We start from the raw sequence: 123,704 nt of genomic DNA on the forward strand, positions 1-123,704 counted from the left end.
ATAGTATTTTTTTAAAATTTAGAAGGAATAGTCGACACTATGCTAGCTATTAATGGTTTGGAAATACCTTTTCAACCCCAAATCGATATATAATAAGGCCAAAATTGTCATCCGAAGCAACAATTATGGTCGTTTAAAGATATGTTACAATTGATTTTTCAAATAATTTTTAAACTTCACATAGACCCAAAGTGTTCCTAGAGTTTTTCTCCTAAAATAGGGGTTTTAAGAAGTGGTACAAAAATTCAAGCAAAACCAATAATCATAGCTATCAAAACCAAAAATCACAAGTTAGTAGTCAATATGCACTATTATCCATTATAACATCATTCACTTGTGATAGCTTTTATTTATTGTTCATATTTGAGTTCTGGATATATGAAATGTAAAAATTGGACTACATTTCCTAATTTTTGCTTTTCAAGTCTGGTAAAGTTGTAAAAATTGATCACTATTTATTAAAAAAACAAAAGAATTGATTGATGTCCGAAAATGAAAAAAAAAAGACGTAGAATAACATCAGAAAATGGTCATTTATGATGAAATTAACTTCGGAAAAATAGCAATTTCAAATGTCAATTGATGTCGAAAATTCAATGTCTGTTTTTGTTTCCGATGTCAATTGACATCTCTTCCTATGATGTCAATGTTTTTCCAGACATTAAAGGTCGAAAATAATGTTAAAGCACTAGTAAATAAACAACTTTTTAACTTGCACATTACGCTTTCGTTTCAAAAAAAACCAAAGCGTATAAAAATGCAGTGGCAATTTCATAATTATGGCGACACTATATGTCTTGGTTTGGTGGGAACCGATGCTTAAGGGGGTATACTGTCTCAATTCTCTGACCAACCAAGGCAAAAAAAAAAAAAAAAAAAACTCTGTTGACCCAATGCAAATCAGACTTTTCACCTAACGACTTTTTCTAAATAGGCTTACTACCTCGGCTCTTTGACCAACCGAGGCAAAAAACATACAACTTTTTCGAAATAGGCCTACGGCCTCAGTTCTCTGACCAACCGAGGAAAAAAACCCTATCAACTTTTTCAAAATAGGCTTACTACCTTAGTTCTTTGACCAACCGAGGCAAAAAAACCCTAACAGATTTTTCAAATAGGTCTACTGTCTCGATTCTCTGACCAACCAAGGTAGTATATCTTACCAAAAATTGACTACCTCTGATTCTGAGCGTTTTAAATCCATTTTGTCAACCTTTACTGTCTCGGTTCCATTTTAACTGATGCAATAGGCCCTTTATGCCTCGGTTTAATCACGAACTGAGGCCTATAGTTAGTAAATATTTTCAAAATTTTCATTTACAATTTTATTTTATTGGATCTCACACTACTGAAAAAGAATCGCTGACATCACTTACCTGTAAAAATTGAAAGAACATTATTTTCATAAAATTTGGAATTTGATAGGTTTGAAGATATAGCCTGAGCAAACCTTGGTTTCTTTTGCACTCAGTCAATTATACCTCATGTTTAGCTTTCACTAGCGCAAAAACAGCGTATAACGTCACGCATTCAACGTCCAACCACTCAATAGCCAACATTAAAAATGACTGGTGGCATTTTTGTAAATAAATGCAATTATTACACGTTGTTTAGAATTGTAATTCGACGTAAAAGGATATAAAACGTCGAATGCCCCCACGTTAAACGTCAAAAGGTTAGTGAATTCAATAAAAATTTGAGGAGAGATTGAAAATTCATTCATTTTATTTTAGCGCATGAGACCTTTTTCTCTGCTCAAACTTTTCTCGAACGAAGTTTGACGACTATCACATGTAATCTTTCTTTAATTTGATACAAATGCATGTCAATTAACTACTTATGATTTTCATGTTCTTGTCCTTCATAGGCGCATTCTGCTTTCTCTCTCACTGGTGGCAACACTTTATTCTGACGAACCTACCTTTTGAAGGTTAGTTTTCATTTTCGTTTTCATTTTGAAGAACTTATTTGTTGAACTTGTTTGTTGTTTTTTTTGTTGAACTTGTTTGTTGTTATTGTTTGGTTGAACTTGTTTGTTGTTATTGTTTGGTTGAACTTGTTTGTTGTTGTTGTTTGATTAAAATTGTTTGTTGTTTGATTGAACTTGTTTGTTGTTTATTATTGTTCTTTGTTGTTGATCCTATATTACCGTTCATAATTCATGCTTTATAAAATACAAAAACTAAAATGTGTTGTTTTTCTGCTTTTCAAGTCTCATAGAGTTGTAAAAAAGGATTACAATTAATTATAAAACCAATTGATTAACGTCGTATATTGATAAAATTTGATGTTAAATTAACGTTGAATTTTTTAAATTCGATGTCAATTTAACGTCTCCCAATACGACGTTGTTCTCGAATTCGACGTGAAAGCTAAAAATATTCGACGTTGTACGTTCTTTTTGTACTAGTGCTTGTCAAGCTCCAATAGCTTGGCTCTCGTCCAAGCCTCAACTAGGCACTTCAATCCCTTGTTTAGTGTATCCCAAGCAGTGCCTATTTATATTGTCATGGTCAACGCCTTCATCTATTTTGCAGGTCACAAGGCATTAAGCATTAATAGCTCATTCATGACACATCTTAATGTGGCTTCCTCATTTTGGTCTTCAAACGTTCAACCGAAGACCGAGCGGTCTCTCTTGCCTGGCCATCAGACTTCATAACCTAAGCTAGCTTGATATTAATTGTATAAACTTGTAATTTCTTTGGTTTGATTGGCTATACTTTTTCTGACTATTCAAACTCGAATTGCTATTTTTCTTCACTACAAAAGACAGGACCATGCATACAAACCACTTGGCCAACTTTGAGCAACCGCTCGGTGAGGAACGTTCTTCGTGAACTCTCACACGAGTCTCTTCGACCTAGAGAACGTTCTAAGTGAACTCCTATAGTATGTCGCTCGGTAAGGAATGTTCTTCGTGAACTCTTACACGAGTTTCCTCGACTTAGGGAATATTCTAAGTGAACTCTTAGAGTCCTTCGCTTGGTGAGGAACGTTCTTCATGAGCTCTCACACGAGTCTCTTCGGCCTAAGGAACGTTCTAAGTGAACTCCTAAAGTCCATCGCTCGGTGAGGAACGTTCTTCGTGAACTCTCACAAGAGTCTCTCGACCTAGGGAACGTTCTAATTGAACTTTTAAAGTTCGTCGCTCGGTGAGGAACATTCTTCGTGAACTCTCAAATGAGTCTCTTCGACCTAAGGAACGTTCTAAGTGAACTCCTACAGTCCGTCGCTCGGTGCAGAGAGGAGCAAAAACTTAAAGCGCATCGAAAACAAACTCCCCAATACAACATGAATAACCTCTGTCAATTTCATAATAATCCCTATACAATTCTATACAAAGAAGTTGTTTGGGCTTGGAGGACTTGTGTACTTTATGGATACCCGTCAGGCTAATGGACCGGGCGGGCATGCAATTAACAACTCAGTAACCGATCAGTAAAGACAATCGTTAAGGTAATTAACGGGTAATCAATAATAATAACCGTCATTGATTAGCATTTAATGGAATAATGAAAGTCATTTATTGGTAATGAGTCAGACCTAAAGATAAGTACATTTTAAATATATCTTTGACAGGAGGGTCAGGTAACTAATTCTGATTACTCATTTTCATTAAACATTATTACGCAAAGTCACTTACTTGAGTGTCGGATTGCCTTTGACATGTACCCTCCTACACGACTAGGTCAAGGAGAAGTGAGAGCGAACCACGTAACTTGGATAATGGAGGATCATCAGGGAGTACATCCAATCTTCAGGACAACTTGGAATGCTTTGAGTAGGGGACCTTAACACCTTACCCGAAACAACTTTAATAAATATTAATGTTCAACTAGAACTCGTAACCACTTTAAATTTAATGTGTTAGAATTGGTCTATATTTAATGTGTTAGAGTTGGTCTATGTAAAAATCTAGAAAATGGTGTTTCAGAATTGAGTATGTTCAAAATGGTGAGACTCAATTATTTTAATATTAAAATTTTAACATATAAATAAAAAATTTTCATAAATGAGTTTCATTATTTAAAAATATATTAACTCTATAGTTATATAACAAACAAACTTTATAAAAGAGAGTTGAATAGAGTTTGATTATATATGATTCTTCTTCTTCTTTTCTTCTTTTTCCAACAAGGAATTTACTAATGGATAACCATCGAAAATTTGTTGAAAAATTGAAATTACCGACAAATTTTAGTCATTACCGAAATATTCGTTTCGTTAGTAAACCAAGTTTTTTTTTAGTGAAGTGATTAGTTGATAGATATTTTCATTAAGTCTTTACGAGTGTTGATAATTGATTATATTTGTAACAAGTTTGGTACATACGATTTGGATGGATAACTTCATAGGGACGATTGAATATATTATTTTTATATTTTATCTTTAATTAATTTGCTATTATTTTTTATTTATATTTTGAGTTTAATTCATATTTCTTCTATTATAAAGAAAATATCCTATGTATATATTCAACCCAAAAAAATAATCCCGACCATACATAATTTTTCACTATAGGCAACACAAAACCTAACACAGAATTTTAAGTTTTAAAACTCATTCCATTACAAATAAAAGGGAAATTCTAGGTTAGTAAAGTTGAAGATACAAAAATCATTAGCCATCAATTTCCTTAAATCTTCCGACTAGAGGAACAAAGCTCATGTCAATCACGACCAAAAGAGACAATTGTCCAATTCTAAATGGACTCCAAAATTTAGCAAAGTTTAACCTTAATCTTCAAGTTTCATAGGTGTGGTATGATTTTGTCATGAAGATAGTTCTTTGTCACCATCAAGATTTTCTTTGAATTCCTTTCTTTGGCTTTCAAAAAGACTAACTGAAAATGAAATGAGTTGTTTAAGGATACAACAAAACTCTTATATCTTGACAACCATAGATTCTTTGGATGAGGAATTCGAAACTAAGAAAGACCTTACAAATGGTTTTCCTTTGTGGAGTTCCTAGATCGTGTAACATGTATTAGACTATCATGTATTTATACGTAGTAGACTATCTCATTAGACTATACGAGTAGACTATAGAAAAATTAGACGTCTATTGAGTCTTGGATAGTTTGATAGGATAGTCCGTTGAGATAGTCTAATGTCTATTCAATTCTCTTTTGAGATGCATTGTCCATGTGTCTCCCTAGACATGTCGAAATTGAATTCATTTAGAAAAACTTTAACAAGCATTTATTTCACACCCATAACATTTTAAGATATTCCCTTAAATATTTTTCACATCTAAGATTCAAACTTATAAAACTTGTACAAAAAAGAATTGGTTGTAATAATAAATTAATTTGCTGAACATTTTGCAGTCCAAAATTTAATGTGTTCCATCATATAAACAATATATGAATTCATACAAAAGTTAATTAGCCGGCTAGAGCTCCACGTGGCACCAATTTCTTTATTCGTCATAAATTAATCAGCAGCGATCATTATCATAGTCATGATAAAAAAAACATCAAACAATTAAATTCCTTTTGTCGTTTGCAAGACCAAGCATCGTTGGAACACAAGAAATAGAATCTACGATAGTGTGAGGGAATCATAGGAGAATACTATAAGGGTAACAACATAACACATCATTATTAATTATAATTAGAAGCATTGATTAGAGAATAGTATGGCGATTAGTGGTGTGATGAAGACGAAGATGAAATCACGCATGGAACGAGATGAAGAGTTATCACTTTTCAGGGAATTGCGAAAGCGCCAGAATGAACACATCTCAAGCCTCTTGCATTGTGTTAATTCTGAAGAGTTTGAATGTGGCACTAATAATGACACTCCTGGTAGGTACTCATCATCAATCATACTGTAATTTTGCTCAGAAAGAAAATAACATATCATTTCAGGTAATTTTTCACTGTACAGAATTCCATCAGGGAAGAAAGAATATGGTTTAGAGTTTCTGGAAACAAACAAAAATGACTATGATTGGTAAGTTTGGAGTGTGAAAATATACAAACATATCATTGTGCATGATTATTTGATCTGTGAAATATAGAAAATAACTTGGTCACTGCATGCTGCATTTTGTGAAAAAAAAGGTTGAAAACACCACCAGCTACTCCTCTGTTTCCATCCCTTGAAATGGAACCAGGTCCTCAACTTGTTGTGCAAAAGGAGATACCAATCTCTCAAGCCATCACAAGAGTAAGTCACATTAGTGTTTAATCTCATGGAAATTCCAACTTCTTGTAAATGACTTTGTTCAATCATTCTAATTTCTGTGTTCATCTGAAGTTCAAATTGACAACATAAGGTTGGTTTTGCCACAGTTTGCATTGAAAGAAATGGAAGCATCAAAACCCAAATCAAATGACGGAAAAACAACTCACACCAACTCAACCAAACCAAAACCTTCAACAAGATCAATGACCCCAAGTCACACTAGGCAAAGACCAAGCACCATCAAGAACACAAATGAACAACAAACAAACACTTTCCCAACAATTCCCAACAACACAAAATCCACTCCCCAAAAGCAAACAAACAATACTGATTTCCTCGCTTTGAATGTGAAGAAAAGCACGGAAACAAATGATTCACAGAGAAAGCCAAGAGCTAGAGGCGTTTCTCCATCACTGAAATCAAGAGTTGCACTTGTGAGTAATATCATGGAACTCTCCAATGAGGCACCACCAAATCTAAGGACAGATCAGAGGCCAAGTTCCACCACACGAGGAAGAAGCACAACTCGATCTTCTACGGTTACAGGGTTTCAAAATCGGGATCATATTCCACGAACGTGTAGACCATCAAGGTCACCATCACCAAGCATGGCTAATGGTAGTTGGAATCAGTTAGACAGAACCCAGAAGAACTTGAGGGCAAATAAAGAAACATTCACTCTAGCAGCAAGTCCTAATGAAGGAAGAACACATTTTAAGGGAAGTAAGATGGTAGAGAAAGTGGTGAATGCTAGAAAGTTAAGTATGAATCAAGTGGATAAAGAAACCAAAGCGAAAGCTTTCAAAACTAGGGTATGATTAACTGGTGGAAAAATGACTTTCTTTTCTTACGAAACAGATAAAGTGCTTAATCATCTGTATAACTTTCTGCTAGAGGTATAATTAACAGTAATACATGTTTTTAACTAGTTATATATCATACGCCACATGAATTTAATATCAGAATTATACTATCAACATATTCTATCTTATGAGTTTACAAGAATATGATTCTAAGTAAGAATTTGAGTTTACAATGATCTTCATCTCTTACCTAATTGAACTCATATTTCATTAATACTGTGATTTCCCAATGACCCTTTTCTCTCAATCAATCTATCAAAACTTTAGTTCTCATATTATTTGACGATATGACACAGGAAAAATGAAACAACAAAGCATAACAGAGGCTGCTGAAGCAATGATCAAGTTGAACATTTTTCCTGTAGAGATCACTGGAAGACTTGATTCGGTCCATCTAGATTAGCTTATTGTGTGTTAATGTGTACCTATTGTTTTCAACTCCCAGACTACAGGGAACTAAAAACAAATTACTTAATAATATCCGTTTTAGTATGATAGCTTCATAAATGTGTTATTGTTTACTTTATAATATGATAAAATTATTAAATTTTTCATTTAAAATATGGTGTTGCATCACCAACAGAGTTATATTCTGTTTTTGTGTTTTCTGCAAGAAGATTAGGATAGATTTTGAAACCATACTAATAAATAAGATTATTTTTAACTTAATGTTATAAATTAGGAATTATAATGTGTTTCGAAATTTATCTTTAATCGATGTGACTGAGATTTTTAACCTATGAGAATTAAAGAGTTTCATAGGTTCAAATTTTAACTTAGACACATGATCATAATATCATATTAAAGTACTGAAATTTATACATAATTCAACTCAATAAATTCGGTATAAAATCAGCTCAATAAAATAAGATTTTGTTTGTACCTGCTGGGTTAGTTTCTGTTGTTGGCACTATCAGTGCATGTAAGTTCTATCTTAGTGAGTTATTTGCTAATAATTGTTTTTACACTGAAAATAAAAGGATTGCAGATACATGAAAGAGCGTTCTTCTAATAATTGCGTCTTAATTAGATATAATTACGAATCTTTTACCGTTGTCATGGAGAATGTTAAATTAAAAATTCCACCAAAGTTTTTTTATAACAGTTTCAAAATAACCATCACTAGAAGAGATTGATGATTACAGTGTTTCTTTAACCTAGTTAAGGTTATGGATTTCCCCTGATAGAGTTACAAAGAATGAAGAAAGTAAACAAAAGTTAATAACACATAGGTATTACATTGCTATACTTTCTCACTACTATTCCCATTTAACTCATCAAGGTGAATCGAGGAACAAATTCTGCCAAACCTTGCTCTAGTGTTTCGATCTGAAAAAGCCAAGATTAAACAATCTCTTCAATCTCCTAGGGATACCAATGAGCCTACCTGATTTATGGTGAGTGGTCGATGTTGCTGCTTGCAACCCTGCAAAGCAAGTAACTAGTTAGAATGTCACATATAAACACGATTCATTAAGATAAGTGAAATTATGTGTAAATAATGTTTAAAGACTTTCAAATTTATAGGAGCTAAAGCTGAAAGAAAGTTAATGGAACTAAAATCAAAATTTTATGTTTACAAATACAAAACAGTGTTTTATTGAAAATACCATTACCATGGGAATCGCCATTAGAGCTCACAACAGGAGTTTTCATTGACCAATACTGTTGGAACCTCTGTTCTGCATATTCTCTGTACTTAAAGTCAATTTTATTTACATGCACCTGTATAAGGAATTCAGAAGATAATTAGATACCATTTATACCAAAATATTTTACACTCATTTGGAAAATCTACTATTAAGAATTGTCTTTTTGGAAATTTAATTTACAATATTTTAGACTGTTTATTTCAATAATCTGACTAGAATTTGGTCATTCATGAGTGTATTAGTGCAGATAATAAGAACATGAAATGTAGAATAACCAATAGTAAAGTGAGAAAGTGATGATTACCGAAATTATTCCCCAAAGGCCCCACAATAGATGGCTTGCAAGTGCATACTTCTCAACTTCATCAAGCAATTGTTGTACTTCAGTGTCACTAGGTTGCTCACCTGTGTCATAATGAAAAGATAAATAATTCACTGGTTAATGAGTTGAGTTGACATATATCTGATTAATATTTCTCATTATGAGAAGTGATAGCTAACTAATAAGTAATATTTCTCAAAATAAAAAGGTTTTTTCCAAATCAACAATACTAGAATCTATTGTGATTTTTAGATTAGTAATACTAGAACCTATTGGGATTTTTAGCATAGATTCTTTCGAAAGAGATTTTATAAATGTGATCTGAGTACAATCAAGTGATTGATTCTACTTTGGAAGTTAGCAAAGGCATACAAGATATTCAGACCACTTTCAATCCACAAACTTAAGACAATGAGATTATGAGTTTTCTCAACTTTTTTATTTTTTATTTAATGTAGAAACTTAGAGTCACTTGGTTTCCAATAGAATATACATTAAATTTTATACAAGAGAAAATTATGATGACAAAATGTCACTAAAATATAGTTTAAAATAATAAGAGAGTTAGGTTAAATAAAACTAATTCCACAAATATCACCTGAGGAACTCAAATATGCTTGCACAAATCGTCGACGCTCCTCCAAATCTAACAGAAGAAAGAACTAAATTTGTTAATCGTTTGACGAAAAAATGAATGAGATGAAATTGCAGAGTTCATTATTCACAGACCAGGGTATTTAGTGAAGTCAAGAACATGTGGGGTATCTGTGTGATAATTGGCAGCCATCTCATTGAAGTGGTTTGCTATATCATATGCCACAGGATTGTAACTTGCATATTCATAATCCTGTTATAAAAGTACAACATTTAGTATTTGTTATAATACAAAACTTTACATTCTCTAACCAGTTTGAACTACAAGAGTAAATAATTATTGGATAGTAATACTCAATAGGATAAAGAGGGACTCACTATAAGGGTGACAGAACAGGACTCTTCATCAAGCATTATGTTACCATATTGCAAATCGTTGTGGCAAAATCCTATGCATTGCTTAGTTCCTGTTAATTCTTTTTCCAAAGTAGATATTTCGTTGTCCAAACTGTCCAATTTAAATGCTTCAACATCTTCAGGAGAACTCAAGCGTTTGGCTTCCTTAAGCCAATCTCTGAAGCATTAAAATAAATTTATGTTAGAAATGATCAAACTGTACTGATAATAACATGTTACTGAAATGAATGAAATATGACTCAGATGTTAACCTCAATTTGAAAAGATCAAGAATCTGTAGTTTTTCATAAGAACACATACCTTAACCGATCCCAAAGGTTCACAGTCTTTGGAACAGGCATATCAAGATCATGAAACTCCTTCATTTTGGCTGCTATAAGAGCAGAAGTGGGTGGATCTCGCAGATCAGATGCTGATAATGTCTGTTAAATCAACCACAATGTATCAGCTTGATCAAGTTCATATATGAATGAAACAAATAAACTGTACAAGTATGGTTTGCAATGTTGGATCAAAAGGGAATGTGTCAGTGTGTAACAGATTTTGATTCAAGAATTTGCATTCATCAACTTGTTCATAATAGCAATTTGCAGAAAGATACTGTGTTATGACATAAGACGAGGATGAAAATAGAAGCATAAAGTGAAGATGAAATTACCCTTGCGTGGATGAATTCCTCAATACGACCATTATCAAACCTTCCTAGCAAACGAGGCCCTTGTCCACTCTTTGACATAAATTCAAACGTCTTGACCTCAACATCCCTATCAATGAAAATAGCAGTACCATCACCATAGATTCTTGCCAGAACCTTTCTTGAGGATTCTCCTTCTGTTGTCTTCCATTTTATCTGGAAAACCTCATTTGTCATTGCCCCTTTAAGAGGGATTACTTGCAATGCATTGACATCGATTACATTCTCCCATTTAGCTGCCAATGATTTCAGTATCTCAGTTGCTTCACTAGGAAGGCAATATTCTCTTTCTTTGGCAGAGGTTTCTTTAGGAACTTCGGTGCCCTTTATTTCAGTATCACCACTAACTACATTTTCTGCATCAACAGCTTTGTTATTCACAGGATTTGGTGTGGCCTCTTCTTCTGTCCCCAGAACAAAAGTCACCATTCTTACTTCAAGAAGCTAGAATGAAATATACTATACTTCCTTTTTGTTTGATTCTTTTAAACCTGGAAAAACAAGATAATACCGAAAAATAAATCCAATTAATGTATATATACACACACGTAAGCCATGCAAATTAGTATATGATTAATTTAAGCAATTCTTCAGCAACATTTTAACAAAATGTTCCCACGCATAGAGAGAAACTTTTTTTTTCCTCAAAAAGAAGTGAAATTGTTGCAACAGAACAACAAAGCCAAAGAAAACAACCTCAAAAAGGAACGACAATACGTACGGTGGCTGATATCTTCACCACCGGGGAAGAAGAGTAAAGACTCACAAAAGATCCTGTGATTTTAAAAGGACGAAGAAAAGAGGTTTATATACGATGTTTCCACCTCTAATGACCAGAAAGTTGGGTGGAGATGAAAGGAGGGATGAAGAGTGGTTAAAAATGGAGGGTGCTAAATCATTGTAATTTTTTTTTTAGCAACGGTATAAATAGATTTTTGTACAATTTCACTGGTATTTTTCCTTCAAAATCATTGGTATAAAACATTTTGTACAAGCTAGCTTTTATACGTAGATTTGTATGTACTATTATCTTCATTTTTTTTCTTGGTGGTATGTTTTCTTTTCTTATGAGACACATTTATTTTTCTTTCTATAAAACTTGAGATTAAGTTGCATTTCAAGTTGGTAGTCTTATTAATTCAATTTGGACAGGACTTCCTTTATTGCAAAGGACTTGTCCAACTCTTTTTGAGACTTTGAATCACATTCATATTATGACAAACAATCAATATGTTATTAATGTAGAAAAAAGAATAAAAATTTTTCATCAAAAAATTTCTTCACAAAAACACACATAAGAGGTTTTCACAATGAAAAATATATCTTTAACAACTTTTTTTGACAACTTTTTTACAACCGTCTATGTGATAGTTTGTGATTAGTCTATTTCAAATATATGAATCACTAAAATAGTAACATATAATTTGTTGTTAAAAAGTTGTTACAATATCATGGACCAATGGCAATTACACACATGATCGTTCGTTAAAGAATCAAATTTCATATATCTTTAGAGCATGTTTGAGTCTATATAAGTTTTTCATCTATCTACAAACAAACTTTCTTTTACCTTTAATTGTGAAACATTAAGTTGTTTCGTATAGATGTCTTCCTCCAAGTCACTGTGAAGGAAGCTTGTGTTAACATTAAATTGGTCAAAATTTAAATTTGGCAAAATACAACTTTAATTGAAGGCATTTTGATCAATTTCTTTCACTATCAACCTTACATTATACCTCTGATAATTTTTGTTGCGACAACTTCATCAATTCAAACGTAAGGTTCATTATAAGAATTTCAACTCTCTTTGTAAGGCTTTGTATCACGTGTACTTCTCTTCATACAACATGCCTTCTTCATAACTTTCAAACTATTCTCCATCATTCGATAAAATAAACCAATGGAGGAAATATTTTTATGAAATACGAATCTCTCTAGTAGATCTTCTCAACTAAGGTTCCCTAAGTGGTTCAAAAGGAACTAGTGACTTATGTCTCAAACTTGTCAATTACATTTTCCAAATCTACGTACACATCTCTCCTATGATCTACAATAAAGATAGGAGGTTTTGACTCAACATCAACGTTTTTGTTCCTCAACAAAAATAATATCTCGGTTTCTAACAATCTTCTTATTAATAGGATCTCAATTAACTAAATCATCACATTTATAATTTAGAAAAATAAACTATTTAGACTTTCCATCAAACTTAAAAATCTTTCATATAGGAAAACACCCCATAAATGACTGTAGGAAATATTTTTCCTTTTACACACATTATAAAAGTCAATAATCCATTTATACTTTTATAAGGTGAGATTTACGTAATCATCTTCATAAACAATGATAATTTCACCATCAAATCAATAGTAACCTTTTTACTCTTCTGTTGTTATTATTTTCTCTATTCCTTGACCTATCTGATTGGAGGATCCACACTCTCCGACCATTTAGAATAAATAATTCATAATTAATTAATTTCTCAAATATATTATTTTTTAATCAGACTTATTTGCAAAATAAAGAACGTAGTTAAACTAAGAAAAGTATTGAAAGCATTGAAATTACCAGCAGTTTTCACTTCTCAAATCATCCTGACAGAAGTGTTAAATCAAGGGGCATTTCACACATAACCCAACACAGAATAGAACATGATTTCTCTCAAAAGTCCACACAAACACCATATTATTGCTCATTTCATAGAACTTTTTGTCCTTGCACACAATGTTCTTCACAAAGTTAATAACGTATTGTTATTAATTTAGTGCTCTTCAATGAACTGTTTGATTCTAGCCATAAGAGCATGCGTTTGAGCACCGGTGTTTGGATCCATGTCCACTGCAATTTTGTTGAGATAGAAACTATGAGTCACTCCTTCGTTAACATACAACTCCACATCCTTGTTGGCCATCCGCATGGCTTCGTAGTACTCCATCTCTGTGTCAAAGATCAAGTCCAGCTCCGCCAGGCACAGCAGAAACGGCGGCAGTTTCAGCCCGCTCAGCGGCGGAGCGCTGTCACCCATGGGGCACGCAATGGGGTGGTCCTTGGTTGAACCCAATGGCAATGCCAAGCTCATGAACTTGTCCACCATATCCAAAGTCAAGAATGGAGATTGTGGTTTTTCCAACTCTGACCTGCTCCGTGTCGACCTCATCATCCCCGGATGAATAGGGATTCCTCCAGCTACGCTTATCAGCTTCAGTTGTGTCTTCCCAGCTCGAGCAGCCACTTCATGAACAATATTTGCACCGGAGCTATCTCCGATCAGAAAAACACGACGAAAATCACCGTGTTTTTCAAGCCACGGCTCTTCCGTTTCTCTTCCAGCTACATCCTGTAGCCAGAGAAGAGCAGAAAACCCGTCGTCAATTGCTGCAGGAAGACGATTTTCTGGAGCACGGCGAAGGAAACAAGATACAACGATGACTCGAGCTAACCGAGCAAGCTGTGAGTAAAATTGATAGTACATGAACCAATCCGGTTCACTTATGCAAAACCCGCCACCATGAAAGTGAAGAAAAATGGGAAGCTTCTCCTCGTTAGAGACTTTCTCCGGCAAGTAAAGTCGTACACGGAGATTGTTGTTCGTGACAGTATCACGAACAGCAACTCCATTGATGAATTCGACGTGGGCAGGAACCGGTTCGACCATGAATTTGACCTCTGGAGGACCGGTCCATGTTCGGTCTACCGAACCGTCATCGTAGACTCTAAGCCAACCCGACACTTCATCAACGAGCTTCTTCTGGTTGACCATGATTGTGGTTATGGTTTATGTGATGAGTGAGAGTGAGTTTGTAATTGTGTAGAAGTGAGTGGTGTGGATATATAACGCATTGAAGGCGGCTTTGAATGTTTAAAAGGAAGATGGAAAAAAAATAAAGGAAAAGGGACGCATGAAACATGTGTTCATTATCAAGGGAAGTTTCCAAGAATCTAGCGTATGAAAAGGTTGTATGGTTTCATGACATGTTTTACTTTGTAGTTTATTTTCTTAATTTTTTTTTTACACATGTAACTATTTTATTGATATATTTAAATTAATGTTTAAAAAAATATTTAAAACTGACTAATCATAAATTATCACTATATATATTATAAAAAATTGTCAAAAAAATATTGTTAAAAAAGCTTTTTTCTTATATTTTACATTATATTTTAACAATTTTTTTTAACAATTTTTTAATAATATATTATGTTTGATTCGTATATTTGAAATGTATGGTTTCATTATTATTTGAAATGTATATTTGTGTGGAAAAAAACATTTGTTGGATTCTTCCAAGGAGGTTGTGGTAAAATAAATGTGTGAAAAATTGTTTTCATCAAAAGATTATTTGATGTTATTTTAAAAAGGGAAAAGATTTTTTAATAACACTTTTTTAATAACTTTTTGATAATGTAATAGTTTGTCATTGGTCTGTTTTAAATAATTTTTAAATTTAAATTCAAATAAATCAACAAGATAACATGTGTCTCGTAAAAAAATGTTGCCAAAAATGTCATCATTCTTTTAGAAAAATGTGAAGAAATAAATAAAATGATATCTAAAGAGGGCATCTTTATGTAAATTGTTGTAGAAAAAGGCATAAAGAAACAAAAAGCTTGGGACGCAGCGAGACATCTAGGCCCTACATATATATACATATTTAACTGGTCTTGTCACGACGAAAAAATTATTGGAAAGAAAGCCTTACATACCAAGCAATAATTTAACACGGCTAATGCACTAAGTTTAATAAAAAAAATTATTTTTTATGAAAAAATGTATTATTATCTTTTGCTCAAGAACTTCTATTTTTTTTAATCAGGAAAAATACATATATGAATAAAGTATCATAAAATTTACAACCAAAAAAAAACCTAAAGGCTTACCCACACTTTTATATATATTATATACAAGAAACACTAGTCCAAAAATGCTATTTAACATCACTCCTTAAACGTCGCTTAAAGGTAAGCACGACGTATATTGATGACTGGTGGCATTTTCGTAAATAAGTTGGCCATATAGACGTCAGTTAGAAGGTGTCCCAACGTTTATAATATTTTAGACGTCAGGGTCTCTCCTAACTGACGTCTATATGTCTGACAGGTGGGTGAAAAGTCATTTCTTTAAGTCATATAAACATCAGTTAGGAGGGACCCCGACGTCTATGTGGCAGAAATTAATGGTTATTCACCTACCTGTCAGACATATAGACGTCAGTTGGGAGAACCCGACGTCTAAAATATTATAGACGTCTGTTTTTAGGGGAACTGACGTCTAAACCCTAAATCCAGAAATTTAAAAAGTCACTTTTTGACTCCATTTAGACGTCTGATCCCACCACTCCGACTTCTAAAGCACTTTAGACATCTGTTATTCTGGGAACCGACGTCTAAACTCTGAATCCAAAAATTTAAAAAGTCACTTTTTGACTCCATTTAAACGTCTGATCCCGCCACTCCGACTTCTAAAGCACTTTAGACGTTTGTTGTAAGGGGAACCGAGTCTAAATGTCTGCATTAAAACACTACAAACGCGAGGCAGTAGTTACGCGCACTCATTGTTCATCATCTTCCTCGCGTTTTCTCTGCACAGGCTATGTTTTTCAGGTTCGTTTTCTCACTTTTGCACCGCTTAAAATTAATTTTACTCTGATTACATTACTCTTTGATGAATTATTTTTCATTTCAAGAGATTAAAATGCGTTTTCATTGAGTTTTTGTGCAGTTTTGCTCATGTCCTTAGGTAGCGTTCTTGGACGGCAATTTCTTGCGTTTTGCACTCTCTAATTCCCTCCACTACATTATCAAAACCGTCCAATACAAAATAAGAATATACAATCCATTCTCTTCAACTAAAATATAAAGTTGTAAACTCGAATCACCATGACTTAGGAGCAACTCGAGAGGCCTCAAGCGGAGAAAGATCCTATCAAATACGACGACATTTTAGACGTCTGATCTATAGAGTCCAACATTTATATAGACGTCTGACCTATATAGTCCGACGTCTATATAGACGTTTGACCTATAGGGTCTGACGTCTCATTTAACGTCACTCGAATAGACATTGATTCGAGATCTGATGTTAAAAGCCCAAAATAACTGACGTTAAACAACGTTTTTCCTCTAGTGAAAGTAATTAAATTATATTAAAAGCATAAAACTTAAAATCTCGTATTTAATCTCATATCGTCAAAATTAAAAGCTACCTAAAAGGTACACTTTCTTTATAATTGAACAGGAGCTTAGATCTTTATAATTGAACAGGAGCTTAGATGATGGTAAAATTTTGATCATAGCTTCATTAGGATTATATTATTATGGTTAATTATCATATATGAAGTGTGATTCATTTTGGAATTTGACTATTGGCCACATTTTTATTCTTAAAAGTTTTAAAGAATAAAAATATATTTAAAATGTATTTTATAAAATATACCGGTTGGTGCTACCAAGAGAATTAATTTATTGATAAGGGAAGTTGATCGGTCAAGACGGACAGTTAGCGGGAACATTAACAGGTATTAATGGCTAATTAATAAGTTTGATTGCAATACTAAATATATAGTATTAATGGCTAATTAATAGGTATGATTGCTATGAATATACGGTATTTATAGGCTTGATTGCTATTAATATATGGTATTTACATGCTTGATTGCTATAAGCCCTATAAATATACTATTGATGTCCTAGTAAAGGCACTTTTTCAGTCCTAATCAAATTGAGACATCTTTGAGAAACATATCTGACTTGAGCGTTAGAGTGTCTTCTGTAGATCAATAACCGATCAGTGTGGAGTACGTTCTTAAAGAGGATTGGAAGATCGAAGCATACAACAGAGCAAGAAAGGACGATCGATCCTCGACCCATTTCAACTGAAACATTTTGGCATCCACCGTAGGACCGAGCGACATCCTTTTTTGGCCACTAGGACCTAGACGAGCACTCGATCTCAGCATCACTTTTGTTTCACCACCAACGTCAACCAGCTTCGACAGTCACGAACACTTGAATTTCTTCAAATATACATATATTTTGATAACTATTTTTTATATAACCATCCTAAATTTATTTTATTATTCTTTGCTAAATAATTTAATTCAATATCTTAATTCTATATAATATTATTCAAGATTCATTCAGGAACATAGTCCAATGGCGCACCCATAATTTTCTTGGCTTTGAAGGTCGACACCAACGCTCCCTACGATCAGATCCAACGTGCCTTCGAAGCAGATGGAGCATCCAAATCTTGTTCGTCCATCAGCCTTCGTCATGCCACCATGCGCCGTTGTCACTGGAGCACTGCGACCGCTTGGGGTTTCCCTAAATTTCCTCTCCAAATGTGTTGAATCCACATCCAACCATCGCCAAGTTCAAGTGCTTGAAGCTTTGTTGCTATTTCCTCTGTTGTTGTGTCACATTCACGCTTCTCGCCTTCTCCACGAGGGCTTATTCCTTCATCCTATGGAACAACCAAACGCTTTTTTCCCCTCGCTTCTCTAATTCTAGGGGGTAGAGGCTTGTATGCAGTTTTCCTTTGTGTTTCTGATGAGAGTGGCCAAGCATTAAATGGCTATTCCTCAGTAAAAGTGGAGGGAGAGACTGCAGTGGAGAAAAAAGGGCTTTTTAAGCATGGAAGTTGTAATGCAATTAGGTCTCCGTGAAGAAGATAGCGCCTGAGATTTCTTGGAAGTAGCTTTACATGGCTTGCTTCTGTGCAATTCATAACTATTGAAATAAACATGATATCATTACTCCTGGTAAGCTTTTCTTTGTTGAATGCATTATCCATGTTATATATTGCTCTGCTTGTTGCTTGTATTCTTCTCAATCGGCAAATAATACACGAAGTCTGACCTATGTTTGTCGTTTTGTTTTCTTCCATTCTTATCCTGGAATACTTGGAAATTTGGAAGGATATGAAGCCTTCAACTTCTCATGCTTCAAGTGAGACTCATTGCCATGACTGCTGGAAAAGTTTTACTATGTATTTCCATTATTGGGAAAAGTGTTGGTTCAAAATTATTGTTGACGACCCCAGGATGTTGATCAGCTATTTTGTGGTGTTCATGCTGGCTTACTTCAAACTTCATGCATATCGTTTCCCTAGTTTTTCAAGATCATCAGCATATTGTCAAATCATATTGCAACGAAGGAGCACATTGGTTTGATGAGATTTATCTTTTGAAACCATCTGACCTTATAGCATAAGCTATTTTGATATTAATTGTCTAAACTTGTAAATGCATTGGTTTGATTGGTTATACTTTTTCTCACCATTTAAATTCGAGTTGTTACTTTTCTTCAGTACAATTGACAAGACTTTGCATACAATCCACTTGGCCAACTAGAGCTTGTCGCTCGGTGAGGAACATTCTTCATGAACTCTCACTCGAGTCTATTTGACCTAGGGAATGTTCTAAGTGAACTCCTAGCGTTCGTCGCTCGATGAGGAAAGTTCTTCGTGAACTCTCTCTCGCGTCTCTTCGACCTAGGGAACGATTCCAAGTAAACTCCTAGAGTTCGTCGCTCGGTAAGGAACGTTCTTCGTGAACTCTTATCGAAGGATCATCGACCTAGGGAATGACTCCATGTGAACTTCACGAGTTCGTTGCTCGGTGAGGAACGTTCTTCATGAACTCTCACTCGAGTCTCTTCGACCTAGGGAACGTTCTAAGTGAAATCCTAGAGTTTGTCGCTCTGTGAGGAACATTCTTCGTGAACTCTCAACGAAGCATCTTTGACCTAGGGAACGATTCCAAGTGAACTCCTATTGTTCGTCGCTCGGTGAGGAACGTTCTTCATGAACTCTCACTGAAGCATCTTCGACCTAAGAAATGATTTCAAGTGAACTCTTGGAGTCCATCACTCAGTGAGCATTGTTCTTCGTGAACTCTCACTGAAGCATCTTCGACATAGGGAACATTGTAAGTGAACTCCAAGAGTCTGTTACTCGGTGAGGAACGTTCTTCGTGAACTCCAAGACCTCTTTAATAGCACTTTTAGTTTACAATGAAATAAAGATGAGGAGAAAGAGAAAAAAAGATGTTATCTATGAGCATAAAAAAAATCTTCTAAAATATATGTTTAATACCCTCTTGGTTCCAACTTGTCTAGGAATTATTTCCTCAATCTTTTTTCATGCCAATTCAGTCCTTAAATTTTGTTAAAGAAAATTCATGTAGACTTTTCCATTAAATTTATAGTAGCATAATTTAGAAGGTGTTAACGTGAGGATTTACTTATTCAATGTGACACCAAAGATGGTTGGGTCTATACAATGTCATATTTCATTAATGGTCATGATGTCACTCCCCGGTGAGCACCAATTAATAAAAGACATTGCATTAAACCTTTTTAACAAAAATAGATTCCTTATATAAAAAAAATAAAGAACTACATTAACAAATTTCTTAGAAAAAAAAATAAAAAATAAGAAAGAATAATTTCAAATGAATGTAAAAAATTTATATATGTCAAAATATTATTTTTCTTAAAAAAATATATTTTAAAGCACATTGCACTAAACAAACACAACGCGAATGAGAATGCGAAGAAAACAACATTTTTTTTAAACATGATTTTTAACAATGACTTATTACAAAACTTTTAACCATAGTTGTAATAACTTAAAAATAGGATAAAAGGGAGCTAATGAGAGTATTAGGCTACTGAACCAGATTTTATAATTAAAAACATATTAGCAATTTGAATAGAAACATTTTAAAACATATTTGGTTCATTGCTTAAAATCCTTTCTCTCTCTAAAATCGTGTTCTTCAACTTTCTCCACCATCTCTCTAGAATTCCTCTTCACTAAACCATCTAATTCACAATCAGGAGAAGCTTAGGAAATCCTGGTGTTGTAGGCTTCAAGTCAACCGAACAATTTGGTGTTTTCATCCGATAAGTGTTTCCCTCCCTCTCCGTGTTTTCTGAACTGTGATCATACAACGTTCCTAATTTGCATGTGCCTATCCTTTCTTTCCTTCAAATTCCTAGCTCAATGGAAGTTTAGAACTGTTCTTCATCATAAATTGATGATCTGTAGGTGGTCTAGCACTTCCGTAAAGATCAAGTGAGCTAGAAGGGGGTTTTTTCTTTTACTCCACCGCTTGAACAGAGGTAAGGGAAGCTAGTTGTAGATTTTCTGTTCTACATTTTAGTGGGAGAATAAATTAGGGTTCTATGTTAAAATTTGTGAAATTATATATGTTCAAAACTGTTGTGGTATCTTGATGATGTTGAGTTGACAGATTTTGACCTTGCATGTTAAATTAAGTGCCCAATGTATGTCTACTGTTGAACTGTGAATTTATGATTGTGGATTTCAACTATTATGTGGTCAAATTTAGTGGGTTATTAGTGTGAATCTGTTATACAGAATCATTAGATGAAAGCTTAGTAAATTGAGTAGTTTTAAGTAACATTAAGAGGAACTAAGGTGGTCAAATTTAGATCTAGACATTCTTAGTAGTTCTGGCCAGTTTAGATAGCTTAGGTGCGTCAATTAGGACCTAATGAGATCCCTAAAATGATCAAAAATAGTTGTAACATGGTAAATCAAGATTGAACTTATAGGTTGAGAAAATTGAAGATTTATAAGCTAAATCAATGCATAATCACTAGGTAATGAGATTAGAAAGTGTTATAACCAATTAGACAAGTTTAATTCTGTATATACTACGAGTTAGGAGGGTTAGAAGTTCATCAAAGTGTCTAAAGCGAAATTTGGGTGAGGGAGTTGTGCAAATTTGCAGAATTTCATTCTGCAAAGTTTGCAGACTCGTTGTGCGAGGAAATTCGCATAGCGAGCTAACCCAGAGAGGTGCCCTCTTCCTAGAGCTATTCGCATAGCGATTCTGTGAGTTATGCAAATTACTGTAGGTGATTCCTCTTTGTTTGGTGAGTCGCTTTGCAAGAGTGATCGCTTTGCTGCTGTTGTTGGCCCAGGAAATTAATCATATAATTAGAATAGTGTGAGAAATGCACTCTGCGAGAGTGAAGGGCCTGATGCCTTTGTGAGTTAATTCACAAATCGAAATCACTCGTTTTGCGAATTAACTGGGAAGGGTAGCCTCTGTGTGGTTGTTCGCATAGCGCATGGGGTGCGCTCTACGAAAAACCCCAAGTCGCACCTTGCGACCTTGTGTTCTGTGCGATCCGATTCGTTCTAGTTCAACTCTTTTCCTTATTTTGTTTTACTTGGTTGATGGTGTATGATACTTCTATGTATTAATATTGTCTTGGATGCACTTATAATCATTGATATGATATGTTGATGATACAAAGAAAATATATATTGATCTAAGGGATAAGATTGAGAATCAAAGTAAGATCTCTAGGTGAGATCATTATAATGTTTAGAATGAATATAAAAGGTTTCTTCATGGGGGTTATCCTAACACTCTAATGGTCTTTCATTCTCACTTAGAGAGGATTGACGCATGTGGTGAGAGTAGTAGGAGGTCCTAGTGTAGGCGCTTCTTGGAGGCCTATTATGCGGTAACGGACTAACACTTATGTGTGGTAGGGTGAAATCCATTGGAAATGGCTTTGCAAAGCAGTAAAGGCCACCACAAGTGCATAACCCGCCCCAGATCGATATTCATTCTAAGTCCGGACGAGTCTTGCTTGTGTAATAACCTGATAGGATACTTTATTTAGCTACTTGTATGAATATGATTTTCTATTTAAAATTTTATATGATAACTTGCATGTTTTTCAACCTAGCTTACCCTTGCTTGTTTGTCTGTGTCTAGTATCTTTGCATTTTTCCTTTGCGATGATCATTTATTTGGATGTGAGCAGAGGTAGATGAAGTATCTATAGAGCAAGCATTTAAGGGAGATGACGCGGCTCCTAGCTCTTAGGACTTGTTTAGATACCTTCTGTATTTTGAAATACTCTTATATTTGTAAAGCTTTAAATTCTAGCTATATTTTGGATGACTGTACTCTTATATACTGTCACATGTCAACTCTTAACTGCTTTCTCTTATTATAATTATTGCATTTTACATATATACCTTGTTATATATTTTGGGATGTCACAATAATTTTCTAATCAATCATCACTAAAAATAATTATAATATTGCGACCACATTTTTTATGATAATAATTTTATAAAAGTCATTAACTAATGTTTTGTATAATGAATTGTTGTACCAGTGAGGAAAAAGGAAAAAAAAAGTATATATAAGATCTTATGTTTTGGAAAAAAAAATAATAATAAATAGTTCCATAATAAAAGAAGTTGAGAATTTAAAACCTGTTGTGTCTTGTAGCATTTAAAAAAAAATTATTTCAAAGTATTTGTGCACTATTTTGTTAATAAAAGAACAAAGAAATATATTAAGAAATTTCATAAAAAAAAAATATCATTCGACATGCAAGAATTTGTGATTATCATCAATCTTAGATAATCACGTCTATTACTACATACCATCTTGCATATATATATATATATATATATAGTGGCAAACGCGGAAGTTATAAAAGCAAGAACGTGATTATATCAGCTAATTACGATTGGAACATGATATCGTAATGAATTTTTTCGAATTCTAATCTTATTTTTAATTTTTGTTTAAGATTTTGTTAGTTTTCAAAGTTTAACCAATGATAAAAATCTACTACAATATGTTTCCATCACTTTTCTCAAAACACGTGTAGATAATGATTTCATACATTTAGAGTGACAATATTTGCCACGTGATGTCGGCTAATTTTTTAAATATTTTTAGTGTAGATAATATTTTTTTCGTAACATATTGTTATCGTAAATCTACTTTAAATATTTTTTTATTTAAAAATACATCATCTTTTATTTATTTTAAATTTGGAATAGAGATAAGTTTTAATATAAAAAATATCATTAGACATATTTTTAAAAATAAACTTAATGAATAAAAAGATAAATCTATATAAAAATGTATCAAGATATATTTTATCATATATTTACATCTACAAGTCATTTTAACGAATAATTTCACCAACATTTAATAAACTAGCTTATTCATTTTCAAATTTCGCGTATGATATTAGTTTTCATGTACCAACTAATTTTCACCCATCTTCTAATTTTCTAACTACTTGACTAAGGGTAATTATATTATTAACACAATATTTTGACATATTCAATGTATCGATAATAAGATGAATTTTTAATTTTTTTTAAACTATTGACTTGGAATCATTGACTTGGATAATTTTTTTTTTAAACTATTGCACCTTTTTCTTTTCTTTTTTTTCTTTTCTTTTTGCTTCTTCGACTTTGAAACTTAATTTTTTATGTTTTCCTTTTCTTTTCTTTTTTTTGCGTTTGGTCTATTTCGTCCAACCTAGCATTTGGTGTTTTTGTTTTCTTAGTATGCATGCTCCATTGAAACTTACCATTTCGTCCAACTAGCATTTGTCGTCGTCGATGTTCATTTAATGTTTGAGTGTCTTCCTTTTCTTCATTCATTAATATGTGTTTGTCTCCTTAGTGAAGTTTAACAACACATTTTCAAGTAAAAAACATAACTTCATTTCGTTGGTGTTAAAAAATTTTAATTGTTTTTGTTATTGGGGTGGTTTAGGAATAAAATTGAGATTTCTTTGATATTTTGGATTTGTGCCAATGTTTTGCAAAAGTTGTTTATTTTTTATGATGTTCTTATTTCACTTTGTTGTTGATTTGTGGTGTTTTGTTTCTAATCACTTGAAAAGTCTAACACAATTACCCACTTATTTGTTAATTGCTCTCCATTTATTTTTCATTTTTGGTTTAATAGTTTTTTTTTTTGCATAAAAGTCACCATATTAAACCGCTTTGTGTTTATATATGACAACTTGTGATGACTTTTGTGGTAGATATGAAGTACATTCTTAAAACTTTGATTGAATTAAATTTTGGTAAACTTGTAGAAAATGTCTAACATAATTATCCACTTATTTGTTTATTGCTCTCCAGTTATTTTTTATGTTTGGTTTCACATTTTTTTTTACAAAAATCACTCTATTCAACCACGTAATAGATATGAAGTATATTTCAATGGTTGTTCTTAAAACCTTGATTGGATTAAATTTTGGTAAACATGTATAAAAAAGTCTAATATAACTACTCACTTATTTGTTCATTACTTTCCATTTATTTTTTTATGTCTGGTTTGACATTTTTTTTTTCAAAATAATAAATCTATTCAACCACTTTGTCTTCATATATATGGCAATTGTAATGACATTCGTTTAGATATGAAGTACATCCCATAGGTTGTTCTTAAAACCTTGATTGGATTAAATTTTAGTAAACTTGTACAAAAAGTCTAACACAACTACATACTTATTTGTTCATTACTCCACAATTATTTTTAATGTCTAGTTTAACAATTTGTTTGCAAAACAAGCACCCTATTCAACCACTTTTTTTTGGCTTAATACCGCTTTTGGTCCCTAGTTTGGGAGGTTTTGTTCAATATGGTCCTACATTTTTTTTTTAGTAACAATTGATCCCACTTTTTGAAAAGACTGTTCAATTGACTCATTTTTTGTTACGACGTCAATTTTCTATCGGTGCTGGTTACGAGGTCAATAAGTTCTTTCATGCATTCACCTATCCAAATGTTATTTTAACAATCCCGACATAATGTTATGTTAAAAATCATGTCATCATCGTATACAATAAGGACTATAATAAACAATTTAAACTTGAATATGGGACCACTATGAACAAAAAGGACTCAATTGAACAGTTTTTTCAAAAGGTGGGATCAATTGTTATGAAAAAAAAAAGGTAGGACCATATTGAACAAACCTTCCCAAACTGGGGACCAAAAGCGGTATTAAACTCTCTTTTTTTGTAGATGATGTTTTAGTTAACACAAAAGGGAGGCATGTATCATCGTTTCATCATTACTAGTCGTGCTTGTAAAGAACAATCCTAAGAATGTAACAAAATACTAAGTTAAAATTTGAATACCCTCACTAACTCAAATCATCTCACTGCAACCAATCAGACAACATTCCCAAAATTCATCCTATAGTCAATTTATGCATTTTACGAACCTAACCACAATTCAACATATCAAATTAATCATTTAGTCAATTCATCATACAATCATAAAATAGACATTTCAAGGTATCTATGACTCAAAAAATAGTGCAATTAGCTTTCCTTGCTTGATTAACATTTATGACTCTAACTAGCAAAACTCTTCTCAACTTGCAGGATTCTTTATTTACACATAGAAATATCACAAGAACGTTCAGGACATACTATTATGATCATTGATCAGTAGAGACTCATATAAATGACTAAAAAGACATATGCAAGTGCTCATATGCAACAAATAAAATAAAAAGACCAAGAAAAAGAACTAAAACTCAACTTATACATAGGAAGAAATTGATCAGTCCAAATTGAAAAGATTGTCACAAGAATCAATAATTTGATTTCGATTCTTTAATTAAACGAACAAAGAAGAATAACTCTTATAGAAAAGTCAAATAAGTATAGAAAAATAGTTTATGAGATAATATGTTTTAAAATAATCAAACTCATTCATAATAAAACCTTTTTATATTATTGTCATGTCTAAAATGTCATTTTCAATTTCTTTATATAAAAACACTTTGCTTCAAATTTTGTTAGAATCTCTAAAGAATCATCAAACAAAATTTCAATGTATAAGGAATTAAACCAAAGCAAAATCGAATTCCAAAACTTAATTTTCATTGAATAATGGAAAGAAACAACGAGACGGTAGTTGGCACATCAAATAGAGAGATTGAAGAAAAGGTGCAACATGTGAAATTGCAACCAACCATTCTCTATACAAATCATCAGAAAAAGAAGATAATTTAGTAATGAGGAACAACAAACACCACAAAACAAAAACAATAATAGAAGTGCGAGGCTATTGCAAATTCTTCCCACACAATCTTGCAATGATATTATGTTTAGTAAAAGTAGTTAAAAGTTAATTGAAAAGATGCAAAAGTTCGGTCAAAGTTGGAAAAGTAAATACATGGTAGATGAAAGCTATTCAAATTTATTAAAATGAAAGTGTGTAGTAAAGTCATTTATATATTAAATCTTAAAATAAATAATATAACTTTTAAAATAAATAAAATGGTCTAAAATATGTAGCAATACATTAGTAAAAGTAAATGTAATATCGTCTATCATTATCAATATTAATTTTCTTTTAAAAAAAAAGCCAAGAAAAGTACTACACTATCCTACGTGCTAATATAAAGCACTGAAATAGGTATAGAAAATTAAAAAATATTCATGTAAATAAAAGAAAAAGGTGTATGAACACTTAATATAGACTTAGAAAGAGAGTAAAAATAATAGATTTATAAATTATATGATATGATAAATAGAGAAAAATATAAAAATAAATAAATATATAATAGATGTAGATAAACTAAAGAAATATATGTAGTTTTACTTTAGAAAATTATATACAGTGTAGAAGGTGTGGTATAAAATAACAAATTAACTGTAAGAGGGGTTCAACATAATAGTATTTTTCTTTTCTCGACTATTTTTCAAAAGACATATCTAATTAAATGGTGGTTTTGGAAAGGACCATGTTAACAACCTTTTTAACAATTTTTAATGATAGATTATGTGTCACTATTTTATTAGTTCGTATATACTATTTTATTAGTTCGTATATTTGAAATGAATCAATAACATCCTACACCTTCATAAATCTTCATATTAATTTTAATTTTACATTCTAATTTAAGATTTTCATTTTGAGCTTAGAAATGCATAATCTAAATTTTTTTAGAATGTATGATTTAAAATATAAAATTTATATTTTAGATTATACAGTCCAAAATACAAAATTTATATTTTTTATTGTACATTTTAAAATAAAAAATTTTATTATGAATTTAAGAATCCAACAATACGAAATATTTTGTTATGAGGATGCAAAGTTGAAATATATGAAGGTGCAGGAAGAAACTTTTTATTATTTTTTGGTACTAAGGCCCAAATCTTCCTTTTTTTGAGTCGCCCAATTACAATTGGATTTCCATTAATCAGGCCCACTCAACCTTTTTCTCTTTAGCTTCTTTACACTCATGTTGTGTTTCCAATTCATTATAATCTTCAATTTGACTTAGTCAATACGAATCATATCCTATTTCGAAACTTGTCCATAGTTCATTTCACTTTCTCTTCATCTCACCCTATTATGTTAACAAAAATATCATTTAAAATATATGAAAAATGAAGAGTTTTTATAGCATAAAGTATAAATAGAAGAGTCAAAAGATATTAAAGGCAAATAATTGTGACGTTGGAGTCCAAAAAATAAATAGAAATGTCAAGTTTCAAAAGGCCTTTTCTTTTCTCACCTCCTCTAGTACAATTCGCACCCCTTTACTTTCTTATAAGAAAAAAGAAAAGTAGCTCTTCTACATGTCCCTTGTTTCCAACAACATAAAAAATAAACATGTATTTTATGCACGTTAAAATTGTATTTCTATCTATTATGATTTTTTTAATACAATCGCATTTTTATTATCTAAGAAATTTGTCTCATTTGTTATTACTCATACTAGAAGAATGAACAAATGATTTAATTAACTAATATTTCCAAACCAATATAATATTATGATCAATTAATTTTGGACGTATAAATTTAAAATAATGTAATTTCTTATTTATATATTTATTTTATTAAATTAATAAAGTAATATTAAGTTAAAAAAATATTTTTCTAACCTTCTTTTATATTTATTCATAGAAATAATTACACATTTTTTATTCTTTCAATTTCTTCTCAATCAAATCAGGAAAGAGAATATTTTTTTTTATCTCCCCTTCTTGACATTTTCTTTCTTATTAAATAAGTAATAGATCATCTAATTTTCTAATATTTTCATTCATTCTACTTTATTTTCTTTACACTTTCTTATAATATCCAAACATAGTATTTAAGTTCCAACTGTCCCTACACTCAACCCTTTCGTAGAAAGGGGATTAGATCAACATGATAATCACATCTCAAATAGAAAGGGAGTTATCGTTCTTTTCTGATGAAAACTATGATAGATAAGGGGATATAATTGTCATGATTGATTATGTTAAATAATGTTTTATCGCTTAGTCTTAGTCGTTAATATATATATATATATATATATATATATATATATATATATATATATATATATATATATATATTCATTTTCCATTTATAACTTCTTTTAAAATATCATTTTTAACCTAAAATTTTTAAATAATAAATTTATAGAATTTTTATTTATATATTATTTAACTTGCTCATTTTAATTAACTGTATAATTTCATTACAATTCACATTTTTTACTATCTCAATTAAAACTAACATTATCTCTTTCAGAGTTACATTTCACACGCCTCTAAAATAAGGTAGAAAATATATTTTTTAACGATATCAAAATACTCTCCATTTATTTAGAATATATACTTAATTTTCAAATGTATAAAATACCTTATTTACAATTAGGTAAAATAATGTTCTCAAAGTTGGAATCCCCGAGCCAATTTGGTCCATCAGAGGTTTGAACAAGATTGGATTAAAAAAAATTAAAATTTCGATGCAAACTAATTTATTTCCAGCTTACCAGGATTAAACTCATGGTGAGTCAAAACCAACCCACTTAATTTTTCTAATAAGTATTTTTTTGTTAGGTTAGTTATTTTATAAAATATATTTGAAATGAAGGCTCGCATAACATTATTTTTATATGAAATAATTAGACAACATGAAAAATCCACAAATCTAAACTTAGTAACTTAATTTTTATGCAAAAACAAATTTGAATCGTTATGAAGTTATTAAAAATTTTGTTGAGGACATTGTGATATTTTAATGTTAATGAAATCTTATATGTTGAATTGATCATAAATACTCTTCCTCTTTATTTAGATTTGAGTTAGAAAGATTTTGTTGTTTTTTTAATTAAAAAAAACTTGTAGTTAAGTGAGCACCCGTTTAACTCACCAACTCGTGATGAATTGGACCAAATTCAAACATTTTTTATTCGTTAATAAATGAGTCGAATTAAATTAACTCACTAAGTAACCAACTCGTGATGAACCAAGCCGAATCAAGTTGAATAATCCGTTTTAACAACATTAAATAAATAACATCGCTTTCAACGATATCAAAGTAGTCTCCATTTATTTTATAACATATACGTACATTTCCAATGCCTATTTACTTCAATTTCATCATATGATAACTTAAATTAATTATTATAAATACAAAATATAATTTACAAATTTAAAAGTATTTCAATATATTTACATTTCAATATCTTTAATAACAATATGCATTGTTTCTTAAAATATATTTTACCACAAATTTTATATAAAAAATAATATTTATCTTATATATTGCACAAGCTAAAATACTTCTAGAAACTAAAGAAAAAAGAATATGTCAAGATACATGAGAAAATGATATCAACAAATGTTGTTAATGATTTGATGATAGTGAAGGAGTTATTTGACTGAAGTTTTTTATATATATAATGTAGAAGAAAGTTTAGAATGACAAGTTAACAAATGGTGTTTTTCTTTTTTAGGGTTCAAGTCCCATTTGAAGTCCTCTACCCTATTCAAGTTAGCCTAATCCTAAAAAATCTCACACTTGCACATACTCCCACAACTTGATGTTCAAAAATATTCAATCATTAGACGGAGCACTTCATATTATTTAAGATTTCTTTATAGTTGAACATGCTATGACCCAAGTGCTACAAATAAAGCTCTTTAGTCCTATTAGGTATACACTCTTTTCATATATCATCACTACTACTTTGTTCATGCATAGGTATTAACCTAAAACGTTAAAGTATCTTTAAAGGTGTTCAAAGAATCTCCTTCACGATTCTAAACCTTGCTCACTCACCACCAACATCAACATTGAGAACCTAGAGAGACACAAAAATCGTTAGACTTGACTCCATGACTTTGATGAACAAGACCATAAATAAAAAATATACAGTACTATGTATCTCCAAGAGTTTGATTTTTAAAGCCAAGATGATTTGAATGTTTAACTTTTTTTTTAGACTGAGGTATTTCACAGGCTTAAGATCAATCTTTCATTTGTAACTTCATCACTCTTGAAACTCTTGATTTCTCTTCAATAATATATTATATGCCAAAATTAAACTCAGTTATTTGTATTGTAATGTTCAATTCTTTTTTCGAAATATATGTTTGGATAGAAAAATTAAAATATTTTATGAAAAAAATAAGCTATTTAGATAAGAATTTTTGAAAAAAAAAATCTAATTAGAGAATCTTATGAAAGTAATTTGATCATAATGGAAATTTTAGATTTCACGTAAAAGTAAGAATTCAAAATTTCTTATGCTCTTAAATTCATGTATTGTATTTTTTTATAGTGTGAACTATATTTTTCAATCGACATTTCTAGGTTTTTCTTTTGTCAATGTCTACGATGATTTTCTTATAATTGACACCAAAGTTATTCTTCGTAAATAGATTGCTAGAATTTTTTTGTTTCACTGATTAGGAAAATTTTTAGCAAGTATAAATTAAGATTGTTGACATTTGTGAGAATTTTTCAACTAATTAAATAATAGTACAAATTTGACTTTTGAAATCGTGTTTCAATTTCAAATATATAACAAACAAATGTGGTGGTATTTTTGTAATTTTTTCAAATTTTTAAGCCTGGTTAGGAAATCGAAACTTATACAACATTTTACGTTTAAGTTGTAAAGGAATCAAAATCTAATATATAGTTTCTAAATTTCAAAATTTTAACTAAGCATATATGTTTAAACTTTGATTCTTAGTAAAACCGAAGTTTATTGGCATTTAAGCTTTAATTTTTCTAAGAACCAAAGTCTAAAGATCTGTTTAATTAGAAATATATCAATGATGATGTGTGACCGTTCAACTATATAAATAGTAATGTATTTAGTAATATTCTTAGTAGTAGTATTTTATAAAAAGAAATTATAAAATACATTCAAGACCTAAAAAAAAAGTAGAAAGATGATTTCTAAGAGGATATTATAAAGGAAATAGAAAAGTTAAAAAATTATTTGTCACATTGTTGTTGGTAATGCTAAAAGCCAAAATGCAGGCAAAAAGTTGTAATAAAGCATGAAAAGCTAATGAGTTGTGATAGGTCATGTCCCAGACGTGGAGGAATGAATCTTTGACCACAACTTTTGAAGTTTTTGAGAGTCTGATTCATGAAAAAGAAAAAAAAAAAAAAAAAAAACTTTCTTTTGTGTTTCTTTTTGAGAAGATGATGAAGAAGAAGAAAAGCTTAATGGGCACCAAACACCAATGGCATATTATAATCATATCTTCCCTCACAATATCAAATTGCTCAAAGATAAGTTGGAAAAAAATATGCACTGTAAAGGAACTTTATCTTCTTTGGAGCCATGGAAGCCAACAAATTACTGGTCTTGCATCAATAATTAACTAATCACTGAGATACTGTTAATTATACCAAGATTAATTATGAAAAATTAATCTTTTTAATTTTGGATTAAAGGAATATTCAAATTCAATTAGCTCAAATCTTTTTAATTAAATGTTCTCAAAAGACTTATAATTAATCTTGAAACATAATTTTGGTAAATAAATAAATTGTATATATTAGTCAAATATGGAAAGGAGACAAAATAGGGAAAAGGCATTTAATCTTGTTTTACTTTTCTTATCAGTGACAATGTTTCCATTATTAATGCATTTACTTTTTCACTGCCTCAGTTCGTAATTTACACTATACACTTTCATCATCTCATCACAAGGAAGGTTCGTAATTTAGCTTTAGGGCCACATTATATGTCTCCATTGTTTTTCAATCTAGGTGTAAATTTTGAAATTAGAGAGATACAAAATATCAATAAAAAATTGAAAATTTTTCCTAATGAAATTATGCTTAAATTGATGCATATATAATATTATTAATTACAAATCACTTTTCTTTACATTTTTCTTCTAGATTTACATGAAACCACACCCATTTTAGATAGATTTTTTGCTGATTACTATTTATATTTACATCACCCTTTTACATGAGATTATCCACGTTTTATTCGTTTGTGAAATGTGAGGTCATTTCACTCCTTCTCACTTCTTTACTATATATATATATATATATATATATATATATATATATATATATATATATATATATATATATATATATATATATATTAGGAAAAAGTCTCTTTAACAACCCTTTTTTTGACTACTTTTTGACAACGCGTACGTGGCAGCTTATGATTGGTCCGTTTCAAATATTTTTTTANATATATATATATATATATATATATATATATATATATATATATATATATATAATTTAGGAAAAAGTCTCTTTAACAACCCTTTTTTTGACTACTTTTTGACAACGCGTACGTGGCAGCTTATGATTGGTCCGTTTCAAATATTTTTTTAAAATAAATTCAAACAGACGAATGAAATGGTGACACATGTCCCGTTGTCAAAAAAATTGTCAAAAAGTGTTGTTAAAATATCATTGTCCTATAATTTAACATGAACTTTTTCTTAGGTCACGATACAACTAAACTTACTCTGACAAGAAAAATAAATTCACAATGTATTTATTTATTATAACAATTACTAATGATTTGGTTTTTAAAATTATCTAATATGTATGAAGCATATAAAAATGTAAATGATAATTTTAAAAGTTTCAGAGTTGATTATTGAAAAATCAAACCCTATTTTATTATATGTTTCAGTTTTCTAGACGAGTGATGATTATAAGTTTGTAAAATTTAAGACCTATACTATTTTTATATTTCAATTTCTAAAGAATCAAAATCTAGTGATTTATTAAAATTTTAAATTTTTTAATAAGATCAAAATTTTATGTTTCGGGTCCTAAAGAATTGAGATTTAGTGATTCACACACATTTTAAATTTGTTACTAAGGTCAAAGTTTAGGTCTTGATTATTTAAAAATTGAAGCTTATTTTCTTTTATGCTTTAGTTTTTTAAATAATCAAGACCTAAAACTTTATCTAGGATTAATTTTCATGAAAGTTACATAATGGCTTTCTTTTCATCTTGAAACACAACAAAACATTAGAAATTAGAGGCTTGAACAGTGTTTTAAAAACCTTTTGCAAATNGTGTTTAATATTACTTTGTAGGAGGACAGTCTGCAATAGCAGTTAAACATTTAGGTTTAAAAAGAGCGTTGAATGAAAAACTTGTTTAGACACAAAGGTAATAAAACACACTTGCTTTATATTGCTTCTCTCCAACTAAGTTACGACCAGTTTTCCAAGGGTTCCACTAAAAACGAATTTAACTAAACTAGTTAGACGAGTTTCACCACTCTTGGTACCAACACTAGACTAACTATCTAGAACATTTAACCCCATTGGGTTAAACTTTACAAGTGTTTAAATTCACTTTTGAATCTAAAAAAAATGTTTTTGAAATCTTACAAGATAGAAAATAACTCTCTCAAAGAGGGTGTAAAATCAATACAATGAACTTTTGAAAACTTGTAAAAAGATATTTTCGAAAACGAGTCTTAGAAGAAATAGCTTAGAGAGAAGCAGTGAGAATATAATAATCTTGATAGCAAAAGTTCTTCTTTTTTTTTTCATGCATTAAAGAGTACTTGCATTAAAGTGTTAGACGGCCTAAGCGTTTAAGCATGACATGAGTATTATCATTTAGCGTTTGTCTGTTTTTGAGTAACTTGTAAAACGTTTTGGATATCTAGCGTTTAATGAGGTTATATGTATCCTAGACGATCTAACTCTTTATTAGATGCTTTGTCAATTAAATGTTTTGTTATGAACTCTATATCGTTTAACACTTATCAGGCATACATTAAATGCTCTTAGTTATTAGACGATCGTTTAGGCACTTAGATAGTTACATTTAGAGCTTCTAAAAAACCGTCCTAGATGATTAAGCACTATTTCATTTTAAATGTTATGTTAAAATTCAAAACAAGATTTTCGTAGATGAGCTTGTCTTAACACTTCTTCTTCATGAAAGCCATTTTTTTAGTTTTCTCCTTCTTTTTCATCATTTATCATTCTTCTTATTTTTCTTCGCGAAAGCCTTTATCTGTGCGTCATCCAAGAGGTTTCCACTCTCTGCCACCTTCGCTGAAGGAGTTCTTGAGGTCCTCCATTCTTTGTCATCATTTAAAGTTGAACTGGTGAGCACTTTTTATGATTTCTTTTTGCATTTTTAGAGGAGTTTGTTTCTTCATTGGGTTTTTATTGGTTAAGTTTTGATTTTTTTTGTTGCCATTGGTGTCCAAGTATTATTGCATTGGAATGGGATTGATTAGCTCTCCAAAACGTATCCAATTCATTATTGCTCACGTTTCACACTTCTAGGTTCCTATTTTAAATATGAGCCTATTATTACTTTTTGTGATAGAAAAATTTATTTTTTATATGTTATATGTGATTAATTGTATGCTTAAATATATTAAATTATTTTGTTTGATTTGAGATTGTTGTTGCATCGAGTTAGTCTTAGTTTTCTGTTTAAGATTCAACATAAATTATTTTTATCTTCAGGTCTTTTGAAGAAATTGTATTTTTTTAAAATTAATATAAAAGGAGACAATACTAATAATTTATAAGTATTGAATCTTGAATTGTTCGGTTAGATAATTGAAGAAGATTAATCATTTTCTAATAGTTTATTAGTGCATATATATTTTAATATACATGTCTTAAAATTCTTGAATATTTTTTGTCAACTATATTTTGTATTGATCTTTGTTATTTTTAGATTCGGAAATGAATTTAAACACTTGTAATTTTAACTTAGTGGGGCTAAACGTTCTAGTTAGTTGGACTATAGCGTTGATACCATAAGTAGTGAAACTTGTCTAACCAGTTGGGTAGTTTATAAACCAAAAGTGGTTAGACTCATGTGTTGTAAGACCCAGTCTTCATGATTAGTGGAACCCCTTAAAGGAATTTAAGAGAGAACTAGACATAACTTAGTTTAGAGCGAACCAATATGAAAACGAAGTGTGCTTTACTACTTTTGTTTGTAAAAAATTTTCCATCCAATGTTGCTTTATAAACTAAATGTTTAATTATTGTTGCAGACCGTCTAACCCCTGTAAAGTAATATTAAACATTATTTGCAAAATAATTTAAAACATTATTCATACCCCATCCTTTCAAGTGTTTTCCTGTATTTCAAATGATACTTTTCAAATATTAAGAGTTTAGTGTCGATGCAAGACATAAAGCTTGTTGGTATGAAGTCTCCAGATTGTCACAATGCAACAATTGTTACTAGTGACTATTTATGGAATTTTTCCCAAAAATGTTAAACAAACTATAACTCTTTTGTGTTCATTTTTCTCTTCAATTTTTAGTAAAGCCATTAATCTTATAAATTTGGATGAACTTTAAGGCAAGGTTGTTATCATTTTTTGTATATAGTTCATAGACCCACTCATGAAGACAATAAGTTTGATGACATCCAAGCATATGTCACTAAATGCTTTGAACAAGGAAAATAAATATATTTTTCCCCTTATATATTTGCTAAGTGTAGTTTGTTTATAATTCATCATTTTAAGGTTTAAAAATGAAATTATTTTCAATTCAGGTGTTATTGAGAGTTACTTATGGTTTTCCTTGAAAGAAAACATTGTTATGTGATTTTGCTCCTTGCATCTCTCCAGACAAGTAATAGATTGGTAAAAACCTTAATTTTATGAAATTTCTCTGTTATATAAGTGTATCCTAACATATTCCCTTTTTCATAGTTCAATTGTTGGACATAGTATGTTGTTAGGAAATTAAATGATAAGGCAAAAAACTTACATGGTTGTCCCTCTAGATTTGGTATTTTGATCCATATATTTATAATTGTTTGATTCTTTTCTTCTTTAATTATTTATAATTTGCTGACATATTATAGTGTAATAAATAAACTAACTTATATGAGTGTGAAGTATAATAAAATAACTTGTGCAAAATATATAATACAAATATACAATAATATTTAACCTATTTACTTAGCATATTGTGGTACAATAGTATTATAGCTTATTCTAGATGTAATAAATATAATATATTGTTTATATGGTATTTTGTGCAAGTTTAATTTGTAGATAGAAACAAAAGAAAAATGTTAAAAAAAATTACATTAGGCTTGGGTTATATCTACAACCAAAACCTAATACTCTTTTTTAATTAAAATATTACTTAATTTTAAAGATATTAAATTTGGATATTAATACTAACCAAAACCTAATATCCTGATTTAAAAGATTATTAGATTTTAAAAGTATTATATTTTGGTTCTAGTAATAATTAAAGTAAATATTCTTAAAATTAAATAATTTTTTAAATCAGAAAAAGTTTAGATTTCAATTATTTTGAGAACCAAAATAGAATCTACATTTTTTTTAATTTTTTATTATTTATTTATGATTTCGTGTTTTGATTTTTGAAATTAAAACATTATATGAACATTTGTGTTTCAGTTTATAATTAAAACTAAAAAAAAAAAATCATCTTTTTTTTTTCTATTTTGTCTTAATATATTTCAGTTTACGATCAAAACATAATGTGTAAAATAACCAATTCCAAAACTCTATCATGTATCAGGGAATAAATATATTATGAATTATTTTTAAGGGTTTTTTTTCAGATTTAAACAGAAAAAATAATAGTTTTAACAATAATGTAAAACCAAAAGTTAAATGGGACAGCAAAAAGAATCTAAATTTTTGTAGCTTGATTGGTGAACAGCTAGTGTAGTGGAAAATATCAAATATCATGCGTGAGTTAAAGTTTCACTTTCATTAAATTGGAATTCTCATTCTGATTTTTGCGTTGGTGTTGATTGATATGCATGTGTATACTATTTTCATCTTCTTATTTGTAATTAATATGAAATATAATGATATTGACTTCCATTAAAACTATTTTTATCTTTTCAATACTACTTTCACTCTTACGTTTTCTCATTCATGATAAACGTGCAAAATACTTAATAATAATAGAAAGTAAAGATAAAATTAAAAAAAATAAAATAAACAGATAGATAAAAATTACAAAAAAAAAAGTATATAAATTTCTAGTAATGAAATCAATTAGGATATATGTATCAAATAATTTTTTATGGAACATGCATACATTTTAAAAACTAACCAATTACAACAATTACCAAAAATATTTATTAATTTGGAATATAGTTATCATGCCTAAAAAATGTTATATAAATGTCTATCGTTCTTTTAAGCACCACTTGATTTAATGACACCAAGTTGACACTTTATGAAAGTTCATTTAACAAGCTAGATAAAGATAAATGTATTGCTTATTCAATTACACTTTATAAGATGTGTAGTGGATAAGTACCACTAATAATATGATATATTTTCCTTGTGACAAATTATCCAAATGTGATTAATTTTAATTATATACTTTATTTTTAAGGATAGAAATATGTTTTTGCTTTCTCAAATGTCATTATTTTGAGGAATAAATAATTTTACCCAATACACGTCCTTGTTTTAACGTTTACAAGTTTAAAAAAGAATAAATAAAGGATGATTATCATAACTTTATGATGATATGATTCATGTTCACAATGTACTTAACCCCACAAAATCAGCTTGTAAGGTGAGATTTGCACTATGTCTAACAAATATCGTTAGGATAAGCTTTAACAATGGCTCTGATATCATTTTAGAAGTGGACTTTAAGCCTAACTCAACCCTACAAAACCGGCTTATAAGATGAGGTTTCCACCCACTTATATACTATGAATTGAATCTAGTCGATGTAGGACTTCCAACAACTTGAAAATTATGTTTTGGAGGAAAAGAAAAAAGATGACAACTTTTTTAGTTTATGGTAAATATCAACATTTTGTTAAAATTAAACAAAGTAAACCTAATTTTTAATCTTATGTTATGTAACTTAGATGTTATATAATTATATTCTTAAAATGTGTTTTTGGAGAATTAAGAAAGGAACGTGTTTTTAAATTATCTTTGACCTATAAAATTGTTGGATTTTATATTTCTCAATTGAGGTTTAAGTGGTATAAAGGTTCATCTTTAGAACCATTTTTCATCTGGAGGTTTAAGGGAACTAGAATTCATCTATGAAATCATTTTCTAGTCCCCACATACAGTATGTAATAATTAAAATCAAAGATAATTAAAATATACATTCATCTCTTAACTTTCCTAGGTAGCTCTTAAAAATAAAATTAACACGGAGATATGAATTCCGAAACAAATAATATATCAAATGCAATAATTGACATTAAAACAAATAGTTGACATGAACATTCTGTCTCATTAACTTCAGAGCACAATTTTTTTAATATGTTTACTTATTAATTTATTGAGTTAACTGAAATCAATTTCTTAAACCAAATTATGTTTAAGTCTTACAAATAGAGAAATGTAATTAGAAAATTTTAGAAATAATTGTTGGAGTTTTCTAATAGAAATTAATTAATAGGATAAATCATATCATTCATCCTTATTTTTGTACATAAATCTCAAAAAGATCCATTTTTTTTCTCAATTTAATTCTTATTTTAAAAATTTGATGTAATTAATAAATTTATTTCTATTATTATTGTATTAATATTATTAACGAAGTCAGTTTGTAGTTTTTTTTTAATAAAAAAATTAAAAAAAAATGTTATGTGTCAAATAGAAGACATGTTATGTGACAATGGTAATGTAATATAACAGTGATAGAGTCATGTGTTATTGTTATGGTGTCATTGTCTTAGTCTCAATTTAATTCTATGTTTTTATTTGGTTTAATAGCCAATTTTCTCTTCACTTTGATGGACAAATCTCAATTTAGTCTCTCGTTATAAAAGTGTTTTAAATTGGTCCTAACTTTTAAAATATTGAGTCAGATTAGTTCCTTCCGTTAAATAGAACTAAACGGAGTTGATGGGCTGATGATCTGGCAGCAACGTGTCATAACTTAGTTGTGTGGGTGTTGAGGTGTTATTTAATTACAAAGTCTTTTTTTTAAGATAAGATTTTTTAATTGGGGAAAAATGGGGAATTGCCACATGGTAGCCCCTTCCCCACCCAAAAAATTAGGGTTTGCAATTTCCCTGGACCTGCACCGTCATGAGAGGAGAGGGGTTTCAATGGAGGTGCGAAGATGGCTTTGCTAATAGCCTAGGCAATTCGCTATTTGGGGTTGAAGATGAAGACTGATGCGATTTCGTGCTAGGGTTCATCGTGATTGAGTTCTTCCTCATAGCTGCTGATTTCACGAAGAAGGAAGAATATGCGATTTAGGGTTCCTGATGGTGCGAGGCTCGCGCATCTGGTTCGCGAGAGTTCGCAAATTTGCGTTTCTAGGTTTTCTGTTGTAATTGGCGTTTCCTTGGTGGGTTGATGGTTGCAGGCGAGGGTGATGAAGATGAATGTGAGTCATGAAGGAGGAGAAGATGCTCGCGCAATAGAGGCTCGCAGTCTCTAGACTTGCAGCGTCTTGGGTTTCCTATGGTTGGCGACATTAATGGAAGATGCGGCGCGGTGATGACAGTCGTGACGCGAAGTGTGTGTCATGGAGATTGAAGGCTTTGCGGCGACTTGCACTTCTGGTTGAGTTGTGCAGGTGGTTAGCTTAGGATTTATGTGGCGACGCGACAACGGCGACGAGGCGGTGGCGGCTTATGGTTTTTGTAGCAGCGCGACAGTGGCGACAGCTAGGGTTTCATGCTTGATGGAAATTAAGGTTAGAGGTAGAAGACAAACCATGGGTTCTAACACCTTAGCGAGCATTATGACACGTTACCACTAACTGGTGCTAGATCATCACCCTGTTAACTCGGTTAGGTTATATTTAACGGGAGGGACTAATTTGACTAAAAAATTTAAAAGTAAGAACTCATTTCAAACACTTATGTAACGAAGGACTAAATTAACCAAACTAGAGACAAAGTTGGCTATTAAACCTTTTTATTTTATCTCAATTCAATTTTAATTTATTTTTTTTTAATTAAACAATTTTGTTCCTTCCATATTAAAATAAAATTTTATTTTTATATTAACGTAATACAAATATTTTTATAAAAATTAGAATTTTTAAATATTTTTAACCGATTAAGTTTATTTATATGTATATTTTATATTAAATTTTATTTAAAATTATTTTAAGATTGTTAATAAAAAGTAAAGTTAATAAAAAAATTTTAAATTAATTTCAACTAACAAATATGTTAAACTTGTTTATCAATTGAATTTTATAAAATAAAATAAATTCATCAACCTTTTCAATTCTTTTAAATAATTGTAAATTTTAAAATGTATAAAAATCAATAATTTTTATATAAATGTTTGAGTTGCTTTAAAAATAACAATTTTACATATTTAAATATAATTTTTAAAATAATTTTAAATTTTTTTATAACAATTTAAAATAAATAAATTTAAAATTTGAAAACAAGAGCCAAATGAAGATTAATGCAACTATACTCGGTATAGTGAGAGGTGAGAGTATCACGCTCAAATCACACTAAGTCCCGTCACGTGTCATGATATCAACTTATATGACAAATTTTTTATTTAAAAGAATAAAAAATAAAAATTATTATAAAATACTAAAGAAAATCACAAACTGTGACATCTCTTTAACCATGTTAACACATTATTAAGGGAAAAAAAATTAATTGCATAAAAAATTTTATAATAAAAACTAAATTAAGACAAAAAAACAAACCAATTTGAAATTTTTTTATCATAATGACGAATTAAATGATTTAATTTAATTAGTTTTATTATAAAAAATAAGTAACGGAGAAATTGATATGATTAAATTAACAATAAGATGTTTAAAATAAAATTGCATATGAATTCTAAAGGTATATTTTATCCAAATCGCTTTATTAGGGTAGACTTGAAGTGTTTTAGGGACTTTTTCCTATTGGGGTGACTCAGATGCCTCATCCCCACACGGAAACCACTGTTTTTTTTCTTTTTCACTGTCTTTCATGATCGCTATATTAAGCAAATCGATATCATCAATTTATTTTTTCTTTTAACATAGATATTTGATATACTTTTAGTTTCACTTTTCTTTTGCTGTTTTGTTACATTTTTAACAAAATTTGTGTTTTTGTTCTTCACTATAAAAATACGTTTATCAAATGGTTTTTTATTTTATTAGCATTGGATGAACTTTTCATAATATAAAAAAATATATGGTTAATATTGATGTCGAAAATCTTACATCAGGTCGGTTTTATGAGATTAAGTTACACTTAAAGTTCATTTTTAAATTGTTGTTAAAAGTTTATTATAGTAATAATCTTATTTTACAAATATGATTAACTTTTGTAGATTAAAATTATATATATCATAATATCAAAATTCGATAAATTAAGCTATGAAGATTAAAATTAATATTGTTTGAATATATAGCAAATAAAATTGCATACTTAAAACTGTAGATACCAAAATTGAACAATTGTATGTAGTCAAATTATAAAAATTATCATTAAGTTTCCAATGCTAGCATATAAACAAATGCTATTAAATTCCAGTTCGTAATTCAAAGTTGAAAAGAAATGTTTTGGCATGCAATTAATGCATTCAATATGAATCACTCTCTCTCCTACCATAAATAAGTATAAGTTTTCGAAATGATTTTGTATTCATAAGCTAGATTTTGTTACGTCACACCACAAAACATTATTAGTCCAAGTTAAGTGATCGGCAATTATCTTAAATGTGGATCCTTATATAAGTTTAAATATTTTTAAAAATTCGTTTTAATAATATCGTTGATTTTTAGTTTTTAATTTGATTTTGTAAGTTTCATTATTAATTTCATATTATTACTTAGAGTATCCTCAATTTTACTTATCCGAAACACTTTTTTTGTTATGCAATTATTGTCACACGTGTATATTTTTGTTAGACAACGTCACTTTGCTTTAAATAACTTTTTATAAGCAAATGGAGATTATCATAGTCATGCGGAGTTGTTGATGATGACTTTACGAATTCCACTTATAATCAATAGAAGATTATCTTAGTTATGCTGAACTTGTTGATAGTGATTTTTGGAATTCCTTGATGACAATTTTCATTTAATAATTTATGGTTATTACTTACCATGAAAAAGTAAAAAGAAGTAGAAGGGTCTAGAAAATAAAGGAAATATACTAATAAAAAAAGGTCAATATCAGTAATAAAAATTAAAATTAAACTAATCAATTGAAGTTTTGCAAGGACTTGCAAAGAAAGAACTTAATGATTAACTAATTTTACGAGGAAATATAACACTGTAACAAGTAATTAGTGACGGATAATGAACAAATTATTATCTCAGAGTTAGGTATATGACAAAAAAAAAATTGTGTTTACTAATATTTGTAGATAAAATCTGCAAAAATAATTGAAATTCGTGAGTATTTATTATATGCAGGTAATGGATATTTTAATATTCGTTTATAAACGGATTAGGTGTAAATATTATATTATCTATATTTGTAAATATTCATAATTGAGTGTACTTAATACACTCCGAATACAGAGACATTTTAGTATCACTACACAAAGTTTTATACATATGTGATCGTGTAAAATTTTGTTGTTTTGTGTTCATTCTCAATGTCCCTCCTACTACTCTTATTCCTAAAGACAACAAATAAAAGATTTATGGTTTTGTAAATATGTTTTATATCTGCAATGAAAAACATGGCTATAGTGGATAATCTCAATTTCCATACATGAAAGAAAGAATAATATCATTTTAATAATCATATTTGGAAGAAAAAACATGAACAATTACAAAATAATACAACTAAAAGACAATAAATTACAAAAACATGAAGGATAAAAATTAATACCTTAGAGATGTAACCTTCACATTGATATCTTGGAGAAGGAACCCTAATCAATGCTTGGTTGTAATTGTATCTTTCGTTTGACTTGCTCTTCCTTAGTAATTCAGTTTGCAAGGTTATCTTTTTTGTCTACATTCATTCAATTTTAAAACTCATCAAGAATCCTGACAACATATAATTATTCAATTATTAATCTATGTAATTTGATAATAAATAACATTAATGAATATTTAAAGAACACAAAATTATGACAAAAAAAGCATAACATTTCTCCATTCAAAAGCATAATCAATATCAAATCGTGAAATCCTTAAGAGAAATACAGGTCAAGTTGCATGTTCCAGGAGAGAAAATGATAGGAAACATGTACTTGATTTAGCTTAAAGTAACAACAAGCAACATTGTAACTTGCAATTATAACTTCGTCAAGTTCTGGCTTTGATCCTAAAATAGACTCAAATTTCCTTAATATTCATTATAACTTCCATTCCTTGAGCATTTAATCTAGGAACAAAGTGCACAATAACATTATCAGTGAGATAACATCATTTGTTAGAATTTTAACCGAGATATGATCAAAATTGAGTTTTGGAAAGAGAAACAGGTATTTTATTTAACCAATTGTTTAGGCCCGCCCTTGGCCATATTTAGATAAGGTTTTAATTAATGACTGAGCAATAGAATTACAAACCTGGTTTCAACCCATTAAAAAAATAATATAATAATGCTAATACCTGAAATTAAATAACAGTATAATAAGACCTAAATCATGAATTATGTTTAATCTTAGAATCAGAGTATAACAGAAGCTTAAGCATAGAAGATTTCTGAGACAAACTTGAACTTTAAACAAACAAAAGAGAGAAGCATCAAAGTCTCACTTTACATAATATCAAGTTTACCAAATATGGATTTGATAAAATCTGCCAGAGCAGCTACACTTGCAGAATCAGCCACATATACCTGATGAAACAACATAACCATTTTATACTTCATTCAGTTAACAAAAAAGAGTACACCTAGGTTAGCTCCTACCTCCACTCTTATGGATCTTTCTTTGAAGCAGGTCGAATCACTGTTTGACCGGAACAAAAACCCTTACATCGAAAGGGGAACGTCAACGAACATTGAGAGCAGCTACACTTGCAGAATCAGCCACATATACTCGATGAAACAACATAGCCATTTTATACTTCATTCAGTTAACAAAAAAGAGTACACACCTAGGTTAGCTCCTACATCCACTCCTAGGGAGCTTTCTTTGAAGCGGGTCGAATCACTGCTTGACCGGAACAAAAACCCTTACTCCGAAAGAGGAACGTCAACGAACATTGAGGGAGGTGACCATCGAACTCGACGACGGTGACCGACGAACTCCACTCGATGGCTTCGCCACCATAATTGATGAACGGCGGAAGAGAGAAATTACGAATTGAGGATGAACGAGAGTGAATGGTTGAATGATAGTGATAAACTTGGAACAAGAGTGAATGGTTGAATGACAATGATGAACTTGGAATGAGGGTGAATAAGAGAGTAAGAGAGGAAGAATGGTTGAATGAACTTGGAATGAGGGTGAATAAGAGAGTAAGAGAGGAAGAATGGTTGAATGAACTTGGAACTTGGAACGAGAGTGAGGAAGAGAGGAAAGGAAGAGAAATTAGGGTGAAACTGAAATTAGAGATAGCGGGATTGAGAGGGAAATGGGAAAATCAGAGAGAAAGATATTATGACATGTTTCTAAAATTCAATCATAATACATTACCAAAATTTTCCACATTAGGTGTTCATAACTCCGTCATAATAGGTTTTGAACTTATTTACAACTTTGTCACCACGTTTAATATTATGGCTGATGTCCATAACTCCGTCATGATATGTTTTTAACTTATTTACAAGTTTGTTTCCACGTTTCATATTATAACTAGTGTACAAAACTTCGTCATAATATTTCTTACTTTTATTACAATTCTGCCACCGGTCAATTTATTATGATGGGTGATTTTCACCCGTCATAATAGGTTGTCATAGTATGATACTTTTCCACTAGTGCACCTTTAAAGTGATCTGACCACAACTTGATATGAACTCAAATGAGCAACCTAATTAACTTGGTAAGACCAATTCCCATGTTTTATGAACTAGGTTGACAATGTTAGATATATTTTCTTTATCTTATCTTTATCTTTTATATTTAAATAGTTTGTTATTATTTTTTATTTGTATTTTGGGTTTAGTCCATATTTCTTCAATTATAAATACAAGATTCTATGTGTATATTCAACACAAGAGAAGTTAATCTTATACACAGTTTTTACTATATTCAACATGGTATCTAAAGCCAAGTTCTATTGAAGAAAAACATTTTTGTTGCCACTCTCACTACATCTATCGTTGCCGACAATGACGCTCTCTACCGTTGCCGACAACACTCTCATCTATTGTTATTGTCTACCGTTGACACTACTGGAGTTCTAGTTTTGACCAACGATCACACAATTTTAATCGTCTTGGCCAGATGACTACCATGTCATCAACAACGCCTTCATCAGACCTCCTAGGCACTTTCAACATCACGCACTTTCAACGCCTTTTAAAGTTGTGGATCGACTTCCTTTTTTTGTCATGCATGGTAGCATGTCTCATCTCTTTTTAGGCAACGATTTAGAGCATCGATGTTGCTCTTTTTCCTCTTTTAAGTTCATCGTGTGTGGTCGCACATCCCCACCTCCTCTCAGGCAGCTATTCATAGCCTTGAGGTTGCTATTTTTCCTCTTTCAAGTGTCTTGATTGGAGAATCTTTGATTTTTAAGGTTTCTTTCTCCTCTTCATCTATGGCTTCTTCTGTTATTATCTCTTCCGACCTCCCTTTTTCACCATTGTGTTTGACCTGTCCATATATGTTTTTTCTCCCGTGGTAAAGATGAATTTTGTTAGTTTATTTATAGTCGTGATGGCTCTTCAACAATGACTTATTTATTCACTAGATGTCAACAATGCATTCCTCAATGACGATTTGCAAGAAGAGATTTATATGGAGCAACCTCTGATATTTGTTGCTCATGGAAGTATTTTGAGTTAGTATTTCGTCTTTTATGTCATCTTCACAAATCATTAACAATTTGGTGTCACTCGAGTGCAGAAACATATATTTTCATTAAGTCTTTATAGATTATATTAGTAGCAAGCTTGATACATACGCGATTTGTACGCACTAACTTGAGGAGGAATGTTAGATATATTATCTTTATTATCTTTATCCTTTATTTTTAATTATTTGTTATTATTTCTCATTTATATTTTAGGTTTAACCTATATTTCTTCTGTTATAAATAGAGGATCGTATGTATATATTTAATACAGAAAAAATTAATCTCATTTAGTTTTTACTATATTCAACGATTATAACTACATTAACATTAAAAAAAGAAAAGTGAAGTTGAAACACAGTCATTAAATCTCAATTCAACAAATTCACGTTTTAGAATAAAGATTTATTCACTACAACAAGATAAAAACTTAAATATTAACCTTGGGTAAATTCAAAGAAAATAATTTATTGATGATTCACATTCAACTTTAGCTAGAGCACAACTAAATTTATAATATTTGCATGACTATTTTATTTTGTATTATATAAGATAAAGTACTTATTATTTTTGTATATAATTTCTTAATTTCTGCAATAATTTCTTTATGATTGAAAAATAAGTTTTATATTTAATTTATTTTATATATTTTTCCAGCATCATTTCTTCCATCGTATAAAATTAACAACCAATAATGTTATTTATTTCTCAAGATGACTAAATTTTGAAATAATAGCCAGATAAAATTATTAAAAAATAATTAAGAGAAAAAATTATGAAGAAAAAGTAATACTAGAGTAATATAAACTAAAAGCCACGTCCATAAAAGTTTGCAGTTGACACTGCTCATATTTTGAACTTCTTTCATACAGTGTCGGTTGATTCTTATCAAGAGATGATTCAATTAATTCTAGTGATAATCATTACCAACTTTTGATCATCACAATTAAAAATAAAATAAAATCTAGATGGAAGGTGGAACCAATAATCATCATTTACATATACAATGATAATATATTAAGTATTATGGAAAAGGTGAGAGTATATAAAACTTTTAATTATGTAGTGATTATAATTTAAAGAACCAACATGCAAATACATAATGTTACACATTTTCTTTATATTTTATAAAAGTTAAACCAATTATTGATTGGTTTGTTTATTATACTGGGAAATAATTAATCCTGCCAGAATAGTGGGATATATACGAATTACGAACCAAATAAGTGAGATTTCATTAAGAAAGAAAGAAAAAAAAAAGTAGAAATTAGGTAGAGAAAGAAAAATAATAAAGTGAACTTTGATATAAGACGTTAACATACTGAAAGCCTACTTTATAGAATCACTTTTGATTCCATTATCATATTACTTGTTCATGTTTGTTTGAAAATCCATGCCCACCTAGTCATTTATATATGCATTGTCGTGCTGCCCCCCATTGCAATATCCCTCAACCCCACAAGAAAAAAAAAAGAAGAAACTCATTTTGCAAATTAACATTTACGTGTACATGCATATGACGAAACCCTTTGGTTCCTTAGTATAAATAGTTGGACACTAGCTTTGATATTCCTTAGGAAGTACACAACCTTCTTCAAGTGTTCTTCCTCTTTAACTTCTCTTGTAGAACACTACTTACTCAGAAGTTCTCAAGGAGAAAAAATGGCTACCGAAAAGCTTGGAGGTTGTGCCAAGTTCTTTGCTAGCTCAAAACCCTACTTGGCTATGATCTCTTTGCAGTTTGGCTATGCTGGCATGAACATTATCACAAAGGTTTCTCTCAACCAAGGCATGAGCCACTATGTTCTTGTGGTTTATCGTCATGCTTTCGCAACTGCTGTTATAGCTCCTTTTGCATTTATCTTTGAAAGGTTAGTATCATAATCATAATGTATATCAACACTTTAACTTGTAAATTTTATAATTAAAATTATTTTTGTTAATCTAACTTTGTTTAAGTAATGGTTATTCATTGTTTTATTTTTCAGGAAAGGTCAACCGAAGATAACATTCTCAATTTTCATGCAACTTTTTATCCTAGGTCTTCTTGGGTTAGTGTCCAAATTCAATAGCAAGTTTTATATCATTATTATTGTTAGCATGTGTTAATATGAATATCTGTGTTGTATTATAATAACACAGGCCAGTGATTGATCAAAATTTCTACTATGCCGGGTTGAAGCTCACATCTCCAACCTTTTCATGTGCAATGAGCAACATGCTTCCAGCTATGACTTTTGTGATGGCTGTGTTTTGCAGGTAAATTAATGAAACCCTAATTTCTTTTAATGGTCTAACTGGAAAATAGCACATTAATGAAAAGTAAAAGATACTTTAGGGAAGATGTTCTTTTTCTGAATTTAAAAAAGCTTGCTAATTGTTTCTTTTATTATGTATGTGAAAAGAATGGAGAAGATAAACATGAAGCAAGTGAGATGCATAGCAAAGATAGTGGGAACATTAGTGACAGTTGCAGGGGCTATGCTGATGACCTTATACAGAGGTCCTATAGTGGAGATGGTGTGGGCCAAACATCCCCACAATAAAACCAATGGAACAACAAGCACAGGATCATTGGACAAAGATTGGTTCTTAGGATGCATCTTTCTTATCATTGCCACCCTTGCATGGGCTTCCCTCTTTGTTTTACAAGTAAGCAACAACAAATAAATAGGAAAAAAAAAATGTGTAGCTTTTGAAAAGTTTATATTTATACGATTATTTTATTCTTATACTCTGTATTAGATGAATGTAAAAATGTGTCAAGATACCGTTATTCTTAATCTTTTGGTAAAGTCACACAAATAGTTCACATATACTTTTGTGGCATTGGACAGGCAAAAGCTATACAAACCTACAAGAATCATCAACTCAGCCTCACTTCACTTGTGTGCTTTATTGGCACTGTTCAAGCTATTGCTGTTACTTTTGTTGTTGAACACAACCCTGCTGTTTGGAGAATTGGCTGGGATATGAACTTACTTGCTGCTGCATATGCTGTAAGAATTCATTCAACAACTTTATCTTTCATTAACTGATTATAAATTTAAACTAGAAACTAAAAACACCTTAAGGGATTATTTTTTTTCAATCTTTAATATATTTATTTGATCAGGGGATTGTGACATCAAGCATATCATACTATGTACAAGGACTTGTGATTAAGAAGAAAGGACCTGTCTTTGCAACTGCTTTTAGCCCTTTGATGATGATCATTGTTGCCATCATGGGTTCCTTTATCCTTGCAGAACAAATTTATCTTGGAGGGTAAATTTCTACTTCCCATTCTATATATATATATATATATATATAAACTTGTTTCTGTATGTATAAATGAAAATAGCAGTTTCTGCAATTTATGCAGTTCAGACTAACTGAAAGTTATTGTTTTTTTCTGGTGGTTGCAGTGTGATTGGTGCAATCTTAATTGTTATAGGTTTATACTCAGTTCTATGGGGAAAGCACAAAGAACAAATGGAGAGTAAAGTGGCAGATGAAATTCCATTGGCTGTAAAAGATGGTCAAAGTTGTGTAATTTCAGGGCTAAATATGATTGATGTAAAAAATGATTTTACTGAAGAAGATTCCAAGAATAAGAAGCCCTCCTCAGTTGTAATAAACATGACTGTTGCAGAGCCTCCAAGCAGAGATAACCAAGAGGGAAAGGCTTAAGCAATTTGGAATGTGAATCCACTTTACCCTTTTTAGCAATTTCTTTTTTCTTTTTTCTTTTTTGTTGCTATGAGAAGGGTCTTGTTTTGTGACATATTTAACCAATAATATATGATATATAGATTCCTAGATTCCATTATGTACTATAAAGAGGGTCTTGTTTGTGCCATATTTTGTGACTTATTCCAACTTCACTGTAAAAGAGAAACCTAAAGCTTCTCTCTTCTCATGCCTCTCTGTTTTTATTTTTCTTCTTTTGAAATAGAAACATTATTGCCTATACTTTTAAATTACCTGCATTAGTGAAATAAAAAAAAATAATAAAAAATAACTATATCAATATTAGAAAATCTTCTTGCACTAATTATGTTATCAACTTCTCAAAAAAAACATAATATATTTCCTATATTGGAGGATCTGTTAGACAGTCTCCGAACTATAAAAGAATAGTATAAAAGAATAGTAATAAGATCGAACGATTACAAACAGTAAATGAATTTTCAATTGATCAAGATAAAACATTGATTAGTTAGTGATTAAACTTTGATATATACCGTTCGGAGATGACCCTCTGACGGATCTTTAGAACATTTCCCTTCTTTTTATTCTCAAATTTTGTTTTAGAGGTGTTAAGTAGTTTATTTCCTAGATCACTGATAAAATTGTGTTGGAACAATATGAACTATATTATAAAAGATTAAATATGTTTTTGGTCCCTTAACTTTTAGTGAAAATTAGATTTAGTCCCTTTTCAAAACTTTGGCCTAATTTAGTCCCCAACTTTAGAAATGTATGAATTTAGTCCTTTTAACCAAATTTTGTTAATTTTTTTGAGATTTTAAACACGTTTTATGATAGCAATTGGGTTGTTTATACTGTTTGACACATTTTTGCTTCAATGCTAATTGAGAACGTGCTTGAAACATCAAATAAACCTAACCAAATTTAGCTAAAAGGACATTCATACATTTTTAAAGTTGGTGGACTAAATGAGGCCAAAGTTTTGAAGAGGGACTAAATCCAATTTTCACTAAAAGTTAAGGGACCAAAAACATATTTAACCCTATTATAAAGCTAATATATTTTATTTTAGTTCAGGAAATGTTATGTTGGACTAACAAATCATTTTGGTTTGCTTTAAAAATTAAGAATATCCATTCTTTTTAAGTCATGCTAATGAAATCAATTCTAATTTTAGATATTGTTTATAAATTATAACATGTACGTACATTTTAATAACATAATATTTCTTAAAATAAATTATTATTTTGTAAAATATACTTACATGTAAGTTTAGAAATGACTTAATTTCCGTCGTTTTGTATGAAGAAAGGTTGTTGCGCCTACCATTTAGGCAGCACGATTCAGTCTCAAACAAACAATCACGAAGTTTGATAATAAGAAAAGTGAAGTTTCCAAACCCTATTTATCTTTATAAAAAAAATGTTATTTTATGGTATAAGTTAAACATTGAAACAAAAATCACTCAGAGACACAAAATGATGATGTTTGGTAAAGATAATTAGGGTTCAAGAAATTCATTTTTTTATTGTTGTTGAAGTTTGTTGTTTTTTTTACTTGATATTACAAAATTAAATAATCATTTCATTCTAATTAATGATAAATATTCAATTAATAATATTGAAAATTTAAGTAAATATAAATCTTTTATCTCGAGTTAGAAATACCAAAATCGATGTCAATATTTTATATAGTTATGATTTTTTATATAGTTATGATTTTGTATATAACTTAATTTGGTTTATGTGAAAGAATTTATTTGATAATTTTTTATTTATTTAAAATAAAAGGTAATTTACTTGGAGGTAAAAAAATATTTTGTTTAATTAAAGACAATAATTGAGTAATTTCTCTTCCAAAAAAAGTGAGTGGTTTTTTTGTTGTATGCAAAAGCTTATCTTCTAAAAAAAAGAATGTGTGGCTTTTTATTACTTACATATATAAAAGGAAATATAGTTCTAAATATCACATTTGTTTCACATTGTACACAATAAAATAAATTGAATTACTAATAAACAAATATTAACATTAACCAAAATTGTAATAAAATATATGAGTGTTTCATATCAAACTTAAATAGTAATTGCAATAAATTATTAGATTGGTAATCAAGAGTGTGTCGTATTAAATCTAAATGGTAATTGTAATAAATAATCAGATGGGTGAGAATGCACTTCATATTAATTGAAATGGTGCCTATAATAGTTAAAAGCTTTCGTATATTAACTTAAAACATGTTTAATATTAATTGAATTTGTGCTTCATATTGATTGATGACGTGAGACAACTTTTAATATTCAAAAAACAGGTTCGTGAAAAAAAAAAAATTACTCAATGGTATATATATAATAGAAATTTAAGAAAATAAATTCACTAAAAATTTGGTAAAATAACTTTATATTTATTCAAATCGTGCTTTATATTGACTGAAACAGTTTGACAAATAAAAAAAATGAACATGCTCAGTGTATATATTAATTGAAATCGTGCTTCGTATTAATTGAAGGCATGAGACAACATTTAATATTAAAAAACATATCTGTGAAAAACAAAATTAATACAAAATTGAAAAACCATTGCAATCAACATTTTATATTTAATATTTTTAAATAATTTCAAACTCCAATTAAGTTAAAAAAAAAATGTACTAAAATTGTTTTTCTTCATCGGTTTGATTTTCATTTTACAAAATAAAATACTCGAAATAGTATTTACAAATACAATATAGAAAAAAAAATGAAAATATATCTACTTTTATCAAATTTTTAAAAAAAAAAGCACTCTTTCAATGAAAAAAATAAAACTGCATATGATATGAAATCATTTATTCTTGGTTGGTATATAAATTAGTGGTTTAATTTCTCTATATATTCCTTAGGAAGTAACACAAGCTTCTTCAAGTGTCTCTGTAGAAAGGTATTTACTGAAAAGTTCTGAAAGAGGAAAATGGCAATAGAAAAGCTTGGAGGTTGTTCAAAGTTCTTTGAATGCTCAAAACCCTACTTGGCCATGATTTCTTTACAGTTTGGTTATGCTGGCATGACCATTATCACTAAGATTTCACTCAACCAAGGCATGAGTCATTATGTTCTTGTGGTTTATCGCCATGCTTTTGCTACCATTGCCATAGCTCCTTTTGCATTTCTTTTTGAAAGGTCAGTATCATAATCTTACATTCTACTTGTTCGATACAAACAAAGTTTCACATCAGATAAAATAAGCGTTAGACATGAATTTCTATACATTTAAAATACCTCCATTTATAAGAAGACTTTTGAAGTGATATTTTCCTTCGTACAATTTCATTTTTCTAATTTATAATTTTTGAATAGGGTAAACAAAATTTATAAAAAGATATTATGCATAAACAATATCTCATTGTTTTGTTTTTCAGGAAAGGTCAACCGAAGATAAGATTCTCAATTTTCATGCAAATATTTATCCTAGCTCTTCTAGGGTTAGTGTCCAAATGCATTTACAAAAGTTTTATATTATAGCATAAGGTTTAATATATAGAATTAGAATTTGCATGTATTAATATGAAAATTTGTGTTGGATAAATAAAACAGGCCAGTGATTGATCAAAATTTCTTTTATGCTGGGTTGAAACTCACATCCCCAACTTTCGCATGTGCAATAAGCAACATGCTTCCAGCTATGACTTTTGTAATAGCAGTCTTTTGCAGGTAATACTCAAACCCTGAATTTTTTTAAGGATCTTTAATTAAAAAGTGATACATTACTACAAATAGTAAAATAGATTTTAGTTTCTTCACAGTTTAAATATTGGTATTATAGTTTCTAAAAAAAATCATTATAGTTTTAAGAGAATCCTTATATATGGTATGTAAAATTGTTGTTTTTAATCTAAGTTTGAAATTAAGTTCAATATTAAATAGAGATGAAAAAGTAAAATAATTTTAAAAAAAAAAATCATAAATTTAATATTTTAAGATTTTAGATTATAGTTATTGTCATCCTTTTATTGAATTAAGCTGGTATTTTATTGGAGTTGTCTCTCCTAAATGAATTCTCATTATATTTATCGTATTTTCTTTTTTTTTGTGATGGCTATTAATTGATTTTTTTTTAGTTATTATGCTTAATTACTTGAAGGGTATTTCTAATTCTTAATTGTTAATTTCTTTTAGGGAAGATGTTATTTTTTAAAAATAAAAAGACGAGGAAGAGAAGAAAAAGTTTAAGTTTAATAACTTTTTTACTATTGAAAATATTCTTTGACACATTTAAAATTTTTTATACTCATTTGATATTATTTTTATTTACTTTTTACTTTTTTCTTTCTTTTAAAAAATACAAAAAAGTTTACATTTTTATAATCATTTTATCTTTATAATCTGTGTCAAATGAATATAAAAATGTATGATGATACCATTTTATGAAGAAGGTGTTATAATTGGTTCTTGCTTTTTATGATGGACGGATATATATGTGAAAAGGATGGAGAAGATAAACATAAAGAAAGTGAGAAGCATAGCAAAGATAGTGGGAACATTAGTGACAGTTGGAGGGGCTATGCTGATGACCTTATACAGAGGTCCTATAGTGGAGATGGTTTGGATCAAAGAAGCTCACTATAAAAGCAATGGAACAACAAGCACAGGATCATTGGACAGAGATTGGTTATTGGGTTGCATTTTTCTCATCATTTCCACCATTGCTTGGGCTTCACTCTTTGTTTTACAAGTAAGTATTACCACTGTGTTAACTTTTGTGATCATTTTCTTTCTGTGATGATAAACAAATAATTGACATTTATTTGTATGCTATTGGACAGGCAAAAGCTATACAGACATACAAGAATCATCAGCTAACCTTAACTTCACTTGTGTGCTTTATAGGCGCAGTTCAAGCTATTGTTGTTACTTATGTTGTTGAACACAATCCTTCAGTTTGGAAAATTGGATGGGATATAAACTTACTTACTGCTGCATATTCAGTAAGAATTAATATAACAACTTTTTCTTCCATATATCAATTATAACTAGACTTTATTCTTTTTGTTTTGTACTTTAATTAGGGGGTTGTTTCATCAAGCATATCATACTATGTACAAGGACTGGTAATCAAGAAGAAAGGACCTGTCTTTGCAACTTCCTTTAGCCCTTTAATGATGATCATTTCTGCTATCATGGGTTACTTTATCCTTGCAGAAAAAACTTATCTTGGAGGGTAAATTTCTAATTCCAGATATATATATTGATATGGTCTGGTATAGTTATCAACAATTTATTATAGCCTACAAAGCAGATTTGACAGTAAAATAGATATCAGTTTTCTTATGTAAAAATAAAAATAGCAGTGTATCCATCAAAACTAACAAGGTTTTGATTCTTTTTCTGGTGGTTGCAGTGTGATTGGTGCCATCTTAATTGTTATAGGTTTATACTCAGTTCTATGGGGAAAGCACAAAGAACAAATAGAGAATCAAGTGGATGCTGAAATTCCCTTACCTGTGAATGATGATGAAAGTTCAGTAACAGAAGAGCAAAATATGGTTGATGCTAGAGATTATTTCACTGAAGAAAAACATGATCAGAAAGTAGAACCCATCGATATCAAGTTTTCTTCAATTGTAATTACGTTGTCTATTCAAGAATCTCCCACTAGATAATTAAAAAATAAAGGCTTAAACAATTTGTGATGCGATAAGGAATGTTTTCTTCTTTTCTTCTTTTTACTGTAAAAGTGACTTTTTTTGCTGCATTTAAGTATATAACAAATAATAGATAATATATAACGTAACATAGTATGGATGACACGAAGTGATTTTAGTAAAAGAAAATGGAAATTTTCTTCCACGACGACATTCAGTTCAGAAAACCTTTTGAGCGTCAAGGAAAAATATTTAACAGTTAAAATTATTGATTTTCTGATCATTTGTTATTTTGTCAAACCTGCACTGAATAATCGAATCAGACTAATACACAGATGAAAGAGCAAAGGATGATTTCTTGTATATTTGTAATCTCGTTAGCCCATGGCTTGTCCAATCATTTTCAATCAAAACTAGAATTGGTCATGTACCAAATTACAATTGATAAAAGATGTAAGATCAACCTCTAGTGTTGGAAGTAAAGCTTTTTTATATTTCAGAAGGAAACATTGAGCTTGTATAATAAGCACATTTACAAAGTTGAATTAGTTTACTGATATACAAGAGTCAAATTAGAGGGCAACATCAATTGCCCCTAGACACAGAATCATCTTTTGGAAGAGCAACATAGTTCACTGGAATTATGGGGTTCAATCTGCCACTTTCTCTGCGTTCCTTTCCTCCAGAGGTTCCATGGCGTCCAGATGGAGTAAGCAGTCTACGGCCGGTTGGTGTCCCTGCTATGGTGTTGCCATTGTTGCTCTGACACAGAGGCTTCTTTGTTGCAGACCTTGAACCAAAAAGTGCCACTTGCTCTACAGCTGCTTGTTCATGTAGCCGTTTCTGCTCCTGTTAGGTTGATGGAACTTTTTAATACAATATATCAATTTTGAAATAATATATAATCATGAAATAAAAAAGTATAAAAATTAATATGATTATATTTTATAATAAATATCTTAAAATAAAGAAATATATTAATATTAAATATCATAGAATGTTATGTAATATTATCTTTTAAAAAAGTTATTGTAACACTGCGTCAGTAAATGATTTTGTAACATGAACAACTACCCACAGGAGAATAAAAAAATGCAGCCAACTTTTCTCGTACAAAAAGAAGCTTCAATCTTCTGCATTTTCACTTTACTCGTGGCTTCACCATTGATAAAAAAAAATGTTTACTCAGTTTTCCCTGAATAAAATGAAAAGGAGCATTGCCAAAACAATAATAGTGGTATAATTTAACCATATGTGGTACATACGAGTGTTTTCACGAACAATAAAGAGAATTCATACAAGATGAATGTCACTTGTACATAAATTTTACAACGAGAGAAATTTGAGAAAGGGAGACAAGTTTGAAATGTGAAAGTGATATAGTTTTAACACAATGTTACATAAATGGTTAAAATTGTTGCTATATATTGTTGGAAGTGGAAGCCCCACATCAATCCACACTAGCACCTTCAATTAATTATAAAAGGGAGTTAGGTGAAAGTCCGAGAATTTGTTGGTTTAAGCATTTCTCTAAAAACTAAAATAAGAGAGAAAATTTTACTTATTTACTTAAAGGAAAAGAGTGGTTTCTCCTCTAGAGTTTTGTTCTCTTGATAAGATCCAGTAGTTCTCTCAGTTGTATTTTTTTATTTAGAATGTGACTGTTTTTTTAAGAAATGTAATGATTTATTTCGCTTGGTAATACTAAAACTTGCTATTTCTCCAGTTTTGGTTCTTTCTTTTCAGATCTTATTTAAAATATCATCTCTCTTTATACAATGATGATAGACAATAAATAGAATCAGCAATAAGCAAACATCAAGATAAGCGGCATAGAATATGAAGTAAATGTCCAAGATGTACCCGATATTTGCGCTTCTCTTCTTCTCTGAGTCGTCGTTGGACAATATATTCATCCAAGCTATGTAACAATGGTATCTGTAAACAAAAGCATTTAAAGATGGAACTGGAATACTTTACGCACGTATCACAATAACAAAATGTAAAATATAAATCACTACCTTTTCATACAAGAAAGGTATTCCTTTTTCCATTTCCCACGCTTTCACTCTTGCAGTCAAATTCTCAACAATAGCTGCTCAAATTCTCGAAATATATGGAAATTAGCACGAAGAATACTTCAATCGTTTATTGATAATCACCTAATTACGCTAATCAGCGAGCTTATAAGCTTAAAAGTGAAGTTTTATTAATTAACGGAAATGTCATTCCTTTTCCAAAATTAGACAAGTATATATCTTAAAAAATAACTATAACGTCAATTCGGTAGCGTCTTTTATATAAAAAAATAAAATCCTTAACGTAATTTTCTAATTATAAAAAATACCTTTCAATTTTATAAAAAAATCTCTTACTTGCAGTTTTTTTGCAGAAATTACTCTAAATAACTTCTGAAATTAAAGAATATGATCTTTTTTTCATTCGTAAAAATAGTAGCAAGTTTCACGGAAAAAAAACCATCCAAAGCAAGCAAGCTATTGTCTATCTTGTGAATTTTAATCTGTGTTATGTTCCTACATTTTGGTTTGCCGTCAAAAAGCATTGCATTTCGGGTGCACGTATAATCTGATGTCGGTGACACTTCTTTCACTTAGTAAACAAGACAAAAGGTAAACATAAAATCAAACTTATTCACTAATACTCAGTTATTCATGGAACTACTGTAAATTGTTAGTGGTAATAATATGTGAGTATGTGTATATATATATATATATATATATATATATATATATATATATATATATATATATATATATATATATATATAGTAAAAAATGTACGATAACTTACATGGTATCTTGCTGACGAGAATCCGAGCTTTCTCAGCGCGTTTCAAATTTTTGTGCGCTCCTCTCACCGCACTATATCGATTTTCATCCTGAAAAGTGTATAGGAAAATGATAAATAATATATATACATACATACATACATACATATATATATATATATATATATATATATATATATATATATATATGTGAATATTCACACATATCATGGGCGAATGATGCGTAATAAATTGGAAACAATAAAAAGTTTCATGCTTCCTGCGACAAAATATTTTATGCTTATTAGATATTTTTCAAATGCATTCACACTGTTTTAGATTTCGTTTATTCAATATAAAAATGTATCACTTTGCCAGTTATACTAGATGTATAAACTTTTGTTATCAAAGTCAGCATAATAATAAAATGAAAAGCCAAGTACAGAACATTTAAAGTCAAACAATTTAGAGATTCAAGCATCATATAGAATAGGGGATGTCACTACAATATATACACTAACTAGTCAATCAACATTAGGACGCAAAGTGAACTACAAACAATTCAAAATCTACAAATTCCTCAGAGAACCAATATGTTATGAATCTTAATAAACTGACATGTATGTAACACTAAGTTATTGATATAGTTCAAAAACACTAAAAAGCATTTGAATATATTAAATAGCATCAACCTTTCTTCATGGTAATAAATTCAATCCCATTAAGTTATTGCTTATTTATAAATAAAAAACTTTTAAAATAAGTTATCTACCCTTTCGTATTCATCTAACCACTTTTCCTCCTCAGCTGCAAATTTCCATTTCTCTGTCCTATCTAAGATATCTCTTCTGCTTAGAGCTTGCTCCTTGGCTTGTTTTATTTGACCATCCATGTTTTGAAGCAAATCAGACAGATCAACATTACCTGTCAAGCCATCAAAAGTGTACAAGGAAAAATTAGAGCCAATACCAAATACTATTGTTAGAGATATTATCTTTATCTTTTATCTTTAATTAGTTTGTTATTATTCTTTATTTTCTTTTGGGCTTAGTCCATATTTTTTCTATTATAAATAAAATAACCTATGTGTAACATAAAGCAGATTAATTTCATGCGAAGTTTTCATACTAGCACCACCACCATCTACCACGGCCACCGTCAGTGTTCCAGTTTCGACTGACATCCATTTGATTTTGATCGTCCCAGCTAGGTGTCCAACATGCAATCAACGGCTACCCTAAGAATTTTGTAGTTCTCTACAGTGTCTTTTTCACTAATTTCCGTTGTCATTGTCCATTGTCCTTCCCCGTGAGGGGGTGTCTATTTCTAGGTGCTTCGATGTATAAAGGAAACCATTCTTTTGAAGAGCCAAATCTTCCACCTTCACTGTTTGTCACCAACCCACCATCATTTCCACTATTTGTCATAAGGGGGATCTATTTCTATGTGGTCCAATTTAGTCCTTGGAGTCTATCGTTGTCCACCACTACAGGCTCCATCTATTGTGATTGCAATCTAGTCCCTGCAGTCTATCGTTGTCCGCTACTGCAAGCCACCATTTGTTGTTGATGGCAACCTAGTTTGTCATAGTTTGTTGATTTTAGCCACTGTCAACCGTCATCCACTACTGATGGTAATCTCCTTTGTCAAAGTCATCTTAGTTGAAATTTTGCGACTGTCCACCACTGTCCAATATTATTCTCCATAGTTTTTAGGACTTCTCTCCCCTATTCATTCATGGCTTATTCCACTACTGTCCCTTATGACCTCTCTTCTATCACCAGCACATTTGACTTGTCTATATATATTATATTTTTTTTCTCTCTGGCAAAGATGAATTTTGTTACTTTATTTATAGCCATGGTGGCTCTTCAACAATAGCCTCTTTATTCACTGGATGTCAATAATACATTCTCCAACGGCGATTTGCAAGAAGAAATTTATATGGAGTATCCTCTCAGATTTGTTGCTCAAGAAAGTTTTCTGGATTGGTATTTTGTCTTTTATGTCATCTTCACAAATGATTAACAATTTGGTGTCAAGTGCTGAAACAAATATTTTTACTAAGTCTTTATTTATTATATTAGTAACAAGCTTAGTACATACCATTTGTATGCACCAACTTGAGAGGAGTGTTAGAGATATTATCTTTATCTTTTATCTTAAATTGGTTTGTTATTATTCCTTATTTGTATTTTGGAGCTAGCCCATATTTTTTCTATTATAAATAGAGTACTTTGTATATATATTCAACACAAGAGAGATTAATCTCATAGTTTTTCACTATATTCAACCACTATAAACAAACACAACAATAATTTCAAAAGTATTTAACAGGAAAAGATTAGAAAAATCAAGTGAAATCTTTATAGGCATCCACAAATAGTTTAGAAAAAAGAGTTCTAAAAACTATATAATGGAGGTAATTAGGACAGGTTTTGTACCAGATTCAATGAGGCTAGTCAAAATCTGTCTTGCAGATTCACTATCAACATCCATGTGAACTCCTCTGTAAATTTCTTCAAGCTCATTCTGCCTCTTAAACACCAAATCCTTCATCTTACTGGCTTTGACAACATTTAACCGATGGACTTCACCTTCAACCTGCAAATATCTAAATTATCAAACCACGAATACTCAAGTATTGAAGTGAACATTTGTACGCTAAGTTCAAGTCAAAAAAAGTTTCACCTGCTCAATGACTTCTGAAGAAAGACAACCACGTGTTGACACTTCATCGGTTGATGCTGAAATTAATCGAGTAACATGGCTAAACTCCTTTTGCTCTTCAGTTGGTGTCTCCATGAGATCCCAAAGCTCTACCAGCAATTTAGCAAGCTCTTGCATCTACAGCAAAGAGAAATAAAATGAATGAATGTTCAAAAACCTGTTGGAAATAAAGTGGTAGACCAATAACAATAATACCCTTGAATGGATTCAAACAAACATACCCATCCAATAACAATAATTATGCAATCTTCCTAACTTTAATTACTTCAAGAAAATTAGAGACAGATAAAAACTACAGCAGTCAAGTGTCAACTCCTTTAATTTAGACAAAACCAGTTAAAAAATTGAATTGGTTCTTGTCATTCTTATGAACGGTTAGAGAAGTTACTCTAGCAAGTAGTGAGAAAAACATTTCTTATCAAGAATACAATGCTGGATACTGGCATAAGATGATGCAAGTTCACTAGTATTGTAAATAAAATCACTTAGAAAATGCTAGTAATGAATTGCAATAGATGCATTTTTTATCATAGAAAAGGAAAATCCAGCACGGATGGATTTCTTGGAACTGAAATGACTCAACCAATGTAGTTTATATAATTTAAAGTTCACGCAAACAACAAATAATCTAGTGTTTTAAGATTTTAAATTACATGTATGATTTTACATGCCAAACTCGGATCATACAATATGACAACTAAAAAATAAACAACAACTCGCCCCATCTAACTAGCTGACATGGATAATTGGTAGTGACTTGTAACCCAAGCTTACATAAAACACATTTGTAGGAGATTAAAGCACGCTAGCTTGTCCATACAAATCCGTAATTTCAACTAAATTCAAAGTTCACTTGGGTATCACTTTGACCTTCAATAGTGAGAATATATTGCAACTACAATTCAAAACAAAGTCAATTACTCATGATTAGAAGTTCAGTTTTGTATATTCTATTCAATCACCTGACAACCCTTGCAAAACATTGACACATAACTTTCAGGCTGCAACTGGAAAAATATTTCGTGTGCAAAATATTTCAATTCAAGAAACGTAGAAGCTAACTGAGATACTGATAACCACTAGAACTAAACAGAGATTACCGATAACTACTACAGTGATCATTTGAGGTATATCAACCAAGATTAGATGATACACCTTCACGACAACCAACTTGCAACAGTAAGGCACATATGCAGTGATGCAGAGAAAATAACAAGTTCTTTTCCACCATTTCATTTCATCTAGATCAAGTCACCTTTTGTAGCCTTTGTTGCTTCTCCCTCTTTAATGAATGAATAACCCCGGTTAATCTTGCAAGCGTGTCATTGCTGATGCTCTGTAGTGTACCTTTTAATGAATCATCCAGACTTGGGTGAATTTCGTTTAATGTCTTCATAAAATCAATTGACATCACTTCTGTAAGCTCGCAAATAGTACTGATATGACTCTTCACTTTCTGCTGACGTAATATCTGGTTGAAGAGAAAAATGAAGCATTGTTGAGCAAATATGAAGTAAAATATCTGGAACTATCAATGCTACTTATCTGTATAATGAATTTGTAAAACCTTTTCATTCTGAAGCTCCTGTAGATGTGACTTTAGTTCCCCCAATTTCTTTGATGTCAGATCACTTTGATTAATATCTGAGTCTGTGACACTTTTGTACTGTCCAGAACCTGCTATTTCATCACATATCTGAGAAATTTGGGACTTTATCTTTAAAAATTCCTTGATTCTTTCATCCTTCTTTGACCTCAAATCCTCTAAGACAGGTCTAATAGTAGCTATTTGCTGCTTCAAGGATCCCTTTCCCTATCGAATGCAGAAAATTAGTTGAACAAGTACTTCGTCAATTCAATAGTGTGTCGCTAACTCCAGAGAGCCAAAAACAAGATCTTGTAAACATCAATCAGAAATGGCAGTAAAAAGTTCAAAAATGAGAAGGAAATAACCAACTATTGAATATTTAAATACTCCAGTAAACATGGCGTTCAAATTTTAATGAAATTAAATTTTTAAAAAATAGAACATATTTGTGGAAATTCACTTTGAAAGATTAATATACCAATAGGAACACCAATGCCTCCTCCTCCGGTATAGCCATTATTAAGAGTTAAGACCGCATACTCTTTCTATCTCAACAACATGGGAAAGCCAAATAGTTTATCTTCAATATATGCCAAGGTTACATTTTCAATTACCATTATTCATAAAAGATAACAGAAGACGTCATATAGCACATTAAGGTTCATGTTCAAAACATCACAACTGGTACAAGTTACAAGTTACAACAGCAGAAAATGAACTAGCGACGTAACCAAAACTACCCGTGGGAGCACCGTAGATTCCCCAAGGGAAGAAACAAGATTAGCTGCTTGAGCTTCAGCATCTGCCAACCACTGATACATGTCAGCCTTGTGCGTCCTCGTCTCCTCAACTCTCCGGTGATAGATGTCAAGGCATTCTTGCTCCAGTTGAAGAAGCGTGTTGTCTCTATCGTTGTCACTCTCCCCAATCTCATCCCATATCATCTACGAAAACAATTCAAATTTTCAATTCACACAACAAAGTTTTACAGATACATTCAACACCATCATTCAAAATTGATACTTTATCTTCAATTTATTTCCTATATCTAAGACTTATAAAAAAAAATGTGTTTTTCAACTTTTGCCATACAAATGTTTGAAAACATTAATCAAATTGAAAACAGTAATGCCAATTTTTTAATGTAAGTAAAAATATCTAACGAAAACAGAGATCTTTTCCTTAAAGTAAACAGTCTCTAAACAAGATACCAAATATATATGTAACGGTAAAAATAGCAAGAAAAAGAGAAATCCTTTAAACAAACCAACGGATTCTAAAATCAACCGATGTTAAAATTAAAGGTACAAATTGAAAATGGAAACAGATTAGTCCAAGACAAAGCGGTGGTAAAGAATCATCGTGGAACAATCTTTAGTCAAACTTCTTTTACCTTTTAACCAAATCAGATTAGTCAGAGACGCTATGTGTATGAAAAAACTAAAATAAAGGTAAACAACAAAATATCACCTTTTTTAATAACTAATAAAAAAATGATTAAAAAACAGTGAAGCCTGAAGTTAGAGAAGAACCTGCAATTCGCGGAGGAGAGAGGCGCAGGTGGTGCGAGAGGGGGAAAAAGAAGGAGGCGTGGCGGCCATTGTTGCAAAGAAGAGAAAGCGACGAGCGAAAACCCTAACTGAGAGAGAGTGAGATGATGAAGAAATGAGAAGAACTTGAGAAGGTATTACAAACGTTGAAGAAATTAGAAGAAATTAGAAGGATTATGGAAGATCCCATGATTTGAGTGTTATTTGACAGAACAGATCATTCCTCTGTTCAAAATTACACTGTCCAGTTTATGGCGCCAAACCCACGTGTTCTTCAAAATTTGCAGTCAAGTCAGCGGTATTAAATTGTTGAATGTTAATAATTAAATTTTTAATTAATATTCAAACATTAACTGTTCGATTTTCTTTTATTCTCTTTAATTCCCTTTAAAATATTACATTTAATATATTTTTCTTCTTCTTTCATAACATTTAAATATTTGGAGAAATAATATTCCGATAAATCTGTTTAAGTAATTCTTTTAAATATTATTTTGAAAAAAAAAATATACCTTTCTTATTCATTTAATTTATTTTTTACATTTTATTCCTTAAAATTCATACGTCACAAATTTTGGTCAAATATTCTTTGTTGTTGGCATAGTCGGTTGTATTGTTTTTTTTTTTTAATTTATGGAAACATTTTTAGTACGAATCTATACACAAAATATAACATTTAATAAATAAAAACATTTAAAATGCATTTTATGCTTTTACATTAAAGATGACGATAGACTAATTCTTATTAAATTATCATTTAAAAACTAAAAAAATCATAATAAGTAGAATATGATATTGTTAAGATTTTGGTAATAAAAGAAAATGCATTTTTTTCACTTTAATACAATAATAAAAAGTATGTAATTATGTAAATTTTAAAATAGAATACAAAATATAAAAAAATATTGGTTCTAATAGTTTAAAATAACAACGATGTGGAAATATTATATATATATATATATATATATATATATATATATATATACTTATTTTTTTAACTTAATTTCAAAATTCAAATATTAATAAATTCAAACTATAAAATTGTAACATTCTATTTTAATAGTGTAAAACTATCAAAATGAAATGTTATATAGATCTAAAGGAATAACTAGGTAAAACAAACATTTCACAAAAAAAAAAAAAATCTACTTTTATAGATTCATCTAACTATGCATTTGTTTCACCATCACCTTCCGCTAGAGCAATTATAAAGATCCTTAAGCTCGCACCATTTCACATAAGAGAAAACAACACACAATAGACAACACAAAAGTAAGGGTAAACTAGTAGAAAAACTGCTTATCATAATTATAATAAAAATTCAATCATACATTATATTACACACATGATAAAGCATACGTCCTAAATTAAATCACAACCTTAGACCTAACTCATTTGGATATAGTATGAATGTCAAACTAAGGTAGTTTATGTACTTGTAATGGTAATACAGTTGGCCCACTCCAAGCTACCATACAAGGTTAGTCCGTAAATGTCTTTAGCCAAGGTAAAGCCCCTAGATTGGACCTCCTGCTACTCTCCACGACATAACCAACCACCTCTACTTGAGTTGGAGTTATTGAGAGCGTCAACATAAACTCATCATACAAAGCTCCATACATTCATACAACAACAACACAGGCACCACCATGTAACCACTTCGCGTGGGTTGTAAGACCCTTGAAAATAGTTGTAATTAAGATGTTAGATTTTTTTAGAAATATAATTTCTTTTTATATAATGCTACAATGAAATTCTACATTAAAATACGTATAATGTTACAGTGAAATATGTACAATAATATAGTCAAAATACCTCATGAATCATGTGTTGCTACAATATTGTTACAGTAAAAATGTACTACAAGCTATAATATTGCTACACTGAAACGTAGTACAATTATAATATTGCCATAGTAAAATGTAGTACAACTACATTACTGCTACAGTAACTTTAATTTCAACTGTAGCAACCTTAATTTCAACTGTAGCAACCTTAACTTTAGCTATAAATAAGGGTGAGTAAATGAAGTTTTTCACAAAGGGAGCGAAAATGAGTAAAACTTTGTAGAAAATAATATGGCTAAAATCCTAATTGTAAAGAAGGTAGAAAGAGCTTATGAAGAGGTGTTCTTCATATAAGAAGAAGAGAGAATTAGGTAAGAGGAGCTAACCTTCATCGGTTCTTATTTTGTATATAAGTAGTGGTGGTGAAAAAGGTAACTATTATTACCTTTGTTTTTCTGCGTGAACTTAGGTGATAAAAATTATCTATAATCTTGTATTGAATATGTGAATATATAAATGTTAATATTGTAACTAGATGCAATAAACTAGATTCGATCATTCTTTATGAGAGGATCTGTATCCATAGAAATCAATGACTATTACCAAGTATAGGATTCCGATTCAAAAACTTTAAATTTTACCATGAGACAAGGGTTTTAAGGCAAAAAACACCTTGTGATAGTTAAATTAAACTTTGTAAGCAAATAACACTCCATGAATGCATAAATGCACAAATATTTGTGACTCGTTTTGCACAAGTTTTTCAATTTTACCTTTCCTTCTTATTCTTTATATTTTTCTTTGTTTTCTTTATTTTAAATGCCAACATTTATCATTAATTGTTTCCATAATCATCAAATTCTTTGAATGTTATTTCGTTATCATTTACATCATCCATTGATAAAAGGGAAATTGCAAATCACGATATCAAATGTGAACATAGAATATTACATGCTCAACATTTTCCTTCGAGACATCATATAATCACCAGGTACTTAGACAATAATGCATATATATTGAATCACAATTATTATTTTGTTTCTTCGGGACTCAAAAATCTATCACAGTTTGAATCTATAGGGTACAAATAGAATTTAGAGCAAAATAGTTTGGTATCTTGTATAAAATGAAGATGATTGCCTTAATGTATGAGTTGATGGGAAGATATCATCCTATAGTATTTTTTTTCCTTTTTCTTTTTTTTTTCTTTTCATTTCTAGTCAATGTAATATATACATATTTGAAAATAAATATTAATAAATAATTTAATAACAATCTAATAACAATAAATAACAAATATTTGGATATAGATAATATAATAAACTTTAAAAAAAAGTCTTAGTAAAATACACCTTAATGTATGACTATAAATACTATTTAAAAAATTAATTTTAGGTTAAATGCCTTTTTTGGTCTCAGTTTTGATTAGGAAAATTCGAAATGGTTCTCATGTTTTTTTATTCAATTTAGTCCTAAAGAACGTAATATAGTCATTTTCACTAACTCTGTTTAAATTGTTAACAACAAGCTGTCCAAATGTGTAATTCCATTATTAAGTGTCATTTATTTGCTGAGTTTAAGTGCATTGTGAGTTTCTAATTGTTATACTACACTCTATAAACGATAAAAATATTTTTATTATAATATTCAATTCATATTGTAAAAACTCCATAAAAATACTTCCTTCACTCCTTCGAAGCAAATGGGATTGACCCAAATTCAAATAAAGGTTCATTGCATCGGAGGTCACTTCCTCCATCGCATCTTCATTCAACAAACTGGAAAGACTCTTCCTTAATTGCAAATTTCAATTGCAGGGAAAAGGAAACAACAAAGGAAAGGGCAATCGAAAACTTTTCCTCCAAAAACCCAGAGTCCAACACAAATCCAAAAAAAAAGAGGGGAAGTAGAGTGTGGAAATTAACAATCAGAGGAGAAAATGTCCCAATCTTGAGGCGAAATTGGGCACAAACCCTCGCTTCATCGCAAACACGGAGGACCCCATATCAAATAGAAGATTGGCCACAATTGTACCGAAAACACATGGTGAATTACTCGAATTAAACACGAAATGAAGGGAAGTTGTGTTTAATTGTTGCCCATTAGGGTTGTGCAAAATAAAAACCCTCTTTTCACCTCACTGCAATAATTAGAAATACAATTTCAAAAATTCTAATTCAAACTGAGAATGTCACAGAGAACTCCAAGTCAGCCAATAAACGACATTTTGAGTTGCACATTTAGACAACTCGCGTTAACAATTTAAACAGAGTTAGTGAAAATGATTTAATTGAACACCAATTAAGTTTTTTAGAATCAGATTGAACACAAAAGAACATGGAACCATTTCGAATTTTCTCAACCAAAAAGAAAAAAAAGAATTTAACCTTAATTTTAAATCTATTTTAATTTTATAAAACCAATTTATAAAATAAAATATATATGCGTGTATATACTTGGGACTTGCAACATAATTAAAACACAAATAACCTCAAAATGAGGTATAGATATTATATTTAATTAAATCTTTTGGGTGATTTGATCTTGATTGCGTGTAGTGAGAAAGGTTGTCCTATTATACATTTTAAGTAAGGTGTAGATAAAAAAAAGTGAACACGTGTCAACATCTCACATCAAGTTGCTTAAGACTTAAGAAAAGCATTAAGCACAGCACCTAGAGTTAGAGAAGCAACTACGCGGCGTCCAAACTAAGCTACTAATAAACGCATCGCAGTTATTACGCTCTGTTTAGCGCTAGAAACGAAAACAAAGAAACCGACAAGCGCTTTATTCCAGAGCAAGAAGGAAACCGAATGAGAGCATCAACCTCTTCAATTCCCATTCCATCGTCGTCTTCGCGTTTCTCCATTTTCTTCTTCCTTCTATTCGCGCTCCTCGCCCTTCGATCTTCATCCAGCGACTGCTCCCACTTCCAACACCGGGCGCCGATGGCCACTGTCGGAGGCGTGCGTGACTCCCCAGTGTCTCAGAACAGCCTCGAGACTGAATCTCTCGCGCGATTCGCGGTCGACGAGCACAACAAGAAACAGGTTTACCTTTTGTTTTATTTATGTTGTGTTTAGAATAAAATTTCTAAAGCACTTTTGCAAGTTTTGATGCACTATGACGAATTTCAATCCAACAACTGAAGAAGGATAAACGTTACGGTGTTCCTGGCAAATTCGTTATCAACAAAACTGTTATTTTAATTACACTTTGATTAAAATTGAATATTAAAACTTGCTTCTTATTCAATTCCAAAGTGATTAAATTGTCCAATTTTTGAGTTCCTTAAAATTAAGGGTTGAAAATAGTATCCATTCAATTTTAAAGATATTATTGAAAATTGAAAAAACTAAAACATGAGATGCTTATGGTTAAGAAACTGAAAAGAATTTTATTTTATTGGAGAAATCATGAAACTTGATAGAAGGATTAGAAATAGTAGAATGGGGAAATTGTATTATTAACGCGATACACTATAAATCATGAAAGAACGTGTTAACATTTTCTTCTTTATGTCCTGTTTGGTTGAGCGGACGAGAAGGATGAGGAAGCAGAGAGTTGTTATGCTTTCTTTGAGTGGAAGAAAAGAAAGAAGAAATGATTTTAAAGAACAGTAATTCAGTGTAATATTTATCCTCTATATCTCTTAATTTCTATATCTTTCTTTTTTTGTTTCTCTTCAACCAAATACCTTCTCATAACTTGCTTTAGTCGTCCTGTTTCTTTCCTTTTAGCCAAACCAGCAATTAAAAAGAAAAGAAGTTGATATCATATATATCTTTCAAGTTTTAATATATCAGCAGGGTCATGAACTGTTTGAGAATTTTTAATTAGGTTCCTAAACTAAAAAGAAAAGAAGTTGATCATTTGTGAATACGACGAAGATATTTTTTTTTTTTTTACAATTAAGTATGTTAAATCTTGTTCACTGATCAATACAACAACCGTAATAGCCTTGTCCTATTTTTTTATTTATTATTTTTTTTTTGTTTATCAGTAGCCTTGTCCTATTAGTTACGTCAGTTAACAAATTCTCAAGAATATCATTCACAATATGCAAAACTATATCTCATGCATCTGTTGTGTATTTCTGGTGACCATTATAGCACATGTTATTTGGATTGCTGAGCTTTCTTGTTATTGTGATCAGTGATCTCAGTAGTTCTTTCTTTTTCCTTATCCTGTTTTATGTTCTATATGATGAACGATTTTGGTGAGTTAAACTGTTGACTTGTGTTGGTTGGTGTTGAAGAATTCGCTTCTGGAGTTTGCTAGGGTTGTGAAGGCACAGGAACAGGTTGTTGCTGGTACCCTGCATCACCTTACTCTTGAGGCTATTGAGGCTGGTGAGAAGAAGCTCTATGAAGCCAAGGTATGGGTGAAACCATGGCTGAACTCCAAAGAACTTCAAGAGTTTAAGCCTGCTGGTGTTGCATCACCATTTACCTCTGCTGACCTTGGTGTCAAAAAGGGTATGACATTTTCTAAATCAAGCATTTGTAAACTTTATAGGACTAAGAACAGTTCTATTTGGGATATTTATTAATTATTTTTATATTCTCCTGAAATTGATGTTGTACTTACAGGGAAAGTGTGATAATTATATTGGTAATTTAGATCCTCATATTTAGTGCAACATTAGGATGTGAATATGTTGACTTCTCTTTTAAGGTGGTGTAAATAGTCATAAACTGATTAACTTATGTAAATACTGAAAGAGGCTTTTAGGAGTGTAAATCTGATTCAATCTAGATAAACCCATCTTGGAATTGCTTTCCGTATGTTGGATCAGGAATAGCAATGAACTGATAATTAGTGTATGAAGTTTGTACCATTTGCCATGCAAATGTTTTGCTGCTTCCTTTCTCATGTATCTTTTGTAGTCAGTTTGAACCTGTAGTGGTTATCAATAAATGAAATCTACTGTGGTTCTGTCTTTGTTATCAGATGGCCACAAATCAGGATGGCAATCTGTGCCAACACATGACCCTCAAGTTCAAGATGCAGCTAATCATGCAATCAGGACAATCCAGCAAAGGTCTAATTCATTAGTACCCTATGTGCTTCATGAGGTTGCTGATGCAAAGGCTGAGGTCAGTGCCTAGTTCTTTATTCTTTAAAATTTTCTTGATTTTGTTTGCTCAACTTGTTCTAGAATCACATGGTTGAATTGGATAGCTTGTTGATTGTATTTTGTTGATTGTCTTGACTTGAGTTATGGGAGGTTTTCTGCTTTTTTTCTGGTTTCTTTGATCTAATTATGTTACCTGAACTTGTCTTGTTTTTGCTTACGATAAACCCTTTTTGTAAATATTTGTCTAAAATACATGTCTCGTTGTTGTTTAAAACATGTCTAGCAATATGCTATTAACCGCATATTGTGTACATTGGAAGTTGTTTTTGTCTTACTCAGTAGTTATGGGACCAGCGTAGTGTTTATTAGTAGTAAGTTGTGCTACTTCGGTGGTATATACCTGGTTAATATTTTGAAATGATTGTGTGCTGAGTGTATTAAGTAACAATATTTTATCAATTCATTCAACTCTAAAACAGCAAACAACTGTCTTTTCCATTAGGGTGTCTTGTATTAAATGCAAAGGTAGACACTTTACTATCTATACTCTTAACGGTTTGACCTATAGTTTTCTCTGGTGTCCCTCTAACTATTGGACTATATTTCATCTGGTTGGTCTTTATTTGTATTCTTTTATAATAAAGAACTGTACAAGTGTGTACACATTTTCACATAGACGCATCAAATCAGTAAAGAAAGTGGCAGATTAGAGTTCTTTATGTATTGTGTAATCTACTGCTGCTGATCGAGTAGAGTTATAGATAGAAATGGTAAAATGAAATGACAGTTTAACATAGTTGTCTAAAATGTTAAGGATTGAAGTTGAAGGTAAGAAGCCGAACTTCTGCACTTGATATCCTTGTGTCTGCCCCAAAGAAGAAAAGAGTTATAAAATTCCATTGTGTTTATTTAAGCATTTTGAGTTCTAGAGAGAGAGAGAGAGGATTATGTTTAAATATAGAGGGATGCATGTAACATACTTTTAAGACACTCCTTTTCAACATTAAAATTATTTGGTGAAGTCTGATACTGGCTTGCACTAAATGACCGGAGTCTCATTAGTGGTGGAGACGTGTGATTTCACCTAATCAGGCGTGAAATATTCTTCTTGCTACACTAAATTACTTGAGCTCCACTCTATCAGTGAAGTTAACATAATATTTTGCCTAGCATATAGTATTGAAAAGATTGTTGCTGTTTGTTAGCATTTCTTTATTCAATATTCACCATACATATATTCCCTTCCGAAGTTCTCATTAATATAATATGCATGAATTATCTATATCTGTGAGCGGTCACTACCATTACTTTATTGCTCCCAATGATATGCAATTATTGATTACACTACATTTGGAGCTTCTGTCGCGACTGTTGAAGTGTAATCCAGGGCATAGTTACTGGTTTATCAAGGCTGATGGATGTGTGTAAATTTCTATGCAGGTGATTGATGATTTTGCCAAGTTTAATCTGCTTCTCAAAGTGAAACGGGGAGAAAAGGAAGAGAAGTTCAAGGTAGAAGTACACAAGAACAACGAAGGGGCACTCCATCTAAATCAGATGGAACAAGATCATTCCTAATTCTGATCTGAAGGGTCGCTCCTAAACTATACTTTTTCTATTATTCAGTATGGGGTGTATGACTCTTACTATCTATGTTACGCATAAATCATACACTTTTCGGGTCTTGCTCTTATCTCTCTCAACAACTATAATTTGTGCTTACTCCTTTCTCTCTGATGTTTGTATTGGCTTTATTTGATAGGGAAGGTACCATGGTGTTATCTTATATCTATACTACAGTATTATATATAAATATAATATATTTTAATATAAAAAATAATATTATTTATAATTGTTTGGCTTACACAATTTTCTCACGATTTACTTTTAGTTTTGTTCGATGTGGTGTAGTTCTTTCTGATGATTGTATTCTTTTAATTGTTTTCTGTAAGTATTTCGATACTTTTTTATTTGTGTAACTGAATTTTTATTGTGATAACGGTTATCGTAATTCTTTTTCCATTTTTCTATTAATACAAAAAGTGATATTTTCCACTAGAGCTGTCAAAATGGGCTATAATCCATGGGCCAACCCGGTCTGTCACGGGTTCGGGGAGTTTGAAAAATACAACCTATCTATATGCGGGTCAGATTTCAACCCGATTCATTTAGATCCGACTCATGCGGATTGAATCCGTGGTAAGTCGGACCAACCTACCTACCTAATTTTATTTTTTAATTTATTATTTTATTTATGAAACCCTAAAAAATAAAATACTTTCCTCAATAATTCAAGGAGCAGGTAAAATTGTCTTCCTTTTTATCTTCACTTTTTTCCATATTTTTGTTTTTCACTTCTCTTTTTTTTTTTTTCAAAAACACTATAATGACAAAAATAGGAATTTGTGAATTTGTTTTTTGTTTTGGGGGATTTGAACAATTTTAGTATATATTATTTGAACAAGTTCTTTTTGATATCTTTGAATTTGAAAAATTATGTTACAGATTAAACTATTAATTTTTTGTTGATGTTGTTGAATAAGGAATAAAAAAAATGATGAATATAAGAAACTTATTTGTATGTTTTTCGTGTTTGTTTTTGGATGACATTTAGATTATATGTACTTTTTATTATTATTTTGAATTGTCTTTAACATAATGTTTTGGGAATGAAATTTGTATTTTTTTTATTTTGAAAAATATAATTAAATGAGTTAATGAGTCAATCTATTTATTTACCAACGCGTGATGAGCTGGATTGGACTACCCATTTTAACAGCTCTACTTTCCACTAGTTACTTTTTGACGTAAATATTTATTTAATAACATTAAGATCTTACGTCCATCAGTTGTATTTAACATATGGCTAAAGAATGAGAATAATTTTTTACCTTAAAAATGGTTTTCGTCAAATTTTAATGTTTAGGTTTGATCGTAGTGTTATTCCTTAGTAATTTTTTCAAACCGTTTTCGTCAAACTTTAATATTTAGGTCGTGTACAACTTTGATTATGCTTCATATGTTTAAAAATAGGCAAGTTTGACCATAACTTTAACTTAATTATTTACGTTTATTTCAAGAGAAGAGTATTTTTTTTTTTGTTTTTTATTTACAACTTTTAATATAATTTTAACTTGTTAACTTTTTTATGGTCTTGGTAATGCGACATTATAATTATTTTAGTTATGAAATAATCTAATTGGCTAATTATTCTAATTATGATAATATTTTTTATTAATTTGTTTAATGTATTTAGAACTTATTTAATAATTTGCTTAATATTTTGTATTAAATTATTTAATTTGTAAAAGGTTCAATAGTTAATGTTTTATATAGATTTATTATGTCATCAATATGAATAAGATGACAAATTAGTTACAGGATTAAAATACTTTCCCGAACAATAATCTAAAGTAAAATTGGGCATTCGAACTGTAGATCAAAATTACACGCACCAAACAGACGAGAAAAGTCCAATTAACTTTAAAATTTAATTTAGGTTGTTTCTTCTTGCACCTGCACTAATTATTAACTGGACTCCATATAAAAAGCAACAGGAATAAAGCATCAACTACGTCAACATTGTTGTTCTTGTGGCCATTGCCGCTGCTGCACCATCAACTAAACATCCACAGCACTATGAGAGAAAGAAGAGACAGAGTAAAGCAATAGTTTATTGTGTTTATTTTACATAATGTATCAATGGTCATTCTAATAAACATTTAATCGTATTATGGAATGCATTATTTAGAACACATTTGACATTATTATAAAATATAATCCAAAACAACTCTATAAATATCATTCCAGATTATGTAATATATCTTTTTCTTTCAGAATACCTAGTCTAGAATGATATAAATGATGTTTATATTTACATAATTTTAAAACGTGCATTTTTGAAATGCCATTTACCACTAATAGTACGTTTTACCCTTTAACTTGGTTGCATAGAACGAGGAAATCCTAGTAGTGGCAGAGGAGCCACAATCAGCAATTGATGGAACTTCTTTCAGCTTTTGCTAAGTGACATAAGAAAACAAACACTTTCCATTTACATGTGGAAAAAGACGAAGGCCACACTTGATTTTATGATCACTTCCAAAAATATTTACAAATAATGGAATAAAGGGTGTCAGACTGCTTTTTCTACCGATGCTTTTGTGATGAGTTTTAAAACATCAAAAACTCATATAAACAAACTCAACTAAGTTTTTATAACAGAGACTTCAGTGTTTTGATTTTTGTAAAACTTCACCAGAATAACTATTCATCTAATTCTGAAGCAATGCAGATGATACAAAACTACCTTAGTCAACTCTGCTTGTATAGATATGCCAATCCATCTTTGCCAAAAAGGGATAGACATTAGCTGAGAGACTGGCAAATAGTTTCTGCAGCAATATTAAATAAGGTTGCATGCATAAATTTCACTCCATCTAGAATTGTGATATACATACATTGTAGACCTAAGAGTACAAAGCTAACATTACTGGTCAATGGAACGATACATCAGCTACACATACAAACCAGATTAATAAAAAAGGGGGATCTGAAGGTACATTCAGACCCTTTTTTTCAGCCAGCCGCCAACAACATGGGACATGTTTTGACAGCTAGTGGGTACTCATAATCATAACACTAGTATGTACTTATTCTACAGTTATCATGAGCTTTTTCACTAATCTAATCACCCAAAGACTATAATATTTACCCCTCCTCCTCGTCATAATCTTCCTCCTCCTCTTCTAATGGCCTACCCAGCTGCGCAAGCTGTGTCGAATCAATGGCCATCTTGTCCACATCAGAAAGTGGCCACCCCAGAATCTCTTCATGCTTGCCCTCTGTTGAAGGAGGTTCTGCCACGCTAGCTTTTTTGTCATCATTTTCATTCGTAATGGCATTCAGGTCAATGTTCCGGAGTGAATCAGCGCTTACAACAGGAGCTGCAACATTCTCCTCCTTTGGTATATCTTTTGACTCAGAACCACTGTCCACTGCAACACTTGGGTTTGCACTTTGTTGGTTGCTCGGCTGAACAGAAGGGCATGGCTCAGATTCAGCATCCTGATGATATGTGTCTCTTACTAAAGGTGGTCGTCCTCGGCCACGGCCTCTTCCTCTACCCCGGCCTCTTCCTCTACCAGTACTGCCAGTGTGGCTCAACTCTTGCTAGAGTAGAAGAAAAACATCATTGAGAAAAACATAGTGTACATCAAGGGTCTGCTAGGCATATGTACCAACATCATTTGCAAGACTCTCATGATTTTTTTTTGTGTTCTACAGATGACAAACTATGCTAGTAAAAGCATTGGTTTGAGAAAATATCTTTTTTGTCATTTAGTATTTCAACTTAGAATTAACGAAAACATAAAAAAATAAATAGAAATTATCACTATTTCCAGTACAAAGTTTTAAAAATAGCAAATAAAATGTAAACAAGGTGACCTTTTTGTAATTACAAAATGAAAATAGAAAACTTCTCATAAACCAAATAGCCCTTTTATAGAGTGCCTAATATGGTAACATTTTAAAGTCGTAGACATGCAGATGTGTAAGTACTGGTTTTTTGTGAGAACTAAAACTGAAAATGATAATATCAAAACCTTGTGGAGTATATTTTTATACAATCGTTTAGGGGACTTCGTTTTTCTATGAAGTTAAACACAATTTGGATTCTATGTTACTGATAAGATATGAGGCATTCTGTGGAAAAGGCTTAATCATGAATGCGTGATTGGCACTAAATGAGAAATTAAAACAAAAAATTATGTAAACAAAAAGGAACAAGAGGGTTGCCACAAGCATTAATGATGATAGAATTGTATGTTATTAAGGGTTTTTGTGCAAATACATTAAAAAATGAAATTACCATCTTGCTTCTCTTAGCCTCTTCATCACTGTCATTACAATCATCACCAACAGCTTTCCTGGAAAAGTAGATAGCATTGTTTAATGTTAAGTACATAACTAACAATATGCATATCAGAAGGGTAAAACAACAAAACAAAACAAAGATATTGGATTCCAAACCTTCTTTTTGAAATGGCCCGATCATCAGCACCAGCCTCAGCATGGCCATGACCATGACCGTAATCAGGAACTCTGCTAACAACGTCCCTCAGAAAGTCAAAGACATTATAGCTTTGTACACAATGTTTTCTGCAATTTACAGTGACAATTTGTTAGACTTGATTTCATAGTTCAAAGTCCTTATTATAAATGGAGTTTGGAAGGCAGATAAGAGAAACAATATAATATCATAACCAAACGGGATCTGGATATCATAGTAAAATTAATTAAAAGATGTCTGAGAACACAAGAAATGCTAGGGGTTGTTAGAATCGACAAGGGGAATACCCTCCAAAATATAGCACACAATTCAGAATTTGAACATTGCCAAGAGCCACTAATATTTGAAATCACAAGTATCCTATTTACAAGGCAACCAGATAAATTGTTTAACTCATAAAACTAAAATTATTTATGTTAGACTTTGGAGTGAAACAAATGGCAAGACAAACAAAGAATAAAATATGAGACCGTGGCTAATAAAATGGTGAGAAAAGGTGAATCGTACGTGGAATTAATCAGTTATTTTATGCAATTGTCAGTACAGAGAAATGCCACAGCTACCAATGTAGTTTCAGAAAACAAAAATAGATTTAATTTCACTTAAGTCAGACTTGTTTTGATCTTAGTTTTTAACAACTTGAAGTCCAAGTGAATGAGACTTTTGGAAGATCGAAAATTGTTGTCATCCCTTAGCCACTGCCAAGCTGTGGAGCCCATGGTGGAACTCAATCCCTCCCCTTTTTGCTTTTATAAAACTTTTTTTAAGAGTTAATCCATACTTAAAACATTTTGAGAATCGGCAAGCTTATGACAATGTAGCAAGCAGTTTTCAGTGTTGAAACCTAGTGCCCTTTATTTTTCTTTCCAGTCCTATCATAATTTCCTTCAGATTCAAGTTAAGATATACAAAACATGTTCACAAGTTCATAAAACATGCCAATACAAAAAATATGCTGAAGTGACAGTACAAATAAGATATACCAATAAAGTTTAACAATCTATTTTACACATCACGGATGCATACCCCAACAAGCACATTAACTTTTAAGTTAGACATAAATGCTTTTAATAAAATTTTATCATTCATACTTAGATTAAATGATTATGAATTTTTATAGCTTAAAAACTGACTACATTCGTGTCTCACATTTAGCTTCCATTTTTAACTTGAATATATGAAAAAGGGAATTGCAAATTGAAATTGAATCTATATAAAAGAAATCTTCTATAAAGGCATTATTGTAACTAAGTTCTCGAGTTAGTTCCCAATCACTAAAATGGATGATTGAAGCAAAAGAAACAGACTTACAAATGCAACGAATTCATGGTCTTTGCTCCTCTTTGAAGAGTTATTTCATAAGTACGGTCACAAAGATCTTGCAAAAATAGTTCGAGAGCTTTAGCTGAAATCCATTCAAGAGCAGTGTCAACAACATATATAAGAGAAACAAGCTAAAAGCGGTCTGAAGTTAACGACACAGTAAACCACAGCAACTTACAAACTAAAACAGGAACAGCCAGTGCTATCTTTCCAACATCCTCATCTGCTTGCATTATCTTCTTTATCCGAGCCTGCAATTTGAAGGTTTCATCACTCAAAATAAATTGTTCTTTTCCAAGAGCTCACTCCTCATGATACTTTAAAGACAGTAGAAGAATTTAACAGAGGCCAAATTACAAATTAGTCCTTGTGTTAGTTACAACTTAAAACTTGATTTGAAGTTTATAGAAGCAGTGGCTTGCCCTGTCTCCCTAAAGTTTTACCCTTCTATAAATAAGGTAAAATATCATGTCTCCCAATTCTCTAATTATTGGTAGTTACTGTAAAGGTCTTTGTTAATTGTACATGAAGACTTCTATATGCTAGAAAGGTATAATGGGATAAAAGTGATAGAAACAAGGAATTTTATCAGAGAGAAATAGTTATAAACTCCAATTACAAAGACCAGAGTGCCTCACAAAACAAGAAACAAAATATGGAACACTACAAATCTTCAAGTATTTGCATCTCTTCCACCAGTTCCTAAAAGGCCTAAAACACTCCCTCATTGGCTTCCCTCCTTTTTTCGTTGCTTATAATTGTTTTCTTTTCCTTCCTACCCTCCTTGCAACCCAATTTCCTTCTTTACTCCTTACTTGTATATTCCACCCGATTTGGCAAAGCTATGCCTAACAGTAACACCTGGCTAAAAATTACCATAGATTCGAAATGTCACTAACATCAAATAGTCTTCCTAATTGATGTCATCATTATCAATCCTTAAAGGAGTAACTGTATTCTATTATAAATCCCTGACACCGTACATTAAAGACTGATGTTAACTCAGCTCGCAACTAGTTAGCTCACCATATTCTGAAGAATAATTAACATTTACAAGCGATGTAAGAAATGTATTCAGGCTTTAAAATATTAAAAATGTGAAGTAGACACACGTTTTAAACAGAAATCAGGTTAACTTGCAAAACTGATTTCAAATTTCAGAGAAGATGTAATTTTACAATGGGATACTGAATTGTTGAATTTAAAAAAGGCCGGTTCTATCCCAAGAGCACAACAAATGAGGACTGTGGGAGAACCAAAATCATCAGAAACACAAAAAACATAAACCCATCAGTATCCTCTTCAGCAGTCTTCAGTGACACGTCAATCAAGTATCCTTAAACCACAGTTCCCAAACAAACCCAAAAAGTTTTTAATTTTTTTTTAATTTTTAAACAACCTAAGCTATGTGAATAACCTAAAAGTAACACACGTCTCCAGAATACCCACATCAACATAAATCACCCACTTCAATTATTAAGACCATAAACCCAAACACATGAACCCCATAAATCGTAACAAAGTATAAACATTTACCATAAACCATAACCTTTTTTTCTCAAGGAAAAAAAAAAAGACAAACAAAAGCACAGTCGAGATCAGCTCAATTGCTGTCACTTCCACACACTTTTCCTTGCAACCAAATAACAGAAACCTGAGACAAGGTACAATCTTTACAAAGAGAAAGTGGAGAACACTTACAGCAGGGAAACGGGTATCGAGCTTCTTCCTCATGGCAACAGATTAGGGTTTGAACACTGAAGAATTGGGGGAATCAAATGGAGCAGAAGAGAGAGACCAAAAAAGCAAAATCGAAAGCTTTGAACAAAAAGAGTGACCCCAACATCACCACGATGAAATCGAAGAAACCCATTTCAGATCCAAAGGCCACTCTCTCTCAAGGATTCATTCAACGAGATATGCCTCGGCAAGGGTTTTCTTACAATTACATGTCAGTGACAGGAATCGTGTCACCGCCCAATAGATGTAAACCATGTAGGCAGAAGATGGTGAGAGTGTGTTAAATGGAAGGAGTCAAAACGGTGACGTGTTGAGAGATAATTGTTGGGATATTTTCTTTGCTTCTTTTTAAAGTACAAAAGAAAGAAAGAAAAGAAAACAAACCAAATTGGACAAATAAAGTAACACTCACCAATTGAGCTAAATTTACTTCATAAGTAGTAGCAGTCTCTATGTCTATGCATATGTATATAAAACTTTTTTACAAAGATCATTTTTATAAAATTGTAGTTAAAATTAAATTTCAAATTCCTTAAGTTTTTTATTTATTTTAATTAAGAAACTTAAAATAGTTTTAGCTATTACAAATATTTTAGTATTTACAATTTTTTCATAAAAGAAATAAGAAAAAATAAAGTAAAGTAATAAAAAACTTAAATGAGAATATTTACATTGTTTTTGAGCATGTAATGGGGGGACATATTATTTTATGCAGATAATATTTTAGTGATTTTTTTATTTTTTTTTCTTTTGCTTTTTCTAATTAGGTTTTTCTAATTAGTTCAATGTAATTCATGGACATATTATATATTATTTTATGTATCTTGATTTTTTTTTATGCTGAATTGAGTTTGATTATTATAGGATTTAAGTGTTTAAACTTTGTTTATATATTCTGTATTAGTAGAGGCATTAACCAATTCAAATTATGGTTTTAATCAAATACACTTCATCCATTAAATTCTGTTTGGTTGAGACTAGAATGTTAACCTGCATGCTTCAAAATTCTTTTGAAATCAACATCAAAACTGCTTGATATTGTGTGCTGGTCTGGGCCAAGAGTTGTTATTGCCTTGGTGTGTTTGAAAGATCATTTTAAAGCCTCTCTTCTAATTAAATCACAAAATATATAGGTTTGAAGTTTGCCAAATTTATTCCATTCATTTTAGATCTCTCTTCATGTATGCATAAAATTTAGGTGTGAATTGTCTCTTAGTTGTGTCAATTCTTTTGCTGTTGTCTTGTTCACATGTGCCTTTGTTTTGCTTCTTAAAATTCCTTGTTGTCTTGTATTCTTTAGTCCTCTACCTTGCTGCTATTTTTGTGTGCCAATTTTCTTGCTTTTATAGGTTCTTTTTTTCATTAATTGTATAATAGTTCTCACTTGATTTTTTTGGCCTTTTGTTCATGTTTCTTGATTTGATTCCTTGTGTTATTGAGGTTGGATTGTACATTTTTCCACTTGATTTTGTCCCTGACTTGGTGTTCTAAATATTTGACTTGAGAGACACTTTACTATCTTGAAAGAAGAGTGTTTTTGAGGGAGTGATTTTCCTTGTTTCACCACCCAAAACCGTGAGCTTTTGAGCCAAGATTGTTGTTGTTTGTTTGAGTTGACCTTGCTATTGTTTTAACGTCACTTTTAGCTGTTGTTTCTAACATTTTTGTTGAGTTGTTGTTGCTTTTTGCTTTTAGAAAAAATATCTACCGGTTCAAGACAATCTTCTTCCAATGGAGGTAGCCATCAAGAAAGTACTTCTAGCAAGTTGGACATAGTGAAGGTTATTTAACAACTTCAACATCAACTTGATTCTCTTAGTAGAAGGATGGATAATGGAGATAAGGCAAAACGAAAGCAAGCTTATGGTCACCAAGACCACAACCACACCTCTCATGGTCTTGGTCATACTAAGAAGAAGCAAGAAGCTAGAATCGTAGATGTATACCTTCCTTTGTCAAAGTTGCACTTGCCGCCCTTTAAATGAGAAGAAAACCCTAACATTTGCTTAGATTTGATAGCTAATATAGATAATATTTTTGCTTTGTATAGTTTAGATAATTCTTGGCATGTAAATTTAGCTTGTTTAGCTTTAGAGGATATGCCAAACAATGGCTAAATAGGAGATACTTAACCATGGCCTCACCCACGAGTACATGGGAACATTTTAAGGACATTCTTATCCAGCGCTTTGTACCTCCTCACTATTTTAGGGAACTCTTGCTTAAGTTCCAATGACTTAAGTAAGGTAGACGAAGTATAGAGGAGTATGTGCACGAGCTCGAAATGCTCATACATCGTTAGATTTATTAGTGGACTTAATATCAACATCCAAGATATAATTGAATTCCATGATGATGAGACTTTAGATGGAGTGGTTCATAGGGCCATGAAAGTAGAGAAGAAACTCTAACAAAAAGAAGTTTGTCACAACAAAATTTCCAAATCTTCAAGAGATGTTTTCTACAAATTCTCATCATCAAAGGATAAAGCCAAGGATGTTTCTAGGAAGCCCACTAACAAATCTTGTCCTCATTCTTCTTCTAACCATTCCTCCTTCCTACCTAAATCTCCTTCTAGACCAAGCTATATTAAGTGTTTTAAATGTTTTAGGGCATGGTCATATAGCATCTTATTGCCTAATAAACGGGTAGTGTGCATTAGGGAAGAAGAAGTTGTCATTAATGAGTCTACCTCTTCCTCACCTACACACACTTATAACTCTTCTTCCTCATCAAGTGAAGAAAAAGAGAAGGTTATGCTTCATTGTTTAAATAAGGACATTCAAGATAACCAAGAGGAGAGAGTAAAAAAAGAGAGGAAAGAAAGAGAGGAGAGTGCAAAAGAAGAAAATGAGAGGAAAGCAAGAGAGGAGAGAGAAAAGAAAGAACAAAAGGAACTTGTGAGGGAAAAGGAGAAGGAAAACGTCATACATACATAGGAAGTGCTACAAAAGGCACCTTTCACTCCTATCTTTCTACAAGATTCAAGCAAATTTAGGGGAGTTTCTCAATCCTTCCACTTTTCTTCAATTATTAAGCTTTCGTTCTTTTCTAAACTCTTTTGTGAAAATATCCAAACATTTCCAAACCACTTCATCACAAACCATTTCCAAACCACATCTTGAGTTCATGTTTTCTTTTTTACACTTAACTCAAGACAAAAATACAAGTTTTTCTAAAGAAGGATTTATATTTTTCATTAATAAAATCAATCCAATGTCAAAGAAGCCTTCTTTTAATATTCCTTGTCTATATAAATGTTGTGGAAAACATAATTTCATTCACAAAATGTTTGATGCTTTTTGCAAGTTAACATTTGATCCAGGAGGAGTTTCTTTGGTTTATAAAACAAATAAGTAATTAATCTCTCTTTGTTGCATGTTTTTCAAGATTCGAGGTTGAATCTTCTCCAACTTAGGGGGGGGGATGATATGGTTGTAGATGGAGCAACAATGAAGAGTTTTCAAATGACCACAAGCATAAAAAAAAGTAGAATAGGTTTTCTTGGCTTGTATTTGCCTTTTTTGTTCTTTCATTAATTTTAGTTGTAGAGAAGCTTATAAAATCTTCTTTTCTTTATAGTACAAGCAATGTGGGACTTCACATGGCTTGAAATTAAAATAAAAGAAGAATAAATAGGCTTTCTCCTTTTGTTGTTTATAGTGCAAGTAAACATGCATAGTTTGTAGCTTTTGAGTCCTAGACTTACTAAGAAGCTTATAAACCCTTTAGGAATGGAAGATTTAAGAGATGTGGGACTAATATACACTTGGGACACTGCTGGTCAACCTATGAAGCATTCCATGTCCCACATCCCTTAAAACTCTCCACTTAATTCATCCTAAAAGTTATATAAGTAGCCTAAGGGTCTCCTTTTGTACACACCTTTGAAGGAATCAATTTTAAGAGTGATTTGCATTCTTGCATTTCTTCTTTGAGATAACAACCTATCTCTTAGTCTTTTTGAGGATCTTATCTTGAGAAAATCAAGTGGCAGTCCAATCATTGGCACTTATCTTGGAATCCTTTTCAAGTGGCGTGTCTACATCTCATAAGTTTTCCCTATCCTTTCTTCTATCAATTTTTAATTCTTTTCATTCCTTAATTGTCATTGTAATAGTTCTCTCTATGTATGTTATTCCCTATCAAGAGGTAAATTAATAGGTCTAATTCTTTTAAACTCTATAAGTAGAGGTTTAATTTCGGGTAAGATACACTTTCTATAGTTTGATTACTTTAGACTTTCAGAGAAAAAGATATCTAAATTGAGCGTTAGAGTGTCTTCTGCAGGTCACCCCCTAAAAATGATTGGTCATCCATAGTGGAAGAAATGAGCAAACGTTTGTCCAAATAAGAGAGTTGAGTGCGATCCATCATCGTCCCAATCCAGCAAAAAAATTTTGGCACCTACCGTGGGACCGAGGATAACAGAAGAAACCCAGTTGAGACCATAAAGATGGCAGGACAACCAAACCCTTTGGCGTTAGTTCAGGAGATGTAAAGGCAGATGGAAGCCATGCAAGCATAGATTTCAACCTTGCGAGCAGAGCATGCTGCGGGGGCAAAGGGAACAGTCAAATCAGTAGTCAGTGGGCCTACTCATGTTCCTACAGTGGAGCTTGCTCAAACTGAACCCGAGGGAGCTACCCAAGAGGAGAACAATTCTAGGACCTGTTCAGTTCACTCGACTAATGTTGGTCGGGCCGATATGCTTCACCCGTTCACGGTGGCTATTGTGGAAGAGCCAAGGCCAGAGAAGATGTCTCCAATGTTTGAAAAGTACGACAGGTCGGGGGATCCAGAGGAGCAATTGAGATCATTTATGGACGCTATGGCGATATATTCACTTAATGACTTAGTTTGGTGTAGGGTATTTTCCCTATCACTTAAAGGAGAATCCCTAGCGTGGTTTCATTCCTTTCGCCCTCATACCATAGATGATTTTTGTACGCTAAGAAATTTGTTTGAACAAAAGTTTGCTTCCAACCGAGCCTAAAACCTTACTTATATGGAGCTAATGAAAATTAAACAAAGAAAAGATGAAATCGTGAGGGATTTTATGGATTGATACAATCAGTCTATTCAGCAAGTAAAGGACGTCAACAAAAATTCATTATGAGCACCTTGACATTATTGACCTAAGGACCATTATAAGTGAACTCCTAGAGTCCGTCGCTCGGTGAGTAACATTCTCATAACTCTCACCTTAGCATTCCTGACCTAGGGAACATTCTAAGTGAACTCCTAGAGTCCACCACTCGGTGAGGAACAATCTCGTAACTCTCACCTTAGCATTCTTGACCTAGGGAACGTTCTAAGTGAACTCCTAGAGTACACCGCTCGGTGAGGAACATTCTCGTAACTCTCACCTTAGCATTCCTAACCTAGAGAACGTTCTAAGCGGATTCCTAGAGTCCATCACTTGGTGAGAAACGTTCTCGTAACTCTCACCTTAACATTTCTGACCTAGGAAACGTTCTAAGTGAACTCCTAGAGTCCACCACTTGAGAAGGAACGTTCTTGTAACTCTCATCTCAGCATTATTGACCTAGGGAACGCTCTAAGTGAACTCCTAAAGTCCACCTCTCGGTGAGAAACGTTCTCGTAACTCACCTTAGCATTATTGACCTAAGGAACGTTCTAAGTGAACTCCTAGAGTCCACCGTTCGGTAAGGAATGTTCTAAGTGAACTCCTAGAGTCCACCGTTCAGTAAGGAACATTCTCGTAACTCTCACCTTAGCATTCCTGACCTAGGGAACATTCTAAGTGAACTCCTAGAGTCCACTGATCAGTGAGGAACGTTCTCGTAACTCTCACTTAGTATTCCTGACCTAAGGTAAATTTAAATCTCTCTTGAGTATGACTACTGCCAATACTCTAAATATGAACCTCCCTTAACCTTCTTAACTACTTATTTTCATCTACTTGATTCCAACAACTAGATTTAGGATGATCCCAAGTTTTCTCATGTCGCCTATACATCACTAAAACACATGTGTAGTTTTCCTCCTTACGAAAGACTACTCTTTCATTTACTCAACTTATGTCATACCAAAAATAAAATAACACCACAACAGAGCACATATGAATTTTATACATAGTTCATACATCACATTATTATACAATATTAAATCATCACACATCCTTTAATTCAATTCAATATTAACAACACATAATTCATTTTCTATTGCATTAGCATAATAATGACTTCAAACATTTCCATTAAGAACATCAAAACAGGGAAAAACACAACTCAACTTGTAGACCTCTAATCAAAGATCCCAACTGTCAAAAAGAAGATTTATATGTTTAAGACAAGTTGTCAAAATATCAGCTTGATCCAACGATTAACATAATGAGAATCCAAATTTTCCCGAGATGACTTGGACATGAAAAACCAACTCGCCCAACGAGAGACTATCCTGCCCAACGAGAAGGCCTCCTTTACTCTCTATCTAAATAAATTTTGGCACTTGCTTAGTGAGTTGTTAGCTCACCCAATGAGAATCATAATGCAAAAGTCATGATAGATTGATGAGAAATACAACCACACAAACAAACAAAGATAGAAGGGTAATCTAATTTTACCAAAGAATCATCCATAAAATTGAGTTATAAATATCACAATTAAAATCAAACAAATCCTAAGCATATCAACATTATCTTGGACTTGATTATCCGAATACATGTATTGATGTCTGAATCTAGAGGTCCTACACTTGTGTGTGGTGAGACAACTTGTTTACTCAAGCTGCCATAGACAAGGTTAATCCGTCAAACATTTATGGCCAAGGAAACGTCACTAGACCACAAACTTCCTACTACATTTCAAGACATACCTTACCCTTCTTTACTTGAGACTAGATGGTTATTAAAGTGACAAGATGGTCCCGAATACGAAATCTCTACATACACTAAATAAAACTATTACAATAAATTCTTAAAATCCTTCTCAAGTCATACATATTCACAGTCATATTACAATAAATCATTCCTAATTCCAAATAAACATGCATTGAATTCATTTTAAATTATTTCAAACAACACAAAAATCATTGAACACAACAAATTTGCACTAGCTTTGAGAGAACATAGAGAGATGATATGTTTATATAATAAAATACGCAAACAAAACTTTTATTTATATTTTTTTTAGCTTTTAATATTAAAATAAACAAGTCTCATTATTATACAACATCTTATCACTTCTAATACTCTATTTTCTAAACCTTCGTAATATCAAAACATAATTGCAAGTCTCCAATAATACACATAATTATTAAAATTTTTTGATATAATTAATTATCAATCTCTTGATGGTTAAATTTCAAATTCCTCTTATTATAATTTATTTCTCAATTATTATGAAAAAGAACTACATTTACAAAAATAATATAACAATTAATTATTCGAATTCTATATGTAGAAATATTTCTGATTAAGCAATCTAAATCAACATTAAAAATCAATTTTCGGTTTTCTTTAAAATCTAAAATTGAAGTTACTATTTTCCAAACATGAATAGTATATATATATATATATATATGATTTATAATTTAAGAAATTTTATTCTCAACTGTGCGGTTACATTTTTTTTAATTATCTATGAAAGATATAATAAGTCAATATTACACATAAAGAAAAATGGAAAAGTATGAAAAAGTCTTCAATTGTTGCTTTCTAGCTTCCAATGCTCCTCTTCGAATGATAGTCACTCCAAAATGTAAATAACGTTTATTTATAGGTTCCTGCTTTAGAATAAGGAGGGGAAGATAATTTTAATTAAAAGTCAAATTTTTATAATCTTTTACCAAAATATTTTTTTTAGCTAATTTGGATTTGATAAATAATTTTTCTCCAAAGAAATCTCACGTTTCATCTTAGGAGATTTATTTTCTAGTCTAAAAGTAGAAATAAAGGAATATGAAGCGTAGGAGAAAGAAAAAAATTAAGAGGCAAAGGTGGTGTGAGTTAAATAGCCACGACAATGCCTATGGAAGAAAGGAAGAGAGAAAAAAAAGAAAAAAATTTAATTTACAATATTTACTAAAATTCATTGATAATTATCAATAAATGTTTATTAACACATTAAGGACATTGATAATTAATAACAAACATTTATCATGAGAATTTTCTTGTAATAACTTAAAAATACATGAAAACATGTACAATATTAGAATGTTGACTCTGTCTTCTAACAAAATCATTTTAAAATGTGTTGGTTTGCATACCGTCTTTGAAAGACATCCATTGGCAAATTATTTAAAACTTTAAATCTTCTAATAAATTAGTCTTGGCAAGTTATTAACAATAAATATCTTTAATATACCAATTGATTCTTAGAAAATTTCTTTGAAAGTTATGTAGTTAGACTGAGTGGAAATGGACTGCATCTGATTATTAAAGCAAGATTTTATGCTATTTGAATCTTGTGAATGCAAAGAAAGTAATTGAAGGAAGAGTTTAGCAGAAATAATGAGTCAAAAAAATTGTATATATATATATTATGAAATTCGGAGAAAAGTGATTGTTTTGTATATATGAACTTGACTTGTAGTGTAGAGCTGTAGTATTATATACTGTACAGATGATGTATTGAAGACATGGCTTGCAAAAGAAAAATGTATATGATTGATTTACTATACTATAAGCAACCTACTTTAGACTTCAGTTTGATAATTTTTCCCACTCTCCATATATTGAGCTAAAAGTTTCTCCTCCAAAGGTTTTTGCACACTCAAGAACTGTTTCTCTGGCACAACGTTCCCATGACANTGCTATATCCTCAAGTGACCATGTCCGATCCAAGCATCTCAGAAAATGAATCAGCTTTGATTTTGCTATTGTTGATAGGTCTTTCTGGCATTCAGTACTGTTCAAGTTGAATAAAAAGGAATCAAAAGGGAGATTTAAACTATCGAAAAGGAAGGTTTAATTATGATAAAATTCTTGTTGATGAAATATGAAACTTAGATGAATAACTGCTTAAGAATATAAACAGAAGAAAATCTAACCTGACTTCTGACAGCTCTTTGTCTACAATAACAGGCAAAGAAGTTGGATAATTTGTAGGAACGAACAACCTTAATGGTTTGATTATTGACTGCATGACAAATATTCATGGTTAATGTAACAGAACACAAAAAATCAAATGTGCAAAGTTCATAACACAATATAAAGTATTCACCTTTTTATCTGCAAAAGTATGAGATTCTATGTTCATATTGAACGATACTGCATTGAAAAGGAGTTCGATAACCAACCCTTCACTATCATCAGCCGCTACTCCCGGCGCTTTAACATTTTCTCCAACAACAATCACACTGTCTACCAATCGATGGTTGATCTCCTTTAATTCAACTAAAAGAGAAGAATTTTCCTGCTAGAGTTACCAATGCTAATGTTAAGATTATATGAAGGAAGTCAAGGTTAAGGATTATTATGCGTGTACCTTTTAAAGGAGTGGAAATCAATAAAAAAAAACTATAAAGAAGGTATATTACCAAAATTCTTGGCTTCTTTTTTCTATAGTCAGGTTCCTCAGCATCAGAGAACTGGTTGAAACTGTGGCTTCGAGACCTTTTCCTACCAGTTTGTGNAATGAGGTCCGGTTGGTTTTGTTGTTGAACCATCTCTCGTGGTTCATCTAAGAACTCTGAAGTTTCCATCACATCATTCAAATAGACTGCCTCTCTCATTTCATTAACTGATGCGCTCAATGCTTCAGGTGATATTTCGGCTATCTAGAAGTATATCACANTAATAGAATTTAGGACAACCACTTTTTATGATTCAAAGAAATGCAAATAGGAAGCATGTAAACCACAAGTTTTAGACCAACCACTTTAAGAATGCGCTTCACTTCAGCACTTGGCTCATCAAAATTCAGAGTAGATTTATGAGAAATTTCTTTAAGCTTATTGCAGTTTTCGGTCAAGGGTGAAGCTGAAATCTCCAGACTGTTTACACTCACCCTCAATGCTTCACTTTCTTTCTCTGAACCTTGGGCTTGATTCTGTACGGCATTGTCAGGACCTGAGTTTGAAAAATTGTAAAAAACATTTGCATGTAAGCACAGATAACATGGAAAATATAGCATAAAAATGTACAACTCTAGCTGATTAAAAAAAAAAAAAAAAAAACTGAAGTTATAGATGTACCTTTCATGATAGACACTTGATCTACATGCTGTGGGGAATTGCTATATTGTTTTTCCACTTGCTGCTCTTTTAAGCATGGCTTGTTTGGCTGAGAAACAAGGTTCAATATACTAGAGTTCTGTGGTCCCAATTGTTGTGTAGATGGTTCCGCTTCTACTATTTTTAGTTGCTGCTCCTTTAAGCATGGCTTGTTTTGATGAGAGACATCCTTCCATAAACAAGAGTTCTGTGTTTCCAGTGATTGGGGTATTATTTTCGCTTGCTGCGGCTTGATTTGCTGAGAAACATCCTTCCATATATGAGAGTTCTGTGCTCCCAATACTTGAGTTGATGGTTTTGCTTGCAGCGGCTTGCATTGCTGAGAAACATCCTTCCATATATAAAAATTCTGTGTTCCCAATGCTTGAGTTGATGGTTTCGCTTGCAGCGGCTTNTTTTTTTTTTTTTTTTTTTTTTTAATTTTCCCTGCAGATGGATGCTTTGCTGACACAGTATATTAGTTAGCAGCATTTATATTAAATCAGTGGGAGAAGTGGATACATGTCCAGGCCTCCTGTCTACTTACTTTTCAATTTCTTCCATGCAAATGAACAGTCTCTTTCTCTAAAGTAATTTAAGATGTCGTGCTAATAGAACTGAATCCGAATATAGGAAAAAAACAGAGTGCTATGATGGGATCACTTAGAGATGAAGATACAAAGCAATGATTGTAAATTGTAGCAGGGAATTTCTGTTTCACGTGTTGAAATTTAGGAGTTCTACTTTCCTTTCGCATTTCTAAGTCCCAACCCTCTCCTAACTAACTCCTACAATTCCCTTATATTTTTAATAATGTGTTACTTTATCTGATACTTAGATAGTTACTGCTAGTAACAGCCTTGAGTCCTAATCTGTTAGGCAGGAGCAAGCACAAAAAGTTGATACTAAGACAGGATTGGAGGTTTATAGTAGGAGGTTTAAATAAGAAAACTAAGAATACCGATGTAAGGTAGTTTTACAGCTCAAAGTTAGTTAGAAGGGAGGAAGTTTAAATAAGAAGCTTAAAGTGGAAAGGGCAGAAGTTTTGGGGGATTCGAGCAACTTGTAACTGGAATAATCCACTGGAAAGGAGAGTGCTCCTTTCTGGCATCATTTTGTGCATTTGGTGAAATAAAGAAGTTTTGATTTTCTTTTCATTGTTCTTCTCTGAAAATAGTGTTGATTCCTAACAATTTTGGTCCAACATGCCATATCTTTTGAAATAGTGTTGATTCCTAACAATAATGGAAAGCAGAGTGCTTTGGAGAAATGGGTCCGTGAACAGAGGAAAGAGATTGCAAACCTGAGAAAATATATGATTTTGTGGAGAATGCATATAAGACATGAGAGAAATAAAGAATCTGCTTCCTGAAATCAAGGACAAACTGTCAAATGGAGGAGAAAACTCAGTAGATGGTGTCAGAACAGGGCAGAGGACATCAACAGTAACAAATCTAATAAGGACAGGACAAGGAAGAACTTCTTTGCTCGTGTTAAAAAGGTTGGAGTTTTCTACGTTCATCCATAGAGATGATGGCAAGGGTAGAAATTTTTTTTGAAGTACAAAATGTGAGAAAAATTATGCCTAGCCTTTATTAACACTGAAGGAAGCTTAAATATATCCTTGGACTATAGGTTGCTTATTCAGAAAAGGGAGCTTCCTTCTCCTTGAGAAAATATATACTTTATCTTCTTAAAGAAACAAATAAGCTAAGATGTTGAAATTCAAGAGTTTCTGTTGAACAGAATCATAGAACTGGAGGTGAAGAGGGCTATCCTGTAGAAAAGACCCAATATTAGAGATTGGTAGGAAAACATTTATTTATCACACATGACTCCAAACATGGCTTATTTAGTTATTATGCCAAGCCAGTTAATGCATGACTTTAGAGAAAGAGAAATGTAAGCAGTTGAAATTTTTTCTTAGTATTTGAATTTAAGCCCAGGAAAGGGGCCACTTTTCAGGAAAGAAGATGCTTGACTTTGAAGATATATACTAATACTAATACATATTATGTAAGTTTTCTTATTGACTGCAAGTCGTCTACCTTTGGGTACTGTATATCTTAGGCAAAAAGTATAGGGTCTTGGAGAAGCAAACAATAAAGTGCACAAGTTGAATTTCAAGCTCTTACTGAAAAGTGCATGTGAATGAATTTGGATGAAGATCATACTAGATGACCTTAAAATAACGGATGGCATCCCTGTGCAATTGTGTACTATGATAACAAGTCAGCCATGAGCACTGCTCATAATACAATATAGTATGATAGGACCAAATATATTAAAATGAACAGATACTTCATCCAAGATAATCTTGACAAAGGTCTAGTGGTCACAACCTATGTTCTTATAGGAGTCCAGTTAGCATACATCTTCACTAAGGGATTTCCTTAAGATTTCTAGATCCTGTTGGTAAGTTGAGAGTGATCAATATTCATTTATTAAGTTGAAGGAGAGTGTTCTAAATATGGGATAATTAATCTGAAAATATCCTAATATCTCTAAAGTAATTGAGAAAAAATACTCTTACAATCTTAACATTCATTTCATCATATTTTATTTATGTTTTTAAGATAAAGTGATTGTCCCAAATAGATGAATTGAGAATATAATTAGAATGATTGTAATTAATACTATATTTCTTTATTCTCCCATTATTCAAGTACTCTATAAATAGAGTATCAACACTTCTATTATGGAGCTTAACCCTGAACTTTTCAGATTTAATAAGACAAATTAGAGTTTTCTCTCAAAAATTTCGAAATCTATGAAGTTAATATCAACTTTTGAGTATTTAGACTATATCCTCTCTTTTTTCTGAGCAGTTGCAGTGTATAAATAACTTTGTAACTTCTGCAGTAGCAGTTCTTTCTTTACTCCGTTTACCTTAGCCTCTCATCTTTGTATTGTGGTGTAAAATCTTTTAATTCTTTGTACCAATTGTATCAACTGCACAGCTCTATCAAGAGGAGAGTGATAACCTCTGTAATAAGAAATCAAAACTAGCGGCTCTTACTCTAAGAAACCTGTTAGTTTAGTGACCCTATCAAATGATATAAATAAGTGAAAGGAGAGTAGCTTCTCATGTTTTTGTAGTGGACGATTGGTAGAGTTTCTGCATCTCTTGAATATACAAATCATTCATCCTTCCTATTCTACCTAATCTGGTGCTATACCCATATGTTGACTGGTCAGAAATTAGTGGTCCTCAATAAGAATTTTTTGTTCTTTGTCCAATTTCTAAATCCACTGTATCATTTTGCTCTCTCCATACCTAAAGTCTCATGATTTCACCATTTTTAGTTTAAAAAATAAAAAAATATAAAGTAATTATTATTCTGAAAAGCATGGATAGATAGATAGGAACAAATGTCAAAAACGAACACACTCAGGTGATAAATATGAGGGAATCATGTGCATCTCATTAAACTTTTGTTTTTGAGTTAATTTAATGTATATTTAATGCATGGCATCAGTAGGGATAGAATCATACTTATTTATTTATCTTGAATATAGAAAATCTGATTCCAATCATGAAAACAAGACTGATGAGATTCAAAAGACAGAACATACTCCAAGAGGTTCTCCAAATTCATCTACTTCAGGGAAGCTTCCAATTTGGCCCATATTTGAAGGACTCTGGCTTATATTGTCGTCAACCTACCTGCTACATGTATCATTGTTCATCTGGCTGAGTGCAGTTGTCTCTTCATTCTTCTATTTTCAGGTTAGTTAATCTTCGTCCTGTTATAAAATCTTAAAGTTTTCATCATTTTGTATTACAAGTTTACCTGAATCATTAGAACGTGTGGGCACATGTATCAATGAGTAATGCAGTCGATATACTACTATTGATTGAATTACTGAAACTAATTATGTTGAGTTCCACTTATTTATTGAGTTTCACTTATAATCATTTAGTTTCTAACAAATTTTAACCAATGGTAGTGTCTGAGAGTTTTTGTTGCTAACACTCTTGATATATACAAAACTCTATTGCATAACAAAATTCTACTAACATGTTTCCTTTTCATCAAATTTTCTGAAAGACATAGCAAGGTAAAGCCAAATCTAAGAAGTGGTGCTCGTGAAATGGGAGGACTAAAACATGAAAATTTTTAATAAAGAAATAGTGTCCCAAATTTGAAGGATTAAAAACGTATTTAAGCCTTTAATGAACTTTCAAAAAACAATGTCACTCGATACCTCTTACAAATTTGTTAATCATTAGCGATTTCAAATTTTAGGAAATTAGGATCATTGATCCTTGATTCTTGGGCTAGAATTTATTGTATTTGATTATGTAAATTAATATAAATACGTACTTTGTGGTCTGCATTAGACAAAACATTCAAATAACTCTTTCTTATATGATATTTATAGATATATTGCATTTTATGTCAATTAGGGAAACATAGTCCCTATGTTAATTATGTTTTCTTTACATATTCATTTGTATTTGGGCTTAGTTCACATTCTTATTATTATAAACAAATTACCCTATGCGTATTTTCTACACAAGAGAGATTAATTCTATATATAGTTTTACTATACTCAATATGGTATCTAGAGCCTAAAGCTTTTTCTTGAAAAAGAGAATAAATTTTATTATTTTCATTCATGTCTATTACATTCTCCTTATATCTATTTGTAACAATCTAATCTTCGAAAAAAGAAAAATAAGGAAACAATATACTGAAAAATAAACTAGAAGATCCTACATATATTTTCTCTAATTAGGAAGATTCTATAGATATTTTCTCTAATTATGAACATTTTCCTCTAATTACAATACTCTCCCTTAAGTTGGTAAATGAATATCAATCATTTCCAACTTGCCTACAAGATCTTGAAATCTATCCGAAAGGAGCCCTTTTGTAAAAATATATGCTATCTGAAGTTCTCTAAGAACATGAGTTGTAATCACAAAGCTTTTTTTAGATTATCTTTGATGAAATGTTTGTAAATCTCAATGTGTTTGGTCTTGTCAAGTTGTATTGGATTACAGGCAATCACAGTGTAATTCGAGGGTTGTCCACCTTGATTTTAAGGTCATCCAAAATGATTTTCATCCAAAGTCCTTCACACATTCCTTGAGTAAGAGTTTCAAATTTAGCTTTTGCACTAGAACGAGGTACCTTATCTTGCTTTTTGCTCCTTCACGTTACTAAACTATCTTCAAGAAACACACAATACCAAAAAGTAGATTTTTTATCAGTAATAGAACTTGGATAGTCACCATTAGTATATATTTTCATAGTCAATGTGTCTTCCCTTTTGAATAATAGCCCCTTTTCTAGACTTGACTTTAAGTATAAGAGAATTTTGTCAATTGCTTGCATGTGTCTCTCTCTTGGATCATGAATAAATTGACTCACTACCCTAACTGCATAAGTAATGTCTGGTCTTATGTGTGATAGATAAATCAATTTTCCTACCAATCTCTGATATTGAGCATTCTCTACAAAAGCACTTTCTTCACTTCCAATTCTATGATTCTGTTCTATAGGAACTGTTGAGGTTCTACATCCCAACTTTCTTGGTTCTTTGAGGAGAAGTACATATTCCTTTAGGAGATGAAAATTCTGTTCTTGGAGTAAGCAACCTCTATTCCAAGAAAATATTTGAGTTTTTCTAGATCTTTCATTTCAAATTGGACTGCGATTTTTTCTTTTAACGCCAATTTTTCTTTTAATGCCAATTCTTCTGTTTCATCATCTCCCCCAATAATCATATCATCTACATAGGCAAGCAATAGAGTGAGTTTACCTGTAGAGGAGTGCTTTATGAATAAAGTATGATCTCTTTGGCTTTGTCTGTATCCCAAGGAAAACATTGCTTTTGTACATCTTGCAAACCATTCTCTAGGAGACTGCTTACTATGCTTTCTTTAGGAGGCGTACCTTGTCTCTTTCATTTTTCACTTCAAAACTTGGGAGAATCTCCATGTACACTTTCTCTTCTAGATTTCCATGAAGAAAGACATTCTTCACATCCAACTGGTGTAAGTCCCCTCCCAGCCAAAATGAGTAGCCAAAGCGATAACAACTCAAACTGTATTTATCTTTGCCATTGTGGCTAACGTCTCCTCATAGTCAATCCCATAAGTTTGGTATAGCCTTTTGCCACCAATCTAGCTTTATATCTTTTTATTGTCCCATCCACCTTATTTCTTACTGTGAATATCCATCTACACTCGATTGCCTTCTTGTCTCTTGGCTTATCAACAATCTCCCATGTTGAATTTCTTTCTAATGCATTCATCTCTTCTTTCATGGCTTGATTCCAAAGTTCAAGTGTTATGACCTCCTGGATTAAGGTAGGAATTTATGTGGCATCAATTGCATCAATAAAGCTTTTGTGCTTATTAGAGAGATTGTTAGTGCAAACATAATGTGAAATAGGATATTTAACGCATGATTTTCTTTCGTTTCTAAATGCAATGGGTAAATCCTCAATAATACTTATCTCCTCACTGTTATCTTCAAGGATCCTCATCTCCGTATTAGACTATTTTTCTTGCTTGAGAGTCGAAGTGGGTTGTTTTCTGCTTTCATACTTTTTGCCAAAAAATTTGCCTTCTTTCTCTTCTTTCTCACTGTGGATTATAGTAAGCTTCATTGCTCAGATCTTAGGTATCCTACAAGGACAAACATGGTAATGACAAGAAGGAAAGTTCACCCACTTCAATTGCTTTCTCCCCTTAAAGTGGTGGAGTGACAAAAGGATTTTGTTTCATGAAAGGTGACTTCCATGGTGATAAAGACACGACGACTCTGAAGATGATAACATTTGTACTCTTTTTTATTAGAAGGATATCCAATAAAGACACATTTAAGAACTTTGCGATCTAATTTACTATGGTTAAGATGATGAGGTGAACAAAATCAATACATCGAAAGACTCGACTAGGTAGACCCCACTATTAGGGGGGAAGAAGGAATAAAAGACAATAGAGACTCTATAAGACTAATGCCATTTAAGATATGGGTGGGTAACCTGTCGATGGGATATGTAATAGTTAAAACACCTTCTCCCCACTAATTTTTTGGAACAAACATTTGAAAATGGAGAGCTCTATTTACTTCAATAAGATGACGATTCTTTCTTTCTACAACCTTGTTTTGTTGAGGAGTGTTTACATTGTTCATGAACAATACCATTCTGAGACAAAAAATTGATAAATTCATGATTCACATAGTCAGTACCATTATATGACTTTTTTGATATTTTTTCCAAATTGATTTTGGACAAGACAGAAAAAAGTAACAAAGATTTGGAAAACTTCTGATTTATTTTTCATAAGGTATGTCCACGTGACACTAGTACAGTTGTCAATAAAGGTAATAAACCATTTGGCTTCGGAAATAGGTCCTACAACAGGTCCCCAAATGTCTGAGTGAATTAAATCAAATGGAGAAGTACTGCTTTTATTAATAATAGGATAAGATGTACGATGATGTTTTGATAACCGGCAAATATCACAATTAAAAGACTCAATAGAGTCCTTGGTAAAGAAATGGGGAAATAAGGACTTGATAGGATTGAATGAAGGATGCCCAAACCTTTTATGATGTAACCATAATTGGGAATTTGCCCACGTCTCAGATGTAACTTGTTCGCTCGTGATTTTTGTTTTTCATTGGTTATCAGACTCCAACAGATACAACTCACTTTGCTCTTTAGCAGTTAAAATCGTCTTCCCTGTGGCAAGGTCTTAAAAAACACAATAAGTTGATAAAAATGTTACTAAAAAATTTAAATCCTTTATAAGTTTTTGCATAGAGATAAGACTGTTGGCTAATTGTGGAACATATAAAACATCCTTTATTACAATAAAAGAGCCTAAAATTATATTCCCAGAGCCGCATATAGGTATACCCTGACCATTCACAATTGTAGTAAGTTGTTCTTTATTTGTTTTACCATATGAGGCAAAGGACACACAAAAATGTGTCATATGATCAGTTGCCCTTGAATCAAGAATCCAAATATCTTGAAACACATGACCAACAATATTGAGACTGTTGAAATATATTGTATTGTTTTAACTAGCCTTTTTGGTTTTGGGCTTTTTAGAAGCCTTATTTACGTTGGTCCATAGTCCCTTAAATAGGGCACTATGTGTAATAGAATTATAGCACAGTAATAATATTTTTACTTCTCAGTTAACTCTCCAAACTTTTACATAATCTTACTTTCCTTAGACAGAGTACATGATCGAGAGGGCTTACTCATTGATTCAACCATTTCTTTTAAAGTGTTCGAGTTCTTCCTTATAAGCTTTCATATCAAGAGTAATAAATTATAGGATATTGGACAGCGACAGCGGTGGGTACTGTTGCAGCGGAAACAGAGCTCCCAAGATCGGAAGATTGGAAGCCCTGATACCAACTTGAAAAAGAGAATGAATTTATTATTTTCAATCTTATCAATTACATTCTTCTTACTTCTATTTGTAGAAATCTAATCTTCTAAAAAATGGAAATAAGGAAACAATATACTGAAAAATGAACTAGAAGACCCTACAAATATTTTCTCTACTTAGGAATATTCTATGGATATTTTCTCTAATTAAGAAGATTCTGTAGATATTTCCTCTAATTACAACAAATGTCATCCTTTATTTTAAGGCCATCTAGTATGATTTTAGTAAAGTTTTTCACATACACACATACTTCTCTAGGTTAGCAAAATTTCTCCACGAAACATATAGTACCCAAATGTAGATTTTCTATCAATTAGAGAACTTACTGAGTCTATATCATTGTATATTTTCAGGGTCAAAGTGTCTTCTTCCTTGAAAACAACCCTTTCCTAGATGTTCTGAAGAATATTTTAAACTGCCTAGATGTATCTTTCTCTTGGATCATGTATAAACTATCTTACCACACTACCTGCATAAGTAATTCTTGGTCTCGTGGGTGATAGATAAACAAGTTTTCTTAACAATATTGGATATTGGGTCTTTTTTGTAGGAGAGCTCGCTTCACTTTGAAAATTTTTTATGTTCAGTTTTCTTTGAGGAGACGAAGCACATATTTTTTGAGATATGAAAAATCTCTTTTTCAGAATTAGCAGCTTTTACATAAGGAAATACTTGAGTTCTCCCAAGTCTTTCAATTCAACTTGGGCTGCCAACCTTTTCTTTAGAACCAATTTTTCTATTTTATCATTTTCTGCAATAATCATATGATCCACACAGACTAGTAGTATAGGGAATTTACCTGTAATGAAGCGTTTTATGAATAAATTATGATGTCCTTGTCTTTGCTTGAATCCTAAGGAATCCATTGCTTTTTAAATCTCCGAAATCATGCTATTGGAGATTGCTAAAAATCATATAAGGTTTTTGTTAAAAACCATAGCTTATTCCTTCCACTATGAGTTTCAAATCTTGGAGGAGTCTCCATGTACATGTCTTCTAAAGTTCCACGAAGACATTCTTTACGCACAACTGGAACAAGTCCCATTCAAAATGAGTTACTAGAGAAAGGTTTGTTGAAAAAAATAAAAACCCTCCGGAGACAATAAGTGCACCAGGCCAACCTGGTCTTGAAGAGGGCTCTAGATTCCATGTTAAACTATAGGAAAGAGAGAGACATTCAACTGAAATTGTGTGTTTTTGAGAGAACACGGATTCTTTATTTATGTTGAGAGAGAAAAATCAATACAATAAGTAGAGGAGATTTGGTATCCTCTAATAGTAAAGATATCATATGGAAATATATAAAAACACATAATTTATACATTCTTGATTGGACAGGATCTGCTGCTTATTTTTTATAATAACAACCCCTCTAGTTTATTGCAAGCAAGCTATTAATGAAATACATGTGTAACCCATACAAACAATTTAATTGATGCTATTTGAGCACTATGAACTTTTAATGATTAATTTCCGATGCTATGTTTATTTATGCTTGATTTAAGTTGGATTTTCAAGCACCCACTGGTCTGTAAATATTTCTTCTGAAGCTTGGAGTCTGTTATTGCAGAAAGTGAGTGTGATTGCTACCACAGTTACCAGCTCTGCAGGAAGAAGAAAGTTGTTTGCCCAGATAAATAGCTTTATTGCTGTTTTCATTCTTGGTGGACAGCTATCCTTGACGGTAAGTTCTTCCGGAAATAACTTTTTCCTCATGGTACATATTCATCTTTCTTTCACAGTTGAGTTCTCTTGAATAGAGAATGAATTTTATTATTATCATTCATTTCTATTACATTCTCCTTACACCTATTTCTAATAATCTATTCTTCCAAAAAAAAGGGAAACAAGGAAACAATATACTGAAAAATAAACTAGGAGATGCTACAGATACTTTCTCTAATTAGGAAGGTTTTCCTCTAATTATCATTCATGTAGTGTGCGGTTTGCCAATGCAACAAAACAGAGACATTGGCCCCTGTAGGTTTGTTACAACCACTGTTCATTCCTAACAGCAGTTCTGTTCAAATATTTTTATGGATTTTGTTGGGAGGTTACCCAAGGTGCAAGGCAAGGATACTATTTTGGTCATGGTGGATTGGCTTACCAAATATGCCCACTTTTTGGCCCTCACTCATCCTTTTACAGGAATCCAAGTGGCTCACTTGTTCATCAAAGAAGTGGTAAAACTCTATGGGTTCCCTTCCACAAGAGTTTCTGACCGGGACAGGTTGTTTCTGAGCAATTTTTGGCATGAATTATTTAGACAGGCTGGCACCAACCTAAAGTTTAGCACAATCTACCATCTTCAATCAAACGGCCAAACCGAGGTTGTTAATCGTTGTTAAGAGACTTATCTAACCTGTATGACAGGGTCTCAACCCAGGAAATGGCTACAATGGTTGCCCTGGGATGAATTCTGGTTTAATACCAATTATAGTGCCTCTACAAAAATGATCCCTTTCAAAGCTCTCTATGGTCATGACACCCCGTTAATTTTCAAGAGCAATACTATTCCATCTAAAGTCCAAAGCGTTAATCAACTCCAACAGGAAGGTGATGCGCTCTTGAAGGAGTTAAGGGCAAACCTATGCAAAGCCCAACAGCAGAATTGAGTTCAAGCTAATATGCACAGGCAAGAGGTGGAGATTCATATGGACGACTAGGTTTATCTTAAATTGCAGCCTTATAGATTAAGGTCCTTGGCAAGAAGACCAAATGAAAAACTAAGTCCAAGGTTCTATGACCCTTACAAGGTGCTTGAACGTATAGGGGCAATTGCTTACAAGTTAGAACTTCCTGCTCACTCCCGAATCCATCTAGTCTTCCATGTGTCTCTCCTTAAGTGCACAGTCCAACCAACAACTCCTATTCAGGCTCTCCCATCTGCACTAACAAAGGACTTAATCCTTGGTGTTTCTCCCAAGCTCTTTCGGATACCCGATTCAATAAGGATGGCGACTTGGAAGTTTTAATCTAGTGGCAACATCTCCCCTCTTTTGAAAATAGTTGGAAAGCAACGGCTACCATCAGCAAGGAGTTTCTTGCTTTTAACCTTGAGGACAAGGTGAAACTTCACGGAAGGAGTATTAATAGGTTTAGTGGCAAGGTTTATGTGAGTAGAAATAGAGGAGATAGATAGTTATAACTTCCTAGCATGTTGTTATAACCTCCTTGAGTTGTGTTGTGTAATTACATTTTATATTTTGTTTATGTTAGATTATTGTGGGCAGTTTTTTAGTTGGTTGTAAACGGGAAAATATGTGGAGAGTCCAGTTCTCTCGAAAGACCTGGAGATTTGTATGTTGATATTTTCGGTTTTTTCCACTTTGTTATAACAGTTTGTGGTTTCTAATTACGTTCTTCTGTGTAATCTGTTTTTACATCTATTTAGTGATTTTTGGATACCTATCACACACACACACACACACACACACATATATATATATATATATATAAACTAGAATTGACTCCTTATTTCTATAATTTTAACCAATCTCAACAATTCGTTATTAAAGTATGGATGTTTGATTAAATAAAATGGCCATATTTTCTTAATTTCTCCACCACAACTAGAATCACATCAAATCCTTTTTATTTGGGAGCTCCGTAATTTAATCCATTCTAACTTCTCAAATTGGATTGGGAAGGGGCAGACCAATATTATAGTTGTAAATGTAGAAGCAGAAAATATTAAGAAACTCGAGAATTATGTATCATTTGCAATAAAAGGGAAACTACAAGAGGTGCAAACCTCCAATTGCCAATAGCATAGCTCCTACAGAATATCAGATAATAACAGATCGCCCATCCCCCTCTTCCTCATGAATCCAAATAATAAAACGTGTCCCCCCTCACCTCCTACACCTCATCATATATAACAACCCATACTCTTTTCTTTTTTCTCTCTCTTCTAACTAACACCATTCCCTCACAAAGCCACGTCACCCTTTTCTCTCCTCTTATAAACTCTACCCCACCTATTTTTATTCTCTCCTGGGTATGTATCAATGCCTTCTTCATGAATTAAAGCCTTGTCCTCAAGGCTAAACTCTGGAAACTGACTTCGAATATTTAATTCATCTTCCCAAGTAGCTTCGTCTGCATTCTGCTCTCTCCATTGAACCAATACCTGCTTCTTAGTTTCCCCTCTTTTGGTGTAGTTCCTAGTGGCTAAGATAGTCATAGGAACTAATACTTCGGCTCTGTCATCATCTAACCCTGTAGGGAGAGCATCCTCAACCTTATACTTGCCCACCGCTTTCTTCAACAAAGATATATGAAAAACAGGATGAATCTTTGAAGTAGGTGGTAATTTCAGACGATATGCCACCTCTCCTACTTTCTCCTCTACTTCAAATGGTCCATAATATTTAGCACTTAATTTATGATTAATTTTGCTCATGACCGACTGCTGTCTATTCTGTTTCAACTTCAAAAACACAAAATCTCCCACCGAAAAATGTCTTTCCCTTCGATGCTTATTAGCTTAAGTCATCATTCTGTCTTGGGCACATAATAAATGAGACTTTAACTATCTTAGTGCTTCATCCCTCTCTAGAAGATCCTTTTGAACAGCTTCTACCCTCACCTCTCCTTGAACCACCTGTACAATCTTAGGAGGAATTCTTCCATACACCGCTTCAAAAGGAGTAATTTGTGTGGAGCTGTGATAAGTGGTATTAAACCACAACTCTGCCCACGGCATCCAAATCGCCCACGTCATCCAAATCACCCACGTTTTGGGTTGATCAGTAATAAAACATCTAAGGTAAGTTTCTAGACATCGATTAGGTACCTCAGTCTGGCCATCCGATTGCGGATGATATGCCGTGCTCATTTTCATCTTTGTTCCTTGCATCTTAAAGAGCTCTCTCCAAAACAAGCTCATAAATATCGGATCCCTATCACTAACCACCGAATTTGGTATTCCATGCAGCCTTACTATTTCTCTTACAAAAATCTCGGCCAAGGACTTTGCCGTATAAGGATGTTTAAGGGGAACAAAATGACAGTATTTTGTTAAACGATCCACCACTACCAAAATGGCTTCAAAGCCTTTAGAACGGGGCAATCCAGTAATAAAATCCATACTGATATCCTCCCAAACTCTTTCTGGGATCGGTAAAGGCTGCAATAAACCATTAGGGGCTACTGTTATGTATTTCTGCCTTTGACATGTATCACAAGCTTGGACAAATTGTTGGACATCTTTCTTCATTCCTTTCCAGTACACATTGGCTGCAATTCTTCTGTAGGTTCGATAAAACCCTGAGTGACCCCCTTGCGGAGTAGAGTGAGCTTCTTCCAATAACTTGTTGACCTACACAGATTTCTCCGGTATCACCAAGCAATCCTTATAATATAAAACACCTTGTTTATATTCATATCCCACATAAACTTGTCCAACCTTCATTTCTTCTATTATCCTCTTCAATTTATCATCAACATGTACCGCTGCATTAAGCTCTTGCCAATCTAACCAAACTGGAAAAGACACCATGCTCTTCATTTCTCCTTCATCTCTACTTCGGGATAGAGCATCCGCCCCCTGATTTTCTTTGCCTGGCTTATAAACAATTTCGAAATTATAGCCTAATAATCTAGCCAGCCAATTTTGTTGTCCACCTGTTGTTATCCTTTGTTGCATTAATTGCTGAAGACTCTTATGGTTTGAAAAACAGTGAATTTGCGACCCAAAAGATAAGGTCTCCAGTGTTGGATAGCCAATGCCACTGCCATCAACTCTCTTTCGTATGCTGACTTTGTCAAATTGCGTGAACTCAAGGCCTTACTATAATACGCCACAGGTCTTTTTCCTTGCATTAGGATTGCTCCAATCCCTGTCCCAGAGGCATCACATTCCAGGACGAACTCTTCAAAATTTGGGAGCCTCAACATTAGTGCTGATGTGACCCTTTGTTTGAGCTCATCAAATGCTTCTTGAGCTCGTTCATTCCACCCAAATCCATCCTTTCTAGTCAGCTCTGTTAATGGTTTAACTATCTTACCATAATCTTTTATGAACTTACGATAATATCCTGTGAGACCCAAAAATCCACGAACTCCCTTTACGTTCTTGGGAATTGGCCACTCTAACACACTATTAACCTTCGCTGGGTCCACCGCAACTCCATGTATAGAAATAATATGTCCCAGATACTCCATTTGCTGTTTTTTCCAATCCACAGTGGTCTCTCCCAACGTCGTTAACCACGACATCCCCAATATCATGTCCATGTCCTCCAAATCGAAGAGAAAAGCATCAATTTCAAACTCACCATCATCAATCCTTACTTTGATACCTCGACAAATCCCTTGAGTCTCGGATTTGTGCCCATCTCCCATCAGAATCTTCATTTGCTTGGTTCTTTCCCACTGCCAATGCAAGGCTACCACAAGCTTTCGCGAAATAAAATTGTGTGTGGCTCCGCTATTGTCCAAGAACAACATTGGAATCTCACCAATCAGCCCACGCAACTTCATAGTTCTCGGTTGATCATTTTGGTCTCTCGTGAGAGAGTAGAGATTTAGCGTTGTGCATTTTGCCACCACCTCATCTTCGTCATCTTTCTTCTTCATTCCCTTCGCATTCAACTTGGATTTCCTCATTCACCATGACCACCCTTAGCTGCTTAACAGGACATTGATGAAGGGGACCGTACACCCCACCGCATTTGAAACACAAGCCCCTTTGTTTTCGGTCGAGAAGTTCTTGATAAGAGAGATGATTTGCTCCTCTGTCACGTGACCCTCCTTTATTCTTTGCACCCCAATCTTTCTGAACACTTGGGCCAGGCTCATTTCCACCCCAACTTCCCCCGTACTGTTTTGGACCCGTTTTTCCCACCACAGTCAAAATGGGTCGGTGCCCTGTTTGAGATCTGTCCCCTCGAGACTCTCCCCTTCCCTTCCATATGGTATTTCTCCCTGATATCTCCACATCAATGGCACGAGCTACATTCATCATGCGCCCCCTGGACAAAGGATGTGCCACGTGCAAGCTTCGTTTTCTAGTATGTATTCCGTTCTTCAGCCCTTGTGTAAAATACGAAAAATATTGTTCATCTGGCATTCGTGGCACCTGAGCAATGAGACACTCAAAACTTGTAATATAATCTTCAATACTTCCTATTTGTTTTATGGCAGCCAATTGATCATAAATACTCCCTTCTCCCCTGCCTCCGTATCGCTCCAACATCTCTCGTTTCAAGTCTTCCCAAGTTAACTCATCATATTCATTCAATAAAGCATGGAAAAAATGAATCGTGCTCCCTTCCATACACAGTTGAGCAAGATTCACCCAGACTGCCTCTCGTGTCTCTTGTACGTTAAAATAAACTTCAGCTCTCGCTATCCACCCCGCTGGGTCTTCTCCATAGAACGGTGGTAATTCTATCTTCTTCATCGATTGCCGAAATTCGGCTAAATCGTCCCCCTTGAGTTGTCTCATACTTTTCGTTCTCTGTGTATTCACCGATTCTGACGCCAACTCTTCGTTCTCCCCCTCATTCACATTGGTGAACTTCGACATTAAGTGAAGGAGCTTTGATTGATTCTCAGCGGCTTCTCGGCGTAAGGTTACGATCTGTTCTGCTGAATCCTTACGCAACTTTTCCAAATTAGTTTGGCTTTGTAACGATTGCGCCACGAGCTCCTCGACCACCGCTTTGAGTTTAGCGATCTCGCCCACAATCAGCTCCGCCTCATTCTCCTCACTTGCTGGCTCTCCTTGAACATTGTTCTTTCTTGGTGGCATGGTCTCCGATCGGGAAATATTGATCCGGCAGGTCGGACCAATTGTTAGAAACCAAAATTTACTAATCAACGAAATGAATAGTAAGAATAAAAATGATGCAAATCTAGTATTATTATTAACTAGAAAACATCAGAAGGTTCCAGCACCCTCTGCCCAGTGCAAGCTCCTCACCGAAAAATGATCAAAACGTGTCCCCCCTCACACCTCCTACACCTCATCATATATAACAACCCATACTCTTTTCTTTTTTCTCTCTCTTCTAACTAACACCATTCCCTCACAAAGCCACATCACCCTTTTCTCTCCTCTTATAAACTCTACCCTACCTATTTTTATTCTCTCCTGGGTATGTATCACCCCTCTTCCTCATGAATCCAAATAATAAAAAATATTTTCTCATGTTTAACAACCTCTCCACTACTCATGCCACCTCATAGGACTTCCCATCTTCCTTTTACTCACATACACACTCCATGCCTTAGGTGTCTCAGACCCCTTCTGGACCAATGACTCTGTCCCATAAACTAGTTCGGATCCAATATTGTTTTTGGGAAGTTGTGCTTAGTATTTTCTATTTTATATGAATAAAGGAGTAGGACACCAAAATGGTTTATCAGACATAGGGGTCGGACTAGGCTTAACATTACAACTTGTTTGGAATATGAGCTGGGCTGGTCCACATTTTTTTCTATTTACCTGTTGGGCTTGTTGGGACTGTCTACTTTGCCATTTATTTACTTGCATAAATGATGAATAATAGGAGAATATTTTTTTATGACCATATTATTTCCTTTGCTATGAAGTAACCATTTTGAAGAGGCAATATTATTTACAATGACGATGAAAAAGTTTAGTCATGATTTTTATTCTTTAATGTTAGTATTAATGATTCATTTTACTAACGACAACTACGTATTGCTTGTACAGGGACGCATTCTTACCATTGCTGGGGTGACTACAGCTATATGTGCAACACCGTTTGTTGGCTTCGTAAATTTAGTTACTCTGGCTGTCTGGCCAAATTGGGTGGTGGTTGCCATTTGTGAGACATTGAGAAAGGTTATTCTCTACAACTTAACAAATATTGATTCCTTCTTAAAAAGAATTCAACAATTAACAATATATCGTGTTAGAAATGTGTCTTTTTAAGTAAATAAGTATATGTGAAGGTTCATTGTATGATATAAAATATTGTTTGTCTACTAGAAACAAAATTTAGACCGCACGATTGTTGTTAAGAATTGGATTTTAAGTCTTACTCAACCCTACAAAATTGGCTTGTTAGGTGAGATTTACACTCACTTAAATATTATAAGTTGGCTTTATCACTAGTCAATGTGAGACTTCCCATAAACTCCTCTCACGCTAAGGTATATACATCTCGAGTGTGAGACTAAATATTAATTGGTGGTCCAATAGCGGTCTGATAATGGGTGGAATGATATGTCCAACAAATACAAATCTTTATAGGATATGCTCTAATCTATGACTCTGATATCATGTTAAGAAGTGAACTTTAAGTCTAATTCAACTCTACAAAATCGGTTTGTAAAGTGAGGTTTGCACACACTTTTATAGTCTAAACTTGCTTTATAAATAGGTGATATAAAATTTTCAACACACTCTCCTCACACCAAGGTATATATATCTCGTGCGTGAGACTAGACATTAATGGGTAGATTAATAGTGAGTGGAACAATATGTCCAACAAACAACATATTTTGCTAGGATAGACTCTAAATCATGGCTTTGATACCATGTTAGATACCATGTTAAGAAGTGGACTTTAAGCTGAACTCAACCGTACAAAACCGGCTTGTAAGGTGAGGTTCGCTAGTATAGGTTCTAAATCATGGCTTTGGTTTTGTGGGGTAGAATTATACTTAAAGTCCACTTCTTAACATGGTATGAAAACCATTATTAGATGATATTCTAGCGGGATTTGTTGGGTGTTAGATATTGGTAGATATTATTGATATTGTTTTTAACAATATCTTCTATTTACCATATTTTTGTTTGGTTGCCATATAGAGTATCATTCTTCATTATAAATATATTACCCTATGTGTGTTTTAAACACAAGGAAAGATTAATCCTATACCTAGTTTTACTATATTCAATATGGTATCTAGAGCCTAAAGCTTTTGATAGTCAATATTTGAATTTTGAATTCATTGCGAGAGGATTCTATTGGTTATTGTGATAGAACACCGGTTCTTATAAAAAATTAAGATCTTTGTGGTGAATCTTCATTGACTCATCAATTTGTTAGATTGTGGCGTCTCTATCTATGTCTTATTTTTGTGTTCTTCTCTAATTTTCTTTGTTTATCCTACGTGAGGAATCAAATTCAGAAACAATCGTACTATTTTTAGGATAGGATCATATCATTTGGACAACATCAACTACACTGAAATTGCCTCCCCCTCTTTCGAGATCTGTGCTTGCTACCTTGATTGGAGCTGTTTTAGGGTTTCTCTCTCTTCTTTCATGGCATCTTTCGATATCTCTTCTGCAACTAGTGTGTCTAACCCATCAGTCTTTACTAACTATGTTAATGTGCACTTGCCCATTGATAAGTTAGATGTTACTAATTATGCGACTTAGGCATATTGTTCCACCCACTATCGAACCATCCGTTAATGTTTAGTTCTATGCTCGAGATGTATATACCTTCGTGTGAGGAAGGTATGTTGGAATTCCCCATCAACTAGATCATGCCAATTTATAATATGAGTGGGTAAAAACTCACCTTACAAGTTGGTTTTGTAGGGTTGTATTAGGTTTAAAGTCCACTTCTTAACAATTGTCAATCAAGGATCCCATATGTGATAATCATGGTAAACTGCATATTACCTCCATTTATGTTTGCTATGAGGAGCAAATATATTTAGGTATATTATTGTCACTTAAGAAAAGTCTTGCCCAGAATCATTCCTATTATGCAATGATTAACTGACAGGTGTTTTAACTGAATCACGGTTCCTTGATTGTGTTTCTCTTATAACAATCCTGGTGCATGGGACCTGGGTGTTTTATGAAGGTTTGTATTATGCAAATGGTAGGTTCCTTTTTTTAGTCAAAGGAAAAGAAGGCTATAGCATTATTTATTATAAAAGTTGCAAACCTAACTAGTTTGGTTCAACAACTTGTATCAATACTACGCATCATCCTTAGATTTATTAATATCGAGAAAAATAAATATAAAAGTTATGGAGTAGAACCAAATTGACTAAGAATTTCTTTCTAATGCATTAAGCTCTTGGCTTATCAACAATCTCCCAAGTTGAATTTCTTTCTAATGCATTCATCTCTTCTTTCATGGCTTTCTTTTTGTGATATCAATGGCAACAATAAGACAGAATGAGGGATTTTGTTATCTAGGACAGAAGACGGCATGAGGTTGATGAGATAACATGCGGTGAGAATTGCATCACCCCAAAAACGCGAGGGTACTTGGCCATGAATTAGAAGTGTACGAGTTGTTTCAATGAGGTGTCTATTCTTGGCTCAGCCACCCCATTTTGTTGAGGAGTATAAGCATAGGAGGTCTAGTGAAGAATGCCATGAGAAGTCATAAAATGTTTAAACTGTTGAGAAAGGTAATCACGACCATTATCACTGCGTAAAGTTCGAATAGAAACCCTAAATTGTGTTTTATTTCATTAAAAAATGATTGGAAAATAGAAAACAACTCAGAACGATTCTTCATTAAAAGCAACCATGTACATCTGGAGTAATCATCAATAAAAGTAACAAAATACTGAAATCCTAAAGTGGACTTAACACGACTAGGTCCCCAAATATCAGAATGAACTAATGAAGAAGGTGACGACGCTCGTTGTGAAACACTACGAGGAAAGGAACTACGAGTATGCTTTCCTAACTGACAAGAATCACACGACAAGTGGTATAACTTCGACAAACTCGGAACAAGCTGCCGCAGTTTGGCAAGACTTGGATGACCTAACTGAGCATGAAGAAGGGATGGTGACTCCATGATGACGCCAATATGTGGAGAAGGGCGGAGAAGATATAGGCCATGAGACTCACATCTTGTGCCAATCATGTGTTTCAAACTCCGGTCCTACAAACAAACAAAATCTTTAGTAAATGAAATAACACAATTAAGAGAATGAGTTAGACGACTGACGGACAATAAATTGAAAGGAGACCTAGGGACATAGAGTACATGATCAATGGATATGGACGGAAAAATATGAACAGTACCAATACCATGAGATGAGACTTTAGACCCATCAGCCATTGTTACCGAGGGTAAATTATCCGGACATGACAAGGAAGAAAACAAGGACTTGTTACCAGTGATATGATCGGTGGCGCCTGAGTCAAGGACCCAAGATCCGAGGGAGTGAGTCAGACCAACAAAAGGTGTACCTGTGCGTGCAACAGATGCAGATGTAGTGGAACTAGATTGCTGACGATCCTCATACCATCTGAGAAATTCGTTGAAAACTGCAGGGTTATCTACAGTATTTGATGAAGTAGGATGGTTTGCAAGCCGAGGAGGTGGATCAGAATTAGCCATTGCTACAGATCGAGGAGGACGTCCATGAAGCGCATAACATCTATCAATTATGTGGCCTAGCTTGCCACAGTGGTCACATTATAATCGTCCTTTACCTGGCTTGCGAGACCGACTTTTATCATCACGTTGGGCAGCCATAACAGAGGAATCATCAATATGAGGAGATGTCTCAATGACTGGTTTGCTCAGAATACGCAAAAGAGCAGAACAAGTAGAAGTAAAGTTGGGTATCACAGGAGAACCCAAAATCTGATCACGAACATGGGAGGAATCATCAGAGAGTCCGTATAATGCCAACAACATGAAGAACTTTGATCGTTGTTCCAGTTCTTCTGCAAGAGTGGAAGCAAGAGGTAATAGCTCATTAAAATCATGAAGGAGGGCATGAACTTTACCCAAATATTCTGCCATGGGACCAGGATTGCGTGGACCAATAATAGTGAATAGATCCTGACAAACACCATAAAGACACTGGGTGTCATTCGTGTATAATAACTTCGCTTGTGCCCATACTTCTGAACATGTTTCATATGATCGAAACATTTGTTTCAGAGAAGAGTGAATGGTGGACTTTATGACGATGCATAACTGGGCATCAATTTTCATCCAGCGGGAAGTGTCCTCTGTGGTAGCACTAATCACATTTTTAGTAAGGTGATCTACATACCCCTGACTCTTCAACCAAAGTTTGATGTCGGANGCCCATNTTGCATAATTCGTGCCATCTAACTTGTCAATGGACAAGTGTACATTCACATAATTGGTGTATATTGGGGAATCAGATGAGGAGAAACCCTAAAAATTCAACGTGCTCCGATTGACGCAACGACCACAGATCCAGAAAGAGGGGGAGGAGGCGATTCGGATGGAGTGGTTGCCGGTTAATTCTGGAACTCCGGCGACGGCTCCGGCGAGGCTCCGGCGGCGGCGGCTGCGGAGGCTGTGGAGGCTGTGGAGGCTGCGGAGGCTGCAACCGTGGAAGAGGCTGGATCAGAACCTAAGCTCTAGATACCATATGAAATAATGTAGAGATGAGGAGAAATCTCCCTTGTGTGTCTTTACATACACATAGGGTAATATATTTATAATAATAAGAATGTGGCCTACGCCCAAATACAAATGAATATGCAAAATAGAATAATAAGAATAAGGACAATGTTTCCCTAATAAACATATATGGACTATGTTTCCCTAATTAACATAAACACAATATCTAACATCTACCAATATCTAAAGTCTACATTTCCTTAATTAACATAAAACGTAATATATTTAACATCTATGTTTCCCTAATTAACATAAACCGCAATATATCTAACGTTTACCATAGTACTGGTAGTGTCCAGTCTTTAGTTAGTAATGTTTTGAAGCCTGCTGCAGAGGGACATCCTAAAATAAGTGATTAGCAGTTTCAGAGGCATCATAGCAATGAGGAGAAAATGATGTCACATTAACTCCAAGTTTCCTAGATGGATCATTCTTACCTATCATCATGCAAAAGTCTCCGAAGAGTAAAGGTTTGGAAGGAGTAATGTCTTTGTTCCAGATTCTGTTTCCCTATGGCACAATTGGTTTAGTCTAGTGAATATTTTGATAATATCCTTGATAGATAAATCACCAGTTTTAGTAAACCTCCATCTAACAGTATCGTGCTTATCAATCAACCATAGGAATAATAGCATGCCTGATTTGATGTTGAATGTCGTGGCATGAAGGAAGGTATTTGCCATGATTTGTTTATAAGATCAAATTTGAGTCCTTTGCTTTAAGCCGACTATGTATGTTCCTATGGATAATCGACCTCTTGGCAACAGAGTCAGGGAGCCCTGTGTCAGTCCACAGAAATGAGTTAATCTGCCATTTGCCAGACAGTGCTTTCCTTGACCGGGTGGATAAAAGGTAGGTTCCTGTAATTAAATAAAGTAATTATTTAGGAATTTGTCTTTCTGTATTTCTTACATTCATTATAGAAGTATTGAGTTCGTTGTGTATTTAAAACAGAGGTTTTTCAGCATATGCAGTTCTTACCTTTCTCAACATTATAATCCATACTACATCTTTTGGAGAAATTCATGACAGTGACCTGCTGCTACTCACAATATAAAATAGTAAACTGTCGGTTAAATTAACTGCCGCACACTTTTGTGGATTCATGATCATGTGTGACAACGTTGCAGGTTGTTACATATGTTGTGACAAGACCAGGAAGAGAACTTCTATTTACCGTTGTTTCGGAGGATGAGAAGTATAAAGCCAAAGTACGGCCATCTTCTGTTTCCTTTCTTCCTTATTTTCTGCTATTTCAATTTAGAGAGCCAATGACTTCACTGCTGTAACATTATTATACATCCTATATATATATATATATATATATATATATATATATATATATATATATATATATATATATATATATATATATATTTCATGGACATTTCTAGATTGTGCATGAAATGAACTCACATTTCAATGGCCAAATTTGTGCCGCAGGTATGCATAGATGTCCTGGTTCAAAGACTTGGAGATGCTGCAGCAGCTGGAATGTACAAAATGCTTTTTGGTACTCTCAACGGGAACCCATCGACAGTTTCCCTTTATGGCTTGCCTGTATGTTTAAACCTGTCATACTTATTATATATTCCTCTCCATTTTTCAAGAATCCTAAAAATAAAAATAGAAAAAAATATACCCGATTATCTCAAATAGTTTATCAATACTCGTACATATATTTCCTTTCTTTTGTTTTTTATATGGGCAAGACTAACGTATTTTTCCATTCTGTAGGTTTGTTTGTTGTGGATAGTCTCAGCATACTCTTTGGGTCGTCGGCAAGTTCAACTTTCCAAGCACCAGATCTCATCTACATAATAGAATTTGTGATTAAATGTACAATATGTTAGTTATTAATATTATATGGGATACCACAAATAGTAGAGACAGTCGAGCCTAAGATAGTGAAAGCTAACAAGGCTGTGCTTTCCAAAATTTTCAATCAGTTCCTTTGGTGTTGGTAATTTGGGTATCTATGCTCGTATTTAAAGGAGTCGGAAAATTAAAAGCATTACACTTAAGAAAATTACACATCCCTTTAATCCTAATAAAAAAAAAATTATAGAAAAATCAATTTATTAAAGCAAATTAATCCAGAGACGGTCCAGCAATTAAGTATAAAAAATGGACTTGATGGTTTCGTTAGAGCAATCTGGAAAACTTCTATCAATTATGTCTGAAGAAGTCTTTCAAATTCGGTAATATGAAAGTAGGTATAATCATTATGTATAACAATATGGGATATTTCTTAATAAAAGTTTTGTAACAACAATTAAGAGACTCATGGTACTAAACTGTTGTGCTCTTGCTTAACCAAGACTATAAGAACAATACTTTTGGGGTTTTTAATGTAATTTGATCAATTGAGGTTAAACACAAGAGTAGATGAATGATGTTGATAATATGAGATGAATTTGTTGCCAGGGTTCAGATTTCACCCAATAACTCTCATATATCTACTTTTCTTATTTAATTTGCTTATTTATCATATTCTCATGCAAACTTTCTTGGTCTACCCTTAACCCAATCCCTTGGCGAAAAAAGCCTATTACTAATTACCGGCTTACTATCCCTAGCCTCCCCTAGTAACTAATAATGCATAATACACGGAAGAAAAATACAATTGATCGTCCTACCTTTATCCCTAGGCGGTAATAACATAATCAAGGAATTCCTCCCAGTTCATGACATTACTGTACGTTCCTGTATCAATAAAGACAAACAATATTTACCGAATGAGTTAAACGATAAAAACATTAAATACAGGTAAGGAACCCAACAATTGATAAATCAAGCATATGCAAACATATGAATTAAATAAGAATTTTGATATAAAAGAGTTTAGAGGTTACATCTTTCCCTGGCAACAAATAAGGTTTATTTCCCATCATCATGGAGAAACTAGGTGAATGGAATGAAAGAATGGAGATAGAAACCCTAAAAGGAGAAAAAGGAGAACTGTCACCATCTCCAAATCTACCCCAAAGGGGTGAAAAGTGTTTTTTTGTGCCTAAGTCATCAAAAGATACATTCTCTAAGGTGTTTAGGTCTTTAAATAGGCCAAAAAAATAACAGAAAACAAGTCCAAGCCCAAACAGATCATAAAAATAACATAAAACAGGTCCAGACCCGCGTCCAAACCACTCAGCGCTAAAAAACGGCGCTCAGCGGTTTGCCTCAAAACCGCTCAGCGCCCAAACCATCGCTCAGCGCTCTGGTCAACATTCTGGTCAACTATTTGACTTTTCTAGTTAACTGTTGACTTTTCTGGTTGACTGGTTGACTTTTCTGCATTATATTTGACTTTTCTGCACTGCAACCCTTGGTACTTCAACCTTTCTTTCAATTCATTCCAAAAACCTACAAAATCAAGGGAATCTAATGATAAAATCATAAAACATGTCCTCAACTCTTTTATTCACAAAACTAAAGAAAAATCATGAGTCAAAACAAGTTTCTAAGTCAACAAGGATGCATTTGATATCAAATTTAAGTATAAAAATAACGGTTTTTCAATCGTTATATTTTTTGAAGTGGTGGTATTCTTAGATGTCAACGTTATACTTTTTGGGGGATTGATTATTTGAAGGATTTATTTATGACAAGTCGGGTGTTACTTTATTTATAATAAAAAAATTTATTTATTATTTATTATCTTTTAGGTATTTGTTTAAAAAATACGTATTTTTAAAACTTATGGTTAATATGTGGATATCTATGTATATTTTAAAAAAATATTTTAGAAATTTTTAAAATAAATTATAAAAAAATATAATATAAATTAAAGTATAAATTAAAATTAAAATTTAATAAATTTAATCTAATAAAATATAAGTTAACTTTAATTTTAAAAATTTAACTTAATAAATTATAAGTTGATTATTTTGGTAATGGATACTTTGAATATAAATAGTATGATATCTTAATCCGATCTATTTATAAATAGGTTTTAAAATATATGCTAGTTGTGGGCAATAAATATTTATGAATATAAATCATCAGTTACAAATTTTATTTGTGTATATCTAAAGTATGAATATTTTTGTCATCCTAGATCTACTTTGATCATGGTACACAAGGAACCTAACAAACAGAGTTTCTCATATGTAATGCTATCATTTGGGAGATGAACGCCATATACAAGAATGACACACCACTCGTTCTTTCTGTTAGTAGAATGGATATTATTGTTGTAGGCATCAAAGTTGTTAGTAAAATGACACACCATTCTCATTCTTTCTTCCATTGTTCATAGGGTTCCTTCATGTCTATGAGGAACTAATTTCTATTTGTTGTTGGGGAATGATGTAATTAACCTTGTAAACTCTCATGTATTTGAATTGATTCTTAATTCCATATGCTTTTCCATTAATTGTTAGAGTAATTCATTTGCTTCTATGCTTGCTTTTGTTTAATTCATTCATTAGCATGATTTATGAATTGCATGAGTGTTGGGAGGTTCCTTACGATTCAGGTTCTTGTTGAATTACTCCTAAGAGTTATATTTCTCAGGGATGAGGGTATGAGTTTTGGTCATCTTAATCTCCTATTCTTCACATCTTGTTCCAGGAATGCTAGGAATTGTATGAACTGGTAATTAGGGACAAACTTATTCACTGAGGGATCGGGGTAGGTAATTTAGTGAGAGACTTTGGCATTAATGCATAAAGAAGAATTCTTATATACATGAGAGGGAACTTGGTGAAATCTAACCCCAACAATATATCCATCTCATATAAATCAACCTCTGTTCATCTCGGTGCTCCTTTGCCACTGATCAATTGCATTTTTATTTTATTTATTATTTTTGCAACAAACCCAATGATCTCTTTTTATTTTTAAGTCTTAATTAATCTTGTTATCACATGACTGTTTAGCGCCGAGAGTCCTTTGGGATACGATACTTGGTCTTATCATTTTATATTACTTGTGCGACTCGATACACTTGCCAATTCAACCCAACAATACCCCTACAATTCACAGTAGCTCAATAATGAATTTCTTTCTTTCTTGAATGCTTTCTTTGTTGAGATTGTTGACAACACAATATCTATATCAACCTAGTTTTTGATGATGATAACACACTGCTTAATAACACACATGTGTTGTTATTGTGTGACATGTTCTTATGCTTATTGATTGATATACTTATTGAACATGTGTATATGATAAGTGGATGTGTGAATGCATACTCATTATACTTGTACCTGTTACATCATTTCTAGATGCATTGCACATATTTTGAAAGATGAAAACCACAAGCACTTTTGTGAACTTATAATTGTGTGACAAAGCTGTAGTAAAGTCGACTCCAATGTTAATTGAATCGACTGTACTAAAGTCTTAGTACAGATTTTGAGAATCAGTGCTTTGTGAGATTTTTAGAAGAAAAGGATTTTAAAATGTTCTTACATGTCACAGTCGACTATGTGCGCCACACATTCGACTGCATCTGTTGTTTGATTTGAAACTCTGTTATGCTCTTATACAGTAACGACTATATTTTCAAAAGTTAGTTGAGCATTGAATTATTGGTCAACTATATTAAATGAGAATTTATTTTTTGTTGACTGAATGCTACTTGGTTGACAAACTGTTATAACTGTCAAACCTAGTCGACTGTATTAGTAGCATATTCGACTATGAGAAACTCTGATAAACAGAATTCTATAAATTGACAGAACATGAAGTTGTTCTAAGACTTTTGATAATTTGACATTTTCATATTCTTTTTCAGATAGATTTCTCTATGATTGAGATCTCCAAGAATTCTCCAAGAAGACCGTGGCAATCGTTCTTGAGAGAGATTCCAAGGGAGGTTGGTTGTGCGCTCGTTGTTTGATCATCATCTGCACATTAGTTGCTTGATTTGAATTTTTTTTGTGCTCATGAACAGTCACAGCTATATTTTTAAAAGTTAGTTGAGCATTGAATGTTAGTCAACTGCTTTGACTGAGAAATTAATTGGTTTGACTGGAATACTACCATTGTGTCTTAACTGTTATAATTGATTTAATTCAGTCGACTATATTAGTAGTATAATCGACTACAGGAGCATATGATTTATAGAAATCTATAAATAGACGTGACCTGAGCTGTTTTAAAGAACTTTTGGAAATCTAACAATTTGATATTTTGTTTCAGGTTGTTTCTTTGAAGATTAGAGCTCCAAGAACTCATCAACTCACCAATTGTTTCTTTTGTGATCTTTCTTTGAAGAGTTTCTGAAGGAGAATTGCATTGCACATATTGCTTGATTAGAATTGGCACAATTGAGGTGTTTCAGGTTTGATCAAGATTCTTGTTGGCATCTGTGGTGATTGTTGTGTTACCTGTTGTGACTATAGGGGTTGGACTCGTGGAGTCTGGTACACTTTGAGGATTGTTCAAAGTGGGTTGCAGATTGCAGGAGAGGGGACATCTTGCTGCAAGTCTTGCTGTGTTGTTTGCATATACTTTGGTTAGAGGGTTAGAGAGGTGTTTTATATTTTTGACGTGGAGGTCTTCTATAAAAGCCTTGTTGTAAAAACCTTGACCATTATAGTGCATTTACTTCCTGGTACTGGAAGGACACTGGATGCAATCACTGAGGCCGAACTAGTATAAAAACCTGCGTTTGAATTCTCTATCCCTACTCTTTTACGTTCAGTCAACTTTACAATTCACTTAGTCTACTTTGGTTTTCCGCTACACTTAATTTTCTATTACTTGCGATTCAAGAAAGTTTGTAAAGTTTTGTACTTTGTTTTAATGATTGTGAAAAGACTCTGATTTTGAAAACTCACCAACTCACCCCCCTCTTGGTGTTAAAACGAAGCCCACTTGTTTCCCAATAATTGGTATCAGAGTCGGTTTTCATAAGATATTTGAAAAACTAGTCAACTCTGTTTTTCTTTGAATCGACTATAGACCTGGGGATGACTTCCTGTTTTCAAACTTTTGGTGAAGGTGCTTCAACAAACAGACCACCTTTGTTTGCTAGTGAAAATTACCCTTTTTGGAAAATTCAAATGCAAATCTTTCTTGAATCAGTGGATAGAGGAATTTGGGATGCAACACTAAATGACCCTTTTGTGCCTACTAAAATAGTAGATGATAAAATTGTTGTAAAACCTTTTACTGAATGGTCAACTGATGAAAATAGAAAAGCATATATGATATTAAAGCTAGGAACATTATTGCCTCTAAACTAACCGTTGATGAATTTTTTAGGATATCTCAATGCAAATCTGCAAAGGAAATGTGGGATGTCTTGGAAGTTACATGTGTACTGATGAAGTCAAGAGAACAAGGAAGAATTTTCTGATTCAAAAGTATGAGATTTTTCGGATGAAAGCTGGAGACTATCTATGAAGTCTAGAAAAGGTTCACACACATTGCTAATCATCTTATTGCTCTCGGGAAAGTATTTGACAAAGAGGAGATCAATATCAAAATTCTGAAAATTCTGAACAGAAATTGGCAACCAAAAGTCACAACAATCTCAGAATCCAAAGACCTTACAAGCATGAACATGGCTACCTTGTTTGGCAAGCTAAGAGAACATGAATTGGAACTTGGTAGATTAAAGGATGAGGAAGAGATTGAAGAAAAGAAGTCCATTGCTCTGAAGGCTACAAGCAAGAACAACTCAAAGTCAGATGACTCAGATGCAGAGATGGACGAAAAGGAAATGATGACCATGATGGTAAGGAAGTTTAGTTGATTTATGAAAAATGATAGTCAACTTACTAACCATGTAGGTAAAAGTAAATCAAAGAAAAGCTTTAGATCAAACGTTGTCCAATGCTACAAATGTGGAAAGGAAGGGTATATCAAGCCAGAATGTCCAAAATTGAAGCCAAAGCAGAAAGGAAATAAAAGATTCCCTCAAGAAAAAAGTAGGAAACAAAGAGGAGCATACATTGCTTGGGAGAATAGTGATTCTGACAGCTCAAGTGATGAGGATGTTGATCATGAGAAAGAATCCAACATTTTCTATTTGGCTGGAACATCACAAGATGACTATGACAGTGATGCAGAATTTGAGAATGAACCAATAGAAGTGAAGTATCATCAACTACTGGATGCATTTAGGGAAGTGCATGTTGAAGCAATGCGACTGCAATACAAGGTTAATTGACTCAACTCTGAGAGGAGAGATTATGAGTATAGAATTACTAACCTTGTGTCTGAAAATGAGAAACTAGAAAAGGAATTGAATGATGCTTTATTATCTGCTAAGGAAATTAAGGTTGAAACGGTTACAGTAGAGAAACCTTGTGAAAAATGTCCTAAAAATATTGAGAAAATAGATTACTTGACTAGCACGCTAGCCAAATTTACTCAAGGTAGAGACAATAGTAATGCTGTATTAAAATCCTCTGGTAGAGCTATACACAAACATGAAATTGGCTATAAAGCTCAATCTAATAGAACCAATGCAAAGAAGTTTATTGACCTAAGCAAACCTGCTAGAAATGCCTTCTTTTATTGCAATTGTGTTGGTCACACTATTAGAAACTGATTTTATAGAACTGTTGGTGTTCCTAAAGGATTATATGTGTAGAAACCAAATGACAACTAACTAGAACTGACAATCAAGGACCCAAAGTCAAATGGGTACCTGCAACCAAAACTTAAGCTGTTACCTAGGTTTACAAGCAGGTGCAATGAGAACTCAAGGATAAACAAAATTTTATATATCAATCTTCTTGAGTGTCTACAACGAGTAAATTTGTATCACTCTATTGCATCATGTATAAATTGATTGATTGTTGATGCTTGATTGTGTATATGATTGTTTATATATTTGTATGATTTATTTAGTTTTTGGGAAACTGATTTCATGATTTTTAGTCGACTGTATTATGAACCTATTCGACTATGTCTTTGCATGATAACACTCTGTTTTGAAAATCATAAGTCATACAGTAGTTAACAATGTTTTTAACCCAATCGACGTGGGTATCTGTTTTCAGCTTTTCTGATTAAAAAATTGCGAAATGGGTTATTTTTTGGTTTTTGTCTTTGGCTCCCTTTTTATATAGGTCTTTCTTAGTCGTGTATATGCACTCTTATCTTGTCATCTTCCAAAGTCCCTAATCCTAGAAAGAAAGGTCCAAGAATCAATTCTCTATGGCCTCCTCAAGTTGCTCTGGACGTAAAGACAAAGGAAAGGAAATCATCACTCTCAGGGACCCAAACCCTTTAGGATAGATTAGTGATGAAGAGAATCAAGAAAGGTTTCTGAATGGTTCTCCCAAGATTATCGCAACTCCCATGAACATCAGTCTGGATATGTTCAGAAGAGAAGGTTTCATGTTTCCAAACTGGTTAGAAAAGCAAGGGTTATCTGACTTTGTACAGATGAAAGGATACTGGTATCTTGACCTAGTCAAAGTATTCTATCACAATCTGAAGGTGGTGAATTATGATATATATTCCAAGGTAAAGGGCATTGACATTCATCTTGATGACTTAATCTGGAGCATCTTGACAAACTTACCTTCTGAAGGAGCTTACTCGCATTTACCCAAGCATCTTGACAAACTTACCTTCTGAAGGAGCTTACTCGCTAAGCAAGAAACGGTTATACCAAGAATGGCTGAGGTTTCCAGGTATGTATACTACATAAAATGTGTTTGCGCATGAAGGGCTTCTGAAAGAAGAAAAAATTGTTGCCCATCTCTTAGCAGAGATTATTCTTCCCTGAAGAATTAGAAAAGATAGAATGACGACTGAGGATATCTATCTGCTCCATGCTATCAAAAATGGTATCTCCACAAACTAGCTGCAAGTGGTGAAAGACCACATGAAATATGCTACTCTGAAAAGATCGTTGTATCTTCCATATGCTTGCTTTATAAGCAAAGTCATGGTACTTCTAGGTGTCGACATCAAGAATGAACAAAAGTGTTTTTGGAGTTCTTCAAATGTGTTTGACAGAGATTCAATCACGTCACTTGGATTAGTAAAAACCATGAATGGATGAGGATTCATGGGTGAAAATATCTCACAGAACTACACAGGAAATACATTGATTCCACCAGCGGTTAGAACAAACTTCTTTCCTGAAACATGCTTTGAAAAATATGCAGCAGATCAAATAATAATTCTACATGACAAGTATGACAATCTTGCAAGGATTCTTCGTGCTAATGAGGAAACAGTAGCAGAAAGTTCCCTTAAAGAAGATTCAACTGAGCCTTTCTCACTAGCTTAGGGAAATAGGAAATAGTTTTGTCATATACAAATGTGTCATGTGTCTCATTTTGTCCTTGTCAGTGTCTTGTGTCTACTCCTTTAGTTTTTCATTTTTTTTGTAATGGCTTAGAATGCCATTTTGTTTTGAGTCTTGTTCTGTCCTACCATTGTAATATCATTGAAAAAGAAATGAAATTTGTGTTTTGAATCAAATTCAATTGCTTTAATATGTTTGATTATATTTGTTCTAATTGAATGATTGATTCGACTGTGTATTTATTGAAGTTGATTATGCATGTTTAAACTGCTACAACATTCTGCATATTAACTTCTTATGGATTATTTTTCTTGCATAACTAAATTGCTTGATCTGCAAGAGATCTTTGAAAGGTTTTACAGGAAAAACATTGCCTGGAAATCACTGATTGAATCATAACTCACTGAGAAGCAATGAAATCGACTGACATACTAATTCAATCTACTGGATCTCAACAAGATTATAAATTCCTTCACTGGAATTTGGTTATGGTGTTGATTGATTATTTTCTTTTGATTATCTGCAATATATCTCTTTTCTTATTATGTGATTGATATATGAGATTATATTGTTGGATTGTTGATGATTGTATGTACGCATGATAAATTTGCTTGATATCATATACATGATACAATTCTGTTTTACACTCATTGTATGCTCAAATGGTTACTGTACTGCATTGTGCATCTATAATGACTGTGAAAATATGCATAATGACAGGGGGAGCATAACACATTTGCACATATTTCTTCACATGCTACTCTTTAGGGGGAGTTATCTTTTTCATGTGAATATATATGATAGGGAGAGCATTGTTGGAAAACAGGTTGGCTTCTTTATTTCACTAA

At 32.2% G+C, this 123,704-nt stretch overlaps 10 protein-coding genes across 12 annotated transcripts; 5 read left to right on the forward strand and 5 right to left on the reverse strand.

Moving 5' to 3' along the window:
* Positions 1 to 5,643: 5,643 nt before the first annotated feature.
* On the forward strand, positions 5,644 to 7,012 carry LOC106763527. The gene is made up of 4 exons (XM_014647708.1): positions 5,644 to 5,812; positions 5,906 to 5,960; positions 6,071 to 6,176; positions 6,302 to 7,012. Exons 1-4 carry the CDS (start codon positions 5,644 to 5,646, stop codon positions 7,010 to 7,012), a joined length of 1,041 nt encoding a protein of 346 aa, XP_014503194.1.
* Positions 7,013 to 8,144: 1,132 nt separating this feature from the next.
* Positions 8,145 to 11,565, reverse strand: LOC106764461 (probable choline kinase 2). Of its 2 annotated transcripts, none has more exons than XM_022781674.1 (9): positions 11,458 to 11,565; positions 10,701 to 11,227; positions 10,343 to 10,464; positions 10,004 to 10,199; positions 9,761 to 9,878; positions 9,630 to 9,677; positions 9,014 to 9,114; positions 8,674 to 8,782; positions 8,145 to 8,483 (listed from the first exon to the last, which is right to left on the reverse strand). In XM_022781674.1, the coding sequence occupies exons 2-9, from the start codon at positions 11,163 to 11,165 to the stop codon at positions 8,374 to 8,376; spliced, it is 1,269 nt and encodes a 422-aa protein (XP_022637395.1). In that variant the 5' UTR covers positions 11,166 to 11,227; positions 11,458 to 11,565; the 3' UTR covers positions 8,145 to 8,373. The 2 variants fall into 2 exon arrangements, with proteins under 2 accessions (XP_022637395.1, XP_014504229.1); XM_014648743.2 differs by having other exon boundaries at positions 11,433 to 11,514.
* A 1,742-nt stretch (positions 11,566 to 13,307) lies between these two features.
* On the reverse strand, positions 13,308 to 14,529 carry LOC106764436 (probable carboxylesterase 15). Its single transcript, XM_014648721.2, has one exon. The coding sequence runs from the start codon at positions 14,494 to 14,496 to the stop codon at positions 13,498 to 13,500; it is 999 nt and encodes a 332-aa protein (XP_014504207.1). The 5' UTR covers positions 14,497 to 14,529; the 3' UTR covers positions 13,308 to 13,497.
* A 33,731-nt stretch (positions 14,530 to 48,260) lies between these two features.
* LOC106763817 (WAT1-related protein At5g07050) lies at positions 48,261 to 50,500 on the forward strand. Its single transcript, XM_014647972.2, has 7 exons — positions 48,261 to 48,568; positions 48,686 to 48,748; positions 48,840 to 48,956; positions 49,103 to 49,349; positions 49,535 to 49,696; positions 49,813 to 49,964; positions 50,105 to 50,500. The coding sequence occupies exons 1-7, from the start codon at positions 48,360 to 48,362 to the stop codon at positions 50,367 to 50,369; spliced, it is 1,215 nt and encodes a 404-aa protein (XP_014503458.1). The 5' UTR covers positions 48,261 to 48,359; the 3' UTR covers positions 50,370 to 50,500.
* Positions 50,501 to 53,311: 2,811 nt separating this feature from the next.
* Positions 53,312 to 56,034, forward strand: LOC106763818 (WAT1-related protein At5g07050). Its single transcript, XM_014647973.2, has 7 exons — positions 53,312 to 53,545; positions 53,785 to 53,847; positions 53,960 to 54,076; positions 54,851 to 55,097; positions 55,189 to 55,350; positions 55,432 to 55,583; positions 55,764 to 56,034. Exons 1-7 carry the CDS (start codon positions 53,337 to 53,339, stop codon positions 56,023 to 56,025), a joined length of 1,212 nt encoding a protein of 403 aa, XP_014503459.1. The 5' UTR covers positions 53,312 to 53,336; the 3' UTR covers positions 56,026 to 56,034.
* A 311-nt stretch (positions 56,035 to 56,345) lies between these two features.
* On the reverse strand, positions 56,346 to 64,918 carry LOC106764261 (65-kDa microtubule-associated protein 5). Of its 2 annotated transcripts, none has more exons than XM_014648525.2 (11): positions 64,646 to 64,918; positions 63,854 to 64,057; positions 63,093 to 63,338; positions 62,781 to 62,996; positions 61,487 to 61,642; positions 61,240 to 61,399; positions 59,568 to 59,719; positions 58,819 to 58,906; positions 58,029 to 58,102; positions 57,871 to 57,945; positions 56,346 to 56,856 (listed from the first exon to the last, which is right to left on the reverse strand). In XM_014648525.2, the coding sequence occupies exons 1-11, from the start codon at positions 64,712 to 64,714 to the stop codon at positions 56,593 to 56,595; spliced, it is 1,704 nt and encodes a 567-aa protein (XP_014504011.1). In that variant the 5' UTR covers positions 64,715 to 64,918; the 3' UTR covers positions 56,346 to 56,592. The 2 variants fall into 2 exon arrangements, with proteins under 2 accessions (XP_014504011.1, XP_022637887.1); XM_022782166.1 differs by having other exon boundaries at positions 63,845 to 64,057.
* Positions 64,919 to 69,144: 4,226 nt separating this feature from the next.
* Positions 69,145 to 73,316, forward strand: LOC106765170 (cysteine proteinase inhibitor 6). The gene is made up of 4 exons (XM_014649695.2): positions 69,145 to 69,500; positions 70,709 to 70,928; positions 71,404 to 71,549; positions 72,971 to 73,316. The coding sequence occupies exons 1-4, from the start codon at positions 69,264 to 69,266 to the stop codon at positions 73,106 to 73,108; spliced, it is 741 nt and encodes a 246-aa protein (XP_014505181.1). The 5' UTR covers positions 69,145 to 69,263; the 3' UTR covers positions 73,109 to 73,316.
* Positions 73,317 to 75,935: 2,619 nt separating this feature from the next.
* Positions 75,936 to 80,912, reverse strand: LOC106765261 (dr1-associated corepressor). Its single transcript, XM_014649820.2, has 6 exons — positions 80,628 to 80,912; positions 79,105 to 79,177; positions 78,915 to 79,008; positions 77,564 to 77,692; positions 77,403 to 77,460; positions 75,936 to 76,702 (listed from the first exon to the last, which is right to left on the reverse strand). Exons 1-6 carry the CDS (start codon positions 80,658 to 80,660, stop codon positions 76,241 to 76,243), a joined length of 849 nt encoding a protein of 282 aa, XP_014505306.1. The 5' UTR covers positions 80,661 to 80,912; the 3' UTR covers positions 75,936 to 76,240.
* Positions 80,913 to 89,174: 8,262 nt separating this feature from the next.
* LOC106763528 (mediator of RNA polymerase II transcription subunit 15a) lies at positions 89,175 to 91,254 on the reverse strand. The gene is made up of 6 exons (XM_022781675.1): positions 90,828 to 91,254; positions 90,509 to 90,702; positions 90,171 to 90,410; positions 89,855 to 90,046; positions 89,682 to 89,770; positions 89,175 to 89,539 (listed from the first exon to the last, which is right to left on the reverse strand). Exons 1-6 carry the CDS (start codon positions 90,832 to 90,834, stop codon positions 89,335 to 89,337), a joined length of 927 nt encoding a protein of 308 aa, XP_022637396.1. The 5' UTR covers positions 90,835 to 91,254; the 3' UTR covers positions 89,175 to 89,334.
* Positions 91,255 to 91,335: 81 nt separating this feature from the next.
* Positions 91,336 to 114,750, forward strand: LOC106765253. Its single transcript, XM_014649806.2, has 7 exons — positions 91,336 to 92,346; positions 94,365 to 94,575; positions 100,847 to 100,960; positions 107,963 to 108,094; positions 113,762 to 113,842; positions 114,075 to 114,191; positions 114,369 to 114,750. Exons 1-7 carry the CDS (start codon positions 92,189 to 92,191, stop codon positions 114,450 to 114,452), a joined length of 897 nt encoding a protein of 298 aa, XP_014505292.1. The 5' UTR covers positions 91,336 to 92,188; the 3' UTR covers positions 114,453 to 114,750.
* Positions 114,751 to 123,704: the final 8,954 nt, after the last annotated feature.

Source organism: Vigna radiata, chromosome 6 (assembly GCF_000741045.1).
Source record: "Vigna radiata var. radiata cultivar VC1973A chromosome 6, Vradiata_ver6, whole genome shotgun sequence".
Lineage (NCBI taxonomy): Eukaryota > Viridiplantae > Streptophyta > Magnoliopsida > Fabales > Fabaceae > Vigna > Vigna radiata.

Bases quoted from the DNA above. Each gene is read 5' to 3' on its own strand.
- LOC106763527 (XM_014647708.1), top strand. From the start codon at position 5,644: ATGGCGATTAGTGGTGTGATGAAGACGAAGATGAAATCACGCATGGAA. The intron at 5,813-5,905 runs GTAGGTACTCAT...GAATTCCATCAG, and splicing joins CACTAATAATGACACTCCTG to GGAAGAAAGAATATGGTTTA. The intron at 6,177-6,301 runs GTAAGTCACATT...GTTTTGCCACAG, and splicing joins TCTCTCAAGCCATCACAAGA to TTTGCATTGAAAGAAATGGA.
- LOC106764461 (XM_022781674.1), bottom strand. From the start codon at position 11,165: ATGGTGACTTTTGTTCTGGGGACAGAAGAAGAGGCCACACCAAATCCT. The intron at 9,115-9,629 runs GTGATATTTGTG...ATTATGACACAG, and splicing joins AGCATATTTGAGTTCCTCAG to GTGAGCAACCTAGTGACACT. The intron at 8,484-8,673 runs GTAATGGTATTT...CTTGCTTTGCAG, and splicing joins CTCTAATGGCGATTCCCATG to GGTTGCAAGCAGCAACATCG.
- LOC106764436 (XM_014648721.2), bottom strand. From the start codon at position 14,496: ATGGTCAACCAGAAGAAGCTCGTTGATGAAGTGTCGGGTTGGCTTAGA.
- LOC106763817 (XM_014647972.2), top strand. From the start codon at position 48,360: ATGGCTACCGAAAAGCTTGGAGGTTGTGCCAAGTTCTTTGCTAGCTCA. The intron at 48,569-48,685 runs GTTAGTATCATA...TTTATTTTTCAG, and splicing joins TTTGCATTTATCTTTGAAAG to GAAAGGTCAACCGAAGATAA. The intron at 49,350-49,534 runs GTAAGCAACAAC...GGCATTGGACAG, and splicing joins CTTCCCTCTTTGTTTTACAA to GCAAAAGCTATACAAACCTA.
- LOC106763818 (XM_014647973.2), top strand. From the start codon at position 53,337: ATGGCAATAGAAAAGCTTGGAGGTTGTTCAAAGTTCTTTGAATGCTCA. The intron at 53,848-53,959 runs GTTAGTGTCCAA...TAAATAAAACAG, and splicing joins TTTATCCTAGCTCTTCTAGG to GCCAGTGATTGATCAAAATT. The intron at 55,351-55,431 runs GTAAGAATTAAT...TACTTTAATTAG, and splicing joins TACTTACTGCTGCATATTCA to GGGGTTGTTTCATCAAGCAT.
- LOC106764261 (XM_022782166.1), bottom strand. From the start codon at position 64,714: ATGGCCGCCACGCCTCCTTCTTTTTCCCCCTCTCGCACCACCTGCGCC. The intron at 61,643-62,780 runs GTGACTTGATCT...TCTTTGCTGTAG, and splicing joins AGCAACAAAGGCTACAAAAG to ATGCAAGAGCTTGCTAAATT. The intron at 61,400-61,486 runs GTGAAACTTTTT...AGATATTTGCAG, and splicing joins CTTCAGAAGTCATTGAGCAG to GTTGAAGGTGAAGTCCATCG.
- LOC106765170 (XM_014649695.2), top strand. From the start codon at position 69,264: ATGAGAGCATCAACCTCTTCAATTCCCATTCCATCGTCGTCTTCGCGT. The intron at 69,501-70,708 runs GTTTACCTTTTG...TTGGTGTTGAAG, and splicing joins ACGAGCACAACAAGAAACAG to AATTCGCTTCTGGAGTTTGC. The intron at 71,550-72,970 runs GTCAGTGCCTAG...ATTTCTATGCAG, and splicing joins TTGCTGATGCAAAGGCTGAG to GTGATTGATGATTTTGCCAA.
- LOC106765261 (XM_014649820.2), bottom strand. From the start codon at position 80,660: ATGAGGAAGAAGCTCGATACCCGTTTCCCTGCT. The intron at 77,461-77,563 runs GTTTGGAATCCA...CTACTTTTCCAG, and splicing joins CGGGCCATTTCAAAAAGAAG to GAAAGCTGTTGGTGATGATT. The intron at 76,703-77,402 runs GTAATTTCATTT...CTTCTACTCTAG, and splicing joins AGGCTAAGAGAAGCAAGATG to CAAGAGTTGAGCCACACTGG.
- LOC106765253 (XM_014649806.2), top strand. From the start codon at position 92,189: ATGAGAGAAATAAAGAATCTGCTTCCTGAAATCAAGGACAAACTGTCA. The intron at 100,961-107,962 runs GTAAGTTCTTCC...TTGCTTGTACAG, and splicing joins GTGGACAGCTATCCTTGACG to GGACGCATTCTTACCATTGC. The intron at 114,192-114,368 runs GTATGTTTAAAC...TCCATTCTGTAG, and splicing joins TTTCCCTTTATGGCTTGCCT to GTTTGTTTGTTGTGGATAGT.